Here is a 144,179-nt window from a genome sequence, read left to right as displayed (position 1 = left end):
TGGCGGAGAAATGAGATGTTGCGAGGGTGTGGCGCAGTCTTGGCCCTCCCACTTTGAAGGGGTGGAAGGGGGAAAGGACAGATGTGCAATGGATAATGAAACTGTGCACACGGCCAGAGGTTGTCCAGTTATATATCAGAAGATCTGGGTTCATTAGAGGCAGCAGGAGGAGAGCGCCAGCGCTCCACTGGAGTAGGAGTGAGATGGGCAATTGGGAAATTTCTTGACCGGGCGACCGTGTACCTAGCTACAATGCAAACACAGTTGTAACTCAAATGTGTACTCTGTATTTGTCTTACTTTTGTTGCAAAGTAAAAATAAAAAACAGTTTTGTCATAAGGAAATGATTCTCTTAGGTAGGAATAAAAAAATACCCTACAATTCACTAAGCAGCTTAATTTGGAAGGGTAGAAACACTCAGCATAAAAATAGTCTTTAAATAAAAGTGTCCACCAGAGGGCCTCAGAGAGCCAGTGTTCTTCACATCAGCACTGTAGGGGCGAGGCAAAGTCAGTGACCTTGCTAAGAAGCTGATAACTCTCTGTGGTGATTTACTTTTCCTGCCTCACTGTTTTCATTGCCAGAAAATAGCAGTCAGCTGCTGTATATCCTGTGTGTTACACGGGTATGTATACACTTTCAAATGAGAACGCGGGCACTTCAATCTAAGAAAGTGGAAACTCAGTAGGTTTAAAGAATTGTACTTCTCCCTCTGATGGTCTAGTTTAAAGTTTGATGATGAAAAAGAAGTCCTGGCCACCAAATTTGACTGCAGGTGTCCACTACCAGCTACCACTGGCACAAATTAAGCACTACTTGTGCCAGTGCGGTGCTGGCCATTATAAAGTTCATCTTGAGTCAAACCGATGAATAGTAAGTGAGACCTGGTGATTTCATGGGGACGGCCAATGGCATGGACTTCCCACCAGTGAACTTGCCTCTCTAGTGCATCACTCACCTCCCTCTCACAGTCACTCGCAAGATGGACACATGGAAGACACATCACAAGAAAAGCAAAAGTTGAAGTAACATTGGGAGGTACTTAGCATTTTCACAATATCTCTCAGATTTCAGCCATACTCAATGATCACATGTACTTTCCATGAACAGACACAGCATGTTCCAAGCCCCGTGTGCTTGAAGTGCCCTGTGAACCATCATCCCGGGACTTTGATGGTTAAGAAACACTTGCACTTCAGAAATTTGCAAGTATATATTTTCCTTTCATAACTTAGGGCCTGATTATGAGTTCGGCGTCCAACTGCCGCGTCGGCATCGCATTCACCGCCACGCGACTAAGTTGTCTGCCTGCCGTATTATATTACGATGTTGTCAGATTACAGAATGAAAGACTGTTGACACCAACAGCCATTCGCAGACCACCACAGCTTCGGTTGGGGGAAAGCAGCTGCCATAGGGCGGTACAGGGAAGTTTCTCTGCCGTCCGAATTACGAGTTGGCTTTCCGATGAGCCAACCATTACGGTGGGACCGCCTGCTTGGAGTCATCGGAAATTAAGGTTTTGTGGTGCATACTCACCCATTTCCTTTTCAGCCCTTCAGTCTCTGACGTGGATCCCCTCCTCCAGGAACCCCCTTCACTGCAGCATCTTGACTCCAAAGAAAACGACCCTGTTGGCACCATATCCAGGTAAATCCGTTTTGTACTATTTACCCATTGACTGGACTGGGCACAAACGGTCCAGACTCCAGCAATGGGTGGTAGGTATTTTTTCACGTGTCATGCATATGTGTACATTCAACACTTTTGCAGTCATAATATACACACATGCACCAACAAATATGAAGAAACATTCACCGCCTTCAGAAAGACCATGGATGGCCTATTGGAGACATCGTAATATGGCAGGTGGTGGAGACCGCTGCCGCTGCTGTCTTCTTTGGACTGGGACGGTATGGGGGTAGTATTGCCAAATTCGTGATCAGGCCCTTACATATACAGTGCATAAAGCATTACTTTTCATAGCATGTATAGAGAAAGAACTGATTCTCTGGAGAAGTTAAAGTATGCACAGTGGCTGTTCCTTCAAAGGGGCATCATATTTTAGCCACTTTGGGTCTGAACATAGACATTTGGACTAGTTCTTTAATGTTGTTTTGTTACAATGTGTTACGTCATTTCATGTCATGTCATTCTGCCTTTTCTGATCGTTTGTTTTTTTGATGGCTTTGGCATCCACAGGGAGCTATAGCATCAATACCAGATTCAAGGTCTGTTTATCGCTGTGACATTTCTGGGTGAAGCCTCTGAGACCAGGAGGTAGTGGGGTGTCATGTCTGGGGATTGACCGACGTCTCCCTCACATCCCCCTGCCTCCGAAGTGGCTCTGAAAACCCCAAGGTAGGGCACCACTGCCAGAGACCCTGAAGACACCTGCGGGTGATGGAAGGGGCGGCTCCTCCATTAGGGCAGAGGAGCGTCGCCTCACTGCTTTCTCGTAGTGCAAGAAGCAGAAACATGGAATGGTAAAACTACCATTTTATTTTTCTGCTTCTCGCACTGCAAGCAAGTGGAAGGGTTTGCTTGGGGGCGGACGGGTGAGCGGGTCTGGTCTAGGGCAGGGGAGGAGTGGAGTGGAGTGGCTTGCCCACTGCTTAGGGCGCTGACTCTTTGGTCGGCCCTCTGGGGCCGACCAAACCAGTCATGCGCACTCTACATTTTCCCCATGTAGGCTGCATGCAGCCTACATGGAGAAAATGGCCTCACCTTAGACGCCTGGCTGGTCGGCGTCCCAACCAATCACAACGCTGCTGTTGCAGAATTGTGATTGGCTTAGGGGAGGGGAGGGAGGCTGCCTGTTTTCTGTTCCTGCCGGAGGCAGGAGAGCAGGAAAATGCAGGACCTTATAAAAGGCAGGTTTTCAAAATGTATTAACCCCCCTCCCTGCGCTACCCTCCCGCGTGACCCTCCCCACCCACGATTAATGCCGGCCATGACTGGGTGACGGGGGTTCATCTCCGCAGTGTCGAGGGCTCTGAGAGCTGATGTCAGGAGGGCACCAGCTCTCTCCCTTTTCATGGAGAGCGGAGAGCACGGCCGTGACGTGGGAGGAGGGAAGGTCCAGCGGGTGGAGTGGGTGGCAGGGCTCCAAATATTTTCTTTTTGGAGGGTAGGTGCAAGAGGGGGGGGCAGGTATTTTACGAGATGGAGAATGGAGGAGTGTGCGGCACACCACCAGGTATTTTTCGGTGGAGGGAGCAGAACACAGGGTTTGTTTTTAGGGGGTGTGAGTGGGTTGCAGATCACAGGGTATTGTTTTTAGCGGGTGTGGGTGGGTTGCAGAACGCAGGTATTGATATTGTTGGGAATGGCGGGGGGGGGGAGGCAGATTGACAGTTTAAAAAAATATTTTGGGTAGCCTGAGGGTTGTAGGGTGGGGATTGTGGGGGGAAAGCCAGAGAAAGGTAGGAAATGGGTGATTGCAGGGAGCCTCAATGGGTTTGACTATTTTTTATTTATTTATTTATTTGAGTTTTATATAGCACGAACTAGACCCGAGATATTGGGTATCAGAGCGCTTTACATGAGCACCAGTTTCGTTTCAGAAGGACACATGAATTTTTTTTTTGTTAGGCACGGGGAGATTAAGTGATTTGCCCAGAATCACAGGATGTTGAGCGTCGTTGCCGAGACTCGAACCCAGTTCCCCAGCTTCGAGGTCGACCGCTCTAGTCGTAAGGCGACTGACTGTTGAGTAAGGAAGGCCATTTTGTTTGGACGCCGCCATAACTCCTCTCGCACCTGATGACGTTGCAGGGGGCGCTCATTGAGGGACGCACATGACATACAATCGTAGTGGTGGTGGAGGCAACCATAACACGGAGATCTCCACCTGCAGTGACGTCATACACTCAGCCAAATTCAGTCTAGTTGCCTCTGACGTCCCTTGGAGCCCAGTGGTGGTAAACAACCATTATTGAAATTTGCTGCCCAGCTGCAGTTCTATATTTATCTTGTTTTATATTTGCGTAGGTGACGTTATGACAAGTTAACCACTTCAAAAATGGGTCAAACTGTTCAAAAAGACCAATTTCCTCCAAAACACAAACATAAAACTAATTATAGAGATTTTCATCAATACGCGTGCACGGTTACCGTACACAAGCTCAGCTAATTCTGAATAACAGTAAATGTGAGAATTCGGCAAGTGGCTGTGGCCAGTGTGTTCTCACCCTCGGCTGCCTGAGTCAGGCTTTCTGTTTCCAGTCCTTTCATAGTGAGAGCAGAAACGGTGCAGCTCGACCTGAAAACAAACTGCTGAGACAGCACCTGCTTGGATAACTCCTGAGCTTGTTCACACCCTGATCCAGCCACACAGAGCTGAGTGCCACAAAGTCAAATGTGAGTGTGCCCTGCACGAGCAGACCCGAGACACCCGTGCAGGCCACGCTGAAAGTCATCCAGATAACAGATTTACTATTTTCTTTTAAATGTGTTAGAGATTTTACATAAAAAATATAAAAAAATCAGATTAAGCTTTTGGATGTTGGAGATACTGTTGCGCTCATATTATTAAACCTTAGTGCAGCGTTCGACACTATATCCCATCCCATACTAGTCAACACACTGAGGTCCTCGGGCATGTGTGGCTGTGCCTTGGACTGGATTGTCTCTTTTTTGGACGGCCGTACATTTCAGACTTTCTCTGCTACTGATAGGTCAAATATCCATCCATCACCCTTTGGGGTACCCCAGGGCTCTATACTGAGCCCCATGCTCTTTAACATTTATGTTAGACCTCTAGCTGACGTTGCCGATCAGGTCGGTTTGACCCTCTTTACCTATGCTGATGACTCTCAGATCATCTTCTCACTTTCTCGTCCGGACCCTGGCTCTACATCTTGTATTCAGTCGGGTCTCAGGTGAATTGCTATGTGGATGAACCAGAACCTTCTGAAACTTAACGGTGAAAAAAACGAGGTTTTAATTCTTGGTAAGGAGAAAGATCTCTGGGGCCCATTACACTGGCCCATTAAGATGGGAGCTCTTCCGCAGCCTTCCAGCCACGTCCGTAATTTGAGCGTCTATATCGATGATTCTTTATCTAGGCACCATCAAGCAGTCAAGGTCACAGCCATTTGTTTTACCATCTTAAAATGGCTTAGGAAGATCCTTTGGATGCTACCTGAGTCCACCCAGAAAACTGTGATCCACGCCCTTATCACCTCACGGCTGGATTACGGGAATGTTCTTTTTCTGAGTGCTAACAAGGCTGTGACCCGTAGACTGCAGTTGGTGCAGAACGCTGCAGCTAGACTTCTATGCAGAATTCCCAGAATCCCACCCATCTCCGGCTACCTCCGTGACTTACATTGGCTCAGGGTGGAAAATCGCATTAAATTTAAAGCCCTGAGCTACAAGTTTAAGATCAAATGGGGTTCAGCACCACAATACCTGCATTCTTTGACTTGCCCATATAACTAAATGGTGGGAAGACCGAGGTGTTGGTTCTCTGGAATAAACCTGACCTTTGGAGCCCGAGACACTGGCCATCTGCTATGGGCACCTTACCAATCCCGTCAGAACGAGTGCGGAACCTTGGAGTAATTATTTATAGGGGACTATCCATGAACGATCAAGCAAATAAAGTAGCAGCCACCTGCTTTACCATTCTGCGGTGGCTACGTAAAATCTTTTGGATACTTCCCTCTAACACCCAGAGATCCGTTGTGAGTGCCTTGGTGACCTCAAGGCTGGACTACGGCAACGTGCTCTACCTGGGGTCCACCAAGGCCGTCACACGCCGCCTCCAACTAGTCCAAAACGCTGCTGCACGGATTCTTTGCGGCTGCCGGAAACGTGACCACATCTCAGAACCCCTAAGGGAGCTTCACTGGCTCCGTTTCGAAAATCGTGTAAAGTTCAAGGCCTTGAGCTTTATGCACAAGATCAAAATTGGGGTAGCTCCCTTATACCTTCAGGCCCTTGTTACTCCCTATACCCCTGCTCGTTCACTCCGCTCCTCAACGCATCATCTCTACAGTTTACCCAGGTTTAGGCTCTCCAGAATGGGTGGAGGCTCTTTTGCAAACCTATGACCCAGATTGTGGAACTCACTTCCCTTGGACATTCGGATGGAGAACTGCCACACGTGCTTTCGTAGAGCCGTGTAAACCTGGCTTTTTGACCAATAAGCTTCTCTGGTTGGAGTTTTGTTGCACCTGTCTTTTAGCGCCGGGAAACCCTTATGGGTAGCTGTCACGCTTAATAAATTTAATAAATAAATAAATAATAAATAAATAAATGTCCCTAGCCGCCATCTCCGTTCTGCTTCTCTTGGAAAATTCATGGTGCCCAGATTTAAACTTGCTAGGATGGGTGGTCGCTCCTTTTCCTATCTTGGTCCACTTCTCTGGAATACTCTTCCTCTTGCCATCCGCAAAGAAACTAATTATCCCTGTTTTCGTAGATCTTTGAAGACATGGTTATTTAATCAGTAACTCTTTCTCAGTTTTTCTCTCCTGCTTCCAGCACCATCCAGGCACCGGGAAACCCTTTTTGGGTAGCTGTTGCGCCTTACAAATTCATTAAATACATATAAATAAATAAACATACATTTATGACAAGTATAGAAAAGTGTAGCAAGTGAATCGTAGACTAAAGAAAACTTTTCAAACTTTTTATTACTATTGTTGATTTCGCGCCTGCGCGGCGCGTTCTATTAGGCGGGCGGGGCCGTGACGGAACCACTCCGTCATTAGCACAGCCCACCCGTGACTGGTGACGGAGTGGTTCCGTCACCAGCATGTCGGCGCCGCGCGGCCCCCATCCCCCCAGCGCCGCAGCAGAATTACCGCCGCGGCCAAGGGGTTAATAAACATGAGTGACCCTTGTTGAAAGCCTTTGACTTTCTAGCTTCACTCTTTTGGCATTTATTTGATATTTCCCTGGGGAATAAGAGTGGAAGCTGCGACTTCCCATTCTCTCTTTTTGTATACATTGTCAGAGCTCTGTCAGAGCTCTGCATGGGCACTGAGGCAGGAATAGCAGAAGTGCTGCAGGTCAGGATACTGTTTCTTGGCACAGAAATATTTCGATCAGTGCTTGAGTCGTATAAGAATTTGGACCTGGCACACATTTTTCTGTGAAGCCCTCTGCCGCCTCTGCCAAATATCAGGGTTGCTGAATGCTAACTCTGTCTAATTTTGATTCCAGCCCATGCCCTTTTCATCCACCAACGCACTCTCCCTGCCCCTTTCTCTCACTCTTTCAGGTTCTTTTTCATCCCTGCTTTCTCGCTTTGTCACTGTTTTCCTATATTTCTCGTTCTCTTTCTTTCCCCCTTCTCTGCCTCTCTCTCTTTCTTCTTCTGGGTCAAAGTCTGATGAATAATAGTAAGTCTTGGTCCCCAAGGAAGAGTACAGCTGGGTCCCACCAGCTCAAATTAAGTACATATTTTGGTTCAAGAATGTAGTATTGGAGGTAATCCAGATTAGCATCGAGAGAGCGTTAGGTATTCCTTGGCAATTAAATTATTGAATTCAAGATGGTAGTACTGGGGTAATGCTTATCAGAAAAGAGGTGCATCGAGGGAGCTTTGAGTTGCAGGGGATTCTACAATGGATGAGTTACTGAGTCGCATTGATAGATCTGTGTAGATGGCAACTGCCGGAATGCTCAAACAAGGGTAATCTCATGGGCAGTTCTTAACCCGTTCCGTGCTCGCGTCGCCAACGGCCGTCGCGAGCACTACCTCGCTAGTGCTGCGCACGTCCGTTGGCTGACGCGGCCCCGCTCACTCATTAGAACTCCCACATCGCTGCGGAATTTGCGCCGCGGTTAAGGAGTTAATGGACCTTTTACGAAGTCTTTTCTTCCTTCCTCTCACTCTCTTTGTAGCAAGATGCCTTTTTGGTGAACGCTTTGTGCTTTAAAAACAATTCCATTAATTGAGAAGTAAGCTCTGAAGCATTGCTGTGCAATGGTCCTATCACTGCAGTAGCTGAAGTCCAGCAGACAGGAGTTTATTGAGGTAGCTAGGGCTTAATTTGAGGCGGTGGTTTCTGGTGCTCGACACCGGCACTTAATTGTTCACACCGGCGCTTCTGATAGTCTGTCACAAGGTGGTGCTATTTGGCTACTTTAGAAATTACCACAATAACAGGTAATTATTAATTCAATATACAGTGGCTACCACCTGCCACCCAAGCTACTCCTATAGCGTTGGAAGCCCGAAATACTTGTAGGAGTGTGATGGTTAGTAGTTGTGTTATTACTATCATTGGAAGCCCTGGCAGGGGCACCATGCGGTGCACGCTGCAGTGGCCTCCTGACGAGCCCTGGCACAAATTAAGCACTGGCCCGCAGCACTCCTTGGGTGCAGGGCTCAGGACGGGTGTGGAAGGGCTGCTGCAGTGTTGTGTTAGGTGCATGGGAAGAGATGTGTGTGGTCTCTGGATGTGAAACCAAGGGGTGCCCCAGGGCTGGATTGAGGTGCACTGAGCGAGCTACACGTGGGGCTCGGCCCTGGAGTACTGGTGGAGTGCAGGTTAGGATGGCAGAGTTCTAGGAGAGTCTCCCCACCTGAGTACAGGGGTGCTGCAGCGCTCGATTGAGGTGCATTAATAAAGTTGTGTCTGGGCCGATGCCTGAGATAGCAGGCCGAGCCTCAGGTCAGGATTAAGGTCAAAAGCTATGCATGGGTGCCAAGAATGTAGATCAAGATGGAGGTGCACTGGCAGAGCTGTGCGTGGGTACCAAGAATGGGGATCAAGATGGAGGTGCATTGGCAGAGCTGTGTGTGGGTGCCAAGAATGTAGATCAAGATGGAGGTGCACTGGCAGAGCTGTGCGTGGGTACCAAGAATGGGGATCAAGATGGAGGTGCATTGGCAGAGCTGTGTGTGGGTGCCAAGAATGTAGATCAAGATGGAGGTGCACTGGCAGAGCTGTGCGTGGATACCAAGAATGGGGATCAAGATGGAGGTGCATTGGCAGAGCTGTGTGTGGGTGCCAAGAATGAAGATCAAGATGGAGGTGCACTGGCAGAGCTGTGCGTGGGTACCAAGAATGGGGATCAAGATGGAGGTGCACTGGCAGAGCTGTGCGTGGGTACCAAGAATGGGGATCAAGATGGAGGTGCACTGGCAGAGCTGTGTGTGGGTACCAAGAATGTAGATCAAGATGGAGGTGCACTGGCAGAGCTGTGCGTGGATACCAAGAATGGGGATCAAGATGGAGGTGCATTGGCAGAGCTGTGCGTGGGTACCAAGAATGGGGATCAAGATGGAGGTGCACTGGCAGAGCTGTGTGTGGGTACCAAGAATGTAGATCAAGATGGCGGTGCACTGGCAGAGCCGTGTGTGGGTACCAAGAATGTAGATCAAGATGGAGGTGCACTGGCAGAGCCGTGCCTGGGTACCAAGACTGGAGATCAAGATGGAGGTGCACTGGCAGAGCTGTGCGTGGGTACCAAGACTGGAGATCAAGATGGAGGTGCACTGGCAGAGCTGTGTGTGGGTACCAAGAATGTAGATCAAGATGGCGGTGCACTGGCAGAGCCGTGTGTGGGTACCAAGAATGTAGATCAAGATGGAGGTGCACTGGCAGAGCCGTGCCTGGGTACCAAGACTGGAGATCAAGATGGAGGTGCACTGGCGGAGCAGTGTGTGGTTACCAAGGCTGGAGATCAAGATGGAGGTGCATTGGCAGAGCCGAGCGTGGGTACCAAGTCTGGGGATCAAGATCAAGGGGCACTGGCAGAGCCGTGAGTGGGTACCAAGGCTGGAGATCAAGATGGAGGTGCACTGGCAGAGCCGTGAGTGGGTACCAAGACTAGAGATCAAGATGGAGGTGCACTGGCAGAGCCGAGCATGGGTACCAAGATGGCGGTGCCCTGGCACAGCTGGGCTTTGGTACCAGAATTAAGCTCAAGATGGCGGTGCCCTGGCGGAGCCGTGTGTCAGTCTCAGCCCTCCGCACTGTTGATGATTAAACTTTCATTTCCCTTTCGTGTGTTTTCGTCGTTTTCCATCAGACGTCTCGTGGGGGCTGTGAGTAGCTGCGGGGGAGGGGGGCGCCCTGTGATGTGCCTGCCCGGGAGAGACCCCCAAAGGGCACGGCTGAGATCACAGGGTGGGAGAGATGCATCATCACCGAAGCAAGAGCGGTGAAAACATCTGCTGCACAGCTGGGGGCATGCAGAGGGGGGCTGAGGGGGAACAGGGGAGAGAAGGGACAGAGGAGAGAAGAGACCAGGTGAAAGGATGAGAGGGGAAGAGACAGAGGAGAGGGGAAGAGACAGAGGAGAGGGGGAGAGACAGAGGAGAGAGGGGACCAGGTGAAAGGATGAGAGGGGAAGAGAAACGGAAAAGAGACAGAGGAGAGGGTGAGGCGGAAGGGGGGGCGTGCAGAGAGATAGGGCACGAAAGAGGAAAAGGAGAGAGATTGAATGAAAGACGACAGTGGATAGAGAAAAAAGAAAGAGAGTGAGAGAGAGCTTGGAGACCTGCACACTTTAGCTACCCCTTTAACTCACTCTTTCAGGTTCTTTTTCATACCTCCTTTCTCTCTTTGCCACAGTTCCCTGCCTTTCTCTTCCCTTCCTTTCCTGCCTTTCTCTCTCTCCTTCTGGGTAAAAGTCTATTAATAAGCATTGACACAGCCAATAGGTCTCGCCTACACAAGAGCTATTGGCTTTGCCAATGTGTTTTAACCTGTTGTACACTGGAGTCTTGTAGAGTGGACGCGCATTGATAGGATTAGAGTGACTTAGAGCGAAGTGGTATAGAGAGGCATAGAGTGGAGTGACATCGAGTGGAATGACATCGAGTGGAGTGACATAGAGTGGAGTGACATAGAGTGGAGTGACATCGAGTGGAGTGGCATAGAGTGGAGTGGCATAGAGTGGAGTGGCATAGAGTGGAGTGGCATAGAGTGGAATGGCATCGAGTGGAGTGGCATAGAGTGGAGTGGCATAGAGTGGAATGGCATCGAGTGGAGTGGCATAGAGTGGAGTGGCATAGAGTGGAGTGGCATAGAGTGGAGTGGCATAGAGTGGAGTGACATCGAGTGGAGTGGCATCGAGTGGAGTGGCATAGAGTGGAGTGACATCGAGTGGAGTGGCATCGAGTGGAGTGGCATAGAGTGGAGTGACATCGAGTGGAGTGGCATCGAGTGGAGTGGCATAGAGTGGAGTGACATCGAGTGGAGTGGCATAGAGTGGAGTGACATCGAGTGGAGTGGCATCGAGTGGAGTGGCATAGAGTGGAGTGACATCGAGTGGAGTGGCATAGAGTGGAGTGACATCGAGTGGAATGACATCGAGTGGAGTGACATAGAGTGGAGTGACATAGAGTGGAGTGACATCGAGTGGAGTGGCATAGAGTGGAGTGGCATAGAGTGGAGTGGCATAGAGTGGAGTGGCATAGAGTGGAATGGCATCGAGTGGAGTGGCATAGAGTGGAGTGGCATAGAGTGGAATGGCATCGAGTGGAGTGGCATAGAGTGGAGTGGCATAGAGTGGAGTGGCATAGAGTGGAGTGGCATAGAGTGGAGTGACATCGAGTGGAGTGGCATCGAGTGGAGTGGCAAAGAGTGGAGTGACATCGAGTGGAGTGGCATCGAGTGGAGTGGCATAGAGTGGAGTGACATCGAGTGGAGTGGCATCGAGTGGAGTGGCATAGAGTGGAGTGACATCGAGTGGAGTGGCATAGAGTGGAGTGGCATAGAGTGGAGTGACATAGAGTGGAGTGACATCGAGTTGAGTGGCATAGAGTGGAGTGGCATAGAGTAGAGTGACATCGAGTGGAGTGGCATAGAGTGGAGTGACATCGAGTGGAGTGGCATAGAGTGGAGTGGCATAGAGTAGAGTGACATCGAGTGGAGTGACATCGAGTGGAGTGGCATAGAGTGGAGTGACATCGAGTGGAGTGGCATAGAGTGGAGTGGCATAGAGTAGAGTGACATCGAGTGGAGTGGCATAGAGTGGAGTGGCATAGAGTGGAGTGGCATAGAGTGGAATGGCATCGAGTGGAGTGGCATAGAGTGGAGTGGCATAGAGTGGAGTGGCATAGAGTGGAGTGACATCGAGTGGAGTGGCATCGAGTGGAGTGGCATAGAGTGGAGTGACATCGAGTGGAGTGGCATCGAGTGGAGTGGCATAGAGTGGAGTGACATCGAGTGGAGTGGCATAGAGTGGAGTGGCATAGAGTGGAGTGACATAGAGTGGAGTGACATCGAGTTGAGTGGCATAGAGTGGAGTGGCATAGAGTGGAGTGACATCGAGTTGAGTGGCATAGAGTGGAGTGGCATAGAGTGGAGTGGCATAGAGTGGAGTGACATCGAGTTGAGTGGCATAGAGTGGAGTGGCATAGAGTGGAGTGGCATAGAGTGGAGTGGCATAGAGTAGAGTGACATCGAGTGGAGTGGCATAGAGTGGAGTGGCATAGAGTGGAGTGGCATAGAGTGGAGTGGCATGGAGTGGAGTGGCATAGAGTGGAATGACATTGAGTGGAGTGGCATAGAGTGGAGTGGCATAGAGTTGAGTGGCATAGAGTGGAGTGGCATGGAGTGGAGTGGCATAGAGTGGAGTGACATCGAGTTGAGTGGCATAGAGTGGAGTGGCATAGAGTGGAGTGGCATAGAGTGGAGTGGCATAGAGTGGAGTGGCATAGAGTGGAGTGGCATAGAGTGGAGTGGCATAGAGTTGAGTGGCATAGAGTGGAGTGGCATGGAGTGGAGTGGCATAGAGTGGAATGACATTGAGTGGAGTGGCATAGAGTGGAGTGGCATAGAGTTGAGTGGCATAGAGTGGAGTGGCATGGAGTGGAGTGGCATAGAGTGGAATGACATCGAGTGGAGTGGCATAGAGTGGAGTGCCGTAGAGAGATGTAGAGTGTTGTGGCATCGAGTGGAGTGGCATAGAGTGGAGTGGCATAGAGTGGAGTGGCATAGAGTGGAGTGGCATAGAGTGGAATGGCATCGAGTGGAGTGGCATAGAGTGGAGTGGCATAGAGTGGAGAGGCATAGAGTGGAGTGGCATAGAGTGGAATGACATCGAGTGGAGTGGCATAGAGTGGAGTGCCGTAGAGAGATGTAGAGTGTTGTGTCATAGAGTGGAGGGGCATAGAGTATGGTGGAGTGTTGTAGAGTGGAGTAGAGAGACGTAGAGTAGAGAGGTGTAGCACAGAATGCAGTAGAGTGCCATAGAGTGGATAAGATTGGAGTGCCAAGGAGTGGAGTGGAGTAGTGTAGCGTAGAGAGGAGTAAAGTGTTGTAGAGTGAAGTGTCCTAGAGTGAAGTTGCATATAGTGTTGTAGAGTGGAATAGAGTAAGTGTCAAAGACAGAAGTGGCATAGAGTGTCGTGGAGTAGAGTGTTGTAGAGTGGAGTACGGTGCCATAGAATGGAGTGGCGTAGATTGGACTGGCATAGAATGTTGTAAAGAGGAGTATACACGGTGTGGTAGCGCACTGTCATTGTAGACAACCCATTATCAATTGAAATTACCATTTTATTTCCACGAACATACCGTTTTACTGATAAAACTGTACAGCGCACAAATGATCGTGTCTGAAAATGGAATGGATGTATTCTGATTATATTAAAATATTTATTCCCACTACACTTCATAATTACAAAAAAAAGTTTTATTTGTGCTTTCCTAATTCTGAAGTATTTGCACAGTTCATTTACAGACATTTAAATGTTGTTGTGTGCTAGAAAACATAGCATCCTACAGCCTTTTCTCTCACATGGGTAACCAGCAGGATTGTCACATAAATGCTCTCACTTTGATGTCAGAGAAAGAAAAGTAAACACCAAGCCTACTATGAAGACAGAGTCTGACATTTGACCACTGTCTTTGAATGCATAGCAAATGGGACATGATGAGAACATAAATTAAAGGCTGGTATACAGAAAGTGGAAGAATACAAGGAGCAATGGTGAGGAGGCAATGCTCCATGGGAGGGACAAAGACATGCTGGACAACCTAAACAAAATAAAGCCAGCAAATAGAAAGTAAGCAAATGTGAGTTACAAACCACAAAGCCAATGGTAAGCAGTGGATCATGGAATGCATTCCCAGGGGAGCTTTTAGAATGTCCCCAAGATGCCTATGCAAACCAGAGAGCTGAGCTGTCTGGTAGGCTTCGACCTAATGAACATATGAAATGCCTTATACAAAAATCTCTGTATACCTAAATCAGTGGCGTAACACAAAATGATACTGCCACCCTTCAGAGTGTTACAAAAGGGGGTGGCTGATATGCCAGAAACCGGTCCTAGGAAGCTTGTTTCGGGTCCAGGGAAGGCATGGCTTGGCAGTTCGGGCTGGACTGTTCCCATGAGGCACAGGGTCAAGACTGATTTGCATATGGCCATGTCTGAACTGGGGTGGCAGAGTGGGCTAAAGAACGGTGATGGATTAAACCCAGATCTTTTGACTGGGTGTGAGTGTTTGATTGGTTCAGATGCTCCCTCCATCACCACCCCCTTTTGTACCGCTTTGGCCGCCATAAGTGTGGCAGGGTATGCTCAGACGTGAGTCCCTTGCTCACTTTGCCACTGGATTCAAGCAAGCCAGCCGGGCTGAAGACGGCTGTAATGCCAGAAACCGGTCCTCGGAAGCTTGTTTGCGGTCCAGGAAAGGCATGGCTTGGCAGTTCGGGCTGGACTGTTCCCATGAGGCACAGGGTCAGACTGATTTGCATATGCCCATGTCTGAACTGGGGTGGCGGAGTGAGCTAAAGAATGGTGATGGATTAAACCCAGATCTTTTGACTGGGTGTGAGTGTTTGATTGGTTCAGATGCTCCGTCCATCACCACCCCCTTTTGTACCGCTTTGGCCGCCATAAGTGTGGCAGGGTATGCTCAGACGTGAGTCCCTTGCTCACTTTGCCACTGGATTCAAGCAAGCTGGGCTGAAGACGGCTGTAATGCCAGAAACCGGTCCTCGGAAGCTTGTTTGCGGTCCAGGAAAGGCATGGCTTGGCAGTTCGGGCTGGACTGTTCCCATGAGGCACAGGGTCAGACTGATTTGCATATGCCCATGTCTGAACTGGGGTGGCGGAGTGAGCTAAAGAATGGTGATGGATTAAACCCAGATCTTTTGACTGGGTGTGAGTGTTTGATTGGTTCAGATGCTCCGTCCATCACCACCCCCTTTTGTACCACCCTTCAGAGTGTGTCACAGATATTCATAGCCCTGAGGCTGAATGGGGCCCCTCTGCATCCCAGGTGCTGCTGCGGGCTGCGTTACTCCCCTGACCTCACAGTGTTGCATCAAAGGGTTGAACAAGCTGGAGCATGTTATCAAGGTTGCCAGCACCAAGGAGGAAAATCATGAAAAAGCAAGTAAAGACATCCAAGACTAAACAGAGCCAGATTCCAGAGAGTTCCCAGTAAATCCAATAAAATAAAAGTGAGATAGATTCATAAAGAAACGATTGGTTCATGCAAACAATGTATTAAGGTGACCAGAGCAGAGTTTGGACAAGGTAAGACTGGAAATCAAAACCAGCCCTGGCTAAAATGTTCACACCAGACTGACATGGAAAGAGACCACAACTATAATGGAGCCATGTGGTCTTTTCACCCTGCATAAGCCTGTAGTAGCAGCATGGCCAGACCTGCCCTTAGTATGGAAGAGTTAGAGATGAAAGACTGACAGCCATGAATAAGAGATCACCTCAACTAGAACAAAGGGGCATATTATCAAGGGGGTTTATCTCCGCTTTTTTGGCTTTAAAAGCCAAGAAAGCGGAGATAAAATTATCTCCCTATTACCTAGCTGTCGCTAACACCAGTTAGTGACAGCTAATAGGAGATAGCGACCATCTTGGGCCCCGCTTTGCATGTCAGTGATATTTATCACTAATGACATGCAAAGTGGGCGTGCCAAGATGTTAGCGACTGGAAACAGTCGCTAACATCGCTATCTCCTATTACCAACTTTTGGAGATATTCGCGCTAAGCGCGAATATCTCCAAAAGCTAACACCTGCCCTGAGCAGTTCTTCACCATGTTATCCAATGGGAGGTGGATAACATGGCTAAGAGCATTTGCTCGATAATGCATGAATATCGCTGACTTTTCAGCGATATTCATGCATTGTGGCCGTTTTTTTATCGCATTTGCGATAAACCTTGCTAATAGCAAGGTTTATCTGCGATAAAAATCGCCGATGTGCGGCGATAATTTTTGTCTCTAAACAAGTTAGAGACAAAAATTATCGCTAGTTGTTGGTAATATGCCCCAAAGATTTCAGTCTGGCCTTTATCAACAGCACCAACGAAAGACTGCTTGCTTCTTGCAAGAACTTGATACGGCATGGCTGTCGTTCGTGCATAGTAACCGCTACGTGTACCTGGGATTTGTAGTTCCCTTTCTTATGTTTGGGTTTGAACGCTGAGCGCCTGCACCAACTGTGTGGGGAAGAGGCCCGCCATTTTGTGCTGCTCTGTTGCTTCTGTCTCAATGTGAGGCTGCTTGTCAGAGGAATGGGGCGAGGGACTCTTCTGGGATATTGCACGTCCCACAAGACTTGGAAATTTGGGGGAGAGAAGAGACCTGTCTCGAAGTCGTATATGCCCAAAACCAGGTAGAACCCACTCACCCCGTACCCTGCAGCCAGCTGAACACCTGTCGCACCAACAGAGTTGGATGCATTATAGATGCGCTGGATTTTGGTTTTCGGTTGACTATGTTGACTTTGTGTAGGATTATTTTGCTGGCTGTGTGGTTCACCATGAATTGTTTTGCAGACACAGGTTCTGGAGGCATGGTCTGTGAAGTAACACAGTCCAACCAGCAGAAAGCTAAAAAGGCTGTGGATAATGTTGTGTTCAAATGAAGCTAAGTTTTGTGTTGGGAAAACAAAGTGATACCAAAGGGGATGATGGACGGAGCGTTTGAGCAAATCAAACACTCACCCCCAGTCAACTGATCTGGGTTTAATCCATCATCATTCTTTAGCTCACTCCACCACCCCAGTTCAGACATGGCCATATGCAAATCAGTCTGACCCTGTGCCTCATGGGAACAGCCCAGCCCGAACTGCCAAGCTATGTCTTCCCTGGACCGAAAACAAGCTTCCTAGGACCGGTTTTTGGCTAATCAGCCGCCATCAGCCAGGCTAGCTTGAATCCAGTGGCAAGATACCCACGTCTGGGCACACCATGCCAACTTAGGACGAACAAAGCGATACCAAAGGGGATGATGGACAGGAAAACAAAGTGGCAGGACAACAACCTAGTTGTCACACCATTATGGTGAAATATAATATTACTTTGGGGCATATTTACAATAAAATGACGGAGTGCGGCGTTAGCCTTCATGGCTTAACGCCGCACTCCAGCACTTCAGAAATGCAGGGCTGCGCCATATTTACAACAATACGGTGCAGCCTTGCGTTTCCCCCTGCACTGGCACTAAACTTAGCAGCCTAGTGCCAAAGCAGGCCCCCTTGCACAATAGTGAAATGTCTGCGTTGAGGAGAAGATTGTTTATGTGCAGGAAGGTCCCCCTTCCTGCACTTAAACAATCTTTTTCATGCTGTTTTGTAACTTCTATGTGTGCTGCTTAATGCAGCTCACATAGAAGTTGCAAACCAGCATTTTTTTTAAATGGTTGTTTATGTGCAGGAAGGTCCCCTTTCCTACACACATTACAAAACAATCTTTAAATGCCGTTTTGTAACTTCTATGTGGACTGCTTAATATACACACATAGAAGTTGCTAACCAGCATTTTTTTTTAAATGGTTGTTTGTGTGCAGGAAGGGGGACCTTCCTGCACATAAACAATCATAGTTAATTTGTTGTTTCTACATGTGCTGCACAAGGCAGCACACATGGCAACAACAAAAATGAGGAGAGATAAAGCATTTCTCCTCATTTCGGTTGTTTAAGACTAGGATTTCCCTGGTCTTAATTTTGGCGATCCCTCCTATTTACGCCTCCCTTGAAAATAGGGGGCAGCTTCAAAATAAATGGGTGTTATGGTGGAACGCCCAACGCAACACCCATAGCCCTCCACTTTCACCCTAAATACATCTTGACAGGGTGCCTTATTTTCAAGGCAGCGTCAAGCCACAATAAGTGGCTTAAAGCTGCCAAAAAATAAGGCAAGGCCCCTATAACCATCACAATGTCACTGAAAGTGACGTTGTGGTGGTGATAGGGGCCTGTAAATATGCCCCTTTCTTTTTTTTTTAATGTTTTGTTCGACTACGGGTGCCACATAGAAGAAAAAAAATGTGTGCATCACTTTTGTGAATGCGATTTTGAAAATAGTCAAGAAAGTTATCTGTTCCGGCCACACATATCTTGCGACCCCTGTGAGTGGACACACAGCCACGCAGCCCTGGCACTTACACTTTTATCATAGTTCACGGTACACATGCGCCATGGTGCATCGAACACTGGGATTTCAAACTGGTAGAAGAAAAGCTACTATTGGGAAAATGCACATGATATAGATACGTTCGAAGTAGCTTTGTCAAAGCAATTACAAAATTAAAACTGCAGGGCTACAATTAAAGATGTCTACTATCGTAGCACTGTATTGTCAGCAATGGTAAACAGGTTTGCCACTATTACATATTTCCATCAACCTCCAATGATATGTTTTGCGATTGAAGAGCAAAAATGTGTTCTGGGACTTGTAGTTCTTTCCATCACGTTTCTGAGAGTGGATCTACCTGTTAACGTTATGGATCATGCTGTTGATTAAAAGAAAGGACTGGCTCCTGGGACGTCACTCAGGTCCCTGCAGCCCACGCAGTGCGGGGGGGCCCAAGGTCCAGGGGGCCCCCTTAGCACAGCTCTCTGGCTGCAGAGCTCCTGATTGAAATAATCTCAAGAAATAGGTCGGCGCCTTCCGCACCTTGGTTCACGGAAGTTCTTAGAAAACAAAAGCAAATTTGCAGGAACCACGAAAGACACTGGCGCAAAGCCTATGCTATGGAAAGTAAATCTCGTTATAAGGAGGAACTTGCCAATTATAAAAAGATGATCACTGAGGCAAAAAGGAAGTTCTACAGTTAACAAATCGAAAATGCAAAGAACTCCAACAAACAACTGTACGAGGTAGTGAAGAAACTGGTAGGGAAAGCACCTGACGTTGCCCCCCCCCCCTTCACAAGCCCTTTGTGATGCTTTGGCTAACTACTTTCATGTAAAAGTCAACGATATTTATTTAGAGTTCTCATGTAAGGATAATTCCATCGCCCATCCAACCAATACTATACCTCCCGAATGTTCCTTAACTCAATTTTAAGAAATGAATGAGTTACAAATAACTGATATTATTAAACTCATAAAAACAGGATCAGCTTTGGACCCATGTCCACCTAAAGTTCTCTTTCCTATAATTGACTCAATCACGGAGGTAATTATGCAAATATGCAACACCATGTTTAAATCAGGGATCTACCCCGATATGTTAAAAAACACTCTTCTAAAACCGCTTTTTAAAAAAACGCATTTGGATAAAGCTGAACTGAAGAACTTCAGACCTATAGCCAGCCTCCCTTTCCTGGCTAAGGTCGCAGAGAGAGCAATGAATTGTCAGTTGTCTGAATACATTGAGGAACATCATTTGTTAGATGACACCCAGTTCGGCTTCTGTAAGCTTCACGGCACGGAAACCGCTCTCATCAAAGCCGCCGAAGATATTAGACTCATTAGAAATCAGGGAGGGACGGCAGTGCTTGTATTACTGGATTTATCTGCGGCCTTCGACACGGTCGATCATTCTATTCTGATCGACCGTGTCGCCAACCTCGGCATTCAACTCAGAGCCAAGAACTTGCGGGCCTCCTTCCTGGTGGGAAGAACACAGACTGTCACATCAGGACCATTTCAGTCGGCCGAACTGTCTCTACCCTGCGGGGTTCCTCAAGGCTCATCCCTTAGTCCGACACTTTTTAATATCTATGTGTCGGACCTAGCTAGAGTTATTAAATCATATGGGATGAGCCTTACCTTTTGGTGGCCTTCATCTCTGGGATCTCTGCCCATCCCTGTCCCAAGGGTCAGGAATTTGGGAATCATTTTCGATGACAACCTTAACTTTGTCCCCCATGCCAACCAAGTAGCCTCAACAGCATTCCACAAGTTCCTACCAGATAGTGCTGGAAAAACATTGGTAAACACGCTGGTACTCTCCTCACTGGATTACTGTAACGGCCTATTTACTAACGCACAATCTCGGGTCATAACTAAAATGCAGATGATACAAAACGCGGCAGCGAGACTGCTTTCAAGGACTCCCAAATTCAACCCGATTGCCCAAACTATCCAGAATTACCACTGGCTGATGATCAAGAATCGTATAAAATTGAAAACTCTATGCCTCTCGTACAAAGCGGTACATAAACAAGGCCCGCAGTTTCTCAGAGAACAGCTTATTGCCTACTGCCCCACTAGACAACTGAGATCAACGACAGCGTTTCAACTAGTGGTACCGTGCACAAAGACTGTCTCCTGGGGAGATAGACGTTTTGTGGTCACGGCAGCCAAACTCTGGAACACTCTTCCACTACAGATTCGATTAAGTCAATCTCTTTTTCAATTCCGAAAACGGCTAAAGACCTGGCTGTTCAACCAGTAACCTACCCGGTGTACTTAGGAACCTGACCTTTTCTCCATCATAAAATCGGGCAAAAACTTATCCCTGAGTGATGTACAAAATCATCAGCGCCGAGACGCCTACGGGCATTTGTTCGCGCTCTATATAAATAAATAAGTTGTCAGGGCAAGATTGGTTTCTCGTTTTCCTTTAGGAAAAATTTCCAATCAGACAATGGTTCATTTTTGGTTGTTTTTAAAGGTGTTGTCACTCTGTCCACGAGAGTGAGTGAAAAAGACAAACTAACAGCCAACACGTTTAAAACAACAGGGGTGAGAGGGAAGAAGCAACGTAACACAAAGAATAAAGGATACGGAAAATAGTAACTCAATCAGCGGTAGGACCCTTATCAAGATGAAGCAATCAGTACTTGGGTCATGCTCCACACGACAGAAGAGGAAGTGAAGTCGTCATGCACTGGCCAATTAGGAAGCAGCAAATAAGAGTGACAATGAAGCTAACAAATGTTAAGCAATGAGTGGGTTCCAAGCCCCTTATTTCGTACAATATCTCTCGCAAAAGGGAGCACATGCAGTGCAAGTGCTGTTGCAGGCGAGACGTAACTAGGATAATCTCGTGGGCAGATTTTAATTAATTTGTTTGCAATTCAATCAATCAATCAATCAGGTCATTTGTAGAGCGCACTACTCACCCGTAGGGTCTCAAGGCGCTGGGAGGGGGGGGGGTGCCGCTACTGCTCGAACAGCCAGGTCTTGAGCTTCTTCCTGAAGGAGAGGTGGTCTTGGGTCAGGCGCAGATTGGTCGGAAGTGAGTTCCAGGTCTTGGCTGCCAGGTAGGAGAAGGATCTTCCTCCTGTTGTCGCTCTTCGGATGCGGGGGACGGCGGCGAGGGCGAGGTTGGTTGATCTGAGGAGGCGCTTGGGAGTGTAGAAGCTGATCCGGTTGTTGAGGTAGCTCGGGCCTTGGTCGTGTAGGGCTTTGTGCGCGTGGGTGAGGAGCCGGAAGGTGATTCTCTTGTTGACCGGGAGCCAGTGCAGATCTCTCAGGTGTCCGGTGATGTGGCTGCGTCGGGGGATGTCGAGGATGAATCTCGCCGAGGCGTTCTGGATCCGCTGGAGTCTCTTCTGGAGTTTGGCCGTGGTTCCGGCGTAGAGGGCGTTGCCGTAGTCCAGTCGGCTGGTGACGAGGGCTTGGGTGACCGTCTTCCTCGTCTCGGTGGGGATCCACCGGAAGATCTTACGTAGCATGCGCAGGATGTTGAAGCATGACGAGGAGACGGCGTTGACTTGTCTGGTCATGGAGAGGGAGGAGTCCAGGATGAAGCCCAGGTTCCGTGCGTGGTCTGTCGGTTTGGGTGTGGTGCCCAGGGCGGGGGGCCACCAGGAGTCGTCCCAGGCGGAGGGCGTGGAGCCCAGGATGAGGACCTCCGTCTTGTCTGAGTTCAGTTTCAGGCGGCTGGTTCTCTTCCTTTCTTGTTTTCTCTCACTGGTGTAGCATCAAAATGCCTTTTTGGTGTACATTTTGCACTTTAAAAGACTTTTCGTTCATTGAGGAGTAAGCTCTGAAGCATTGCAGTTCTATGGTCCCAGCACTGCAGCCACTGGGAGTGCTGCAGACAGGGTTTTGGTGCCTCAGCACATCTGAGTGAAGGGCTCAGGGCTGGTGTGGCAGGGTTGCTGAAGTCTCGTATTAGCTGCATGGGCAGAGATGTGTGTGGTCTTTATGAAAGCAGGGGGTGCCCCAAGTCTGGATTGAGGTGCACTGAGCGAGCTACATCGTGTTCTGCATTGGAGCACTAAGGGGGAGGAGGGTGCAGGGTAGGATTTAAGAGGCTTGGCAGAGGTCTACGAGAGTCCCACCACCTGAGTAGGGGTGCTGCTGCTGACGATTGAGGTGCAGAGCCGTGAGTGGGTACCAAGACTAGAGATCAAGATGGAGGTGCACTGGCAGGGCTGTGTGTGGGTACCAAGACTAGAGAGCAAGATGGAGGTGCATTGGCAGAGCCGTGAGTGGGTACCAAGACTGGAGATCAAGATGGCGGTGCCCTGGCAGAGCCGTGAGTGGGTACCAAGCCTGGAGATCAAGATGGCGGTGCACTGTCAGAGCTGTGTGTGGGTACCAAGGCTAGAGATCAAGATGGAGGTACACTGGCAGAGCTGTGAGTGGGTACCAAGACTAGAGATCAAGATGGAGGTGCACTGGCAGAGCCAAGTGTGGGTACCAACCCTGGAGATCAAGATGGAGGCGCACTGGCAGAACCGTGTGTGGGTACCAAGACTAGAGATCAAGGTGGAGGTACACTGGCAGAGCTGTGTGTGGGTACCAAGACTAGAGATCAAGATGGAGGTGCACTGGCAGAGCCGTGCGTGGGTACCAAGACTGGAGATCAAGATGGAGGTGCACCGGCAGAGCCAATACTGGAGATCTAGGTGGCGATGCACAGGCAGTGCCGTGCATGAGTACCACGACTGGAGATGAGATCAAGATGGAGGCGCACTGCAGAGTCGTGGGTCGATACCAAGACTGGAGCTCAAGATGGAGGTGCACTGGCAGAGCTGTGTGTGGGTACCAAGGCTGTTGATCAAGATGGAGGTGCATTGGCAGAGCCGAGCGTGGGTACCAAGGCTAGAGATCAAGATGGCGTTGCACTGGCAGAGCTGTGTGTGGGTACCAAGGCTGTTGATCAAGATGGAGGTGCACTGGCAGAGCCGAGCGTGGGTACCAAGGCTAGAGATCAAGATGGCGTTGCACTGGCAGAGCTGTGTGTGGGTACCAAGGCTGGAGAGCAAGATGGAGGTGCACTGGCAGAGCTGCGTGTGGGTACCAAGGCTCGAGATCAAGATGGAGGTGCACTGGCAGAGCTGTGTGTGGGTACCAAGGCTCGAGATCAAGATGGCGGTGCACTGGCAGAGCTGTGTGTGGGTACCAAGGCTCGAGATCAAGATGGAGGTGCACTGGCAGAGCTGCGTGTGGGTACCAAGGCTCGAGATCAAGATGGAGGTGCACTGGCAGAGCTGTGTGTGGGTACCAAGGCTCGAGATCAAGATGGCGGTGCACTGGCAGAGCTGTGTGTGGGTACCATGGCTGGCGATCAAGATGGCGGTGCCCTGGCGGAGCCGTGTGACAGTCTCAGCCCTCCGCACTGTTGATGATTAAACTTTCATTTCCCTCTCGTGTGTTTCCGTCGTTTTCCATCTCGCGTCTCTTGGGGGCTGTGAATAGCTGCGGGGGAGGGGGGCGCCCTGTGGTGGTGCCTGCCCGGGAGAGACCCCCAAAGGGCACGGCTGAGATCACAGGGTGGGAGAGATGCATCATCACCGAAGGAAGAACGGTTACAACATCTGCAGCACAGCTGGGGGCACGAGATGCAGAGGGGGGGCTGAGGGGGGACAGGTGAGAGGAGGGACAGGGGAGAGAAGGGACCAGGTGAAAGGATGAGAGGGGAGAGAAACGGAAAAGAGACAGAGGAGAGAGGGGACCAGGTGAAAGGATGAGAGGGAAAGAGTCAGAGGAGAGGGGAAGAGACAGAGGAGAGGGGAAGAGACAGAGGAGAGGGTGAGAGAAGGGACAGAGGAGAGAGGGGACCAGGTGAAAGGATGAGAGGGGAGAGAACCGGAAAAGAGACAGAGGAGAGGGGAAGAGACAGAGGAGAGGGGAAGAGACAGAGGAGAGGGTGAGGCGGAAGGGGGAGTGTGCAGAGAGATAGGGCACGAAAGAGGAAAAGGACAGCGCGAAGATAATAAAGAGGGGAGGTGGAGAAAGACTGGAGAAACAGGGTAGAGAACAGGAAAACTAAGCAAGGGAGAGCAGAGGAAAGAAGCGTGACGGGTGCCGGGAAGACGCGACGGACAGAGAACAAGGAAAGAACTCTAACAAGCTTTGGCAAAGCAAATAGGTCAGGTGTTGCCAGCCAGACTTTTTGTTTTGTCAATGTGTGTTCTGTTTGCTCGCGGTTTTTTGCGAAATCTAATTGCTGGGGGAGCTGTCAGGCCGTCATCAATCTAATTGGCCAGAAGCTCATATATTTTTTGTTGTAAAAAAAAAAAATCACACCTTGCTATAATAGTCTCATGCACTTATGAGAACGACTTTGTATGTAGGCAGGCTCCATCTGAAAGAGCAGAATGCAGTAATTCACAATGAGCTCAGCTGATTGCTTAAGAGGCCTGACCCACTCCCCATGGTGGTTACCATAGTGAGTGGTACACGCATGTGACTGACACACCAACAGACCAATGGCTGAGGTGGGCTGACCCACTCCCCCATAGTGGGTGGTAGAAGCATGTGAAGGACACAACAACAGACCAATGGCTGGGGTGGTTTGACCCACTCCCGCATGCTGGCTGTCATAGTGGGTGGTAGGAGTAAGTGACTGACACAACAACAGACCAATGGCTGAGGTGGGCTGACCCACTCCCACATGCTGGTTACCATCGTGAGTGGTACACGCATGTGACTGACACACCAACAGACCAATGGCTGAGGTGGCTGACCCACTCCCGCATGCTGGCTGTCATAGTGGGTGGTAGGAGTAAGTGACTGACACAACAACAGACCAATGGCTGAGGTGGGCTGACCCACTCCCACATGCTGGTTACCATCGTGAGTGGTACACGCATGTGACTGACACACCAAAAGACCAATGGCTGAGGTGGCTGACCCACTCCCGCATGCTGGCTGTCATAGTGGGTGGTAGGAGTAAGTGACTGACACAACAACAGACCAATGGCTGAGGTGGGCTGACCCACTCCCACATGCTGGTTACCATCGTGAGTGGTACACGCATGTGACTGACACACCAACAGACCAATGGCTGAGGTGGCTGACCCACTCCCGCATGCTGGCTGTCATAGTGGGTGGTAGGAGTAAGTGACTGACACAACAACAGACCAATGGCTGAGGTGGGCTGACCCACACCCACATGCTGGTTACCATCGTGAGTGGTACACGCATGTGACTGACACACCAACAGACCAATGGCTGAGGTGGCTGACCCACTCCCCCATGCTGGTTGCCCTAGTGGTTAGTAGAAGCATGTGAATGACACAACAACAGACCAATGGCTGAGGTGGCTGACCCACTCCCCCATGCTGGTTGCCCTAGTGGTTAGTAGAAGCATGTGAATGACACAACAACAGACCAATGGCTGAGGTGGGCTGATCCACACCCCCATGTTGGCTGCCATAGTGGGTGGTGGGATGAAGAGGGCTGTCCCAAAGTCCCAGTAAGCAAACTATGCATTTGCTGTTAGTAAAATCAATAGGTCTTGACTGGTGTTAGACCCTAAAAAGGAGAAATTGGAGAGTGGAGAAGAGGAGGAGAGAGGGATAAAAGAAATGGATGAGAATGTGATGCAAAATTGAGAAGAGAGAAAAAAGAGGAGAGAGAGAAGGCAAAGATGGAGTAGGGAAAGGACATAAAAGGGGAAGAAGGGAGAGGAAGTGAAGAGACACTAGGGGAACTAGAGATGACAAGAAGGAGAGAGATACTAATTGAAAGACAAGGAACAAGACAGAGAGTAGGGTAGATGGGGGCATAGAATGAAACAAAGGGAAGACAGAGAGGGGAAAGATGCGGACGCGCATGAGGTAGCTGTGCTTTGCTGCATCTTAATTCTGCCCAGCGCTAGTTGTACGACGCTTGCTGCTGCTATTTAAAAAAAAAATATTGTCACCATTTAATTCTTGTGCACACATCTTGTATATATTTGAAAAACCACGAGGGAATACCTGATGTTGCGAGGCCTTCCTTCCTGATCCTCACTTCTGGTTCACTTCCCCGGTCCACCGCGGGTCCTAATTCCGATTGTGTGGAGGGAAGCTATCAAATCAAATCAAATCAAATAAGACTTTATTTCGGTTAATATTTCAAACCATAAAAAGTACATACATTGATTACTTTATCAAATTGCACATCAATACATTATTAAAAAACATTATACACAAATATCATTAAAATCATCATGATTGTTTAGTTAGCAAAAAAATGGCCTGCTAGTCCTGACATAGTGCAATATCGCTTAAAAAAGATCATAGGTCTAAGCAAGTTCTTATTCTCAGTGCAAGTTTTAAAAACGACAAAATATGGAGTACACAGTCCTGGTGCAAAAGCTGCAAATAAATGAGGGCAGGTCTGATTTGTTTAAAATCCAATGATCTCAGCAAATCAACAAGAAAGTAACGTCTGGGATAATCATAAAACCTACATAAAAATATAAAAAGTAGCAAATCCTGGGGAGACTTCCCGTTGCAGCCACAGGGAGCTACATGTTTACTAAAAATGTCTGATTTGGGTCTTATTAAAAGCTGCTGAAAAGTGTTAAATCTGAACCTAGTCAGCAGGAACTTTTCATGTGAGCTGAAGGCACAAGCCAAGTAGGGCTCCATTCCACCACACGACTTTAGCATGATAAACTTTCTAACACTTGGTTTCAGCACTTCCACACTTTCTCTGTCCGCCATTTTAAACTTGAGATAGGCTCTTTTTACCGCTGTTATGTCCCCCTTCACAATGCCACTCGGATGGGAAAACAGTTTAGGGCACCCCAGCATTTCAAAGCAAGATTTCAAGTATTTGAGCCAGGGGATGCGCATACAGCTGTCCTGAGATGTTACATCCCGTACAATCTGGTGAGTGAGTGGTATCTCCTTGTTAAGCCACAGCGAGACCCAGCAGGTCAGTGGCTTCAGTGCTAGGTTATCGCATAAAAACGGTGTCCCCAACTCCTCGTGCACCACAAGGTTCGGGGTACTCGCAGGGACACATAATAACCGTTTAAAGAAGGTGTTTTCGATAACCTGTAATTGAGTATTAGACACATAGCCCCACAGTTCACTGCCGTACACCGCCGTGGCTACAGACTTAGCATTATATAACTTAATCATTGCTGATATTGGTTTCTTTCCTATCTTTTTCGCAAGATTAAGGATGGTTCCATTAACCCTCAACATATCATTCTTCTTCTTCACCAGATGAGGGGCCCAACTTAACTTCGAGTCAAATAGCACACCCAGATAGGAAAAAGTCTCTGTGACCGGAATGGGACTATCATCAAGCTTGAATACAAAGTTCTTTCTTGGGCGTTGGCCAACCTGCATTATATAGGACTTAGAATTATTTACCATTAGGTCCCTATCAGACATAAAAACATTAAAAGCAGTTAAAAGTGCCTGGAGCCCCTTCTCTGTGCGCGAAATTAAAACCGCGTCATCCGCGTATAACAGCACGGGGATGCCCCTTCTACCTACTCTGGGGCAATCCACCTGTATAGATTGTAGAGCTGCATCCAAATCGTTAATATAAAAATTAAAAAGAAAAGGGGCAAGAATACATCCCTGACGTACTCCTTTATTTATCATAAACTTATCAGTGGTGTCCCCATTAGATGAATATCTTACATTGGCACTAGTTTGATGGTGCATATCCACCAGGAAGTCGACAATCCCAGTGTCGACTCCCCTCGCCCTCATGTGCTGCCACAGCCTCCCCCTGTTGACACAGTCGAAGGCTGACGACAGGTCCATGAAGGCGAGGTGGATCGTACCCTTCTGGGCTACCGTGTATTTGCTGAGTATGAGGAACAAATTAAGACACTGAGTTATCGTGGATCTGCCCTCGCAAAATCCATATTGAGATATGGACATGACATTATTTGCGGTTGCCCAACTGGTCATTCTCCTCAACAGAACTCTCCCGATAACTTTAATCTTTGAATCTATTAAGGAGATTGGGCGGTAGCACAGTGGGCTACCCCTATCTCCCTTTTTGAAAACCGGGACAATAGTTGACACCCCCCAGGTCACTGGACATCCTACCACTGTGGCAGCGTTAAAAACCGCCTGCAAGATAGGAGCCCAGAAATGTGGTCTGGACTTAAATAGATCAGGGGGGATGCCATCTGGGCCGGGGGCTTTATTTGATGTTAAACCTTCTATGGCTTCAAGCACTTCGCCGCACTCAAACCTGAGTACTCCTTTAGATTCACTAGGATAGCACACACCATTTCCAAGATCGGCTGAAAAGTACAGTGATTCAAAGTGACGAAACCAATCCTCTTTCATTATACAGCACTCCAGCCCATCCCCCGGATATTCTGACAGGAATGGTTTTTTTACTAACTGCCAGAATTTCGTGCTACTATTTAGGGTCTCGGGGTCCAAAAGCTCATTCCAGGCCTCCACACGCAGAGTGTCCTTATGTGTTTTAAGGGAAGACTTATATGCTTTGCGGCAGAGACGGATTTTCTCCTGATTCCGCGGTACATCTGCCAATGCCGCCTTCAGGTTACGGGCAGCTTTCGAGCACTCTTGGTTAAACCACCTTGGCCCGCATTTCTCTACATTTCCCTTTGAAGGTTTCGTAAGTAACCCTGACACTTTCCCCGCCAAAGCTTGAAAGGCATTAAGCACCCCCTCCGGATCTAACCCTGTACACTTAACAATTTCATCTGCACAGGAATCCTCTATATTTTTATACAGAAGGTCAGGGGTAATAGTTGACCACTTTAAGCGCCGCCTCCCATCGGTCGTTGTCAGATTGCCATCAAGACGTGAGGGCATGACATCTGAGAGGCCAAAACCCCTGAGACAAACCACAAGGGGGTTGTGATCACTGAACTCACTTTTGTTAATATCAAAGGATTCTAGGAAAGGCAACAAAGCTTCAGAAAATAGCATGTGGTCAATAAAGGTGCCTCTGCCATGCCCTTTAAAAGTCGGAGTGTCAAAGCTCTTACAGGGATCTCTAATTTCCATGCCCATTGTTAAGACTAAATCATTCATCATGGAATTGCAAAATTCACCCTCTGCTGTATGTACAAAATGTAGCCCATCTGCTCTATCGCAGTTTAAATCCCGTATACACTTCCTAAGGGGATCGCCACAGAGGTGCACGTTGAAATCTCCCATGACCATTAAATTAAGGCTGTGTTTCCTCATGGAGACATTAATATATTCATCTAATACACTTAGATCATTAGATGCTAGGATGGTATTAGTAGCATTGTAAAAATTAACCAATCCAACCCTATTACTTTTGGCAGACATAACAATACCCTGGGCACATGAACGTTGTACATTAATGGTGAGGATGCTCGAGGTAATCAAAACAGAGACAAAGATCACCAAACCTCCCTTTGGTCTTCCTCTATGAGATGGAGTTGCTGGCACAGAAAACGCTTTATAACCTTCTAAAAACATTTCACACTCCACATCCCAAGTCTCTTGGAGGCAAATAACCTTATATTGTTTAATAAAAGTAACCCATTTTTCATCTGCCATTTTGGTTGCTAGACCCGCAACATTCCAAGACACAATGTTTACACATTTATTGGGCTCCTGTGGGTTGGTAGAGTCAGTAATGCATGTTAGATCAGCTACAGTTAATCCATCCTTACCCACAGGTACTTTATGTCAGTCATACATGTCAAGACCGGACAAAAGTTCGTATCTGTTATGTGTGTTGACGTTATAGCCCGTCTGGCGTTGCCCACCAAGATCAAGTCTGTTCCCTGGGTTAGTTGAAAGGCCTTGCCCGCCAGAGTTAACTACATTGTATGTAAATTGCATCCCATTACTCCCAATGTTCGGGGTCAGAGTATCAAACCGAGGTGTTGGCCTACTCAGTTGTGGGGGCGCCGTGCAAAGGTGAGCATAAAAATAACCCAGAGGACGAACACAGATACTACCCTCGTTGTAGGCCAGAGATGCAGCTCTCAGGAGTACAGTTGCCACATGTTGGGGGTGTCTAAAATTAGCCACAATACAATCCCCATTACCCACTTTATTAGAGGGCCCCACCCAGGTTACCCTTCTAACTAGCGTTATCTGATCTGAGTACCCAACGGGGAAGCCGCAGTTCTTATTTAGCCATGAGACTGTCTTGTTTTTTAGCGAGTCATAAGACTCGCCATATGGAGATGCCGGATGGGTGCCAACTGCAGGGACATTTGTTAAGACCACCACAAAAGGCGCACAATCCGGGGGAAGATTTAGATAACGATTTCTTCTGTCAGGTCTAGGGTCTATTTTATTACCTGTAGTTGGGAGTGAGCCAACACGTGGCTGCAGGTATCCTGCTTCAGATTGGGGGGAACTGACAGGTGGTGGCCGCTGGGGTCTATTCCCTAAAGCACTCTGTGCTCCTGCCGAATTAACTGCTACTGGCACTTTTTTCCCCTGTTCAGCTTGGGTGGACCTTATTTCTTTTAGTATAGTACTAGTATCTCCAGCAGCCTTTTGCTGCGCGGAGACAAGCCCCCCAAGCCTGTCTACTTCTTTTACAAGGGAATCAATTTTATCCACAAGTGGTTTGAGAGCTTCCTCTATCTTCGTTCCCAGGCTAGTCTCCATAATAGAGATTAAGGCAGTGAACTGCTCAATAGTAATATTATTACTTGCATTCTGCTTAGGGGGGCCTGAATCAGCTCCCGTAAACACAAAGGGATTGTTAGCTGCAGCCCAGATGTTATCGGTAGTGTGGCTAGGGTTTAATACCGCTGAGTTGCTAGTTGGTTGTCCCCCTTGACGTAATGCCGTCTTTCTACACTGCCTTACTGGCCTCTTCTTGGTGGGTACCCCCTCACTCACTTCACTATTTATATCGGGTTGCTCCCTCTCTCCTGTGTGTACCATTGCCTCAACATTTACAGAGAGTGGTGTTAGTGTCAGTATACATGTTGAAGGGCTGGCTGATAGCGGGTCGGGAGACCTCAGAGAGGACATTTCCGAATTGGACAAACTAGCCCTATTAGTATCCTCTGTGTCTTGCTTAACAACCAGAGGATCATCCTGTGTACATACTGTGGTATCTCCTTTCCCTAGTGAGGCACGTCGATCGCAGTTTATTTGGGCGACCTTTTTTACCATGTAGTTCTCGATGGCAATCTGTCCCAGAGGCATATTGCCTACTTTAGCCTTTGACATTGAGCTTAGAACGGATAAAACGGATAAAACACACTATAGAAAGAGAGCAGAAACAGAACTATACCAAATATAGGCACAATATTTAGAATGTCTCAGTTGCTACTAAGAATCGACATACAAAAGGGGCCTACCCAGTCCGAGCAGCGGTTCTGGCCCAGACCAGACTCCTCAGGCCTCTGAGGGCCACAGAGGGCCCGCCCTTGTCCCGGGCTTAGCCCGGCGCGGCTCCGCGCGCGCTCCCGCGACGCGGGAGGGGCAGCTGTTACTTATGCGCCTCCTGGCGCGGAAAACCGGACAAGCAGGAAGTCGGCGTCCCAGGGGATCCTGGGAAGTGTAGTTTCCCTCCCGGCGGCCGCGTTGCCCTGCGGCGTCGGGGATCTGCACACTGTGGTCCGGTGCTCTGCTCCGCTCCCCAGCTCCACTTAAGCCCCGCTCTGCCGGAGGGGCAGCTGTTACTTATGCGCCTCCTGGCGCGGAAAACCGGACAAGCAGGAAGTCGGCGTCCCAGGGGATCCTGGGAAGTGTAGTTTCCCTCCCGGCGGCCGCGTTGCCCTGCGGCGTCGGGGATCTGCACACTGTGGTCCGGTGCTCTGCTCCGCTCCCCAGCTCCACTTAAGCCCCGCTCTGCCGGAGGGGCAGCTGTTACTTATGCGCCTCCTGGCGCGGAAAACCGGACAAGCAGGAAGTCGGCGTCCCAGGGGATCCTGGGAAGTGTAGTTTCCCTCCCGGCGGCCGCGTTGCCCTGCGGCGTCGGGGATCTGCACACTGTGGTCCGGTGCTCTGCTCCGCTCCCCAGCTCCACTTAAGCCCCCATGCAGAGCGGCGGCGGTGCGCCGAAGGCAAGCCCGTCTGCGCCAGACCGGGTCCTGGGCCCAGAACCCTTGGCCTTTCTTCCTCCGCTCCCCTCCAATACTCACGGGACATACTCCTTCAAATTAGGAAAACCCTAACTTCACCCTGTATACATTCCATCGCCTTGGAGGAAAGGCAACAGAAATGCTCCCACTGCCCATATGAACTATCTCCAAGGGCAGGAAAACAATCGATGGGTGGGAATCAGCTTAACATGACACTGCTCAACTGTAGATCCATGCCAACGCACACCACAGAAATCTCCATTTTATTACAAGACACCGCACCTGATGTGTTATTCCTCACGGAAACTTGGTTGGTACCTGGCTCCGAGCCAGATGTTGTCCAAGTGCTTCCCCCGGGCTATCTGATCCAGCATATCAATAGAGTAGGTAGCAAAGGGGCAGGGATCGCTATTATCTATAAAGACCATCTAATCTGCTGCATTCTGGGTAGCCCCCTCTCAAACTGTGAAAACGCCCATTTCTCCATTGCGCTCACCCCCTCAATTACGTTTGCTAGTATTCTCCTCTATCGCACCCAGGAGCCCTGGGACAATTCTGTAGTTCGCTGCTTGAATCGGTGGTAAATTTTAGCCAGCACCTCATCCAATTTTGATCTTTTGGGAGACTTTAATCTGCATTTCGATAACCCCCAGGACATAATAGCTAATGATCTTGCCCATGACTTTGCAGCATATGAGATGCTTCTAAAGGTCTATCAAGCCACCCACAGTAAAAGGCACCTCCTGGACCCGATTTTCTCAAATATTGCAGAACTAAAAGGAAAGAAGCCCGATTCCCTCCCCTGGTCGGATCGATTCCTAATCCCTTTCGCATGGCAGTCATCGTCCCCACGCCTGACTGTGCTAACCTCCTGCACTCAAGCCCGCCAACGGCCTAAATTAAGTATAGAGGAATGGACCCAGGAACTGCAAACTACCATACCTCTACATCACCCTGACCGTAATAGCTAGTGGCGAGTTCCACTCATGGATCGAGAACTCACTAGACACAGTACTACCCAGGAGATCCACAATACAAAAAGCTGGCTCAAACAACTCACCCTGGTTTACACCCGAACTCCGCAAACTAAAACAGCGGTGCAAAAGATTAGAAAGAATATGGAGGAAAGATTTTTCAACGGAAAAGAAATCTGACTATAGGGCATCCATCATCTCCTATAAAGCCTCACTTAAAACAGCACAGGCATCCAAGTACGAAGAAAAATATCATCCTCCTCCAACGCACCCAAAGAAATATTCAGGATCGTAAAAAAACTTATGAAAGTCCCAGATCCCCCCCCTGGCTCCTGATTCTTCGGCCTCCGTTGTGAGGAGTTAGCGGATTTTTTCTCCACCAAAATTCAGCTCATACTGAATCTCCTTCCACCGGTTAATAATGAACACCTTTCCGCGCAGCTCGGAGTAGAACCCCAGAATAATGCCCCAAGATCGAATCCTTTGTCCCACTCACTGAGGAACTCCTTCCTCCTATCCTTAATATGATCAAAGTGGTTCCCCGCTGGACCCGGCCCCATTTAACATCCTAAAGTCCGCCATGCCTATCATCATCCCTCCCATTGTTAATCTAGTCAACGCCTCTCTAGAATCTGGTTTAGTCCCCCAGGACTGGAAGATTGCACTGGTGAAAGCATTATTGTAAAAACCCCATCTAGATCCCAGGGAGCTGGCCAATGACCGCCCCATTTCCCTTCTCCCTGGTATTAGTGAGGTTGCGGAAAGGTATGTGAACCGCCAACTTTCTGCACATCTTGAAACCTTCAAACTACTCCACCGCTCCCAGACGGGCTTTCATCCTGGCCAGGGCACGGAGACTGCACTAAGGGCGGTGGTGGAGGAGTCCAGAAAGATCTTGGACACCGGAGGGTCCGTAGCCATCATCCTCCTAGACCTCAGTGCAGCCTTCGATACGGTGAATCACCGTACCCTGGCACACTGGCAAAAAACTGGGACTGACAGGCAGGGCCCTTTCCTGGCTGGAATCGTTCCTTGAAGGAAGATACTTCCAGGTGTTTGAAGGTAGCATCCATTCACGTCTACTACCTCTGCAGTGCGGGGTTCCTCAGGGCTCCTCCCTGAGCCCCACACTTTTGAACGTGTATATGTCCCCTTTGGTTGAGGTAGTTGCACCTTTTGGAATTCAACTTATCAGCTATGCGGACGATACGCAGCTTATTGTGGCACTGAACCAGGCAGAGCAGGCCCCCACAAACCTGAGCTCCTGTCTTAAAGAAGTCGCCAGCTGGATGAGTTTGTCCCACCTTAAACTCAATGGCGACAAGACGGAGCTCATCTTGCTGGGTAACCAAGCAATCTTCAACCCTCACACTCTGTGGCCATCATGTATGGGACCCGCCCCAATTCCTAAAATGGAAATAAAGAGCTTGGGCTTCTGGCTTGACCACAAGCTCACTTTTAGAGCCCAAGCCAGAAAAACAGCTGCCATCTGCTTCGGCCTGTTGAGGTCAACACGCAAAATACTGCCCCTCCTACCTGAGAGTTCTAAAAAAATCCTAATCCAAGCACTCATTTTATCGAGGTTGGCTTATGGTAACGCCCTTTATTTAGGAGCCCCCACCTCGGGTATCCACAAACTTCAGGTGGTCCAGAACTCGGCAGCAAGACACCTTACAGGCACAAACAACCATTCCTCAGCCAACCCGGCCCTAAAAACACTCCACTGGCTCCCGATGCAAGAGTGAATACACTTTAAAGCTCTTTGCATCGCACACAAAAATTTGCAGGGCAAAGGTCCTCCTATTCTTAACAACCTTATCAAACCCTACAAAGCAACCAGGAGTCTTCACTCTAATGAACTACATCTGTCCAAGGTCCCCAGAATCAAGAAGTACCGCACAGGAGGACGCCTTTTCTCCTACAACGCATCCAGGCTTTGGAACTCTTTGCCTCTTCCCATCCATCAGGAAACCAACCACCTCTCGTTCCGCAGACAACTGAAGACATGGCTTTTCCCATAAAATTCCATCTGCTCCTCATCGCACGTCCGCAGCGCTGGGATGCCTCCGGGTAGCCATGCACTATATGAGCATATTCTATTCTATTCTATTCTATTCTAGTCTATTCTATTCTATGCAGGAAGGACCAGCACTTGAAGGGTTAATCGCCCGTATGCACAAAAATGAGAGGTTCTTTATTGGTTCCTAGCCAGGAGTCTGCTATAAAAATACCATAGCAAACAAATATCAAAGGTAACTGGTCACCAGTCCTGTTGCAATGTCCTTGAACTCTTGATCTGTCTTGTTCAGCGCTATATTGCTTCCAAACTAGGGGGGCGCTATACAAACACCCATATATGTGTACATAAAAGCAGAGCTTTCAGTGAGATAAAAAAAACTGATGAGGTCTCTCAAAGGGGCGTGGCAATGTAATTAAAGGGATTGGCTTAGAATCACGTGAGCTGAAAATCTGTGCTTGGCATAGTGTGCCACCCGACTGGTATTTTGCTGCTTCTGCCTGTGCACCCAGTTATATAACACAACAAGTAACAGTACACCTACAAGCCAGGACTATTGGCTTTTCCAATGGTTGTTAGGTGCATAAGCTAAATAAGCAACAACTATGGCCTCATTGTATATAATATTGAAAATGCGTCAGTTCTGAAATTAGTGATAGAACTAAAACAAGTGCCTGTGACGTTACATCAAAGGCAGTGAAGGGTGGCGCTGCTGCAGAATTAAACATATTTATTTCATCCTGCGGCTGAGGGCAAAAATGGAGAGCCCGATAGGGACTCGTCTAAGCACCTGCTTTTTAGAACTGCTGAAGCTGAGCACTGGCAGGACCCAGCCCACTTAAAGCCCTGCATAAAAGTGTAAAACTCATGTAACTTTGGTGGGGCCTCTGTCATTAGTACTTCCTTTCTGCAGCGTCATCGTTTGAAGGTAGCCCCATACGAGTGGCCCTTGGGTGGCAATGGAGATCAACTTCATGGAGATGTGTGTCCACACACCTGCCTTTCTTCCCGCAGCTCACAAAATTCTCACCTGAGGTCAGGGAATACCATCAAGTGTGTGTTGTATCTTAATACATCCTCCCCAGCGTTCCAGGCTCCTGCTGCTCAGTCAGTGTGTGAGGTTGTTTATCCGACTACTTATACATGTGTGTTAGGCCTGGGTGGCAAATTCCGTTCCGCTTGCGGAATTTGCAGAATTGGGGTAATTTCGCATTCTGCGGAGAATGCGAAATTGGCCAAAATTCTGCGTTTCGCAACTTTGCAAAATTATTTGCTTATTCGCGTTCTCAAATGCGTGTTCGCAAGATATTTCCCCCTGAGCACGCAAACAGTGATTGCGAACAGTAAAAAAGCATTGCGAACAAGCAATTGCGCATGTTTGCGGAATTTCTGCGTGTTCGTGGAGATATTTTACCGTTTCGCGGAGATTTGCGTAACGCGATTATGCAAATTCCGCCCACACCTAATGTGTGTGCGGACGGGACACTCGTTTTTGGAGGGCTAAACTTATTAGGGTTGTGCCTCTTTGTGTCCAGGGGAAACTGATTAACTTTGGATCGCCAACACCTTTTTAGGTTTCGCTGGAGGGCGGAGCTCTTAGCTCCGCCTCCAGAGAAATCTCTTGATTCCAGTAAGGAAAATGGAATACGCCCCCCTGTCCCATTGGCTAGCTCCATAAATGGAGGCTAGCCATTGGAACAGAGATCTGTCCGTCAAGGCCGGACCAGATTCGGGGGCGTTCCCGAGATTTTTTCCCAGGGCGGAGTTACGTTTTTTCCCGTTCCCTCCCCTTTCACTGAAAGTCTGTCCATTCCCGCCCCCTCCGTGTGCCTTTCCGCCCCCCCCTCGCTGTCCTGTGCACGTTTCCCGCCATCCGTGTCCTCTCCCGCCCCCTCCCGCTGTCCGTGTCCTCTCCCGCCCCCTCCCGCCGTCCGTGTCCACTCCCGCCCCCTCCCGCCGTCCGTGTCCACTCCCGCCCCCTCCCGCCGTCCGTGTCCTCTCCCGCCCCCTCCCGCCGTCCGTGTCCACTCCCGCCCCCTCCCGCCGTCCGTGTCCTCTCCCACCCCCTCCCGCCGTCCGTGTACTCTCCCGCTTCCTGTGTCCTCGTAGGTGCTTGTTAACTTCGCAGTCAGCGCGATGTGACTGTTCTGTTCCCTTGAGTTGGAGTGGGGCATCCAGCTTTCACCGGTGCGTCTGTGGCACCTCCTCACAGCCCGGCATGGTGTGGAATGGCCAGGCTGCTGGCAGGACACAGCTTCTGAAGAGGGGAGCAGCCAATCAGCAGCCGGCTGCTCCCCCGCCCCTCCCTCGCCCGCCACTTCCCTCCACCCCCTCCGGAGCAAGCATTTACAAGTGTCAGTCACACACTCAATTAGCCAATCACTTTCCCCTGTGTGGCCTCATTTTGCCTAAAGTAAACACAGGTCAACACCCCTTAAGACAAAGTGTAACAATGCTATTAACTGGAGCTTCCCCACAGAAAACACCTCACTTGAGATGAGACGGCTTTCTGTATCGAGTCTCCCGGCACTCTCTTGTATTGAAACAGCACCGACTTCAAAAGAATAATAATGCGCATATAAAAGTGTGCTACAGATGAAAAACGACCACATTGACATTTTGACTCGCTTTCGTGGAAGTCGTGTCGTGTTAAAATTACAGCAAGAAGACCCCTCACGCGGGAATAGAGCAATGTTTCATTCTCCCTATGAATAGGGGATGTGGTCGGGGCAAATCTGTGATCATGAAACCAGGAAAACGGCGTTTCCTTCTCGGATGTACTTCATCATCAAAACTGTGTGATCTCCGGCAAATCCCCGCGTGTTTCATTTCTGTCGTCTACCGAAATTCCAAATACTTACAGCAGACTGAAAATGCATCTCAGTCTCTGTAACTAAACCTGCACCAGTCTGTTCATCATACAGGGGGCTCTGTGTAAGGAGTTTTCCATTGTTATATAGCGAAAGAAAAGTCTATTGTTATAGGGCTCAATGTCGCTAATTAGCGTTTTCCCTTTCCAAGCTCTTCCACTGTTAATCAAAGTATGGAACTAGAAAACACGAGGTACAAATATTCGTCCAAAAGCTCTCCCATTGCATCGAGTTTAGAAGACAAGATTAGAAATCATCTTGCTCGTTGCGGCTTCTGTACCTATCTTCTTTAACCTCTCCTGAAGCAGGCGACAGGCATTCAGTCAGAAATGAAATCGGCATGCGAGAACCTACTGAAGGTAAATTCAATAGGCGAGCAAGATTTAAAAGATTTTAAATGGGGTGCATTTTCAGAGTCACACAGATCCAAAGTTGATGCCACGTTTTTACGCGGGAATGACGCGGGTCGGCCAGCCTTTAGCTAGCGGAGAGCCCCCTGCGGACCCAATAGGAGCCCCTCCGGGGGACGCCTGACAGCCCGACCCCGCTCTGAGGTAAACACGGCTGCGCGCGAAGGCTTCTTTATAATTGTGTCGTCGTAATGATACTGATATAGCGCCTGCTGCCCCTTACAACCAGAATGCAGGCTGTTGGCTGTTCTTGTATGGATTGTGAGAAGTTATATGCAGAAGTTTCTTTTGTAGGGGGCCCCGATGAGTGCTGCTGTTTGTCTTGTAATTTACTGACACATTCAGTCAGAAATGAAATCGGCATGCGAGAACCTACTGGAGGTAAATTCAATAGGCGAGCAAGATTTAAAAGATTTTAAATGGGGTGCATTTTCAGAGTCACACAGATCCAAAGTTGATGCCACGTTTTTACGCGGGAATGACGCGGGTCGGCCAGCCTTTAGCTAGCGGAGAGCCCCCTGCGGACCCAATAGGAGCCCCTCCGGGGGACGCCTGACAGCCCGACCCCGCTCTGAGGTAAACACGGCTGCGCGCGAAGGCTTCTTATAATTGTGTCGTCGTAATGATACTGATATAGCGCCTGCTGCCCCTTACAACCAGAATGCAGGCTGTTGGCTGTTCTTGTATGGATTGTGAGAAGTTATTTGCAGAAGTTTCTTTTGTAGGGGGCCCCGATGAGTGCTGCTGTTTGTCTTGTAATTTACTGACACTGGTGAGTGCGTGACCGTTCTTATGTGTCTGGTGAATCTTCATTTGCAACAGCAAGAAAAATGTGTTTTAGGTTCCCGTTTCACAACTCCCCGTGACCTGACCTGCGGACTCTGGCTGAAATGTTTACATTCTCTCGATTGCTTGCAGCGGCCAGCATTGCTGCCTGCTTACTGACTTGTCGCAGGATATCCCCTTCCCCCACTCCAACCACTAGACATACCATCCCCCACAAATGGATGTATGACGTTATAACGCATACTTTTACTCCGCAGACCATTACAACGCGACTTTTACTCCGCATACCATTACAACGCATAGCGCCTTGGGGCGCTGGATAGTGGTAAGTATAATTTACTATTCTAACTCCAGTCCCCGTGGACCCTAGGGAAGGTGTTGGATAGTAAATTATACTTATTCCCTATCCTAGAGCGCCCCCCAGCGCAATGCGTTGTAATGGTATGCGGAGTAATGGTCGCGTTGTAATGGTAGTGCGGAGTAAAAGATCCGTTGTAACGGGTGTATACCCCCACAAATATGGTGTGGCTGGCAGGCGTTTTTCGTTTACAACTGACCAGCGCAAGCCTGCCTGCGCCTTGCACCAGAAATGTTGCTCGATCGGCCCTGTTTCACTTCATGGGTTGAACTACTTCAGAAAAAGTATATTTATTAGTCAGGAAATCTGGTTGATTTTTTTCGTGTGTTCCGGGGCCGATGAAATAATGTCTGGTTAATTTGCTTTTCTGTAACTGATAAGAAACATTGTCTGTTCAGCGAGGCATTTACTAAACATGCAAACATATGGGCGCACTCCGCATGTAGTACATTTTGCAGAATATGGTGTTGGTTCTGGGTTACACTTATTGTAAATGTCAGAGAGCCTCGTTACCATTCTGGAAAGTCAAAACAATAATTGCATCGGAGGTTATTCCACGTTTCAGAAAGAGTCTTCAATCGTCCATGCATAAACTGTAATTAGTAAATAGCGTCATGACCAAGGAAGTCAATATTTTCCAAGTGGAAATTATTAAAAAATATGAACGATACAAACTAATAAATGCAATTTTTTCATTTCCTGACTCGGATTTTTGTTTTTGTAACATGGTGCACTTTTACGCACAAAAAAGCCAAAATCAACGCCTGCATGCGCGTATTGACATAGGAGTGACTATTAATGCTGGAGATAGATACTATAGCACACGTTTTGACAAATGAAACAATTTTTCTACTTAAGAAAGGGGGGAGTCTCCCTCCTATTTGAAAATTGAGACTTCATATGGAATATCTGAGAAATCCAATAGTTAGTAATACAACATGATTTCAAAAGTCATCTAATTGTACTTTATAAAACAATTTAAAGCGTGTTTCCAAGATGAGCAATAATCTGATAGATTGGATAATTTTGTAAAATGGTTCCCCTTTTCTGAGGATTTGAGACTTGCACCATTTTTTTGTTGCATAGCCTCTTTACTAATGTGCACCTTTGTATCACTTTAGGCAATTGTTGAATGCGGACATTGATGGATCTGCGACGCTGGCTCTTCATTCTCTATTGTTAAATATTCAGTGTCGCTGTGCTTCTTGAATCAGAAAGGTCTTTGTGAATATAACAACACGAACTTGTAGATTGGCACTGTTATATGAAAATTGTTTGGAGTGGACATTTTAAGGGCCCAGTTACCAAATGGGTTTAACTCAATCCGGTTGTGATATGGGTTTTTGGATTATGGTTGAATATTACCTAATTGAGAAACAATGGGCGGGCTTATAGTTTATTTTAAATTAACATCTGAAACCGACAGACACCGGTACGCCACAATAAAACAATTAAGGACATAAGAAACCTAATCCAATTCGGGGATTTCGAAAAAATAATTAGAGGAATGCATATTTCCCCGGGGCTTCCACTGAAGCTGACACAATTTCAGGCAGGAGATGTCTAAAATCAAAACATTTTTAGCTTTAAAAAATTTGGAGTCTCTCGCCAGAATTAATGTTCCGATTCTTTGTTGAAAATGAATTTTGGAGCTTTCGTCAGACGTCTTATAAAAAGCAGTGGATGGCCATACAAACATGTTAACCGGATTTCACTATACTTGCTTAATGTTATGTTTATTGCCCAATAGTTAGGCGCTTTGGTGCAGTTGCATCAGTAGTGACTAGAGGTCACACACCAGCACAAGAGAAGTGTGCGAGGCAGCAGTACAACGCTCTGCGAATATATGTCCCGATCGCAGCAGTAACACCGGACACTGCTCCTAGAGGTCCCTTTTACCCAACGTTGGCTTTGAGTGTACAACTGCTCCTGGAGGTCCCGTCACCAGCGCTATGCACAGGACTGCAACACCACACGCTTCTCCTAGAGGTCGCCTCACCGGCTCCAGCGCTGTGTATTATTTATTTATCCAATTTTATATAGCGCGGACTTTACCCATGTCAGAGCGCTTTACAATATAGCCAAGTATGTTACTAGAGGAGATTTACAAAGTTACAGGATACAAACAGAATAGTTGAAGAAATGACATAAAATAAGAGGTGGCACTCACAACTGAAACACCACACACTGCTCATAGAGGCCCCCTTCACGGGCTTCAGCGCTGTGTACAGGACATCAATACCACACGCTGCTCCTAGAACTCCCATAACTGGCTTCAGAGCTATGTACAAGACGACAACACCACACGCTGCTCCTAGAGGTCCCCATAACTGACTAAAGCGCTATGTACAAGGATGAAACACCACACACTGCTCCTAGAGGCCCGCTTCACCGGTTCCAGCGCTATGTACAAAACTGCTACACCACACGCTGCTCCTAGCTAGAGGTCCCCTCACCGGCTTCAGCACTGCTTACAAGAATGATACACCACACACTGCTCCCAGAGGTCCTCATAACTGGCTTCAGTGCTATGTACAAGACTGTGCTAGAGTGCAGAGTGCATAGGGAGTGCAGAGTGCATAGGGAGTGCATAGGGAGTGCATAGGGAGTGCATAGGGAGTGCATAGGGAGTGCAGAGTGCATAGGGAGTGCATAGGGAGTGCATAGGGAGTGCATAGGGAGTGCATAGGGAGTGCAGAGTGCATAGTGCATAGGGAGTTCAGCGTGCAGCGTGCATAGGGAGTTCAGAGTGCAGAGTGCATAGGGAGTTCAGAGTGCGTAGGGAGTGCAGAGTGCGTAGGGAGTAGGGAGTGCTAGGGAGTGCTAGAGAGTGCAGAGTGAGTAGGGAGTGCTAGGGAGTGCAGAGTGAGTAGGGAGTTCTAGGGAGTCTAGGGAGTGCTAGAGAGTGCAGAGTGAGTAGGGAGTGCTAGGGAGTGCAGAGTGACTGCAGAGATTAAGCTAATGGCAATGTAAATGACAATGCCATTTATTTATCTGTTTTCAAAACCAACACATAAATACAAATGTTGTCATTTACAATGCCAATAACTCTAACTTTTCCAAAGGCGAAACCATTGCATTGTAAATGCTTGTTATAGTGCAGTGTGCATCAGTCCTAAGCGATTGGTGCGCAGTTTAGGGGCAACACCGGTGCGTTGCACAGCTCCGTTTCTTTGGGATTCCATTTATTTACCAGATGTCAGGTGTGACATTGGTTTATACCTTTATACTTTGACCTTTATATATCTTGACATCTTTACTTGGATTCCGGATTTGTTTCACTTGATGCGCTGCAGGGATGGACTCGTTTTTGAACTACAGTCTGTCAAATATTCCCATTTCTTGCCCTGAAAAAGTCTGAGTACAGACGAAACACGTGTCGGCTAATCGTGTGCTGGGAATTTTAATCTTTGAACACTAATAAAGGATACATGAAATCTCTATTGATGACCTTATTGGATTATTTTGATTACATCGGTTCTTTTTCATCCACCTCATTGTACTGAGACTACCTTCACTATGGAATTGATTTAACTTATGACCAGTAAAAAAAAATCTGGATAACAATGTATTCAGGTTAAAAGGGTGTGCTGCAACAGCTTCTTTTGTTGTGTTTAGTGTAAGAGGTCATCAAGAAGTAGAGAGTGTTGGTGGGTTGGAGTGCCAGGTGGAGTTATGGGCTGGGCAGAAGGATGCTGCTCCTGGTGGGGCTTAGCTATCTACTTACCTACTTGTAACAAAGATCTAATAAACCTTCTTACAACCAACACTATGACCACTGGACTTCCTTCCATTACAACAGTGTGACCTCTGGTCTTGGACATGCCTCTACTCCAGCAAGGGTGAGAAGATCTTGGAGGTCAGTCCGCACACCTGAGGGGCCACCTAGTGATGCAACACAGCAGAGGGTGTGACTTGATCCACCTTATCGTATCGGGACAGGAATTTGGTATCATGTGCATTTCACTGTAACAGAAATGCAGAATTTTTTTCTTTATGGAACAAGATGAAACCGAGATGAAAAGCTCTAAAACAAAACACATTAATTTGTCCAATTCACCAGGAAAATTGCAGGCAAACTTTTTTGTGCAAAGACCTACACAGATGTTTAGTTATATATGGGTTCAGAGAAAAGTGCATATAGACAAGTCTTTGAAAGAGTGCTTGAAATAAATTGAAAAGGCACCGGGGAGTTCTTTGAAAAAACGTGTAGTCTTCTTGGAATTCCTTAGAACAGTGTTCTCGATTTCTCTAAAAGGTGTCTAATTTGTTTGAACGAGTGGATGAGGCTGTTCAGCAGAAGAAAATGCAAATATAATTCTTAAAGAAGAGTCCAAGGTGCTATTCAAGTTTATTAAAATCTTTAAAAGTGTGCATAAGTCTTGAAAATATATAGATTGTATGTGTTGGTACCAGAATGTAAATGCTCATTACTGTCTCTTCTCAGACTCAGACTTTGGGGCTCATTAGGATCGCGGTTTTCCCGCATCCTCCGGGCCGGCGGAAGCCACCGCCGGCCCGCAGGATGCGGGAAAACCGCCGGGGAGGCACAAAAGACCCACTGCCAAATTAGGATAGTGGTGGGTCTCAAAATCGGTCCGCAGCTTTTCCGCCGCGGTCGCCTTCCGACCGCGGCGGAAAAGCTCTAACATGGATGGCGGTGTCTATCAGACACCGCCAGCCATATTAGGATGGCGGAAAACAGATGCCTTTCCGCGGCGGATTCTCCGCCGTGGAAAGGCATACGGTGATTTCTTTGGGGGCCCGTTGCGTGCCCCCAGGGTGATTGGAGGGGTGCACATGGAGGGTACCTATGGTACCCCCCTGCATTTGCGTGCACGAAGCGGCAGGCACCGCGCGGTGCCTGCCGCTTTGTGCATGCAAATGCTAAGCATGCATATTTAACCTTGCGGCGGGTGCTGCTTCAAGCAGCACCCGCCGCAATGTTAAATATTGAGGATGTGACCGCCAGGCTGGCGGTCACATCCTAATTGCACTGGAGGGACCGCCGCTGCCCCTGCGGACGGTCCCTCCTCCTCTAGGGTGGCGGACGCACGCAAGTCCGTCCGCCATCCTAATGAGCCCCTTAGTGTAGACACAAGGGGTTGTGATTCAGGAAGTTCAATCAGCCGCCCCCTGTAATCTGATTTAATTTCTAAAGGGAGCCTAGTCACCATACAACTCGTCAGTGTTTGGATCTCCACTCTCAAGCCACCGGAATGAGGGCTATACACTACAACTGTCTGGGGAAGCTGTTCTCGCCTTCCATCTTGTGCAGTGCCACAACCCTGGCCATCCAAAAATGATCCATCTTACTTCTATAATTAATACCGTGAGACAAACTTCAGCCTGAAGGTCACCAGAAAACTAATTCAGCATTTGCATAATCTCCTTCTCAATGTTTTCATTATTTACCCATCTATTTTCTCATATTGATGTGATCTTGATGTCACTGCTCACTTTAGGCACAGCCTAAAGCTCTTGAAATTTCCCAGTATATTAGTCCAGCCATTCCTTTATGCTTTCAGCCCCTGAGCAGGTCAGCTGAATTTGCTGAAAGTGACAGCTTAGCAGTGGACAGACTGTTCCTCTCTTTCTAGTGCCTACCAAAAGTACCTAATATAGCATTATATCAGCATGAAGGGTATGCTGTTTCTTTCTCTAGTTTTGCATCCTCAAATTACAGGCTATCTCAAAAAGTACTCTCTGTATTTCTAAATATAGCATGAAAAAACTTCCTTTACTGAAAACTTCTGATTGTCACCGCTCCTTTTTTACTTTCATGTGGCTACTTACCACCTTTCCCTGACCACAAAGGCACATACATGTTTGCCTTAATTGCTAAGGTTGCCCACAACTCATATCAAAGGTCACAACCGGTTTCTCTTTGAAAGTGAGGACCCTGCAACCTAACAATACACAATCTCCTCAAGCTCATTTACTAACCCCACCAACCATCTGCATGAATCCCATCCCCCACTAAAGATAACTCCTAACCCCATTAATTTAATATACCACAAAGAGAGGGTGAATAATGCATGGAATGGTTTGCTTGCGTGCACAGGATTAATACCAATAACTAACCATAACCAATAAAACTGGACTAATCACTAACCTTCATTCCAGAGCAGCATGTGGCTCTGATGTAAAGAGCTTGAACGCCTTGTATGGGGTAGTAAGCGCTATATAAATGCAATTACAATACAATTCCAATGCATATGACCAGAGGTGACCACAGAGGAGAGATATACATCAGTTGGGTATCACAATGAATCAAAAAGAACAGAGTCTTCCGCAGGCACAGCCCGCTTGCCTCACCGGGTTTCCATCATACTTCATATGGCGGTTTGTTTTCTGAATAACAGCCTGTCATATTTTTTCCTTGTTACTCATTTCAGACTTAGGACTACCTACCCAGGCTGCTGCGGGCCCTTTTTAACGCCCCCGCCATGTGCTTTTCGAAGAAATGGCTTTGCTGAGCTAGTGGAAGAGCCCTTTGCCTGCTCAACTTCAAAAACATCTCAGCAGCCCCTCCACAGGTCTCACTCTTTCCTCTTGAATAATTTTTCTAATATTAACATTTCACTAGAATATAATAACACTATAATAATTTCTCCCCGTCGCTAAACTATCCCGCGCCCTTTCGTATCTGCCGCAGCCTGTACTGGACCTGTTCAGGATGTTTGGGAATCCTGCATGTGGTGTGTCTGCTAAGGGAAGCTTGCACCAAACCTGCCAGCATTGACAATGGAATGTGTACCAGGGAAGCTTGACATATTATTGCCTTTACGTTACATACTGTGTGTGTCGGGAAGCTTTGACTACGGCTTTATGTGATGGATCTCTTATAGGAAGGTGGAGCTACAACTGCCATTTGTAAATCTGGTATATAGGTCAGGGAAACTTGACCTATTACCACCTCTGTTGCATCTGTTCTGTGAGTGAGGGAAGCTTGCACTGCTGCTGTATGTGATATATATGTTAAGGGGAGCTTGTTGAACTTGAGGTTGTCCTGCATTTGATATGTGTTATACGGATGTTTCAATAATTGCTCCTTGTGCTGTACCCGTTTGTAAAACAACAGTTGATGGACAGAATGCAGAACAATGTCATACATTCACCCCAGTACAGGGATCTGGGCCTAAATCCATCGTTTTTTTGCACTCCACACCACCCCAGTTCAGACATGGCCATATGCAAATCAGCCTTGACCCTGTGCCTCATGGGAACAGTCCAGCCCGAACTGCCAAGCCATGTCTTTCCTGGACCGGAATCAAGCATCCTAGGACCGGTTTCTGGCTATCAGCCGTCTTCAACCAGGATAGCTCAACTCCAGTGGTGTGGAGAGCATGGGACTCATGTCTGAGCATACCCGTTTGTTAGACCTGGCCCTTTCTGTAGGGAAATCCCCAAAGTTTTTGCCTTCTCTCCTCCATTTTTGCTGAATTCGTTTTTGTTGGCTCTAGGACTTTGGTGCCCTTATTCACTGCAAACCAGTGCAAACGTGCTTGTGCTCTCTGCCCAAAACATGGTAGCATTGGCTTAAACTCACTTGGTATATTTAATTTACTTATAAGTCCCTAGTAAATTGCACTACATGTGCCCAGGGATTGTAAATTAAAAGCTACTAGTGGGCCTGCAGCACTGGTTGTGCCACCCAATTAAGTAGCCCTTTTAAACATGGCTCAGGCCTGCCACTGCAGAGTCTATGTGTGCAGCTTTAACTGCCATTTCAACCTCGCAAAATGAACCTTTTGCCAGGCCCAACCCTTCCTTTTTAGTTCATATAAGTCACCCGTACGGTAGGGCCTGGACAGTCCCAAGGGAAGGGAGTAGTATATTTAAAATGTGGACATGTTTTTATAGGTTTTACATGTCCTGGTAGTGAAAAACTCTTACATTTGTTTTTCAGCACTGCAAGGCCTATCTCTCCCATAGTTTAACATTAGAGCTGCATTATTACTTTTTAGAAGTGTAATTTCCACATGGAAAGAGATACCTGGTCCATGTTTGGTGTCTCTGGAATCCTAATTTAAATTCCTAAATCATAGTAAAGTCGGATTTTAAATTGCAATTCTGAAAATGCCACTTTTAGAAAGTATATTGGAGTTTGCTGATCACTCAACTGAAAAGTCGTTTTCCTTCACCCTTGCAGAATTCACCAAACCCTTGTCCTGTAGAGAACCCCCAAAGAAAGTGTGGGTTTGAAAAGCGTAGACCGGGATCAATATGGGATCCTAGTTCAACCAGTATCAATATGGATGCATAAATTCATTTGTCTAAAGAAACTATTGGGAGCCCATATTAGATACCTCTGGACCCTTTATACGTTCCAGTATTAAGAACACTTTCTGTAAATGTAATGCTCTGGTTGTGTAAAATCTTTGATTGGTAAATATGCAATGTTAGCCTAGTTCATGGAAAAAGTTTGCGTTATCACAATGTATATTTGATTTATCTTTCCATATTTTGCGCATGTTTTTCAAATATTTTTCATTGTATATCGAGTTGAATGTGGATTGTCCTTTCTTTGATCGCACCAAATGTGAAAGTTTAAAAAACTTTGTGTTCAATCATTACTAAAAACAAATTTGAGGTCATGATTATTGAGTAAAAGGTACCTCATGCATAAGTAAAGATGTGTTTAAATCTCATAACCACCTGATTTTGTTTTGTGTAGACAACTTTTAGAAGGTTGGCATTTTCTAGCCTTAGCTATTTGGTGCCTGCAGCATGTCTCTCGTCACATGACTAGGTGTAGTTAGCAGTTGGGCTTTGTGTATTCCTCCTAGACAGCCACACACAATGGGAGTTTAGGAGTGACTTGATGGGCCATCACTGGTAGGATGGGAAGGAGGAGCTGGGCCAGCCTCACTTGAATAGGCTGTGTCCTCTCTTCACACAAGGGGGCAGCGTACTTCCTGTAGTTAGTCTGGAGCCAGGGCGGGGAAGGCAGGGCATCTGTGTACATGCCTCTAGAGACTTCTCCCAACTTCAAAGGCACAAAGGTGTATAAAGGAAGTACCACAGACACCAACACTTCAGTGCACTTCTGGGCCTGTGGATACTCTGCCAGGAAGAAGGACTGCTGTGCTGCTGAAGGGCTGCCACTTTGCTGGACTATTGTTCTGAAGGAATTGCTGCCCTCTTGCCTGGGTGAGAAGAAATGGACATGCATCTCTTGAACCCAGAACCTAGAGTGACTCCAATGACTAGTTCACTGACCTCCTGTTATGAAGCCTCAGGGACATAACAGGATTCCAACAACATTGCAGCTGCACCTGGACTCTGCCATCTGGAACTCTACCCTGTCAAGTAGTGCCACCCCGTCCTGGACCCTTGATAGCGGGCCTAAGGTACTTGCAGTGGAACTGATGCATCTGCACTGCTGAGCAGCACCTCCCTGAGCAGAACTGGTGCATGTTCTAGGCTGAGGAGCGCATCTCTGAGCAGAACTGCTGCATCACTGCTGCTGCGTGGATTGTACCCATCGCAAAGACCTGCATCACTTTCGTAGTCCTCAGAATTGACGCATCATCCCGATGGCGCGGCACGTCCATGATGCAGGTTCTCACATCTCTTGCCATTAGGGTCGCGGATACAAACTGATCATGTCCAAAAATGACTTTGAAGAATGCTTACTCAGATGCTGCCAACCCTTTCCACCCGCGCTCAAGACTTAAACTGTGCCCAGAGCTCTGCCCTTGTTCACAGGCTATCTCATCCCCAAGGTTTCCAACTGGTCTGATATCTTTTGAAGGAAAATGCATGCAGAGGTTTATTATTTTCCTTCTGTGATGACCATCCTTTAGTTATCCTTCACCTCTTTTGCCTGTGACTGATTAAACATGGGATCTAAGCTTCGCTATCCCTGTTCACAACTAGTTTCTGCAGGACTGGTGAGCAGTATGAAAAGTGTTCCTTGCCATGGAGTTCTTTGGCCAGACACATACACTCTCCCTCCGGCTTCAGTCAGTACCAAAGCCACTCTACATACATGCAGGCATGTAAACACCATTGTATTCCCAGCATGCACTGTAGAAAAAAAAGACTCTTTCTTACTTTCAAAAGCATCAAAATGTTTAGCCAAGTTTCAAGAAAATTTTGTATGTGCCAAACTCCTGATTTAAGAAAAATATATATTTGTGACCGCAGATATATCTGATTCTAGCTGCAAGTATAAATTTGCACCTGTAGGTGCCTTTTCAAAGATGGCCTTCAGGCTCAGCATATTATCCAAGACAACATTGCATATGTTAATCACAATGGGCTGTTTCACAAAATTATTTACCAGTGTGAGAAGTTGTACAAAAGTCAGCGATAGCCCGTGCTTAATGGTGGAGACGCCCTGCCCCCCATCTTTTTCCAAACATGAAGGGCCGGATTCACAAAGGTAAACTTAGACCTGACATCTAAGTTTTGACCTGAAGTCTAGCTTTAGACCTGAAGTCTAAAGTTAGACTTCAGGTCTAAAGTTATGATTCAGGTCTTACCTTTGTGAATCGGGGTCGAAGAGTGTGTGTCAGGTAGAGCAAAGGTCAGCTTGACAAACACTCTACTTGTTCAGGTCAGGCAGCCAGGCACCGTATTTGCACTAAATGCGCAGGCCCAAAGCTGCCTGAGCTGAACTTTGCTGGGCTGAAGATGTCACAGCCCTGTGGGCGTGGCCTCCTCAGCCCAGCAAAGCGCTTGGTGGTCTCCCCTTCATGACCAGTGGGAGTGTCACTGATTGCCTCGGACCTAAGTTCTTCAGTTTTAAGCCCTTGCACGCGGGGGTAATTCCCCCCGCTGTGCTGGGGGGCGGGGGGCGCGCACTGCGCCCCCATGCGCATAACGAGGTCAGCCCGTCATGAGGCACAGTGCTCAGGTGCTCATGACAAGCTGAGCTTGTCACGGCCGCATCCGTTTTCGTGGAATGTTCAGCACAGCAGGGGAATTATCCCTGCGTGTGAGCGTTCCACGGGCCATGACGAGCTCAGCTCGTCATGAGCACCTGAGCACTGTGCCTCATGGCGGGCTGAGCTCGTCATGAGCACAGAACGGGTTAAGCCCTGAAGTTCCCAGGGCCGAGCGTCTATCAGTGACGCTCGTTACAGAGTGGGTGGAGTCAGCGGCCTTGTTGACCCCTCCCCACTCTGTGACGAGTAAGGAATTGCCACCCCCCCCCCCATAATAAGGTCAGCCAATGAGAGGAGATGGCAGTCCCAATCATCAGGAACCAAGGAGGTTTCCATCCCCACCTAAGATCACCAGTGCAGCCTGGATGTGTTATTTTTTTAATGTTTGGTGTATGCATGTGTGTATGTATGAATGTATGTACATTTGTAAGTGCCTGCTGTGAATGTGTGTGTGTGTGTGTGTGTGTGTGTGTGTGCGTGTGTGTGTGTGTGTGTGTGTGTGTGTGTAAACGCATGGGTGTGAGTCAACGAGTTTGCATGTTTGGGTGTGTAGCCTGGCTGCCCCACACTCGCTCAAATTACTGTCCACCACTGACAGAAGTACTCTTTTACTACTCTTACAGGCCTTTTTCAAATAACCCCAAAACCTCCATCTCCCAAAGAGTAAAATTGCAAAGACGGCACAGACTTTTCAATGTGCACTACCTGTATATGAATATTCCCTGAACAATACCATTATATTACCATTTTGCATGTTTTGGGGCCAGTTCAAGCGTTCATAAAAGACTCTACGTGTTCAAACAACTTTGAAAAAAAAGTTATATAAAAAAATTGCAGCACATAAAAAAAAGTTATATAAAAAAATTGCAGCACATAATAAAACTACAGCCAAAAAGATTCAAACAGAAGTGGTTATTACCCAAAACGCCTTTTCGATGTTGTTTTGATGAAACATAAATTTAATGAACACATACTGTAGAAATAAATTAGAAAAAGGTTTTTAAATCACTATGAATTGAGTATGCCCAAAGTGAGGTATCAGTGTTAATGTTCTGGCAGTAAAGGACAACATTAGCTAAAAATTTCTCATTTTAAAAACCTTAATTAACCTTCCAGTAAAAATACCTTTCTTTAGGAGAGGATCAGATTTTCACCGAGAATTTCAAGAATATTTAACAGTAAAAATATCTTGTGAATTTACAGATTAAACACAAAAGGCCATATTTACCAAAAATTCAACAATGCAACACAGCAATCCACCCTGCTGCGCTGCGCTCTGTGAAAGGTAAAGGGAAAGGGCAGGAATGTGTTGTATTTTACATTGTACAGCGCATTCCTGTCCTTTCCTTGAGCTGGCAGACCTTTGGCTGCCTGGCGTCAACGCAGGCACCCTTGAGCCATGGTGCAAGGGGGCCTCAGTTTCTTGCAGGATTATTTTTATGCAGGAAGGGGCACCTTCTTGCACAAAACAATCCTGAGAGGCATTTTCCTCTTTCCAAGGGTGCTGCAGAATGCAACACACATAGAAAGAGGAAAAAATTAAGAGAACTTAAGATATTTCTCCTTGTTACACCTCCTCTGGGGAGGTGCAGCATTTTGACGCATTCTCTGGTTTACCACTAAGGACGAAACAACAATGAGCGTTTCCCACACACGCTGTGTATCTTTACAGAACTCAAGAACGCGTCAAGCATTTATTCTGCCAGTGATCCGCGATGCATTTAATTTCATATGAATATTGACAGAGGGGCAGATTTACAAGCCCCTTGAGTCAATTTTGCACCTCTGTTGCGTCACATTATACCTGCGTCAGGTATAATGTTTGCAGGGTGGGCGTTCCCATGCAAAAAAGACTTATAGAAGTGAGTGTTTGATTGGTTCAGATGCTCCGTCCATCACCACCCCCTTTTGTACCGCTTTTGGCCGCCATAAGTGTGGCAGGGTATGCTCAGACGTGAGTCCCTTGCTCACTTTGCCACTGGATTCAAGCAAGCCGGGCTGAAGACGGCTGAAGTGCCAGAACCCGGTCCTCTGTAGCTTTTTTCCGGTCCAGGAAAGGCATGGCTTGGCAGTTCGGGCTGGACTGTGCCCATGAGGTCAGACTGATTTGCATATGGCCATGTCTGAACTGGGGTGGCAGAGTGGGCTAAAGAACGGTGATGGATTAAACCCAGATCTGTTGACTGGGTGTGAGTGTTTGATTGGTTCAGATGCTCCGTCCATCACCACCCCCTTTTGTACCATATTGTAAATACGCGCATCCATGGTGGCGCAGGGAAAGTGCGTCAGTTTCTTATAAATCTGCCCCTTTGATGCAACCTGAGGTAGGCAGCAGCTAATTCAGTGTTGTTCTTTTTATTTCTGATTTACTGTAAATGTGTCTGTTTTGTCAATGTTTCTGAATGTGCATGTTTTTTTTTATTTACATATTGAATTAAAATGTAAGGCACTGTAAATCATTTTATCAATGTTATGATTTTTCCTCTGTCCACACATTCGAAACAGACCCTTTACCATGCCTGCACCGATGTTTCCCAGGTGTGACCCCCACGAGCTGCATTTCACCTGGTGAGACTTGTGTTTGTGCTTCTAGCGCTGAGAAGTGTGGGTAGGCGTGTGGGAAGCGACAGTCCAGTAAGAGGGCGCATGCGCAGGCGCGGCCTCACTCTTTCCACAGCCGCAAAGGGATGCCTCGCCAGCTCAGAGACTTTTCCAGGAGTGGGTTATTGGGTGCGCGCACGTGCGCCTGTGACAGGACCCGACACGCTCCGCACTGCGGCCCCATTGGCGGGAACCAGCCTGGCTCTGACGTCACCCTTCAGCACGAGGAGGGAGGGCTGCCCACTTACCGAAACAGAGAGCAGCAAAAAACAGGCTTATTAACCCAGAGCGCAAGGAAGCAGGGGTCAGATTTAGAAGAGAAAGACAGACAGCAGCACAGAGAGATAGAGGATAGAGAGAAAGAGAGAGAAAGAAAGAAAGAAAGAAAGAAAGAAAGAAAGAAAGAAAGAAAGAAAGAGTGAAAGGAAGAAAGAAAGAAGGAAAGAAAGAAAGAAGGAAAGAAAGAAAGTAGGAAAGAAAGAAAGAAAGGAAGAAAGAGAAAGAAAGAAAGAAAGAAAGAAAGAAAGAAAGAAAGAAAGAAAGAAAGAAAGAAAGAAAGAAAGAAAGAAAGAAAGAAAGAAAAAGTAATCAGGGGATAAAGAGAGCACTTCGAGACAGTGTGCAAAAGAGCAGAAGAGGGAATGTAAGACACTAACAAGGAAAAGCAGGAGATAAGAAAAATTAAAGAGACGGTGTGAAAACGATACATACTATATGGGAAAGAGGAGCGCAAAGGAGACACGATAAGTGGAAAGAAGGAGAGGGAGAGAGTGGAAGTGTTAGGAGGCGAAGGAAGAAACAGAGTGAGTACTAGAAAAAGAGAGCGAGAGCGGAAGAGAGGTGTGGGGTGGTGTTAGGGAGAGAAGAAAGCGGATGGAGAACAGAGGAAGGATGCCGAGGGGAGACATGCTGCCCTTGGGGAGACACCTCAGGCTCCCAGATGTGATGCTCCTTCTCTCTGCAATGACCCTGGGCTCCTCCGGTGCAGGTAAGGACGGGAGCGACCAACATGCGCATAAAGTGTGTGGTGGAGTACTGCCTTAACAAGGCATCTATCTATTCATTCATTCACCTCACGACCTGCCCTCCCCCATAGCCTCCAGTATGACACCTGTCTACCCTAACCGCATCTCCATAATATTAATAATACAACCTCAGCTCACTTATCCATTCCACCTCTCTTTCAACCATCATTCACGAGTCCAGCCATCCCACGTTTCCATTCCACCTCTCTTTCAACCTTCATTCGCGCCTCCATCCATCCAATCATTCTCCAATTAGTGGTCCACTCAACCACCAACTGCCCCATCCATCCAATCATCCTCCGTCTATGTACGCCTCCACCCATCCACTAACTGCTCAATCCATCAACACATCCACCCTTTGCTTACTCCTCCACCCATCCATCTCCTCCATCCACTGACACACCCACCTTCTACTTACTCCACTATTGCTCCAAGCGTCCATCCATCCCTGCATCCACCCTCTGCCTACTCCTCCACCCATCCACCACCTGCCCCAGCCATCAATACCCTCTCTCTCTTCATCCACCGTAAATCATCCTCAGTCCACCCACTCCTCTATCCATCAGTTCATTCTTTCTCAGTCAATTTTCCATCCCTCTTACCCAAACGTTCATCCAAAGGCTCCTGGGCGGGACTTCATTCGAGCGCAGACTCCAGCCCAGTGTCCAGTTGATATATGTACCTTATTATGTGAAATCTGTCTGAGGGGTTTGTAATATGAAATTCCCATGTTAATTTGTATTCTCTGCAACAATAAAAACACTGGCATATGAAGAAGGAGCCATGGCAGAAGATCTACTTTTTTGCATGTTAAAGCACAGCTTTTCAGTAGTTTTTAAGGTCTCGCCTAAGACAGCACACATGCGTGGTCACTTACGAGAGATATTGTATATTACAAGGGGCTTGGCGTTCGCCCTCTAGTTACCATTCATTGGCTTAACTGTCACTTTTATTTTTTGCCTGTTAATTGACCAGCATGTGGCATTTTCACTTCCTCTTTTTTCGTGGGGAGCATGGACCAAGTACTGTTGGCTTTCCTTTTGATTAGTGTCCTTCAGTTGCTCACCCTGTGATTGAGGTACTGTGTTTCTTTTTTATTTCTCTTTTTCCTGTTGTCTCTTCCCACCCCCCCCCCCTGTTGTCCATATTGCTTCTTTCCTCCCACACGCCCTTGTGATATGTAACCCTCCCACTACCTTTGTCTGCGTTCCTTGTAACCATATAGGTTCAATTTTTTAGCTTTGCCAGTGCTTGTTGAGCTAGTGATTTAAACCAGAACAATAAAACAAAAGGCAAATTGCTATATTTTTTAGTTTTTATATCTCAACCATCACGTCTGTTAAGGATTTCATCTAGTTGAGCATCTAGTTTGAATCTTAACCTCTATTTTTCCACAAAACGTGTGATTCTGAGCGAATTGCTTCATCTCATTGTGCCTAAAATGTATATATGTGACATGCAATTATAAAATGTATTGTAGGTGTGTATCTCAAAGACGTATGTATTCTTGTGCCAGTCTCCTATTGCCGCATTATGTACAGCACTTTAATTCCTACATTATTAATAATTCAAGTACATACCAGTAGGATGCTTTTCAAGGATTCATCCATGATTTCTCCAGCCTGTCCTTGCAGAGATGTTTTAAGGCATGGGCAAAGTGGGCTCTGGCTCGGGGCCCCTGCATTTCAGGGGGCCCCTTGATAGAGCCAGGTCTGTTCTGCAGAGAGTCTTGCACTGATGACCTTGAGTAATTCTTAAACAGATTGTTGCAAATAGCATTTTTCTTTTATTGAATTTCAATCTGGGTAATGTGTGAGAGTCTATTACAGACATTTTGCAGACAAATGTGTTTTTGTTTCATGCAACATCCATGAAAATGTTTTATTTTAGATCCAAACAGGATCTCAGATATGAGAGATGGGAGGATGTCACAGTGATTATTTGCAGTAATATTAGTGAGCTTCAGCTGCGTTACGATATTGAAAACATACATCACTATTCCTGAATATTAACTATAAACACATTTAACATTTGAACCAGTGTGTCTGTGCACTCTTTGTGATCTGGCCAAAAAGGGCACGAGAGAGCAGAAACTGGACAGGTCCCCCCATAATACGTTTGGCCCAGGGCCCCCAAAATCCTTACGATGACCTATGTCCTTGTTCATGTTTTGATGTCTTGCTTACGATCTGGCTCCTGATGAAGGCAGTGAGTGATGTGTGACTCTCTCTCCTAGTGGACACTGGGACATCTCCATGGATAAGGTTGTTTGCTGAAGAAGGAACGACTGCCCTCCTGCCCTGCACTCTGACTGCCCGGCAGCTTGAAGCCGGGAGGAGTGGGAAGTATGCCAGGGTCTCTGCAGGCTGGTCCAAGGAGGAAGGGTAAGAGGGCACAGGGAGCTGGGGATGCTACTTGGATGAGCGGAGGGATACAGAGCATGTGGTGCTGGGGCATTTGGGCAATGGGAGGATGCACTACACTCTTGTGCTGTCTCTTCTAGCTGCCCCTTGTCCTCTCCTTTCTTCTATCACTTCTCTACTTATGTAAATGTGTTTCCTTGTTATCTTTCTGAATGTATTGTTTTTGTGTTGCTTACTTTCCTTACATTTGATTTCTTCTTTAGCTCTTATTACTCTCCTTGTTTTTTCTCTCTATTTTACCTTTTTCTCTTTTTCCAATTTTTCAGTTTCTCTTTTTTTTCTCATGGTTGTCGCCCATAAAGGTTTCTCTCTTAGCTGAACCCTTTATCTTTCCCTTTAGATATGTTAATCTCTTTTATCCTTGTTTTGTTTCTCATACTATTATTTCCCCCTTATTTCCTTCTCTCAACTCTTCATTTTTTTCTTTCTGAGTGTTGCCTTTCTCTTCTTTTAGCTTCTATTCTGTTTACTCTCTTCCTTTTCTCTCTTTATTGTGCTTTCCGTTTTTACTTTCTGTCTTCTTATTTGCTGGTTTTGTTTTTCCTTTTTCTTTTGTTCTTTTCCCTTTTCAATCATGGGCTCATAATACATTTCTAGCATTGATCCTCCTCTAAGACCTTTTCATATTTATTTATGCATTTATTTATTCCAATCCAATCCAATCCAAAAGTTCTTTATTTCGGCCATCAAGACCGTAAAAGATACAGTGAAAAAAACAAGTAAAATCACATATCAGGTTAAAATATAACAAGCATTGAAAATGCAATAGGTCTCGCAATAGAAGAGTTTGACATTTTTCGTTTTGCAAATGGATGAGTGGCGTTGCGTGGATGAGTGGCGTTGCGTGGATGAGTGGCGTTGCGTGGATGAGTGGCGTTGCGTGGATGAGTGGCGTTGCGTGGATGAGTGGCGTGTGTGAGTGGCGTTGCGTGTGTGAGTGGCGTTGCGTGTGTGAGTGGCGTTGCGTGTGTGAGTGGCGTTGCGTGTGTGAGTGGCATTGCGTGTGTGAGTGGCGTTGCATGTGTGAGTGGCGTTGCGTGTGTGAGTGGCGTTGCGTGTGTGAGTGGCGTTGCGTGTGTGAGTGGCGTTGCATGGATGAGTGGGGTTGGAATGCAATAGGTCTCGCATTAGAAAAGTTGTAGTTATTGGTCTTGTAAATGACATATTTTATTTATTTTTTCGTTGTTAAAATTGCTAAATTGATGGCTTTGTCATATACAATGCCAATAGTTATAACTTTCGCGAATGTGACACCTATAGCATTTGGAATGCAACATGTTTTGTATTTACGTGACTTAGATGGCAGCTCTGGTCGTTAGGCCACATCTCTAGAGAGCAGGAGAGTGCAGCAGGGGAGAGAAGCACAGCAATGCAATAGGTCTCGCATTAGGAAAGTTTGAGCTATTGGTATTGTAGAGGACACATTTTTTATTTATGTGCTTGTTTTGAAAATAGCGAAATTAATAGCTTTGTTATTTACAATGCCAATAGTTTTATCTTTCGCAAATGTGACACCTATTGTAACACAATATGTGTTGTGAGGGTGGGTGAGGGTGAGGGGTTGAGGGTGAGTGAGGGTGAGGGGTTGAGGGTGAGTGAGGGTGAGGGGTTGAGGGTGAGTGAGGGTGAGGGGTTGAGGGTGAGTGAGGATGAGAGGGTGAGTGAGGGTGAGTGAGGGTGAGGGTGAGTGAGGGTGAGGGGTTGAGGGTGAGTGAGGGTGAGGGGTTGAGGGTGAGTGAGGGTGAGTGAGGGTGAGGGGTTGAGGGTGAGTGAGGGTGAGGGTGGGTGAGGGTGAGGGGTTGAGGGTGAGTGAGGGTGAGGGTGACTGAGGGTGAGGGTGAGGGGTTGAGGGTGAGTGAGGGTGAGAGAGTGAGTGAGAGTGAGGGTGAGTGAGGGGTTGAGGGTGAGGGTTTGAGGGTGAGTGAGGGTGAGGGGTTGAGGGTGAGTGAGGGTGAGGGGTTGAGGGTGAGTGAGGGTGAGGGGTTGAGGGTGAGTGAGGGTGAGGGGTTGAGGGTGAGTGAGGGTGAGGGTGGGTGAGGGTGAGGGGTTGAGGGTGAGTGAGGGTGAGGGTGAGTGAGGGTGAGGGTGAGTGAGGGTGAGGGTGAGTGAGGGTGAGTGAGGGTGAGTGAGGGTGAGGGTGAGTGAGGGTGAGTGAGGGTGAGTGAGGGTGAGTGAGGGTGAGTGAGGGTGAGGTTGAGTGAGGGTGAGGGTGAGTGAGGGTGAGGGGTTGAGGGTGAGTGAGGGTGAGGGTGAGTGAGGGTGAGTGAGGGTGAGGGGTTGAGGGTGAGTGAGGGTGAGGGGTTGAGGGTGAGTGAGGGTGAGTGAGGGTGAGGGGTTGAGGGTGAGGGGTTGAGGGTGAGTGAGGGTGAGGGGTTGAGGGTGGGTGAGGGGTTGAGGGTGAGGGTGAGTGAGGGTGAGGGGTTGAGGGTGAGTGAGGGTGAGGGTGAGTGAGGGTGAGGGGTTGAGGGTGAGTGAGGGTGAGGGTGAGTGAGGGTGAGTGAGGGTGAGGGGTTGAGGGTGAGTGAGGGTGAGTGAGAGTGAGGGTGAGTGAGGGGTTGAGGGTGAGGGGTTGAGGGTGAGTGAGGGTGAGGGTGAGGGGTTGAGGGTGAGTGAGGGTGAGGGGTTGAGGGTGAGTGAGGGTGAGGGAGGGTGAGTGAGGGTTTGAGGGTGAGTGAGGGTGAGGGGTTGAGGGTGAGTGAGGGTGAGTGAGGGTGAGGGTGAGTGAGGGTGAGTGAGGGTGAGGGTGGGTGAGGGTGAGGGTGAGTGAGGGTGAGGGTGAGTGAGGGTGAGTGAGGGTGAGTGAGGGTGAGGGTGAGTGAGGGTGAGGGTGAGTGAGGGTGAGGGGTTGAGGGTGAGTGAGGGTGAGAGGGTGAGGGTGAGTGAGGGTGAGGGGTTGAGGGTGAGTGAGGGTGAGGGAGGGTGAGTGAGGGTTTGAGGGTGAGTGAGGGTGAGGGGTTGAGGGTGAGTGAGGGTGAGTGAGGGTGAGGGTGAGTGAGGGTGAGTGAGGGTGAGGGTGGGTGAGGGTGAGGGTGAGTGAGGGTGAGGGTGAGTGAGGGTGAGTGAGGGTGAGTGAGGGTGAGGGTGAGTGAGGGTGAGGGTGAGTGAGGGTGAGGGGTTGAGGGTGAGTGAGGGTGAGAGGGTGAGGGTGAGTGAGGGGTTGAGGGTGAGTGAGGGTGAGGGAGGGTGAGGGTGGGTGAGGGTGAGGGGTTGAGGGTGAGTGAGGGTGAGTGAGAGTGAGGGTGAGTGAGGGGTTGAGGGTGAGTGAGGGTGAGTGAGGGGTTGAGGGTGAGGGGTTGAGGGTGAGTGAGGGTGAGGGTGAGGGGTTGAGGGTGAGTGAGGGTGAGGGGTTGAGGGTAAGTGAGGGTGAGTGAGGGTGAGGGGTTGAGTGAGGGTGAGGGGTTGAGGGTGAGTGAGGGTGAGGGTGAGTGAGGGTGAGGGTGAGTGAGGGTGAGGGTGAGTGAGGGTGAGTGAGGGTGAGGGTGAGTGAGGGTGAGTGAGGGTGAGTGAGGGTGAGGGTGAGTGAGGGTGAGTGAGGGTGAGTGAGGGTGAGTGAGGGTGAGTGAGTGAGGGTGAGTGAGGGTGAGTGAGGGTGAGTGAGGGTGAGTGAGGGTGAGGGTGAGTGAGGGTGAGTGAGGGTGAGGGTGAGTGAGGGTGAGTGAGTGAGGGTGAGGGGTTGAGGGTGAGTGATGGTGAGGGGTTGAGGGTGAGTGAGGGTGAGGGTGAGTGAGGGTGAGGGGTTGAGGGTGAGGGGTTGAGGGTGAGTGAGGGTGAGGGTGAGGGGTTGAGGGTGAGTGAGGGTGAGGGGTTGAGGGGTTGAGGGTGAGTGAGGGTGAGGGGTTGAGGGTGAGGGTGAGTGAGGGTGAGGGTGAGTGAGGGTGAGTGAGGGTGAGTGAGGGTGAGTGAGGGTGAGTGAGGGTGAGTGAGGGTGAGTGAGGGTGAGTGAGGGTGAGGGGTTGAGGGTGAGTGAGGGTGAGGGTGAGTGAGGGTGAGTGAGGGTGAGGGGTTGAGGGTGAGTGAGGGTGAGGGGTTGAGGGTGAGTGAGGGTGAGGGTGAGTGAGGGTGAGGGGTTGAGGGTGAGGGGTTGAGGGTGAGTGAGGGTGAGGGTGAGGGGTTGAGGGTGAGTGAGGGTGAGGGGTTGAGGGTGAGTGAGGGCGAGGGTGAGTGAGGGTGAGGGGTTCAGGGTGAGTGAGGGTGAGGGTGAGTGAGGGTGAGGGTGAGTGAGGGTGAGGGGTTGAGGGTGAGTGAGAGTGAGGGTGAGTGAGGGGTTGAGGGTGAGGGGTTGAGGGTGAGTGAGGGTGAGGGGTTGAGGGTGAGTGAGGGTGAGGGGTTGAGGGTGAGTGAGGGTGAGGGTGAGGGTGGGTGAGGGTGAGTGAGGGTGAGGGGTTGAGGGTGAGTGAGGGTGAGTGAGGGTGAGTGAGGGTGAGTGAGGGTGAGGGTGGGTGAGGGTGAGTGAGGGTGAGGGGTTGAGGGTGAGTGAGGGTGAGTGAGGGTGAGGGTGGGTGAGGGTGAGTGAGGGTGAGTGAGGGTGAGTGAGGGTGAGGGGTTGAGGGTGAGTGAGGGTGAGAGGGTGAGGGTGAGTGAGGGTGAGAGGGTGAGGGTGAGGGGTTGAGGGTGAGTGAGGGTGAGGGGTTGAGGGTGAGTGAGGGTGAGGGTGAGTGAGGGTGAGGGTGAGGGGTTGAGGGTGAGTGAGGGTGAGGGTGAGGGTGGGTGAGGGTGAGGGGTTGAGGGTGAGTGAGGGTGAGTGAGGGTGAGGGTGAGGGGTTGAGGGTGAGTGAGGGTGAGGGGTTGAGGGTGAGTGAGGGTGAGGGTGGGTGAGGGTGAGTGAGGGTGAGTGAGGGTGAGGGGTTGAGGGTGAGTGAGGGTGAGTGAGGGTGAGGGGTTGAGGGTGAGTGAGGGTGAGGGTGAGTGAGGGTGAGGGTGAGTGAGGGTGAGGGTGGGTGAGGGTGAGTGAGGGTGAGTGAGGGTGAGTGAGGGTGAGGGGTTGAGGGTGAGTGAGGGTGAGGGGTTGAGGGTGAGTGAGGGTGAGGGTGGGTGAGGGTGAGTGAGGGTGAGGGGTTGAGGGTGAGGGGTTGAGGGTGAGTGAGGGTGAGTGAGGGTGAGGGGTTGAGGGCGAGTGAGGGTGAGGGTGAGTGAGGGTGAGGGTGAGTGAGGGTGAGGGTGAGTGAGGGTGAGTGAGGGTGAGGGTGAGTGAGGGTGAGTGAGGGTGAGGGTGAGGGGTTGAGGGTGAGTGAGGGTGAGGGGTTGAGGGTGGGTGAGGGTGAGGGTGAGTGAGGGTGAGGCGTTGAGGGTGAGTGAGGTTGAGTGAGGGTGAGGGGTTGAGGGTGAGTGAGGGTGAGGGAGGGTGAGGGTGAGTGAGGGTGAGGGGTTGAGGGTGAGTGAGGGTGAGTGAGAGTGAGGGTGAGTGAGGGGTTGAGGTTGAGGGTGAGGGGTTGAGGGTGAGTGAGGGTGAGGGTGAGGGTGGATGTGGTGGTGGATGTGGTGGTGGATGCGGTGGTGGTGGATGCGGTGGAGGTGGATGTGGAGGTGGTGGTGGATGTGGTGGTGGATGTGGTGGATGTGGGGTGATTGCGGCTTGCAAGCTTATTCCGCTCACGTTATGCAGTTTCAAACATGATTGCCACTATTACTCTCAAATTCACTTGGCAGCAAACTGGTGAACTAATTAAAAGAAAGTCGTATTCAGCGTTATGGCCGGTACTTTATTCCAGCAAAGTGGCAAGCCAGTACACACCAATGAGCTAGTAAAGCTAAAAACACACCACATGGCACAATTGCTGGCTGAGCGAGCAGAAGTAAGCCAAACAGCTTTCCCGTAGCTAAGGAGAGCTGAGCTCTTTTTGTAGCAGCACGCATAAGAAAAGTCCCGTATTTTCACCAAAACACTCTCTGATAATGATCAGCCGAATTCAGAAGGCTTCCTGCCCTCATATATTCCCAAGAGAGCAGTAATCTTATAAGGAAATGCTGTCATCACACCTAAAGCTACGGATGAGGAGAGCTTGCTGGAAGACATTCAATTAGGAGCAACCTCTCCGTTACTCAAGTCACCTCCCCGTCCCTTTCCTCCTGTGAACTCCTCTGCCTCGACATCACCAGTGAGGGCAAACAAGTCTGTGCTTTACATCTCATCTATCACCCGCCTGGTGACAATCTCATATTCTCCCAACAACTCATGGACATGATCACTTCCAATGCCGGTCGGCAGACCACTCAAGTCTACCTGGGGGACTTCAATCTCCACTGGAACGATCAGAAAGACACCGTGGTGAATAGCCTCAAATCGTTCCTCAATGCGCTTGACCTCAGCCAATTATGCGATAAACCAACACACGACAAAGGCGCGATTCTCGATCTCATCATTGCCAAAGAGAACGCTATTCAACTGGAGGCGATTCTACCCTGTGATTGGTCAGATCACCACATTATCACCTTCTTTATCAACGAAAAAGTTAAACCTAACCCTACTCAACCAATCAAATCCAAAATATGGAAAAGGGATCTGAAGAATCTTAACCCCTCAACCCTACCACCCCACATCGGCAACCTCCTCCTTCCCCCTTCAGGTGCCTCAGATGTTCAATCACTAACTGACCACTACCTTGACTCTATGAATACAATAGTCAATGAAGTCGCCCCTTTGCAACTGAAGAGAGTCTCCACCAAAATCTCTAACCCCTGGTATGATGACAGACTCAATGATGAGAGGCGTAATATGCGAATGGCAGAGCGCACCTGGAGATCGGACCCTTCAGCACTGCATCTCAAAAAGCTTAAGAACAAGAGAAATGTCTACTTTAGGAATATAAAGCGCACAAAGTCGGACTTCTTCAGCCGCCAGTTGGACCAAGCGAAGAACAGGCCAAGAAAACTGTTCGAGCTAATCCAGACCCAAACAAAGGCACAACCCACACAATCAAACAGCACAACAAATGGCACCCCACACTGTGAAGCCTTCTCTGCTTTCTTTAAACTAAAGACTGACAACATAAGAAATGACCTCATCATGCATGTAAGCCGATACCCCAACCACACCAGAATGGCAGACACTCAACCTAAAAACAAGGCATCCTGGCAGTACTTCGATACCTATTCGGAAGAAGCAATACACAAACTGCTCTGCACCTTGAAGCCCTCTAATCACCTCACAGACCCTCTACCTGCTAATGCTGTAAAAGACTTTACCCCCTTGCTCCTCCCTCTCTGGACCAAGATCATCAACAGCTCTTTGCAGCAAGGCCACATTCCAGACTCCCTTAAGGTGGGGCAAGTCACGCCTATACTCAAGAAACCTACTGCTGATCCGTCTGACCTAAACAACTATCGGCCCATCACCAATATCCCCACCCTGGCCAAACTGCTGGAGAAATGTGTCCAACTCCAACTAACAAAACACATTGATCAATTTGACCTCCTCAACCCTCATCAATCAGGTTTCAGAGCGAAACATAGCACGGAAACAGCTATGACACACATAATTGATGACGCCCTCCAAATTCTGGATCGCAATGAGTCCTGCCTCCTCATCCTTCTTGACCTCTCGTCAGCATTTGACACGGTCAAACATGAGAACTTGCTGGAGCTGCTAAATACTCGAATGGGGCTATCGGGAACTGTTCTCAAGTGGTTTTCGTCCTTCCTTCACAATCGGTCTCAGAGGTTCAAGATCGACAATGTGCTATCTACACCTATGCCTGCAGATCTAGGTGTGCCACAAGGATCCACCCTCTCCCCTACACTGTTCAACCTCGTTATGGAACCGCTCGCCACCTTGCTTCAAGCATCCAATGTTCAATTCCATATGTACGCCGACGACACACAACTCTATCTAAAGTTACAATCCCCGGAAGATATCAAACATCTGAATTCCACGCTTATTAACACCCAATCTTGGCTGGCCAATAATCACCTCAAACTAAACGCGCTGAAAACTGAGTTCCTACTCATCTCACCCCCGGCGAAAACGTCCTCCACCCAAACCTGGCTCAACAACCTAACAGCACTCAATGTCCAACCTACCATCGTGGACTCGGCGAAATCCCTAGGCATCACACTCGACGCCAAGCTCAACATGCAGCAGCACGTCAGCAAAGCCACTAAAGCAGCCAATTTCCAAATTAACACACTGAGGAAAATTAAACCCTTCCTCCCGGCCAAAGACTTCCAAACTGCTGTACAAGCTTTAGTCATCCCTCGAATTGACTACGGAATTGCGGCCCTCAGCGGTCTCCCGCTATCCACAACAGCACCCTTAAGAGCCTCCCTGAACGCTGCCGCGAGACTCATTACTGGCTCTAGAAAGCATTCCCACATATCCCCAGACTTAAAGTCTCTAAAATGGCTGCCTTTTGAAGCCAGAATACAGCTAAAAATTGCAGTTATGACACACGCGGCCGTGCACCACAAGGCACCCAACTACCTCGCTCAAAAGCTGTCTATATCAGGAGGCTCGAGAACCAATAGGAGCACAAAAAATCTACTCCTGAAACCTCGTAGATTCCGGAAAGCGAAAACTTACAAGCGCTCCTTCTCAGGAATGGCACCCAGGATCTGGAATGCGCTCCCGCCTGAAACCAGGCTGATCTCCTCCACGGCACTCTTCAAGAAAGAGGTGAAAACCATCCTTCTGGCCAAGATCTCCTGATCGCCATAGATGTTGGTTCAGAGACTCCGCATTGTATCACTGCTCACCCTATCCCTTGGCACTACACTTTACCTGTAGAGTGGCACTACTACGCTACTCTCTTACTATCGACCAAGATATGATACACGTTGGTTTACTGATCCACCTGAACACCTCTGTATTGGGATCAATGACTTGTACTGTCCTATATTACTTCCCTACCTGATTGTATATGGATTGGTTTTATGTATGCTTTTTATTATCCATGTTATTACCATCTTATTGTTATTGTTATTGTCACCGTGTTATTGTTGCTTTACCCATGTTATCACCATGTTATTGACTTTTATACTGTTCCCAGTATCTCTGTTGACTCCTACTGCCCCTACACTGTCTTTGTGAAGCGCTCTGATATCTGTAAGGATCCTGTTCGCGCTATATAAAACTTTGAATAAATAAATAAAATAAATAAATTAATGAAAAAAAAAAGAAAAGAAAAGGAGACACGGCCAGCCGGCCGTGAACTGAAAGCACGGCCGGCCGGCCGTGAAAAAGCCTTTGATGCCGCAGGGGGTAATTAGGGGAGGAGAATGGCTGGGCTGCGGCAGAGCGCCAAGCCTTTGATGCAGCAGGGGGCGGAGCGGGAACAGCTGCTGGCGGCACTAAGCTGACGATTTGATGCTGTGCACGCGCATTTTAACTAATTGCGCTTGCGCATTGAGTTAAAAGTGCACATGCACTTCATCAAATCGCCAGTGAATCGCCAGTGTAGGTAAGCATTGTTTAAGCCCCCATAGTCTCGCTCTGCTCAATGCGCATGCGCATTGACAGGCGAGACCTAAAAACAGCAAAGGGAGAAAGACACGGTAGTACAGTATGTATAACAATCCATAAAATTCCAGATGCCTAATTTTACAATTCATTTCCAATTAATGATTTACATTTTCAGTATGTTGCTCCGTTTCCACCACATAGCCATTAAAAACTTGGCAAATGCAAATACGATGTAGTGGAGAGTGCTTGTCTTCAGAATTCTATATGATTGTAGGCAGTGTCTAAAACCAAGATTCCGGCACATGGGTACTAACCAGTACTTTCTTGGTCTACTATAAGCAGGGCAGAAAAACAGCACGTGTAGTTCGTCCTCCGCGCACGTGCTGCACCCTGGACAGATATTATCATCCAATGTAGACCATTTACTCGTGAATCCTTTGAGTGGTAATGTACCAAGCCTTGGAAACCAGAAATTGTTCAGTGCAGGTGCCTATTTTCTGGGCGCACAGGAGCGTGTCTAAACTTTTGTCCTTGAAAATCTTACTGAGCATTTTACGCGATACCCCACAACAGCCTCTTTCAGGGTCATCCCACAAATTATCTAAACCCAATCGATAGAGCTCTCGTCTCACATAGGCCAGCCATGGTATTCTATCTGCACAGTTGTAGCTTAAAATGTGCTTCAGGTCTTGCTTGTAGTGGAGCAGTTCAGGGGTCGACCAGAGCCCTTATCAGACCATTTATTTATTTAGTTGCTATGGGTGTGTGTGTGTTGGGGGGTGAGAAGTCATGCTCTTTTAGGTCTCGCCTGTCGATGCGCATGCGCATCGAGCTTGCGAGACTATGGGGGCTTAAACAGTCTTTAACCAACTTGCAAGGAATCGTGGCGATTCCTTGCAGTGCCCGTGAAAAAGCGCGTGCACATGCCCCCAGCCGCCTGCCTTGCATGTATTTTCCCTCAGCCTCCCTCCCGCGGGCAGCTTGGCCTCGGGTATTCACCCCAGCGCGACTTCTCCTCCCCCCTAATTACATGCCTGCTGTTTACTTCTTTCACGGCCACTCTCTCGCACATCAAAGGCTGCTCACACACACCATATGCCTGCTCCCCTCCCCACCCCCCACGCCTCGCAACAGACTTCATTGGAATGCGCTCCATGCATTCTCCCCTCCCTTTCAGCCTCTTTCCCAGCTCCAAGCCGGACCCTCCTTTCTCACCTCCTCTTTCTTTATTTACAGGGAGAACTTGTATTTTTCCCCGAGGCAACCAGTTCTGACACTGCCCGTCCCAGCACACACCAACTTAGAGCTTGACTTGTACTGACGCTGTCACCCCAGCAGACATGCAATCTGCATCAAGCATCCATATGCATCAAACATCCACAAGCAACAGACATCCACAAACATCAGACATCCACAAGCATCACAAGCAGCAGACATCCACAAGCGTCAGGCATCCACAAGCGTCAGGCATCCACAAGCGTCAGACATCCACAAGCATCACAAGCAGCAGACATCCACAAGCAGCAGACATCCACAAGCAACAGACATCCACAAGCATCAGACATCCACAAGCATCACAAGCAGCAGACATCCACAAGCATCAGACATCCACAAGCATCACAAGCAGCAGACATCCACAAGCATCAGACATCCACAAGCATCACAAGCAGCAGACATCCACAAGCATCAGACATCCACAAGCATCAGACAGCCACAAGCAACAGACATCCACAAGCATCAGACATCCACAAGCATCAGACATCCACAAGCATCAGACATGCTTAGCATCAGACATCCACAAGCATCAGACATCCACAAGCATCAGACATCCACAAGCATCAGACATCCACAAGCATCACAAGCATCAGACATCCACAAGCATCAGACATCCACAAGCATCAGACATCCACAAGCAACAGACATCCACAAGCAACAGACATCCACAAGCATCACACATCCACAAGCATCACAAGCATCAGACATCCACAAGCATCACAAGCATCACACATCCACAAGCATCAGACATCCACAAGCATCAGACATCCACAAGCATCAGACATCCACAAGCATCAGACATCCACAAGCATCACAAGCATCAGACATCCACAAGCATCACAAGCATCAGACATCCACAAGTATCAGACATCCACAAGCATCAGACATCCACAAGCAGCAGACATCCACAAGCATCAGACATCCACAAGCATCACAAGCAGCAGACATCCACAAGCATCAGACATCCACAAGCATCAGACATCCACAAGCAACAGACATCCACAAGCATCAGACATCCACAAGCATCAGACATCCACAAGCATCAGACATGCTTAGCATCAGACATCCACAAGCATCAGACATCCACAAGCATCAGACATCCACAAGCATCAGACATCCACAAGCATCAGACATCCACAAGCATCACAAGCATCAGACATCCACAAGCATCAGACATCCACAAGCATCAGACATCCACAAGCAACAGACATCCACAAGCAACAGACATCCACAAGCATCAGACATCCACAAGCATCACAAGCATCAGACATCCACAAGCATCACAAGCATCAGACATCCACAAGCATCAGACATCCACAAGCATCAGACATCCACAAGCATCAGACATCCACAAGCATCAGACATCCACAAGCATCACAAGCATCAGACATCCACAAGCATCACAAGCATCAGACATCCACAAGCATCAGACATCCACAAGCATCAGACATCCACAAGCATCAGACATCCACAAGCATCAGACATCCACAAGCATCAGACATCCACAAGCAACAGACATCCACAAGCAACATAATAATAATCGTTAACAGAAGAGGGAGGGAGAGGGAATAGTGGATTCTGTCTCCCCTAGCAATTATTATAAACAAAATGAAATCCACTAAGTGGAAGGCGGTTGTTACCACAATGGTGGGGAGCAACCAGTGTTGTTAAAATACCCCTCACACACCAACAGGCCCCTTGGTGTCATGCTTCATCATCGGGGTCTTCGCAAACCTCTACGGGATGCGGCGTGCTTCGACTTCACGACTACGCAGGAGCACTTTCCTGTGAACTATGTGTTTGGTGTGTGTGAGTACAAAATGTGAGTGGTGAGGTGAAGGTGAGAAATTAAAAAATACCTGGCACGTGAGTACCGAAATTTTTTTATTTAGTCTCCGGCTGGTATTGTTAAAAAGTGTGCTAGAGTGGTTGTGGTTTACTGATTAGGGTAACCCAACCATGTTAGTGCGTCGACATGTTTCGGAGTTTAAAGAACTCCTTCTTCAGGACGAGGATATGCACTACTTATCCCCACCTTACTCACATGTGTGTAGATTTTAAAGTGTGCTCTACAAAAATAAGATTAGGTGAAAATGTACCTATCTATGTTTAATGTAAGGTCCGTTGCGCCCAATTGGCGATTATGGACACCTGTAAACAGAAAAATCAAGTAAAACAGGGTAATACATGTTTTTTTAGTCTCATACTGTGTAGATACACAGAAGGGTAACAAGGAACAAAAGTGAAGGTCCAGGAACCCTAAAAAAAGAAAAAACAGAAAAAACGAACAACATATAAACTGAGACACACATTCATTCATAGTATCTGATAAGCCCTTGAGGGTGTAGTTTCTGACACAAATGTGTTGCTTACTTATGAAAAGAGGTCGAATGGCCTCATGAGCCACAGCGTGTTGGGGGGTCCGTTCTACCCGTTATGGCAACCTGTGAGGTATTCAAGGAAATGGATCAAAATATTGTAAACCTTCGATTTTATGAAGGTTTACACATCATTTAGCATATCCATACATTCATACACACTCACGGTTACTCCCAGGGCTGTCTGGCTTCCTACCCCTCCACGCGGCTCCGACGAGTAAATTGTGTGGTGAGGAGCGGGCTTTTTATAGTCTAACTAGCTCCAATTAGCCACTGATTGAAAGCGGAAAAAGCCCATAACTGGACCTGACCCTTAGTCTCCATGCCGCTTCTGCGCGCATCGGGTAGGGCGTTCCCGTGCAAATGCGCATGTGCGGAAGAGCGGTGAGGGACAGGCGCGCGTGCGCATCACCTCAGTATGTCTAAGGCAGCCTGGATGTAGTGTCTGCCGCTTAGCGCATGCGCGAAAACGGTAATAGACGCCGTGTCTGTCTCAGCTTGAAGTTATTGCCTCAGAGATCAAAAAATACATAAATTACATTGAGTCGAGCTGCAGAAATGGTTTAGGACTCAATGAGGGTTATTGGCACCATGCATATATCGCCTACAAATTTAAGGATATAATTAAACCCTCGATATGTGAAGGACATTAGGGGAACTGTCAAAATTACTTAAAGCCCGAAACAAACTGACAATATCTATGAAAATAAAATATAAATAAAAACTACAGAATACATTATTTTGGAGGGTTCTGATCACAGAAACCCTTTGAGCTGTAGGTACAGTTATTGCTGCGGATATGGTTTATACAGCATAAATGTTAGCGAGGATGTTCACCTAGGTAATGAGTTTTGGGAAAAAGACTCATGCAGTTGGATATCAGGGGTTACCAGTTACTGAAGTGGGTGGCTATCAGTTATTGGCGTACTTGGCAAAGTAGTGGGGTTTCTTTAGCGTAGTTGGTTCCATGGAATGGAGTCGTTCAACCCAGTCACATCTGAGCCCAGACGGAACACCCATCTTTGTTCTTTCTCAAATAAGCCTCTTTCTGATGGCAATTGCTCAATAACAGTCCAATGTATATCATTTACACAGTGCTGTGCTTCTAGGAAATGGGACGCCATTTTCGTTGTTTGTTTTTTGCATCTCACATTGCTCTTGTGTTCATTAATTCTAGTTTTCACTGCACGTGTGGTCATTCCCACATACTCTTTTCCACAAGGGCATGTGATGAGATACACAACATTACGGCTGTTGCAATTCGTGACTGCACGTTGTTCCCACTTTTCGCCATTACTGAATTCTAGAGTCAAGCTTTTCTCAGTCAGGTGGCAGTTGTTACAATTCCCACACGGGTAATGCCCATGTAGTCCTTTCAGCCTTGTTTGCTGTAGTACATTGGTTTGGGGTCTCGTATGGACCAGGATATCCTTCAGGTTTCTTCCCCTCCTGTGGGCAAAGATGGGTTTTTCCAGATCTAGACTCACACTTGTCAGGATGCGCCAATGTTTATTTACCAGTTTGGATACCTGGTTCGACACAGGGCTGTAGGTCGTGACACAGACTGGTCTGCCAGATTCCTCTTTTGGTGGGTTGTCATCCAAAAGAGCTTCCCGGTTGTTGTTCCGGGCTCTTTTCATAGCCTGGTTAATGATCTTATCTGGGTATTTCCTTTGTTGTAGTTTTTTACTCAGATCCAGTGCTTGGATTTTGTACTTCCCCACATCGCTGCAGTTACGACGTAGGCGAAGGAACTGCCCATATGGTAAGTTTTCTCTCAGGTGACGTGGATGAAAACTGTCGAACCTAAGGAGGCAGTTCCTTGCTGTCGGTTTGAAGTGTGTCTCCGTTTTCAAATGGCCTGCTTCATGATAAATGTTAAGGTCTAAAAAGACCATGGACTCATTGGACATTTGGTGAGTGAACCTCAGAAAATCATTCTGGCTGTTAATCCATTGCATGAAGTCCATGACAGATTGGTTATTACCTTCCCATATGACCAAGACGTCATCAATATAACGTTTCCAGGACAGGATTTTACTCCTGAACGGGTTGTCTTGGTGAAGGATTTTGGTAGTCTCCAGATGGTGTACATAGAGACCTGCCAGGCTTGGAGCAAATGTGCTCCCCATGCTAGTCCCATGGCACTGCAAGTAGAGGGTGCCTTCATACTCGAAAAAGTTCTTGGTGAGGGCCATCGAGATGCATTCCATCACCACACCTCGTGGGGTATGGTAAAGCCACTGTTTGCTGTATAGAACTTCCTCAATGATGTTGAGGGTTTCATCGTGTGGGAGACTGGTGTACAAGCTCTCCACATCGAGGCTCAGTAAGATTTGAGAGGTAGGATTGAAAGGATGGTCTTTTGGTAATTGAAGTACGGCTTTTGTATCCTTGAGATACGTATCAGTGGCCTGTACCAAAGGTCTCAGGAAGGCATCTGCAAACTTGGAGAGGGGTTCCAATATCGAAGCGATTCCAGACACGATGGGGCGACCTGGGGGGTTCTCGAGATTCTTATGAACCTTGGGTATCGTATAAAAATACGGTACTCGTGGGTTTTTTTGTGTTAGGAAAAGGGCCTCTTTTTCGTGAGCCAGTCATGGCTTAGAGCTTCTTCAGTCAATGCTCCTACTCGGATTCGTATGGACTCTGTGGGGTCCTCATCCAGAACCTGATAGTTCCTTCTGTCTGCGAGGAGTCTCCTGCATTCTTGATCGTACGCCGTCGTTGTTTGGATCACAACGGCCCCGCCCTTGTCCGCGGGTTTTATGATGATTAACTTGTTTTGTGATAATTCCCTCACAGCTTCGTTCTCTAGTCTGCTCATGTTCTGAAAGACCCTAGAGTCTGTATCCATTTTGCCTAATTCTGACATAACTGCTTTTTCAAAAGCTAAAACTTCCACTGGGAGCTGGTTATCCTGTGGTGTAAAGGAAGATTTTGGTTTCAAACCCGTGTCGGATGTCTCGACTCTGGGTGCTTGATTGTGGAAGAAAGCCTTTAGCTTGATGGTCCTAATAAAATCCTGGACCTCTTTGTGTAGGAGAAAAATGTCTGGCTTGTTCGTGGGTACATAGCCTAGGCCTTTGTTCAATACTTTTTTCTGTATTTCAGTTAGTGGCCACGGGGATATGTTTATAACTAAGTCCCTCTCTTGCTGGTTGAGGCTTGACCCGCTGTCATGCTCCTGGTGTGCATTCTGGGGTCTGATTCTGTCACCGGTTGCCAAGTGACATTGTTCCCTCTCTTGTTCCTGCCCCTGTTGGATCCTGGGCCCCACGATAAAAAAGGTTGTGGGTTTTGTTGTGGTACGGTGGATTGATCTTCCCCCCATTGTGGGTACATTGGTCCCATTTGAGGTGGGCCATACTGGTATTGTGGAAACTGGAAAGGGCCCTGAAAAAGGGTTGAACATGGGTGGTCCTTGGAAACCTCGCCATCCTCTTTGGCGTGGATACTGGTTTCTCTGTTGCCGATAGCCCCTTTGTTGTCTTTTGTTCCTAAATCCCCCAGAGTTGTTACTGGAAGAACTCCCATCCGAGTTGACGCTGTCAGCATCACTGATATTACCACTAGCCACATAGTCCGCTTTGGTGTAAGGGTAAGCCCATTCAGCCGTGAAGCGGTCCTTGTCTTTTTTGAATTTGTTAAATTTACTTTGTTTCAAAGTGGCTTCGAAATCAGACATTTGTTTATTAAGTTCTTCCAAACCTTTCTTTAAATCAGCCGGTTGGATGTAACCTTTTAGTTGGACTTCCAGTCTCTGTATCTCAATCTTTAATTCTTGGGATTTTTTACTTGCCGTCTGTACTATCAGTACCAACCAGTCCCTGGTGCAATGCCAGGAGATTAAGGACCATGCTTTTTTGAAGGCCAAGTCATCTTGGAAGATAAAAGGTTCATTTTTTACAAGCAAACCCTGAGGGGCTAGTTTGTTCCTTAAATACTCCCTCATTAATAGACCATGTAGGGCAGCTCTGATCTGTACCTTCCGCACATTGGTCAGTTCATCCCAATCTCCTACTGTAGGGGCAGGGTTGTCGGTGCTTAAACCCTCGAATGGATTGTCCTGCGCCAAAATTCTGTCAATCTCATCCTCAGTGAATGTTAGCCCGTGTTCATCCTCCATGGTGGTTTTGGTGGATGGTCAATACTATGTTGAATGTAAAGTGTGTCGTCAAAAAATTGTGTTGTTCGATAAGGGAGGGGCTCCCACAGCTGTGCGCTGTCTACAAATAATCGTTAACAGAAGAGGGAGGGAGAGGGAATAGTGGATTCTGTCTCCCCTAGCAATTATTATAAACAAAATGGAATCCACTAAGTGGAAGGCGGTTGTTACCACAATGGTCGGGAGCAACCAGTGTTGTTAAAATACCCCTCACACACCAACAGGCCCCTTGGTGTCATGCTTCATCATCGGGGTCTTCGCAAACCTCTACGGGATGCGGCGTGCTACGACTTCACGACTACGCAGGAGCACTTTCCTGTGAACTATGTGTTTGGTGTGTGTGAGTACAAAATGTGAGTGGTGAGGTGAAGGTGAGAAATTAAAAAATACCTGGCACGTGAGTACCGAAAATTTTTTATTTAGTCTCCGGCTGGTATTGTTAAAAAGTGTGCTAGAGTGGTTGTGGTTTACTGATTAGGGTAACCCAACCATGTTAGTGCGTCGACATGTTTCGGAGTTTAAAGAACTCCTTCTTCAGGACGAGGATATGCACTACTTATCCCCACCTTACTCACATGTGTGTAGATTTTAAAGTGTGCTCTACAAAAATAAGATTAGGTGAAAATGTACCTATCTATGTTTAATGTAAGGTCCGTTGCGCCCAATTGGCGATTATGGACACCTGTAAACAGAAAAATCAAGTAAAACAGGGTAATACATGTTTTTTTAGTCTCATACTGTGTAGATACACAGAAGGGTAACAAGGAACAAAAGTGAAGGTCCAGGAACCCTAAAAAAAGAAAAAACAGAAAAAACGAACAACATATAAACTGAGACACACATTCATTCATAGTATCTGATAAGCCCTTGAGGGTGTAGTTTCTGACACAAATGTGTTGCTTACTTATGAAAAGAGGTCGAATGGCCTCATGAGCCACAGCATGTTGGGGGGTCCGTTCTACCCGTTATGGCAACCTGTGAGGTATTCAAGGAAATGGATCAAAATATTGTAAACCTTCGATTTTATGAAGGTTTACACATCATTTAGCATATCCATACATTCATACACACTCACGGTTACTCCCAGGGCTGTCTGGCTTCCTACCCCTCCACGCGGCTCCGACGAGTAAATTGTGTGGTGAGGAGCGGGCTTTTTATAGTCTAACTAGCTCCAATTAGCCACTGATTGAAAGCGGAAAAAGCCCATAACTGGACCTGACCCTTAGTCTCCATGCCGCTTCTGCGCGCATCGGGTAGGGCGTTCCCGTGCAAATGCGCATGTGCGGAAGAGCGGTGAGGGACAGGCGCGCGTGCGCATCACCTCAGTATGTCTAAGGCAGCCTGGATGTAGTGTCTGCCGCTTAGCGCATGCGCGAAAACGGTAATAGACGCCGTGTCTGTCTCAGCTTGAAGTTATTGCCTCAGAGATCAAAAAATACATAAATTACATTGAGTCGAGCTGCAGAAATGGTTTAGGACTCAATGAGGGTTATTGGCACCATGCATATATCGCCTACAAATTTAAGGATATAATTAAACCCTCGATATGTGAAGGACATTAGGGGAACTGTCAAAATTACTTAAAGCCCGAAACAAACTGACAATATCTATGAAAATAAAATATAAATAAAAACTACAGAATACATTATTTTGGAGGGTTCTGATCACAGAAACCCTTTGAGCTGTAGGTACAGTTATTGCTGCGGATATGGTTTATACAGCATAAATGTTAGCGAGGATGTTCACCTAGGTAATGAGTTTTGGGAAAAAGACTCATGCAGTTGGATATCAGGGGTTACCAGTTACTGAAGTGGGTGGCTATCAGTTATTGGCGTACTTGGCAAAGTAGTGGGGTTTCTTTAGCGTAGTTGGTTCCATGGAATGGAGTCGTTCATCCCAGTCACATCTGAGCCCAGACGGAACACCCATCTTTGTTCTTTCTCAAACAAGCCTCTTTCTGATGGCAATTGCTCAATAACAGTCCAATGTATATCATTTACACAGTGCTGTGCTTCTAGGAAATGGGACGCCATTTTCGTTGTTTGTTTTTTGCATCTCACATTGCTCTTGTGTTCATTAATTCTAGTTTTCACTGCACGTGTGGTCATTCCCACATACTCTTTTCCACAAGGGCATGTGATGAGATACACAACATTACGGCTGTTGCAATTCGTGACTGCACGTTGTTCCCACTTTTCGCCATTACTGAATTCTAGAGTCAAGCTTTTCTCAGTCAGGTGGCAGTTGTTACAATTCCCACACGGGTAATGCCCATGTAGTCCTTTCAGCCTTGTTTGCTGTAGTACATTGGTTTGGGGTCTCGTATGGACCAGGATATTGGTGTGTGAGGGGTATTTTAACAACACTGGTTGCTCCCCACCATTGTGGTAACAACCGCCTTCCACTTAGTGGATTCCATTTTGTTTATAATATCCACAAGCAACAGACATCCACAAGCAACAGACATCCACAAGCATCACACATCCACAAGCATCACAAGCATCAGACATCCACAAGCATCACAAGCATCAGACATCCACAAGCATCAGACATCCACAAGCATCAGACATCCACAAGCATCAGACATCCACAAGCATCAGACATCCACAAGCATCAGACATGCTTAGCATCAGACATCCACAAGCATCAGACATGCTTAGCATCAGACATCCACAAGCAACAGACATCCACAAGCATCAGACATCCACAAGCATCAGACATCCACAAGCATCAGACATCCACAAGCATCAGACATCCACAAGCATCAGACATCCACAAGCATCACAAGCATCAGACATCCACAAGCTTCACAAGCATCAGACATCCACAAGCATCACAAGCATCAGACATCCACAAGCATCAGACATCCACAAGCATCAGACATCCACAAGCAACAGACATCCACAAGCAACAGACATCCACAAGCATCACACATCCACAAGCATCACAAGCATCAGACATTCACAAGCATCACAAGCATCAGACATCCACAAGCATCAGACATCCACAAGCATCAGACATCCACAAGCATCAGACATCCACAAGCATCAGACATCCACAAGCATCAGACATCCACAAGCATCAGACATGCTAAGCATCAGACATCCACAAGCATCAGACATGCTTAGCATCAGACATCCACAAGCAACAGACATCCACAAGCAACAGACATCCACAAGCATCAGACATCCACAAGCATCAGACATCCACAAGCATCAGACATCCACAAGCATCACAAGCATCAGACATCCACAAGCATCAGACATCCACAAGCATCAGACATCCACAAGCATCAGACATCCACAAGCATCAGACATCCACAAGCATCAGACATCCACAAGCAACAGACATCCACAAGCAACAGACATCCACAAGCATCACACATCCACAAGCATCACAAGCATCAGACATCCACAAGCATCACAAGCATCAGACATCCACAAGCATCAGACATCCACAAGCATCACAAGCATCAGACATCCACAAGCATCAGACATCCACAAGCATCAGACATCCACAAGCATCACAAGCATCAGACATCCACAAGCATCAGACATCCACAAGCATCAGACATCCACAAGCAACAGACATCCACAAGCATCACACATCCACAAGCATCACAAGCATCAGACATCCACAAGCATCACAAGCATCAGACATCCACAAGCATCACAAGCATCAGACATCCACAAGCATCAGACATCCACAAGCATCAGACATCCACAAGCATCACAAGCATCAGACATCCACAAGCATCAGACATCCACAAGCATCAGACATCCACAAGCATCACAAGCAGCAGACATCCACAAGCATCAGGCATCCACAAGCGGCAGGCATCCACAAGCATCAGACATCCACAAGCATCAGACATCCACAAGCATCACAAGCATCAGACATCCACAAGCATCAGACATCCACAAGCATCAGACATCCACAAGCATCACAAGCAGCAGACATCCACAAGCATCAGGCATCCACAAGCGGCAGGCATCCACAAGCGTCAGACATCCACAAGCATCACAAGCATCAGACATCCACAAGCATCAGACATCCACAAGCATCAGACATCCACAAGCATCAGACATCCACAAGCATGAGACATCCACAAGCATCAGACATCCACAAGCATCAGACATCCACAAGCATCAGACATCCACAAGCATCAGACATCCACAAGCATCAGACATCCACAAGCATCAGACATGCTTAGCATCAGACATCCACAAGCAACAGACATCCACAAGCAACAGACATCCACAAGCATCAGACATCCACAAGCATCACAAGCATCAGACATCCACAAGCATCAGACATCCACAAGCATCAGACATCCACAAGCATCAGACATCCACAAGCATCAGACATCCACAAGCATCAGACATCCACAAGCAACAGACACCCACAAGCATCACACATCCACAAGCATCACACATCCACAAGCATCACAAGCATCAGACATCCACAAGCATCACAAGCATCAGACATCCACAAGCATCAGACATCCACAAGCATCAGACATCCACAAGCATCACAAGCATCAGACATCCACAAGCATCAGACATCCACAAGCATCAGACATCCACAAGCATCACAAGCAGCAGACATCCACAAGCATCAGGCATCCACAAGCGGCAGGCATCCACAAGCGTCAGACATCCACAAGCATCACAAGCAGCAGACATCCACAAGCAACAGACATCCACAAGCAACAGACATCCACAAGCAACAGACATCCACAAGCAACAGACATCCACAAGCAACAGACATCCACAAGCATCACACATCCACAAGCATCACAAGCATCAGACATCCACAAGCATCAGACATCCACAAGCATCACAAGCAACAGACATCCGCAAGCATCAGACATCCACAAGCATCAGACATCCACAAGCATCACAAGCAGCAGACATCCAAAAGCATCAGGCATCCACAAGCGGCAGGCATCCACAAGCGTCAGACATCCACAAGCATCACAAGCATCAGACATCCACAAGCATCAGACATCCACAAGCATCAGACATCCACAAGCATCAGACATCCACAAGCATCAGACATCCACAAGCATCAGACATCCACAAGCATCAGACATCCACAAGCATCAGACATCCACAAGCATCAGACATCCACAAGCATCAGACATCCACAAGCAACAGACATCCACAAGCATCAGACATCCACAAGCAACAGACATCCACAAGCATCAGACATCCACAAGCATCAGACATCCACAAGCATCAGACATCCACAAGCAACAGACATCCACAAGCATCAGACATCCACAAGCAACAGACATCCACACCCTCACTCACCCTCACCCTCACTCACCCTCAACACCTCAGCCTCAACCCCTCACCCTCACTCACACTCACTCACACTCACCCTCACTCACCCTCACCCTCACTCACCCTCACTCACCCTCACCCTCACCCTCACTCACCATCAACCGCTCACCCTCACTCACCTTCACCCTCACTCACCCTTACCCTCACTCACCCTCAACACCTCACCCTCACCCTCACTCACCCTCAACTCCTCACCCTCAACCCCTCACTCACCCTCACTCTCACTCACCCTCACTCACCCTCAACACCTCACCCTCACCCTCACTCACCCTCACCCTCACCCTCAACTCCTCACCCTCACCCTCACTCACCCTCCCCCTCACTCACCCTCAACGCCTCACCGTCACTCACCCTCACCCTCACTCACCCTCAACACCTCACCCTCACTCACCCTCAACCCCACAGCCTCACTCACCCTCACCCTCACCCTCACTCACCCTCAACTCCTCATCCTCAAGCCCTCACCCTCACTCACCCTCACCCACCCTCACCCTCACTCACCCTCAATAATCCCTCACCCTCACCCTCACTCACCCTCACTCACCTTCACCCTCACTCACCTTCACCCTCACTCACCCTCACCCTCACTCACCCTCAACACCTCACCCTCACTCACCCTCAACACCTCACCCTCACCCTCATCACCCTCACTCACCCTCAACTCCTCACCCTCACTCACCCTCACCCTCATCCTCACCCTCACCCTCACTCACCCTCACCCTCACTCACCCTCACCCTCACTCACCCTCAACACCTCACCCTCACTCACCCTCACCCTCACCCTCACTCACCCTCACTCACCCTCACTCACCCTCACTCACCCTCAACACCTCACCCTCACCCTCTCCCCTGCTGCACACTCCTGCTCTCTAGAGATGTGGCATAACGACCAGAGCTGCCATATAAGTCACGTAAATACAAAACATGTTGCATTCCAAATGCTATAGGTGTCACATTCGCGAAAGTTATAACTATTGGCATTGTAAATGACAAAGCCATCAATTTAGCAATTTTAACAACCAAAAAATAAATAATATATGTCATTTACTAGACCAATAACTACAACTTTTCTAATGCGAGACCTATTGCATTCCAACCCCACTCATCCACGCAACCCCACTCATCCACGCAATGCCACTCACACACGCAACGCCACTCACACACGCAACGCCACTCACACACGCAACGCCACTCACACACGCAATGCCACTCACACACGCAACGCCACTCACACACGCAACGCCACTCATCCACGCAACGCCACTCATCCACGCAACGCCACTCATCCATTTGCAAAACAAAAAAGGTCAAACTCTTCTATTGCGAGACCTATTGCATTTTCAATGCTTGTTAATTATGCGTCTGACTCTAAACAAGAAATCGTCGATAAAATGTAATAGATTCACAAATAAAAAGAATGAAGTGCAAATTCAATGAGTAATCATGGATTACGCGTGTTTAAGTAATTTACTCCTAAATAGATCAAAAGTGAGCATACTCAGGTGAGTGTCCTGGGAGTAGAGTAGCAGGTAACGCAGATGAAGTTCTACGCCCACAAAAGTACATTCCATGGTAGGCTCAAAGAATCCCACAGAAAGATTTGCTCCTGTCTTTCTTTATCGCAAAGTATTCAATTTTCATCCTGGTGTAAAACACAACATGGAAAATATGTGGAAGTACTAATGTTTGTTAGCATTCATTATCTGGCTAAAAGAGGAACTCTTTAGTCATTTAAAAACTCGCCTGTCATAACTTCATGAAAAAGATGTATTTCTTCTCTTTCCACTTCACAAAGTGAAAACAAAAACAATCATTTTCCTCTGGTTACATAAGTGGATATTTTTAAGACCCCTCCCCCACTAAGGATTCACAATACAAAGGTAGAGGTACATATATAGCACTACATTGAAATTGCCACCATTAGGATTAAGATTACTACTGAGATTAAGGATACAGTAATGGCAATCAGTGGCATAGGAAGGGGGGTGCGGTTGGTGCGGGCCACCCCGGGTGTCATCGCTGAGGGGGGGTGACAGAATGGCACAAATATGTGTTTAAAAAAACAATTGCCATTTTTTTGAGCCGGGGGTGACAAGAAATGTTCTGCACCCGGTACCACCTGACCTTGCTACGCCACTGATGGCAGTGTTAGGGTTAAGAGTAAGGTTAGCTTAAGTGGGGACTCGATTTAGTCTTAGTTTTAGTTCTAAGGTGTCATCTAGAGGTTGCAGGTGATGGGATAGACACAACATTTGTCAGCTATTCCCTCCACCCACCTTTTGCACCTCCAGCCCTATAAAGAGGTTTAGAGAGGGTCGGTCGTGTTACCAAAGGTGGAGTTGTTACCTGCACCACTGTGGGTAAAACCCTACCTGCTAAACAAGGGCATTTGACTTGGGATCAGAAAGCAGGTCCAATTTAGGGCAGACTTTATGGCAGTATGTCTGAAGAATTCTTTCCTGTTCAGGTCCACCCTGTGCATGATGGCATTAACAGGCAGGACCCACCTACCCTTAAGCTCGGTGGACCTGCTGTCAAGGCATTTTTTTTCTTTTTTATACTGAAGCAGCTACTGCTGCAAAGGGTGGAGCTGTTTGGTGAAAAAACAACCCTACTTTTAAAAGCCAATCTTCTTAAAACTCCAGATCTAGAAGGCCGCCCATGGCCAACCTAGCCCACCAAACCTAAAAGGCCAGCTTGTGAGTAGCCAGAGTTGAAATGGAGCCCTCAGTGGTAGGTTTAGATTAAAGTTTAGCGGCACAATTTGTGTTACCGACGGGGTTATGGTTAGTATTTAGGTTAGGAACCAGGGTTAGGAGTACGAGTGGGTTGAGGGCTGGTGAAGGGGCATACATAGGGGTTAGAGTATGTTTATGTTTGGACTAGGGTAGTTCTAAGGGGTAGGTTTAGTTTTAGTGTAAGCTTTAGACTTAAGCCTCTAGTTAGATCTAGGACTAGTGCTACAGTTAGGGTTTGGGTAACAATATTAGTTAGGATTAGGGCTAGTAAACTTATGTTTGGACTAAGTGTTTTTGTTGTAGTAGTATTTTCTGTATTGCTATTCTCAGCAGTGGTTTTTCGCTGTAATGGATTCCATGTGGTGGTGTGTAGTTTTATCTTGTGTAGTAAAGGGGGACTGTTCTTATATGATAGACAAATGAGAGATTCTGCATTATTTTGGTGGGACACGATCAAATTCCCAGGACTCGCAGCACGACCTGGGGCCACATTTCTTGTTTTCATGAAGCACGTATATTTAATGAGCATTTAATACAAGGCATCCTCGCTTGAACATGAATGTGTAAACATGAGTAGGGTAATAACTAGGGTGTCCAACTGGCATGGGTGCAAATTCAATGCAAAAAGAACAATTGATGGGCAGAATGCAGAACAATGCCATACATTCACCCCGGTACAGAGATCTGGGCCTAAATCCATCGTTTTTTTGCTCCCCATGCCATTCCAGTTTGGACCCAGCCATATGCAAATCAGTCTTGACCCTGTGCCCCATGGGAGCAGTCCAGCCCGAACTGTCAGGCCAGGTCCTCCCTGGACTGAAAACAAGCATCCTAGGACAGGTTTCAGGTTTTCAGCCCTCATCAGCCAGGATAGCTTGACTCCAGTGGTGTGGAGAGCACAGGACCCACGTCTGGGCATACCCGTCCCACTCGGGGTGACACATGCAAAAAGAACAATTGATGGACAGAATGCAGAACAATGCCATACATTCACCCCAGTACAGAGATCTGGTCCTAAATCCATCATTGTTTTGCTCACCATGCCATTCCAGTTTGGACCCAGCCATATGCAAATCGGTCTTGACCCTGCGCCCAATGGGAACAGCCCAGCCCGAACTGCCAGGTCCTCCCTTGACTGGAAACAAGATCCTGGGACCGGTTTCTGGTCCAAATGGGTGCAGATTCATGACAGTAAGTGTAAAAACTCAGGACAGAAGGTCAAAATGTAGGACAAAAATTCAGAACACAAGGTCAGGACAAAACTTCGGGACAAAAGGTACGTTTTACAGACACATCAGAAGAAGCGGTGCGATGGTATAAAAGTTAGTAAATAGGCAGCCACTTAAGTACAACTCAAAATACGTTTATATTAGGTTGAGACAATCGTGCACTTCACAGTTTTTCGGTATGCACGCAGCTTTGAGCAACTGTGCAGGTCTTTTTGTGGTATTTCATATGATAATAATCTATTTATATGGTTACTGCACCGGGTTGTCCAGGTTGATATTTTGTTTACAACTCATGGTCCTGGGCAGGCATGTTTGGTGAGAGAAGTGGTCAGAAAGATCTGCTTGGATACACTTTGTTACTAGCATCTCATATCTGAGCGCCATTGTGAGATGTAAAGCGGCACGCATAGGTGAACTAAAGGGAGGATTGCGGTGATGAACCCACTATAGGGAACGCACTATGGGTGCTTCAGCAAGTGGAACTTAAAATATGGAATCTGTCTTTGCTTATGGGGGCTTCGCAAAGAGTTGCACAAGCTGACAGAAGTCACAAAGGTGCTTTTCCCTGCAGCTTTCTTAAAGAATACACTGTCGATACACTATTACATAGTTTATTTTTGATGCCTTGCTTATTGCTATAAACAAAATATGCATCTCAAGCACAGCTCAAGGCACTATGAGGCTCTCCCTAAAACCTTACACCTAAAAGAAAAAAATGCAAGCATTTACTATTACTAGTGTAACATTCAAGTAGCAGTTGATTGTCACTCAAAATGTCATTTGCATGATGTATAGATCCCACACATAAGCACACAGCAAATACAGAATAGTAACACATAGGCAAGGGAGTAGCTAGAACATTTTAATACCTCTCACTTTGAACTAAAGCTCTTTAGGTACCAAGAAAGCAAAGTAAGTCATCACAATACTCCCCAGAAGAGCTCTCTTATCCAAGGATCTAGCCATTCATCCTTCCATCAAACTCCTGATGTCCACAATTTCAGATTTACATTCTGTTATCTATTAATTCTTTCATCCATCATTCTGTCTTTCACCATTCATTCTTTCCTTCCATCTGTGTGCCCATCCATATCCAAACCATTTGCAAACCTATCCATCATCTATCCTTCAATCCATCTTTTCACTCATCCATCCCTTCATCCACCCTTTCACTCATCCATCCATCATCCATCCATCAACCCTTTCACCCGAGCCATCATTTCACTCATCCATCCACTCCTCCACCCATCCATCCATTCACCTATCTATCCAACTATTTACCCTTTAGCCCAAGCCATCCTTTCACTCACCCATCTACTCTTCCACCCATCCATCCATTCACTCATCCATCCAACCATTTACCCTTTCACCCATCCAGCCACCCTTTCACCTACTCATCCATCCACTCAGTCACTCATCCATCCACCCATTCACCCTTTCACTCATCCACCCATCCTTTCTTCCAGTTCTACAACCCTCCCTTTCACTCATGTATGCATTCTTTCACTCATCCATCTTTACCTTCTTATTTTCACTCATCCATGCACCCATTCGCCCATCCATTCTGTCAATCATTCATCCATGCTTTCACTCATCCATCCATCCTCCCTTTCTCTCTCCATTCACTATGCCCCTGCACTTAGGCTATCTGAAATTTTGGAAGTCATGAGTCTTGCATGATGCAGAGTGCCAGGATCTGAGGTGACTGTGACCTGGTGTTGTTTCCAGGGTTTTAAGTGGGATGAAAAAACTGGAGGTCTCTCCAAGCGGCGTGTCTGATGTAATTAAGGGTGTGACTTAAAACACCTCAGCTAAAAATATGTGCTGAGTATAATGTGCCGCGCTACTGGTATTTTTCTGTTGCTATCATTGCATCCAGTAACATTAGACCTACAACAAACCATGGGGCATATTACCAAGGGTAGCGATAGGCAACTATCGCTCTATTAGCAAGCTGTCGCTAACTGATGTTAGCGACAGCTTTTAGGCGATAGCGAGCGGTTTGGGGCCGGCTTTGCATGTCAGCGATATTTATCGCTAATGACATGCAAAGTGGGTGTACCCAACCTGTTAGCAACTGAAAGCAGTTGCTAACGTCGCTATCGCCTATTAGCAAGGCAGGCGTAGCGTTGGAAATATTCCCACTATCGCCAAAAACCAACGCCTGCTCAGACCAGTTCTTAGCCATGTTATCCAATGGGAGGTGGATAACATGGCTAAGAGCATTTTGTTGCGAATGCGTGAATATCGCTGTATTCTCAGCGATATTCAAGCATTTCGCCGCTATCGCTGGATATTTTAGCACAATGGAGATAAACGTTGCTAATAGCATGTTTTCTCCGCTAACATATCCAGCGATAGGCAGCGATAAAAAAAATCGTCGGTAAGCCTATTTAGCGATAAATATCGCTACTTATTCTCTGATACTCGAAACGTATTGGTATGTGCTAAGCACTTTTTGTCCAAAATATCGCTACTTGTTGGTAATATGCCCCCATGACTATCGGCTTTGTCAATGGATGTTAGTTGCATAAAATAAATAAAAAAGCATCAACTATAGCTTCGTGTTATATAATAATTAAAATGCTTCAGCTCTGAAATGACGAGACTGTGTAAGAACTATAACCTCTTCTTTTTAACTTTGTACATTTGTTTTGTACATTTCTTCCTTCTAACCCCAACAGAATACCCTGCCCTAGACCGCGGCAGGAGATGTCCCGCCACATGCTGTAACATCCCAAACTGGCCCATTGTCATTCTAAATGTGACAATAGCCGGCAAACAGAATGACAATGGGCGGGGTGGGGCTGCTCTTGTGCTCCGAGGATGAGTGCGAGGCAGACCCATCAGGGAGCTGAGGTCTCTCACAGGGGAACAGCTCTGCTCTCTGCAAGGCCCAAAATTACGGACCAAAGGGGGAAACATCCTTTACAACGCAACTTTTACCACGCAGTGCCTTTACGACGCAACTTTTACAACGCAAACCATTAAAACGCATTGCGCTGGGGGGCGCTCTAGGATAGGGAATAGATTTAATTTACTATCCAACACCTTCCCTACTATCCACGGGGACTGGAGTTGGAATAGTAAATTAAACTATTCACTATCCAGCGCCCCAAAGCACTATGCGTTGTAAAGGCATGCGTTGTAAAAACAGCGTTGTAAAGGCATGCGTGGTAAAAGCATGCGTTGTAATGTCATACATCCACAAAAGGTGTCCGTAAAATGGATCCTGACGGACAACGGACGTGAGGTCCAAATTACGGACGGTCCGTGAAATTTACGGACGGTGACCGGCATCTTTTCTCCTTCCTGCTAGTTTGTCCTTGTTTTGTGTCTCCTCTCCTCTAACTCTCACGGTCCCGTGACCCGCTCTCTCTGCTTTCTTCCCTCTCAGGCAGGGTAAGCGCGTCCTCTCGGTCGGTTCCGGTGGGCTCCTGCTCCGAGGGCGTTGGATCCAGCCTCGCGCCAGCATCCAGAGATCTCTCTTTCCAAGTGGAGACTTTTCTCTCCGCCTCAATCCAATACAGTATGAAGACGCCGGCCATTACACCGGGGAGGTGCAATACGGGGAAGTGCGGCAAAAGTGCTGCGTACTGCTGCACGTCATCAGGGGTGAGTGGGAAAACATGACACCGCCATGGGTTCAAATAACGACTTGTTTTTATCCCTTGCTACCGCAGGCGTTTTCTGTTTAACGCTACACACGGCAGGTTTCCGTATACTTTCCAATTTAATGACAATCGATTTATCAACTTCAGATGGATGAAAAGTTGACTTGCACTTGCTGGGATTCAAAGTCATGACCATGAGATCATACAGATGTCAGCAGCAAGCGTTTAACTCAGAACCATCTGTCAATATCGAAACAAGTATCTAGCTATCTAGGTATCCTCACAGGCAACTTTGGCTAAGTCATTTAACAATTGGCAAATGGTGTAAAAAAATATATATAGCATCATGGTACATATATGTGGTGTTAAGTATAGTAAAACTTTGCTTACCCATAGAAACTTACCTTCACAATATTTTTGTCCTCGCTATTCTTGACACCATATTTTGCACACACAATACTTTTTTCTCTGATATTTTGTCCAAACACCATGAGGGTGGGGCCTGGGTTTCCTAACAAGTGTCAGATAAGACAGTTTAGCACATGCAGTTGTGCAGTAAGGTGGGCTCAGTGGGTTGATGCTCCTCCTGCAGAGATCAGTGCAAAAACCTGCAAGCCTTAGATATGAGGATAGGCTGTGACAAATGTGCCTTTCATAATTCAGAAATGGATTAAACGAGTATCTTTAAAGTGGGGACTTGAAAAAGTGAAGGCCATCTAATGGCCTGTAGGGAAATTGGAAGATTGTTCAACAGATACCCCATCTATTGTGATTGTACTTACTGACGCAGCTGACTCTGCACCAGCTCTGCCAGCCTTTTGGAGTAAAGACCTGCGTAGAAATCTTTCAGTCTCCCCTTAATGCACTTTGGTTCTGAATTAGTCATCGATGACTGTTACTTAAAAGCTAGTATGGCTGGGGCAGAGTCAGTCATACCCAAGACATGTCTAACTAATACTTTCATCTTGCGTAGACCAAATAAATGACCACTTCCATGTGACTGACAATGCTGCAGCCTTTATAAACCTCACATACCAACTGGTCTATATCTAGACAGAAAGGTAGTTAGGGCTGGGTCATGAACGTACTCCACAGTCCTTCCCAATGGCATAGTCCATCAATGATTCTGTGAATTAGGGGCTAGAAGTAGGTAAATCTAAATTACCGATTCATAAATACCGAATTTTACCGATTCGGTATTTATGAATCGGTAACTCAGATGTAGATAAAAAATCGGTAATTTTTATCGAATCGGTAAGATTCGGTATTTACCGATTCGGTAAATACCAAATCAGTATTTGCTATTGAATCCTATGGGCCTTGAAGCCCATAGGATTTAATAGCAAATACCGATTCGGTATTTACCGAATCGGTAAAAATACCGAATTGCAAAGGGGGACAGGGTGTCACTTTGACACCCTGTTGCACCCCTGTAACTGGCTTGTGCGCCCATGGCACAGGTGTACATGCACAGATGTGCATGTACACAAGAATTCGTAATTTACCATGCAATTGTATTGCATGGTAAATAACGAATCCTAAAGGCCATGTTGCAATGTAAAAAGTGCTACCTACATAGCAAAATACAGATTTGGTAATTTTACCGATCGGTAAATTTACCGAATTGGTAAAATTTACTGATTCTGTATTTTACAGAATCGGTAATTTTACTGAGTTGGTAAAATTACCAATTCGGTAAAATTACCGAATCTGTATGTTTTTTAAAGCCGTACATACCAATGTCCAAATACCGGTCGGAAACGGCCGAAAATCGGTATTTTCGGCCGTTTCCGACCGGTATTTGGACACCTACATCTGGCCCTAGGTACCTTATGGCGGTCACTGATAGACTTTCAGTAAGATAGCACTTTGAGAAGAAGTTCCCTCCTATAGAAACCAGTGGCGGCCGCTTTTGAAAAGAAGGGGTAGGGCGGGGGGAGGGGTGGGCTTGATTTAAAAAAATATATTTTAAATAAAAGTTCACTTACCTGAAGGGTACTGCCTCTCCTCTGTCCGATGCAGGAAACAGGAAACACACAGGTTCCCAGACTCCCCTAAGCCAATCACAACGCTGCCATCACTGAAACAGCATTATGATTGGTCTGAGCGGCCTGGTTCGGCGCTCAGGCAGGGCGTGGGAGCCTGTGCAGGTCCTCCACTCGGCTGTGTAACACAGCCAGATGCCGAACATGCAAAGTGCACATGGTGGTTTGTCCAGCCCAAGACAGCCGGCCAAACTGTCATGCGCACTTAAGTGCACATTATACCACTCCTCCTCCCTCTCCCTGTGACAAAGCCCAGACCTGCCCTAACATGGCTCTGGCTCCATAGAGTAAAAATACATGGAAATAACGTAACGTTATTAACGTTGGTTTATTATCATTTTATTTTTCCTTTTGCACTCAGTGGTGCGACACTCCTGAGCTGCCCCTGGAAACTAGCGTGGAATCTGAATTCGGCAGATTCCACACCATTTCTCATAGCTTGGTAGGTTAAAGCACCTGCTGCAGACACCTTTAGCTAACCTGGACGGCATACATTTCTAGAAAGACTGCTCAGGGGGCAAAGTGTTTATTCAACCTGCAGGTGAGAGATTCCAATCTTTATGCAACAGCTTGGTGGGTTAATGCACCTGCTTCAAAAATCAAGATGTGTCCAGCAGGTCAAGTATGCAGTTTTCAGTTTACTGTAAAACAATTTCTGCTCCGTGAAACACAAATATCATGCTTAGTACAAAATAGGAACTATCAAGAGAGATAACACAAATAATAAAACCAGGCTAGCAGGTAATGAAATAGCTAAAAAAAAATTGACTGATAATTAAATAAATACATAGGGACATACATTCAACCTAGTCATAAATCTACATTGTTAAGAGAAAGACGAGGCAGGGTGTAATAAACAGAATAGTGGGCTGCAGTCAGGGGCGGCCTTAGGCCTGTGCACCTGCACAGGGCCGCCAAACCCCAGGGGCCGCCACACCAATATATATCCTTAATATAATAATCCTCTGAGGATGGACACTTCCAAACACCCTGACCCCCGACCTGAGCTCTGGGGGGCTGTGCCCTGCCCGGACCCCCTCTTCCGGGGCCCCCTACCTACGCTCCCTGCCCAGGGCCGCCATGAGCCTAGAGCCGCCCCTGCTGCAGTTTAAATAATATATTTCATTATGGGAGGCGGAACATGCAACTGTTCCCTGGTTGGCTGCCTACTCTTCCTGATGCTTGTGGCTGTCGCTTCCAAGCTCAGAGGTGTCCCTCATGGACTTGGCGAATAGACACCTCCCCTTTGAGGTAGTAGCATTATGTCAATGGTTTGCAATTGTAATAATTGTCGCAAACATCAATACATTCATTGCAGATCTCTTTCCGTTCGTCTTTTTCTACCAATTAGGAAAATGTTACAATGTGGAAATTGTGAGTCCGCTCCGCCCACATGTTGGGAGACAAGAGTGCCTGTTTTGACTGGGCCAAAGTTGTGTGCATCCACAAAAAAGTGCTTTCCCTCCTCGCAGCTGTGAGCATTTTGCTTACCCTGTTGCCTGAGTTTGAACTTTCGGAGGCCCACACATTGCACTGTAAGTGTATTATACAACTAGATATTTTATGGTGTTTTTATCGGGCAGCAGCAAAGATAGGAGGAGGACAGTCATTAACCCACATAGATTTTTAGGCCTGGCTTGACAGTACATTCATAAGCCAGACTTATTGGCATTGCCTATGCTTGTTTCTTTCTTGCGTCATGCAAACAAAAAAATGTACAAGCCTACTTTCTAGGAAAATGGCATTCTGCTTCCTGATATTCAAGAACTGTTTTAACTTTTCTGTTTTCAACTAAATCTTTTAACTATTGTTAAACGTTTACCAGAACACCTTAATTATTCTTCAGTTTCAGCGCTCTCCAAACCACTCACAATTTCAGGTTATTTGCAGAATTTCCAAACAAATTCCTAAAAGCCTTCACATGGCTAGGGATAAACAATATTATTATGTTGATCACCAGGAATTTCTGGTGCAAAATGTACACAGGGAACAGTAGGCAATATTTTTACCCTTTAGAATCAGTGATCCTAGCGTTTTTCAAACTCCTAAAGAATTTGCTCCAATCTTTATGCAACTGCATTTTTAGGTCTCGGCAACGAGAACTATTGTCACCTAGTAAGCTAGCAAGGGACTACAGAGAGGTGGACGAGCCGACCAGGGTCTGTGGACGCGCACAAAGGCAGGCAGGCAGGCAGGCATGCGCCAGACACACACACAGACAGACAGACAGACACACGCACGCACGCATGCATGCATGCACACACACACACACACACACACACACACACTCTCACACTCTCTCTCTCTCTGCCGCCCCCCCCCCCCACTCACCGGGCTCTTTCCCTCCGCATCGGGTCAGTCACGGCAGAAGGCAGACTTGTGTCTTCTCCGGCGATCTTCAGCTGATGTGCACGCCCACGCTGCGTCGTGCGCGCCCGTTGATCCTCAGCTTGTTTACAATAGCGATCGTTTCTTCCGCTAGCACTCCGTGGCATCTCAGACGCACAGCAGGTAGCATTAGCACCTCTTGTTTTAAAATGCGTTTGTTTATCTAGGACGGACACGTTTACTGGTTGCTTGTTATTTATTGTCTTCTTTCCTCTGCTTTCCCCTCCCACCCCCTGCATGCGTTGCTTCTTCCCTTCCCACCCAGTGTGTATTGCTTCTTCCTAACCCCCAACCCCCCACGGTCGGTGTTGCTTCTTTCCCTCCTACCCCCATTCAGGGTTGCTACTTCACCAGTCACCCCAGAAAGTGTTCCCTATTCTCCTATTGCACATACGACATGCTTTCCTACAAGGACACCTGCTTTTCCACTACCTGCTCCTCATCTCTGGCCCGCCCCGGGCGTCGTGCTTTAGGTTTTCGCACTGCGCCAGCTTTCATATTAACAACACTGGCGCCATGCTTAATATTTTGACAGGAGCCCGCTTTTATGTTTTTTTTTTTGGTATTCATTAGCATTTTTTTACAGTAGTACAGCACGCTACACGTAATCTTCAACAAGGGCAGCCACGCAGCCCGCCTAGCTCTATTTCAACATCTGCCGCTCCTAATCAGCAACAATGGTGGCTGCACCTTCTACATCTTTTTCGTGTTTATCCAGTTGGTTCCTTTGTGAGATCTACACAACTATGTGCCTTTCCATTCAGTGGTCTGGAGTGCAGGTTTGCACGTATGTCGCAGTTTATTCAGATTCCTAACATACCGCGGTTTTGCACCAGCACTGGTGTGTTTCGGGCGGCATTCAAACTGATTTATGTTCTGCATCTCTTCCCCACCAAAGCAGTGTCCAGTCCGAGTGCGCTCTTCGAGGACTTGTCGTTTCACTAGTTCTAGGAGCAGCTCGTGTGAGCACCAGTGTTTACAGGCGCACAGGCTGTTCATATTACTTATCGTCCCTGAGATATTTATTACCTATCTAGACTCTAGGGCAGTCACAAATTCTGACACTGCTTCCTACCAAGGACCTTTTATGGCCACATAAGAACCATTGTTTTTCTAAAACATTAGTCAACCCCAGGTTCACTTATTAGAGTCCCCTTGTTTTCCTTACTACATTGTTCTCACACGGCACGCCGCACTCTATTTCAACATCTTACAATGCTTTTTAGGTCTCGGCAACGAGAACTATTGTCGCCATGTAAGCTCGCAAGGGAGTACAGAGCGGTGCACGAGCCGACCAGGGTCTGTGGACGCGCACACACAAAGGCAGGCAGGCACACACCAGACAGACACAGACAGACACACGCACGCACACACACACGCACACACACACACACACACAGCCTCCCTCTCTGCCCACTCCCTCTCTGCCGCCCCCCCCCTTCTACCCCCACTCACCGGGCTCTTTCCCTCTGCAGGGGGTCAGTCACGGCAGCAGGCAGGCTCGGTGTCTTCTCCGGCGATCTTCAGCTGATGTGCACGCTCACACTGCGTCTCCTGCGCGCCCACCACGCTGTTTCGCGCCCGTTGATCTGCGTCTCCTGCGCGCCCACCACGCTGTTTCGCGCCCGTTGATCCTCAGCTTGTGATTACTACTCCTTCTAACCCGGATTCTAAATTACTATTTCTTGGTTCTCTAACTCCACTCTGTTGATTCGTAACAAACTGATATTCAGCACATTTCACAGTCTCGCTTTTGCTTCTCATAAATACAATAAGATTATTTTAAGCAATGTCTACCCTTCTTTTGGTTCTGTGCCTATTATGCTTCGGACTATAGAGTTTTAGAAAGTGTGGTGGAAGATTCCGTGATATCAGCGGTGTGCACAGTGCAGAGTGAGTGTGCAGAGTGCAGAGTAGCGAGTGCAGAGTAGCGAGTGCAGAGTAGTGAGTGCAGATTAGTGAGTGCAGAGTAGTGAGTGCAGAGTGAGTGTGCAGAGTGAGTATGCAGAGTGAGTGTGCAGAGTGAGTGTGCAGAGTGAGTGTGCAGAGTGAGTGTGCAGAGTGAGTGTGCAGAGAGAGTGTGCAGAGAGAGTGTGCAGAGTAGTGAGTGCAGAGTGAGTGTGCAGATGAGTGAGTGTGCAGATGAGTGAGTGTGCAGATGAGTGAGTGTGCAGATGAGTGAGTGCAGAGGAGTGAGTGCGCAGAGTAGTGAGTGCGCAGAGTAGTGAGTGCGCAGAGTAGTGAGTGCGCAGAGTAGTGAGTGCGCAGAGTAGTGAGTGCGCAGAGTAGTGAGTGCAGAGTAGTGAGTAGTGAGTGCAGAGTAGTGAGTGCAGAGTAGTGAGTGCAGAGTAGTGAGTGCAGAGTAGTGAGTGCAGAGTGAGCGTGCAGAGGAGTGAGTGCAGAGGAGTGAGTGCAGAGTAGTGAGTGCAGAGTAGTGAGTGCAGAGTAGTGAGTGCAGAGTAGTGAGTGCAGAGTAGTGAGTAGTGAGTGCAGAGTAGTGAGTAGTGAGTGCAGAGTAGTGAGTGCAGAGTAGTGAGTAGTGAGTGCAGAGTAGTGAGTAGTGAGTGCAGAGTAGTGAGTAGTGAGTGCAGAGTAGTGAGTACTGAGTGCAGAGTAGTGAGTAGTGAGTGCAGAGTAGTGAGTGCAGAGTAGTGAGTGCAGAGTAGTGAGTAGTGAGTGCAGAGTAGTGAGTAGTGAGTGCAGAGTAGTGAGTAGTGAGTGCAGAGTAGTGAGTAGTGAGTGCAGAGTAGTGAGTGCAGAGTAGTGAGTAGTGAGTGCAGAGTAGTGAGTAGTGAGTGCAGAGTAGTGAGTGCAGAGTAGTGAGTAGTGAGTGCAGAGTAGTGAGTAGTGAGTGCAGAGTAGTGAGTAGTGAGTGCAGAGTAGTGAGTGCAGAGTAGTGAGTGCAGAGTAGTGAGTGCAGAGTAGTGAGTACTGAGTGCAGAGTAGTGAGTAGTGAGTGCAGAGTTGTGAGTGCAGAGTAGTGAGTGCAGAGTAGTGAGTGCAGAGTAGTGAGTGCAGAGTAGTGAGTGCAGAGTAGTGAGTAGTGAGTGCAGAGTAGTGAGTAGTGAGTGCAGAGTAGTGAGTGCAGAGTAGTGAGTGCAGAGTAGTGAGTGCAGAGTAGTGAGCGCAGAGTAGTGAGTGCAGAGTAGTGAGTGCAGAGTAGTGAGAAGTGAGTGCAGAGTAGTGAGTGCAGAGTAGTGAGTGCAGAGTAGTGAGTAGTGAGTGCAGAGTAGTGAGTAGTGAGTGCAGAGTAGTGAGTAGTGAGTGCAGAGTAGTGAGTGCAGAGTGCAGAGTAGTGAGTGCAGAGTAGTGAGTGCAGAGTGCAGAGTGCAGAGTAGTGAGTGCAGAGTGCAGAGTAGTGAGTGCGGAGTGCAGTGCAGGTATGTGCAGTGCAGTGCAGGTGAGTGCAGGTGAGTGCAGTGCAGTGCAGTGCAGGTGAGTGCAGTGCAGGTGAGTGCAGTACAGGTGAGTGCAGTGCAGTGCAGGTGAGTGCAGTGCAGGTGAGTGCAGTACAGGTGAGTGCAGTGCAGTGCAGGTGAGTGCAGTGCAGGTGAGTGCAGTGCAGGTGAGTGCAGTGCAGGTGAGTGCAGTGCAGTGCAGGTGAGTGCAGTGCAGTGCAGTGCAGGTGAGTGCAGTGCAGTGCAGTGCAGGTGAGTGCAGTGCAGTGCAGGTGAGTGCAGTGCAGGTGAGTGCAGTGCGGTGCAGTGCAGTGCAGGTGAGTGCAGTGCAGGTGAGTGCAGTGCAGGTGAGTGCAGGTGAGTGCAGTGCAGGTGAGTGCAGTGCAGGTGAGTGCAGTGCAGGTGAGTGCAGTGCAGTGCAGGTGAGTGCAGTGCAGGTGAGTGCAGTGCAGTGCACGTGAGTGCAGTGCAGTGCAGGTGAGTGCAGTGCAGTGCAGGTGAGTGCAGTGCAGGTGAGTGCAGTGCAGTGCAGGTGAGTGCAGTGCATGTGAGTGCAGTGCAGTGGAGTGCAGTGCAGTGGAGTGCAGTGCAGGTGAGTGCAGTGCACACTGCACTGGAGTGGAGTGCAGTGCAGTGCAGGTGAGTGCAGTGCAGTGCAGGTGAGTGCAGTGCAGTGCAGGTGAGTGCAGTGCAGGTGAGTGCAGTGCGTGCAGTGCAGGTGAGTGCAGTGCGTGCAGTGCAGGTGAGTGCAGTGCAGTGCAGGTGAGTGCAGTGCAGGTGAGTGCAGTGCAGGTGAGTGCAGTGCAGGTGAGTGCAGTGCAGTGCAGGTGAGTGCAGTGCAGGTGAGTGCAGTGGAGTGCAGTGGAGTGCAGTGCAGTGGAGTGCAGTGCAGTGGAGTGCAGTGCAGTGCAGTGCAGTGGAGTGCAGTGGAGTGCAGTGGAGTGCAGTGGAGTGGAGTGCAGTGCAGTGCAGGTGAGTGCAGTGCAGGTGAGTGCAGTGGAGTGCAGTGCAGTGCAGGTGAGTGCAGTGCAGGTGAGTGCAGTGCAGTGCAGGTGAGTGCAGTGCAGTGCAGGTGAGTGCAGTGCAGGTGAGTGCAGTGCAGTGCAGTGCAGGTGAGTGCAGGTGAGTGCAGTACAGGTGAGTGCAGTGCAGGTGAGTGCAGTGCAGGTGAGTGCAGTGCAGGTGAGTGCAGTGCAGGTGAGTGCAGTGCAGGTGAGTGCAGTGCAGTGCAGGTGAGTGCAGTGCAGTGCAGGTGAGTGCAGTGCAGGGCAGGTGAGTGCAGTGCAGGTGAGTGCAGGTGAGTGCAGTGCAGTGCAGGTGAGTGCAGGTGAGTGCAGTGCAGGTGAGTGCAGTGCAGGTGAGTGCAGTGCAGTGCAGGTGAGTGCAGGTGAGTGCAGTGCAGGTGAGTGCAGTGCAGGTGAGTGCAGTGCAGTGCAGGTGAGTGCAGTGCAGTGCAGGTGAGTGCAGTGCAGGTGAGTGCAGTGCAGGTGAGTGCAGTTGAGTGCAGTGCAGTGCAGGTGAGTGCAGTGCAGGTGAGTGCAGTGCAGTGCAGGTGAGTGCAGTTGAGTGCAGAGTGGTGTGTATTGACAATGTAAATGACAATGCCATTTATTTATGATTTAAAGAAAAAAAAAGAAATGTCATGAGCAATGCCAATAGCTCTACCTTTAATGATGCCGAGACCATTGCATTGTAAATGCTTGTTTTCTTATGTAGTTGTTTTAAAAAAAAAAACATTAAACTAACAATCCCAACTTCTACCTGGCCTTTTAACCTTATCTACATAGCACCTAGTAACCAACAATAATTCTGCAACTCTTATAAATGCTTTGGACTGTTACTATTGGAGCAGGGTTAAGATTGATTTGCATACGGCTGGGTCCAAACCGAGGTGGCATAGTGGGCAAAAGAATGATGCGTTGGTATGGTACCCTAAGCGATTGCCACTGGTTAGATTTTCTGCAAACATCCACCCATCACCTTTTGAATGTTTGATGTACTTCCCAAAGTGGCAAGGGTATGCCCAGATGTGGCTCCCGGGCTCGCTGTGCCACTGGAACCAAGCTACACCGGACTGATCAGCCCCAATCAGGGCGATACCTGTCTCGAGTTACTTGTGTTCCGGTTCAGGGAGACCCTGGCCTGGCAGTTTATGCTGGACAGTTGCTAATGCAGTAGTCAAGACTGATTTGCATAAGGCTGAGTCTAAACTGAGGTGGCATGGTGGGGTTCCAACCCCAATCCATTGCCAGTGGTGAGGCATATTGCAAGCATTGGTCTCATCACCCTTTGAGTGTTTCCTATATAAGTCTGGCTTTTTCCTTGGAGTTCTCCATGGATGGTAAGATGTTTATGTCTCTCCTAAATAGTGGTGGCGAATCCCTCCAGCCTGCTTGCTCCAGGGGCCTCCGTCACCCTGATCTGCACCAGCACGGACCCCTTGTCCCCCGCAGAGGTGTGTTGGTACCAAGGCCAAGTTCAGCGGTCCTGCTCCCGGAGGCTTCAGCCCGGTTGGCGGGAGCTCATACTTCACGGCGTCACTGAGGCCCACAGCGGGGAGTGGCGGTGCGAGCACAGATACATCGACGGTAGCCACGCGGAGGCCCGGTACACGCTGCAGGTGCAGGGTAAGGAAATATCTGTGTCAACGGTCTCTCTGCACTTCTCCATTTCTGTACGAGCTCGCAGCCCTTCCTCCACATGACAAAACCAACTTGCTGACCATAACCCACCATGGGTTGAAGCCCAAAACCCTGCATTCTCCTACATCCTCCATTCGCGCAGGCACAGTAGAAGTTGGGGGGAAGATGTCCATTTAAACATTTGGTGGCAGATTTACAAGCCTCTTGCACCACTTTTGCGTCACTTTTCCCATGTTAAAGGAGACTCAAAAGTGGCGCAAGGGGCTTGTAAATCTGCTCCTTGAAGTGTCCCATTTGGTTCTCTTCCATTTAACCTTTTGACCTCTGACTTGGTGGGCCAGTAAAACACAAAGGCCCTCATTGGGAGTTGGTCGAAACATGTTGGGTATTTACCACACATGGTAAATGCCATTGGACCAGGGTGAGGTGTTTCCCATTTATGAGAAATTTAGGTCCTGTGCAAACTCTTGTTGGCCCTGGGATTATAATTGAACCCTGAACTTGTAATGAGATTTGTTTACAGGCTCCAATACCTTCCTTATCAGTTATGGGTTGCTTTTTGGAATTCTTTGCATTGTTGGAGCAGCTCTGTTTTTAGGGCTCGGCCTACGTCACCACTGCGTCAGCAGGGGGGCGGAGCTCCGAGCTCCTATTGTTAAGGGGTTCTGAATCGTGCAGGAAAAATTCCTCAGTGCGCGAGATTTTTCAGTAGTTTTTTTTCCAATCTGCATGGTAATTGGTCTTCGCGGTGCTGTCTTTCTAGTAGCCTTCACGCAATAGGCCATATGTTATTCATTTTGGCCACTTCCGCCATATTTTGTGTGGTTATGCGCACGGGAGTGTTATAAATTTCAATTAGGAGCTGTCAGGGGGCCGCGGTAATGGAATCCAGATGTTCTGGGCGCGTTTACCAGTCTGCAGTGAGTGGCGCGCGTTCGTGCTTGTTCTGTGTTCTCCTTCTACCAAAGACATTACTCGCGTTTCCTCTTTTCATGCAGATCTGGTTTTCTTTACTGACTACAGCTGTGTTTTTATAGACGGTGGCTTCAGTTGTGCAGCAGGTGCAGTGGCACCAGTGTGGCGTAGTTACCATTCGTGGAGCAGGTGCAGTGTTATCAGTGTTACTTAGCTATGATTGCGCAGCAGGTGTAGTACCACCAGTGTGGCGTAGCTACCATTGTGCAGTAGGTGCAGTGGCACCAGTGTGGCATAGCTACACTTGTGCAGCAGGTGCAGTGGCACCAGTGTGGCATAGCTACACTTGTGCAGCAGGTGCAGTTGCACCAGTGTGGCATAGCTACCCTTGTGCAGGAGGTGCAGTGGCACCACTGTGGCATAGCTACCATTGTGCAGCAGGTGCAGTGGCACCAGTGTGGTGTAAGTATCTTTGGTGAGCAGGTGCAGTGGCACCAGTGTGGCATAGCTACACTTGTGCAGCAGGTGCAGTTGCACCAGTGTGGCATAGCTACCATTGTGCAGCAGGTGCAGTGGCACCAGTGTGGTGTAAGTATCTTTGGTGAGCAGGTGCAGTGGCACCAGTGTGGTATAGCTACACTTGTGCAGCAGGTGCAGTTGCACCAGTGTGGCATAGCTACCCTTGTGCAGGAGGTGCAGTGGCACCACTGTGGCATAGCTACCATTGTGCAGCAGGTGCAGTGGCACCAGTGTGGTGTAAGTATCTTTGGTGGAGCAGGTGCAGTGTTACCAGTGTGGCGTAGGCATAGCTACCATTGGTGGAGCAGGTGCTGTGGTAACAGTTTAGTGCAGCAGGTGCAGTGGTATCAGTGTGTGGTAGCTACTATTGGTGGAGCAGGTGCAGTGGTAGTGTTGCTTAGCTATGATTGTGCATGCATATCTAAACTTGTGCAGCAGGTGCAGTTGCACTAGTGTGGCATAGCTACCCTTGTGCAGGAGGGGCAGTGGCACCACTGTGGCATAGCTACCATTGTGCAGCAGGTGCAGTGGTAGTGTTGCTTAGCTAAGATTGTGCAGCAGGTGCAGTGGCACCAGTGTGTGGTAGCTGCCGTTGTGTAGCAGGTGCAGTGTTATCAGTGTTACTTAGCTATGATTGTGCAGCAGGTGCAGTTGCACCAGTGTGGCATAGCTACACTTGTGCAGCAGGTGCAGTTGCACCAGTGTGGCATAGCTGCCCTTGTGCAGGAGGTGCAGTGGCACCACTGTGGCATAGCTACCATTGAGCAGCAGGTGCAGTGGCACCAGTGTGGTGTAAGTATATTTGGTGGAGCATGTGCAGTGGTACCAGTGTGGCGTAGGCGTAGCTACCATTGGTGGAGCAGGTGCTGTGGTACCAGTGTGTGGTAGCTACCATAGGTGGAGCAGTTGCAGTGGTTGTGTTGCTTAGCTATGATTGTGCAGCAGGTGCAGTGGCACCAGTGTGTGGTAGATGGCGTTGTGTAGCAGGTGCAGTGTTATCAGTGTTACTTAGCTATGATTGTGCAGCAGGTGCAGTGGCACCAGTGTGACGTAGCTATCATTGGTGCAGCATGTGCAGTGGTACCAGTGAGTGGTAGCTACCATTGGTGGAGCAGTTGCAGTGGTAGTGTTGCTTAGCTATGATTGTGCAGCAGGTGCAGTGGCACCAGTGTGTGGTAGATGGCGTTGTGTAGCAGGTGCAGTGTTATCAGTGTTACTTAGCTATGATTGTGCATCAGGTGCAGTGGCACCAGTGTGGCGTAGCTATCATTGGTGCAGCATGTACAGTGGTACCGGTGTGGTGTAAGTATATTTGGTGGAGCAGGTGCAGTGGTACCAGTGTGGCGTAGGCGTAGCTACCATTGGTGGAGCAGGTGCTGAGGTACCAGTTCAGTGCAGCAGGTGCAGTGGTACCAGTGTGTGGTAGCTACCATAGGTGGAGCAGTTGCAGTGGTAGTGCTGCTTAGCTATGATTGTGCAGCAGGTGCAGTGGCACCAGTGTGTGGTAGATGGCGTTGTGTAGCAGGTGTAGTGTTATCAGTGTTACTTAGCTATGATTGTGCAGCAGGTGCAGTGGCACCAGTGTGGCGTAGCTATCATTGGTGCAGCATGTGCAGTGGTACCGGTGTGGTGTAAGTATATTTGGTGGAGCAGGTGCAGTGGTACCAGTGTGGCGTAGGCGTAGCTACCATTGGTGGAGCAGGTGCTGTGGTACCAGTTTAGTGCAGCATGTGCAGTGGTACCAGTGTGGCGTAGGCGTAGCTACCATTGGTGGAGCAGGGGCTGTGGTACCAGTTTAGTGCAGCATGTGCAGTGGTACCAGTGTGGCGTAGGCGTAGCTACCATTGGTGGAGCAGGTGCTGTGGTACCAGTTTAGTGCAGCAGGTGCAGTGGTACCAGTGTGTGGTAGCTACCATAGGTGGAGCAGTTGCAGTGGTAGTGCTGCTTAGCTATGATTGTGCAGCAGGTGCAGTGGCACCAGTGTGTGGTAGATGGCGTTGTGTAGCAGGTGCAGTGTTATCAGTGTTACTTAGCTATGATTGTGCAGCAGGTGCAGTGGCACCAGTGCGGCATAGCTATCATTGGTGCAGCATGTGCAGTGGTACCGGTGTGGTGTAAGTATATTTGGTGGAGCAGGTGCAGTGGTACCAGTGTGGCGTAGGCGTAGCTACCATTGGTGGAGCAGGTGCAGTGGTACCAGTGTGGCGTAGGCGTAGCTACCATTGGTGGAGCAGGTGCTGTGGTACCAGTTTAGTGCAGCAGGTGCAGTGGTACCAGTGTGTGGTAGCTACCATAGGTGGAGCAGTTGCAGTGGTAGTGTTGCTTAGCTATGATTGTGCAGCAGGTGCAGTGGCACCAGTGTGTGGTAGATGGCGTTGTGTAGCAGGTGTAGTGTTATCAGTGTTACTTAGCTATGATTGTGCAGCAGGTGCAGTGGCACCAGTGTGGCATAGCTATCATTGGTGCAGCATGTGCAGTGGTACCGGTGAGTGGTAGCTACCATTGGTGGAGCAGGTGCAGTGGTAGTGTTGCTTAGCTATTATTGTGCAGCAGGTGCAGTGGCACCAGTGTGTGGCGTAGTTACCATTCGTGGAGCAGGTGAGGTGTTATCAGTGTTACTTAGCTATTATTGTGCAGCAGGTGTAGTACCACCAGTGTGGCGTAGCTACCATTGTGCAGCAGGTGCAGTGGCACCAGTGTGGCATAGCTACAATTGTGCAGCAGGTGCTGTTGCACCAGTGTGGCATAGCTACCCTTGTGCAGGAGGTGCAGTGGCACCACTGTGGCATAGCTACCATTGTGCAGCAGGTGCAGTGGCACCAGTGTGGTGTAAGTATCTTTGGTGGAGCAGGTGGAGTGGTACCAGCACTGGCACAAGTGTGGTATAGCTATCATTACTGGAGCAGGTGCAGTGGCACCAGTGTAGCGTAGCTACCATTGTGCAGCAGGTGCAGAGGCACTAGTGAGGTATAGTTATCATTAGTGGAGCAGGTGTAGTGGCACCAGTGTGGTATAGCTATCATTAGTGCAGCAGGTGCAGTGGCACCAGTGTGACGTAGCAGGTGCCAAACACCCACCAGCCGTCAGTGCACCCTTCCACCAGGCACACACACCACCAGCCATCATTGCACAATTTCTACAGGCACAGACACCACCAGGCATCAGTGCACGCATCAATTGTTAACGCATCCACAATTAACTATTGTAGCAATCTCAGTATGGTACACTTTACTTTTAAACATATTCATGTAAAGCACAGCATGCCACCATTGCTACAATTCCAATCTAACGCACATAATTCCACTACACACCACATGCACACACTCCATAACACATGGCGAAAAGACATTGCCATTTACAATGCCATTAGCTCTAACTCAAATAAATCCGAGCCCGATTGCATTTCTAATGCTTGTTCTTTCATTATTTTTGTCATGAGATAAGATTTCATTCATTTATGTATACTGTATGAGTAGGTAATGGACACTTGTGGTGGTTAGGCAGAGGAGTTCACACGCCATGGAAATGAAGGGGCATATTTATGACCAGGTTTGTGTCGCTTTTGCACCACGCAACATAGTACACGCATGACGCAAATCTTAAGTGAGATTTATGCAGCCATGCAAGGCCACTTTGCGTGGCCCTGCGGAGCTCCATAAGACTGGAGTAAAGCAATGCAGCACACATCGCTGCGTTGCTTTACTCTCCCCTGGGAAGCAGCCCATGGGGGGAAACAACCTTTACAACACAACTTTTACAACGCAGCACCATTACAACAAAACTTTTACAACGCAACATCCATTACAACGCATGCCATTACAACACAACCATTACAACGCATGACACTACAACGCACACCACTACAACACATGTCATTACAACGCATACTATTACAACGCATAACATTACCATCCAACATTTACCCTACTGTTGCACCCCCTGGAGTTAGAATAGTAATTTTTACCCCTACACTATCCAACACTTACCCTACTGTTGCACCCCCTGGAGTTAGAATAGTAATTTTTACCCCTACACTATCCAACACTTACCCTACTGTTGCACCCCCTGGAGTTAGAATAGTAATTCTTACCCCTACGCTATCCAATACTTACCAAACATGCAATGTAATGTTATGCGTTGTAATGTTATGCGTTGTAAAGGTATTATGCATTGTAATGGAATGCGTTGTAAATGTAGTTTTTAAAAATGTGTTGTAATGGCATGCGTTGTAATGGAATGCGTTGCAATGGATGTTGCGTTGTAAAAAATGCGTTGTAAAGGTATGCGTTGTAAAAGTATGCGTTGTAACGTCATACATCCGCCCATGGGTGTTGTGTGGGTGTTCCCACGCAGCTCCTATGGATTTTGATGCATTCCCGTATTTACCAGCATTGGTAAACCTGGGAATGCTCCAAAAAAGATACCCCTTCCCAGGGGAGGCGTAAAAAGAAGAAATATCTGTATTTCTCCTCGTTACATCCTCTTTGTATATGTACTGCATTCTGCAGCGCACACAGAAAGAGGAAAATGCCTCTCAGGATTGATGTTGTGCAAGAAGGCGCCCGCACAAAAACAATCCAGCATGCAACGCAGGCACCCTTGCACCATGGTCCAAGGGTACCTTCGTTGGCGCTAGGGGCCCGATTCACAGAACTAACTTAACCCCTTCCATGCTGGTGACGAACCCCAGCCGTCACGCTCCACGGTGCTCGTGTGCTGATGACGGCTGGGGTTCGTCACGGCCCCGCCCTGTTCGTGCGGCTGCCGGACACGGGGGTAATCGCGGCCGCACGGAAGGAGTTAAGACAAAATCCTAAAGGTACTACTTTTGGTATTCACAGAAGTTAGGATTTTGTGTTAAGTTTGTCTTAAGACAAACTTAAGACAGACTTAAGACAGACTTAAGATAGACTTAAGAAAGACTTAAGACAGACTTAAGACAAACTTAAGACAGACTTAAGACAGACTTAAGAAAGACTTAAGACAGACTTAAGACAAACTTAAGACAGACTTAAGACAGACTTAAGATAGACTTAAGAAAGACTTAAGACAGACTTAAGACAAACTGAAGACAGACTTGAGACAGACTTAAGATAGACTTAAGAAAGATTTAAGACAGACTTAAGACAAACTGAAGACAGACTTAAGACAGACTTAAGACAGACTTAAGAAAGACTTAAGACAAACTGAAGACAGACTTAAGACAGACTTAAGATAGATTTAAGTTAGGATTTTGTCTTAAGTTGGTCTTAAGTTTGTCTTAAGTTGGTCTTAAGACAAACTTAAGACAAAATCCTAACTCCAGTGAATACCAAATGTAGTAAGTTAGGATTTTGTCTTAAGTTAGTTCTGTGAATCGGCCCCACAGATCCCAATAAGGCACCATCGCAGGGGAAAAGGTAGGGATGCGCCATATTGACTTAAAAGTGGCGCATTCCTGCGCTTTCCCTGTTATGCGCTGCACTGCGTGGCAATTTCTTAAACCTACCCCCGAAAATGAAATACCAATAAGTACTAACTTAACTGTCCAAAACGTGCTTTAGGACCTCAGAAGGGATACGAAGCACTGTACAATTGCTACAACAAAATCTGATGCAGTAAGATAGAATAATCAGTGTAGTTTTCTGTACTTTATGTAAAAAAGGGTCAGGATTTTAAGGAACATGGACCCACTGTACTTATGCTGTGTTTGCTGCTTGTTTTAGCAGGGAAGGCTCTGTTTATTTAGCCGTGCTAGCCTCTGAACCTCTTTTAACAGTTAGCACAGAGATAAATATTTCACTTCTTGTCTTTCATCATCAACACTGTTTTGTCAACCCTGGAAGGATGAAATGTCGATTTAACCCAGCTGGGATTTAAAAGAAGTTTCTGTAGTTCACACATATATCTCATAGGCACACTAACCCTATGAGCTATCTAACTGGGGCTTAAACCTGTGACTCACGTCAAAGTCTGACTGTAACCTACAGGATATACCGATATACATAGATCTCAGCAGCAGGTGCTCAACCCATCAGTAAATCTCCTGGGATTCGAGCGAACAATGGTGGCTGCCAGCTGGGGAAAGGGGGAGGCAGGCAGATGGGGGCAAAAATATACAAACGAAATTCATGCCGACATGCATTACATTATCGTTTTAAAGCTAAATGTTTAACTTTAAAACGGTAATGTAATGCATGTTGGCGATTTAGCGAATAATATACATGAAATATATTTTAAAAATGAAATAAAACACACTTATCTTGTTGCACGTCCTTGCTACGTCCCAATGTTCTTCTCTTCTCGGGACCAGTAACTTCCCTAACCAATGCTGGCACAGCTCTCAAACTGTTAACCAGCATGAGAGCAGTGCCAGGATTGGATGGAGCAGGCTCTCCCTGCGCTCCAAAGAGCACTGGAGAACTTTGCTCGGACAGCTGGGTTGAGAGGTTTAAAGTGCGCATGTCTAGATGGCCGTCACAAGAAGGCCGGCCAAAGAGACATGCGCACTTTAAAGTGCCCAGCCAATCACTCCTCTCTGCTTCTGCCTGTCAGCAACGGCCCCTGCGAACGAATCACCTGTTGGCTACACATAAACACGTCAGCAATTAGTGAGTGTATTGGGTGGTTTCACCAGCATATGCTAGGTTCTGTCCATAAACCACATAGAATTCCTTGTTTTATGATAGATGGAGATACATTTTAATCCATTCAATACAATGCATTAAATAAGCATGTAGACTATAAAGATGAAATAGATGGAATGTGTATAATGCATCACCTAAATTGCATTGAAGATGTTAACAAAGGGTGTTCTTTTCTCCCAGCTCAATGGAACTTGTTTCAATGACCTCAAAAGAATGCAAGTATTGACAAAGCCAATAGGACTCATCTCCGGGAACTATTGGCTTTGCCAACCCCTTTTAGCAATGCTTTATATTGTCGACCAAAAGAAAAAGGAAAAAAGGCACAATGATGTGGACATTACTGGTAGCCCTGTCATTTCATGTGTGTGCATATGTGATGAGGAATGCACATGTCTGCAAAATGACGCAGAGACATTTTGTAGATCAAGCCTAACAGACAGAGCCAGCTGGTTGCAAAAGACTTATGGTGGGTTTACCTACAATGTATAGGGGTTACAGTGATCCTCTTGGTTACCATTGGTTGACTTTATTGTCACTCTCTTTTGTTTACTTCTTATTCAAGGGCTTTCCTTGTCCTAGCTTGTCCAGCTGTGTTTGTCCCTCACCTGGAGCATAGCCTCTTTACCATCTCTCTTATATGCTGGCTTCTATCCTTCCACTCCTCACTTTTATGGAACTACGGGGCATATTACCAAGGGTGGCGATAGGTAATTATCGCCGCTTTAGCGGGCGTTTTCGGCCGCTAAGCGGGGATAATTCTATCACCCTATTAGCAAGCTGTCGCTAACAGCAGTTAGCGACAGCTTGTAGGTGATAGCGAGCGGTTTGGGGCCCGCTTTGCGTGTCAGCGATATTTATCGCTAATGACATGCAAAGAGGGCGTACCCAACCTGTTAGCGACTGAAAGCAGTCGCTAACCTCGCTATCGCCTATTACCAACACAGGCGTAGCTTTAGAAATATTCGCGCTAAGCGCGAAAATCTCCCAAAACTAACACCTGCCCAGACCAGTTCTTAGCCATGTTATCCAATGGGAGGTGCATAACATGGCTAAGAGCATTTCGTCGCTAATGCGTGAATATTGCTGTATTCTCAGCGATATTCACGCATTTCGCCGCTATCACCTGAAAATTTATCATTTTGGAGATAAACGTTGCTAGTAGCACGTTATCTCAGCGATAAATTCCGGCGATGCTCAGCGATAATAAAATTATCGCTAAGCCTATTTAGCGATAAATATCGCTACTTGTTGGTAATATGCCCCTACATTTTTCTTTTTGCTCAAGCACTCGTTGCGAGTGCATTTGTTTTCCAGCTCTCTCCCTTGTGTGCTTCTTTCCCATCAAAAACCTGACCCTTATGGTCTGTGTTTCTGTCTCCCTTGTTTTGCAAGCTTTCCCACACAAAACTCCCACCCTTGTACTCCATGGCAAGATGCATAAGTAATGGATGTTAAGCTACACTCGCAATAGATATTACTGTGCTGTTATTTGTTTTTTTTAAATGCCAATAAAAATTATTTATTAAAAAAAAAAAAAAACCTTGTTACCAACCCGACTCTCCGTGTTGCTTTCTGGCTTGTGTGCGTCCCCGCTCGCCTCCGTGTTGGTCTCACTCTTGTGTTGCTTTTGCCCTTTCCCACCGCATCCCGTTTCCCACGCTCTTTTTATTTATTTCTTTATTTTGGAGTGGAACAGGCAGCAAACTGCTGCGGGCCCCTCTGCCTTAAAAAAGTGTTTTCGTTCTACTCCTTTTTAAATTTTTTATTCGCAGATCTGTAAATAATTAAAAAAAATGCACCTGCATTCACGTTTTAGGTGCGCATGCGCGGGCACTTCATCACGCATGCACGCGCCCACAACGTAGCACATTTATTTACTTTTGGCCATGCTGCACAGCATCTTGCAGATATTGTACATACCACCAAAAAGCACTGGCAAAGCCATAGTGTACTTAGAGTAGCATGAAAGTGATTTTTTAAAGATGGTGGGGTCAGTAGCGTCTTAAAAAAGTGAAATAGAAAAAAGGGCTCTGCGGGGGGACAACAGAAAAGCGGGTGGGGGACCAATTGGAGGGGAAAACGGCACGAGAGAGAGTGGGGTCAGATGCACATGATGCAGAGAGCAATATGGAGCATGGGAAATATTGAGTGTGGCGGGAAGAAGCACATGGGAGAGAAGGCAAGCAGCACACGAAGGAGAGAGCCACACAGAGCATGGAGTGGAATGCTAGTTTGGGAGAGAGCTGGAAAACACATCCACTCTCATGGATATGAAAAAAATGTATTTTCCTTAAAGTAAGCAGTGGAGGGATACAAGTCAGCCAAACAAAAAGGTGGCAAATGTTATACACTATAGGGGAGAGACAAACACAAGAAGAGGCAACCAAGCCAACAAATAAAAAACAAGTAAATGAGAGTGACAATAAAGGCAACCAATGTTAAGCAGTGGGCGGGCTGAAAGCCGACATTACGCTCCTGGTAAGCCCATAAGAGGTCAGCTTGTTTAGGATTGAAACGTGTTATCCTCAGGTTACAAGTCAGAATAGAGGTGCATTGTGAGAGCGTTGGGGACATTTCAATGCTGAGATGCTAGCACACTCTGCAATTCAGGACAGAGGTGCATTGTGAGAGCTCTGTGAATATATGTGCACTGGAATAGCAATGCACGGTGCAGGCCGAGAGCGGTGCACAGTGAGAGGTCTGTGGATGCCTCTGTAATGGGGTACAGATAGATAGTGGAGCTCAGAGTAGAAGTGCTCTGTAAGGACTCTCTGAATGTCTGTGTACTGGAATAGTAATGCTGGGTTAATTTTAGATAGAGGTGCATTATGAGAGCTCTATGAATATCTTTGTATTGGAACAGCGATGCTCGGTGTAGGTTTCGTTGGAGGGGCATTGTGAGAACTATGTGCCTGATTCACAGAACTAATTTAAGACATAATCCTAAACTTACTACCATTTTGGTATTCACAGAAGGCACTTACTCTTTTCCGTATTCACAGAAGTTAGGAGTACTAACTTTACTACTCCTAAACTGAGAAAAATCCTAACTTTAAGACTTTCGGTATTCACAGAAGGCATTTAGGAGTCCTAAAGTGAGGAGTCCTAACTTCTGTGAATACCAAAATGGTAGTAAGTTTAGGATTTTCTCTTAAGTTAGTTCTGTGAATCGGGTCCTATGTTAATTCCTCCATCTAGGGGTAGTAATGGATACAAGTACACAGGGAGAGTTGTTTCAATATTTCAATATTGAGGCAGTGGTGCACAGTGTCAGTGTGCAGTGATATGTCCAGGACTAGGGAAAGGCAGAGCGTTTTCCAGTTCTTTTGGGCAATGACCCTGACTTTTGAGGACACGCCCCTACTTTTGAAGGACAAATAAAGCACATTTCTAAAAGTTGGGTTTTCAAGCCAGGGCTCACCTTGGAATGTCAGGGAAGTGTGTCCTGCAGTCGACTTACAGGTGGTTCCCTCAGTAGGGACAGAGATGCCTTTTGAGAGCTCTGCCTTTATCTCAGGCTGAGACATACATGCATTCCAGGATAGAGGTGAGTGGGAGAGCCCCCTGAATGTCTCAGTACAATGACAGTATTTCATTCTTACTGCAGGCCAGCATGGACACCCACTGTGGGGACTCTGCATAGTTTGGTTCTAGGGTAAGAACACATTCCGAGAGCTCTCAGTGCTGCAGAAAATCAGGATAAAAGTGTATCATGAGAGGTGGGAACATGTCTCAGAACTGTAAGCTTTATAGACCTCTCAATGCTGAGGGGCTCTGGGCATTACTGGTAAGGATACAGGTGTGCTGAGAGGGCTCTATGGAAGTCTCACCTGTGGGGTGCAGGTGCAGACTGCACCCCAGAGTGAAGTGAATTCTGAGAGATCTGCAGATATCCCACCAGTGGGGTACCAGCTCCTACTACAGGGCAGAAGTGAGGTGTTTGTGGGGGATGTATGACATTACAACGCATGCTTTTACCACGCATGCTGTTACAACACAGTTTTTACAACACATGCTGTTACAACGCATAGCGCTTTGGGGTGCTGGATAGTGAATAGTTTAATTTACTATTCCAACTCCAGTCCCCGTGGATAGTAGGGAAGGTGTTGGATAGTAAATTAAAACTATTCCCTATCCTAGAGCGCCCCCCAGTGCAATGCATTGTAATGGTTTTCGTTGTAAAACCTGCGTTGTAAAAGCACTGTGTTGTAAAAGTTTCGTTGTAAAGGATGTTTCCCGTTTGTGGGATCTCTGCGGATGTCTCACTGATGGGACAGACTTTCTTACTGGTGGTCAGAAGTGAGTCGAGTTGCTCATCAGCTCAGTGTTGACAGAAGCACAATGTAGGTCCGGATAGAGGAGGTGCATTGGGAGAGCTCCATCGTTTTTTAAAAACATGGTATTGAATTTGTATTTATTTTGTGTACATTGAAGTTATGTGCAGACAGCATGACTTGGGTGAACATCATGCTAACATGTGTGCAAGTTCACTTAAAAGCGAGCCACAAACTTCTCGTGTCTTCGCTGCTGTCTGTTTCAGCGTCCTCAATCACAAGAACTGTAGCGTGCATGAGAGCTGCGAGGTTTACCTCAATCCTGGGATACAAGTAAATACTAACAGCTAAGATAGAGGTGTATTGTTATATTGTTATGTTATGTTGATGTGTAGAGTGCACTAATCACCCAAGAGGGTATCCAGGCACTTGGGCAAGGTGTGTATGTGTGTGATCGCAAGGTGCTTATATGAAAAGCCGGGTCTTCAGCTTCGTGCAGAACTCAAGAAGTGAGGAGGAGGAGACTCTGGTGTGTTGAGGAAGGTTCTCACATGTCTTGGGCAGGATGTAGGAGAATGAGCTACCTCCAGCTTTGCTTTTGCGGATGCGGGGATTGTGTGCGAGTGAGAGTGAGGCATAGCGTAGTTGTCTGGTGGGTTGGTGAAAATGCATGCGGATGTTCAGATATTCTGGTCCTTTGTTGTGTAGGGCTTTGCATGTGTGTGTGAAAAGTGAATTAACTGTGCTTGTGAATGGGGAGCCAGTAAAGCATTCTGAGTCTTACGGTGTTGTGCTGGATGGCCTGTGTAGGAGTTGGTTGGAGATTGCAGTGTAGAGTGTTGCCATAAACCATCCTGCTGGTGATGAGTGCATGTGTGACAGTTCTAGTGTGCTGAGGCAAACATTTGAGGATCTTTCACAGCAGGCATAGGATGTGGGAGCGGGAGGCGCACATCACATTGACTTGAGCCATCATGTTGAGCTTGTTGTCTAGGATGCTTCCTAGATTTATTGTGTGGTGTGTGGGTGTTGTTCTTAGCTCCTTGTGGCTCCAATGGCCACAAGGTGGAGTCCCATGGGGAGGTCTTGGTGCCGAAGACAAGTGTTTCCGGAGGTTTTGTTGGAGTTGAGCTTCAGACAGTTGGTTCACATCCATGGTCATGCAGTTGGTGAAGTTGGTTCTGGTGGTGCTTGTCTTATCCGCCATGGAGAGTAGGAGTTCTGTGCCATCAGCGTAGGAGATGACGGTGATCTCTTGTGATCGGATGGTGTTTGTGAGCGAGAGTTCCGTGGCTGTCCCAAACATGGCGTCGAAGGCAGGCCGGGGTAGAGGGGAGTTGTGAGTACCAAGCATCGAGACGTGTTTTAAGATCTCTGTTGATATCCGCTCCCAGAGTTTCGAGTGGATACCGCAGCTCAAGAGACGGGTAGACCTGGTCTACTGAGAAGTGTCTTTGAGAGAACATTGTGCATCTCGTTTTACTGGGCTAAAACAACCTGGTGTAATTTCGGCCAGACGTGCATTCATGGAGCTCCTTGAATGTTTTAGAGCTGGAGGATGAGTGCAGACCGGAGGCAGAAGAGAGGAGCATTGTGAGAGCTTGATAGATGATATCTCAGTCCTTGGGGGTCTGCGGGATGCAAGTCAAGATGAAGGTCCATCGTGACAGCCCTGAGGATGCCTTAGTGCTGGTGCATGGCATTCTAGGATAGAGGTGCCCCAGGGCTCTGCACAGCACAAGCTCCTGGTGAAGTAATATCTAATGCAAAATCTTCCCTCATTTATTTGTTGCAAATAAACCATTTTTTCACGCTTTAAAAATATCACTGGAAAAGAATGAGGATTGAAAATTGTAATTTTAACACATTTCACTAGATGGCAGTAACTTGCAGGAAACATTTTGTCTTTGTTTTTCTAAAATTCACCATAACCCCAGTTCATGGGTTTGGGCAGATTGTATACATCTGCACTTTTTGTACATTTCTCTCTACTCCTATCTTCCTCTTTCCCTCTATTTTAATTCATGTTTAGTTCTTTCTCACTATCGACTCAGCCTCTCCCCTCCTGCGACCGACCCCCTCTTCTCTTTCTTTTATGTCTATGCGGTATCTGCTTCCTCACTTATCCATTACTCTTTCTCACTTTGGGCCTGTACGTTAGAAGGAAATGCCAAACTGTTAGGGGCAGATTTACAATAACTGGCGCATCCCTGCGTATCAGTAGGGATGCGCCAGTTATTGTGCGCCGCAGCTCCGCCACCCTGGATGCGACGCATTTATAATGCGGCGCGCCAGGGGGCAAAAACGGCACAGATGCGTGACGCATCTGTGCCGTAAAAGCGGCGCATTGCTGGAGTTGCATTGCAAGTACGACGCAGCTTCAGCAATGCTCTGGGGGCTCTATCTCCACAATGCTGCGTCAATCCTTACACCTGCTTCAAGCAGGCGCAGGGTTTTGTTGCAGCTTGGGCCCAAAAGTGACTGAGTGAAATCTTGTAGATTTCACTCAGCCACTTTTGGAAAGCGTTCCTGCGCCGGAATGCCCCCCCCCCTGCGATGGAACGCCTCCTTCTGGCGCAGGGCTTTACAACGTGACCCATCTGGGAGATGCGTCACCTTCTAAATACCCCGCACCAAGACGCATCTTTTGCGCCATCGCTGCGTCACAAAATTGAGGCAACGGCAATGTAAAAGAGGCACTCCTTAAATATGTTTCTATTGTCTCCTTATTTATCTCTCCACTAAATCCTCCTCTTCTTACCTCATATACCAGACCACTAATGACCCAGTCTCTCACGTATTGATTCCCTCAGGCTTCGCCGCGCCCACCTCCGACCCTCTGACCATCTACGCCTCTGTGGGCTCCTACGTTGAGCTCCCCTGTATCCTCAAGCATGACCCCAGTGGAGATGTAAGGGTGCACTGGACTCACACAACACCCCAGGGAAGCAGCAGGACCATTGTTACGTCGGATGAGACCAGACAGAGGCAGGAAGCCTCCTCCAGTCGTATCGTCCTTTCGGCGCATCAGAGGCGGAACTACTCGCTGTCCATCTCTTCCCTGTGGGAGTCCGATGCCGGGCTTTACCAATGCGGACTCACCTTCCACAGGTGGCAGCTCACTAGAAACATTAGGCTGGTGCTGGTAAAAGGTGAGTTAGAATGGAAGGATGGGTGGCAGGGGCAGGTTGGAGTTAAGATGACCAACTGGGGTGAGAAGTGGGATACAAGCCAGGATGTATAAGTGGTGGGAAACAACCATCACACTGCATGCATTACAACACATGCTTTTACCCCGCATGCCATTGCAATGCAAATGGCTTGCTGTATGGGGGTATAAGGTGTTGGATTTAACTCCAACACCGTCCCTACTGTTGTACAGACTGGAGTTGGAATAGTAAATCATACTATTCCAACATCCAGCGCACCCCGACAGCAAGTCAGGGTAAAAAATTGCGTTGCAACGGCATGCAGGGTAAAAGCATGTGTTGTAACGTCATACGACCATAAGTTTTATTAGAAGTGGGTTAGCGGCCAGAATGTTGCAGTAGTCTAGGACTGGGTTAGAAAACAAGAATTTGAAGTAGTGTTGGGAGTGGCAGAGTGGACAGGATGTTGAAGTGGTGACAAAAAAAGGGTTAGGAGCCAGGGTTTTGAAGTTGTTTTAGGAGTGGGAGAGAAGACGGCACCCCAAAGAGGTGTCAGAAGTGTAATATAAGCCTGGGAAGACAGGATGCTGAAGTGGTATCAAATGTGAGTAGGGGCCATGTTGCTGACATAGTGTTAGAAGTGGTATGTGTGCCAGTAGAATATATGACGTTACATCGCGGTGTTTACACCGCGATACCTTTACAACGCAGGCATTACAATGCAAGTCGTTACAACAACTTGCGTTGGAGGGCGCTAGACTTAGGAATAGTATGATTTACTATTCCAACTCCAGTCTACGTACAGTAGAGAAGGTGTTGGAATAGTATATCATACTATTCCATAAGTTAGAGCGCCATCTACTGCAAGTCATTGTAATGACTTTCGATGTACTACCCGCGTTGTAAAGGTATTGCGGTGTAAACACCGCGATGTAACCGATGTTTACCGTGCCAGTATGTGGAAGTAGTTTTGGAGTGGGAGAGGAGCTAAGGTGCTGAAGTTGCATCAGAAGTGTAACACAAGGCCAGATGTTGAAGTCGTGCAAGGATTGGGTGAGAATCCAGGGTGCTGCAGTGGTGTCAGAAGTGGGATAGGAGCCAGGATGTTGCAGTAGTGTTAGGAGTGTCCCATGTGCCAGGACGTTGAAGATGTGCTAGGAGTGGGAAAGAAGCCAGGAAGCTGAAGCAGTGTTCGTGTGATGGGAGACGGGATTTGGAGTTAGTTGTGGCAACAGTAATGGGATAAGAGGAAGATGTAATGAGCTGGTATTGGTGGAATTATTGAAAGGATTGGTTATTGGTGTCAGGAATAATGCGAATCCCAAGTGTAAGACAGAAAAGACTTAGGGATGGGACATGTAGATGAAGAAATTCAGAGATACTTAGAAGGGTGGCTAGAAAGAGGGACATACCATGATAAAAATAAAGGTTTGAATTTGGTGGCTAAAAAAAATGGAAAATAAAGGGAGAAACAGATTGAAAGAGAAATGGGAGGTGGAAAGGTAGAATATTTTCTAATATCTGTTTTTCTGCTTTCTCTCAAGTCACGTCCGAGACACCAGGATTGGCCCGGGAAGGCACCCTAGTGCGGTTGAACTGTGTCCTTAGTGAGGTATTTGGGAACGAACAGTACAGCTGGACTCACCTGACTCCCATTAACAATGGTGAGGAGACGAAGGCTGGCCACACTGAGAGGTGGACACAAAGGAAACAGCACACTGGCCCCCTGCTGGAGCTCTCACCTGTGTCACAAGAGGATGCCGGCACCTGGATCTGCACCATTTTTGCCGGAAACACATCAGTGGCAGAGGCAGCATATGAGCTACAGGTCACAGGTAACTAGTGTTCATCTATACAGGTCTAGCATCTGCTTCTGTGCTGCTGGCAATCTGGTCTTTCAATCCAGTGTCCTGATACCTGGCCTAAGGGAATGATTTTTATAATGTCCTATATTTTACTGAAACTCTGTTGCCTAATTAAGACTTAGAGGTTTTAGTAAATTGAAGTTGATGTCCAGGGGGCCATGTATCTTGCACAACATGGTACTCAGTGGTTCGGGGAGTAGACACCCACAATCCCACCTTAACTCATACGTCTATCCCAGGTCTGCTACCCTTTTGACATATCACTAAAATAGCAGATTCTTTGTTGATGGGATGTGGCAAAAAGACACAAACTTCTTTGATAAAGCTATGGCGGGCCTAAACCATGGCAGCGAACACCTCAGAGGCTTCATAGCTTTAGACAATAGAGGCCAGGCGTGTTATAAGTGTTGATAAAATAAGCCTTTGGGCATCTCATCCAGATGAGGCCCAAAACCCAAGGGAAAAGCTGGTGGTCTATAACGTAAAAGTTTAGACATTAAAAACAGAGCAACGCTGACAACAGCCTCAAGCTTAATGGTGTTGCAGATGTTGCTAAAGATGATTCTTCCATAGCAGCAACATCCTGGAGTAGCAGGTGACAGATGTATTTGTAAAAGGACAGAGGCTTCTCAAGGAAATCCAATGGAGACTTATTGATTTGGTGACCAGGGATATTGGTTAATTCATGTGAACTGCCTAGACTTGACATGCAAAGATATCAACATGTTTAGCAATCATGGACTGGGAGTGAGGCTGATAAGATGAAAGTATATCAGAAACTGGTGCTGCAATGAGCAGCCGGGCGTGTGGGTACGCGGCAAACGGAGGCCAAGAGAGGCAAAGGGAGCAACATGCAGGGGCTTGGTTCTCAGATCTTTTCTTTCCAATTAATTATCAGCTGCACTGCAGAGAAGCAAGCATGTAGGGGAGGAGTGTGTCTAGATATAACACAGCTCTGTTATTGGATTGAAATCCATAAAGAGTGTCACCAGTGCTTAATTTGTCAAATGTTAAGTGCCAGGCCTCTAACCAGGAGGCCCCTGCAGCTTGCACCACCCATCGCCCTTGTCATCGCTGCCAAAACAACTACTAACCATCTCTCTCGCATGTAAATATGACAGTTCAGATTATTCCAGGTCCCCAAAGCTAAAGGAATGGCTGGGGAGGCAGGTATTAGCAATTTTAATGTATATTGTATTCCTAGACTACCGTTGTTTTGCTCATCTCTAAATTAGATGAGCAGCGCCACCATGTGGTGGACTGTTCTAAGTATGGTGTTGACAATTAAGTGGCGGTGCCGATCACCGGAAACCAATTAAGTGCCGGTGCTTAGCACCGGAAAAACCCTGCTCAAATTAAGCACTGAATGTCACCAACAATGGGTGTGTTGATACAATTTTGTTCTTTGGTAGGGGTCCTCCTCAGTCACCGTCCCTTTGGAGGGTACAGTTACATGCTGCCCCTGTGTAGGGGATCTGGTGTCCCTCCCTCCCACCTCCACAGTGAGGGCTGTACATTTCCCGTCAGAAGACAGACCCAGAGTTTCAAACTGCGGCCCTGTCTTTCACCAATGTGCTTTTCTCAGTGTAGGCAGGAACTGTCCCGCGTTTGCGGCTGCGCAGGTGATGGTGCATTTTTAAGTGGAATCAGGTGCTATCCCTGTTTGTGCCAGACATATCGAGTTGTGGGTACGCAGTGGTGCAAACCAAGACACTGCATCCGATGCATAATTATGGCCCAGGTGGGTTTGGTAGAAGTAAGTGTGATGGAAGAGTTCCCTCCTCCCTTCAGGGATTTGCATGACAGGTGAGGTGCTGCCACTTACATGGATCTCGTTCAACTTCCTTAGTGGATAACAAAACAGCAATTAGAAAGAGCATTTCCTAACACTATAACCTAAATCAATGTTTCTTTTAAAATAGCGGTCTGCCTGGTACTCCCTCCTCCGTACTCCTGCAGAACTAAGATAGCTAAATAAATTAAATAAAATTAACATACATAAGTCTAGCCTACAGTGCTTACTTTGCAAAAACAAATTAATAATAATTAGGTGCATCTGGCCAACGTTTTTCTTAAGAGCGCTGCCAACTACCAAGTCTGACTGAGCTTGATTCCATCTCAAAACTCTGTCTTCTACCAACCTACACTTCCTTTACTTTACATCCCTCTTGTAGGTTCTTTTACATCCCTGCTTTCTCCATTTATCGCTGTTTTCTTATTTTTACATGTTTTATTCTCTGTTTTTGCCTTTCTCTCTGGCGGAAAATGCACATCTCTCAAAACGTTTTGCCCTGTGCTTTCGGCCTATTGGACCCTGGGAGAGATGTATGAAACCATTTTAAAGACACAAAAAAATCTATGATTCCTAAAATCACAGGTTTTGCAACCTCATAGTGAAGTCTGCCGTGCACTAGACCCATTTTGCAATTTGGTTAAACCTTTCTGAATTACATAATGGTTTTAACATCGCATTCCAAATTGCAAACAGGAGAGGCGACCACTGCGCCTCTGGCCTGGTCGCCCCCTCTGCCTACCTGCTGCCCGCTGCCTTCCTGGTTTCTCTGCCACTGCCCCAGACGCCGCAGGGCCGCCCTCCAAGCCTCTGCCTCCTGGTTTCCCGCCGCTGCCCCAGACGCCGCAGGGCCGCCCACCAAGCCGACTTCATTTTCCCGCCGCTGCCAGCCCGCGGCCCCGCCCCCCCGCCAGCCGATTGGTTGGCCCGATCCCGCCTCCCCGCAGAGCCTCCCTACCGGCTCCCTTCTTATGACGCCCCCGGAGCGACCGCGCAGCGGACGCGCGCAGCGGGAGCACCGAATGAGCGCCGAAGGTGCGCCAAAGGTAAGCCCGTCTGCGCCCGTCCGCGCCTGGACCGCGCCCAGTGCCAGGACCTCTGGGTCCCGCAGACACCAGCCCACCCGCCGGACCTACGACGCCGCCACCCTCAACGCACTCAACACCGACCGAATCCCGGGATGCTACCGAGCCACCCCGAGACGAACCCACGGACCCTTCAGCTGCCACGCCTGCAAGTTCACCTGCATCCGGACCTGGCCCGCACCAACACCCACCAAGCCGAACACCAGCAACAACCACCTGAAGTGCATCATCCTCAACACCCGCTCCGTCCACAGACACGCCATCGAACTCTGGAACCTCCTCGACACCACAGCCCCTGACGTCGCCTTCCTCACGGAAACCTGGATGAACGACTCTTCAGCGCCCGACATCGCCATCGCCATCCCAGAGGGCTACAAGATCACCCGAAGAGACCGCGACAACCAGACTGGAGGAGGCCTCGCCATCATCTACAGGGACACCATCCGCATCAAGATCAACACCGACGACACCCTGACAACCGCCGAACACCTGCACTTCCAGATCCACACGGACCCCAAAACCACCCTCAGAGGCACCCTGATCTACCGACCCCCGGGACCACGCACACAATTCAGCGAAGACATCGCCGACTTCATCAGCCCGCATGCCCTCCCCTCCGCCGACTACATCCTCCTGGGGGACATCAACTTCCACCTGGAGAACAACAACAACCGCAACACCATCACCCTGCTCGACAACCTCGCCATCCTCGGTCTCAAGCAGCTGGTGTCCACCCCCACCCACCTCGCCGGACACACACTCGACGCCGTCTTCTCATCCAGCAAAGACATCACCTTCAGCCACACCACCGGACTCCACTGGACGGACCACAGCTGCGTCCACTTCACCTTCAAAAGAACGACGATCCACCACCACCAGCAACAGGTTGCTCGAAGAAGCTGGAACAAGATCACAGCCGACCAGCTCGCCGCTTCCCTGAGCCAGCACCCTCCCGCCAGCTCAGCGAACCCCAGCCAGGCCGCCGACAACCTCACGAAGTGGATCAGCAACTGCGCGGATGAACTCGCCCCACTGAGGACCCCGCCCAACAGACCCGGCAGCAAGAAGGCCCCATGGTTCACCGACGAACTCATGAGCTCCAAGAAGAACTGCCGAGCCCTAGCGAAAGCTTGGAGAAGGGAACCAACCCCGGACAACATGACCACCCTCAAGCTTGCCACCCGGAAGCACCACCAACTGATCCGCGCCACCAAGAAAACTGCATTCAAGGACCGGCTGGACAACAACGCACACAACTGCAAGGAACTCTTCAACATCGTGAAAGAGCTCTCCAACCCCAACGCCGGAAACAATGACATCACCCCTTCGCAAGACCTCTGCAACTCCCTCGCCTCCTACTTCCACAACAAGATCGCGGACATACACAACAGCTTCAGCACTCAACCGACGCACGCCACGACCGAACCACCGCCCCCCACCACCACCCTCTGCGCCTGGACCCCGATCAGCACCGAAGACACCATCCGCACGATGAACTCCATCCACTCCGGATCTCCGACAGACCCCTGCCCTCACCACGTCTTCAACAAGGCCGACACTGTCATCGCACCCCACCTGCGGGACATCATCAACACCTCCTTCGACACCGCCACCTTCCCGGAGAGCTGGAAGCACGCCGAACTCAGCGCCCTACTCAAGAAACCTACAGCGGACCCCACCGAACTCAAGAATTACCGCCCCATCTCGCTCCTCCCGTTTCCAGTCAAAGTCATCGAGAAGAACGTCAACAAACAGCTGGCCGCCTTCCTCGAGACGAACGGATCCCTCGACCCCTCACAGTCTGGCTTCCGAGCCAACCACAGCACCGAGACCGCCCTCATCGCTGCCACCGATGACATCCGAACCCTGATGGACAACGGAGAAACAGCAGCCCTCATCCTCCTAGACCTCTCCGCGGCATTCGACACTGTCTGCCACCGCACCCTAGTGCAGCGCTTCAGCAACGTCGGAATCCATGAGAAGGCACTGGAATGGATCATCTCCTTCCTCGACGGAAGAACACAGAGAGTCCGCCTACCACCGTACTGATAAGCGTGGCCAAAATACCACCTGAGTGACTTACCTCACTCACCTATAGTTACCCAAAATAAGTCAGCCGGACAGTGGAGAAGAATAAACAAAGCAAGTTTATTAGGCCACAAACTCCCATATGAGAGGGCCCTATATCGACCTCACCCCTAAGAGTGTGCCGAGAAGGACTGCCTCACATCATCATGGTGATACATTATATTACGAGAAGGCAGAGTAAAACACGCCCATAATGGAAAAGTACTGGTCCACCAGGGATGTGGACAATGGTCTCATACAAGAGGCATCTGCACCTGCAATAGCAACACTTGTTATCATCTCCCAAGGACACAGAGCCAGGCCGCTACATCCCCAGCGCATGAGAACGGCCTGATAAGGAGTTTCGCTAGCAGGAGTTTCAGCTACAGTAAACCAAGAAATGCATATATGCTGACACGAGGAATTACTCCTATTCCTACGGGAGGGGGAATGAGCAAGTACAGTTTGCACGCAGAGAGAATAATCCAAAATGGTGGCACACATGCTAAGCTAAGAACACTGCAAACAATATCACACGCATAAATGAATAACTGCATAATGAGAACATAAACGTAAATGCGTAAATGTAAGTAATTAGTTAGACACATTCCGCTAACTCATAAGCATAATGTACGAAGGGGGCGGGGCTTGGGATTGACGCCTATCAGTACAAGTCGGAGGCCACTGGAGTCATCTGCGGCGTCCCTCAAGGATCCTCGCTGAGCCCCACCCTCTTCAACGTCTACATGAGCCCCCTCGCGGCCATCGCACGCCAACACAACCTCAACATCATCTCCTACGCTGACGACACACAGCTGATTCTCTCCCTCACCAACGACCCCGCCACCGCCAGAGCCAACCTTCACGAAGGGATGAAAGACGTAGCCGAGTGGATGACAACCAGCCGCCTGAAACTGAACTCAGACAAGACGAAAGTCCTCATCCTGGGCTCCTCGCCCTCCCCCTGGGACGACTCCTGGTGGCCCCCCGCCCTGGGCACCGCACCCAAACCGACGGACCACGCACGCAACCTGGGCTTCATCCTGGACTCCTCCCTCTCCATGACCAGACAAGTCAACGCCGTCTCCGCATCCTGTTTTCACATCCTGCGCATGCTACAGAAGATCTTCCGGTGGATCCCCACTGAGACCAGGAAGACGGTCACCCAGGCCCTCGTTACCAGCCGACTGGACTACGGCAACGCCCTCTACGCCGGAACCACCGCCAAGCTCCAGAAGAGACTCCAGCGGATCCAGAACGCCTCAGCCAGACTCATCCTCGACATCCCCCGTCGCAGCCACATCTCCGGACATCTAAGAGACCTGCACTGGCTCCCCGTCAACAAGAGAATCACCTTCCGTCTCCTCACCCACGCACACAAAGCCCTACACGACCAAGGCCCGAGCTACCTCAACAACCGCCTCAACTTCTACGCTCCCAAACGCCACCTCCGATCGACCAACCACGCCCTCGCCGCCGTCCGCCGCATCCGAAGAGCGACAACAGGAGGAAGGTCCTTCTCCTACCTGGCCGCCAAGACCTGGAACTCCCTCCCGTCCGACCTGCGCCTGACCCAAGACCACCTCTCCTTCAGGAAGAAGCTCAAGACCTGGCTGTTCGAGCAGTAGCAGCACCCCCCCCCCCCAAGCGCCTTGAGACCCTCCGGGTAAGTAGTGCGCTCTATAAATATCTTTGATTGATTGATTGATTGATTGATTGTTTGGGGCGTACCCTCCTATTTGCGATTCGAAATAAGATGGATCTGAAATTTTGGCCACATACCACTGAAATGTTACCAGCTGCTCACATGAAAGGGTCATACATTCCAAATGGGGACGCTGCCCTTGTGGGACAGCTCCCCCTCTGGTAATCGTTTCACATGGCACCTCAGGAACCAATCAGCTGTCGGCTGGACCACTGCCTACTCCCCCTGATATTGTCCCAAACAAGGGGCATATCAGCAACAGCCGGCGATAAATATCGCTAAGCGCGCTTAGCGCAAGGATAATTATCGACGGCTATCGCTGGATTTTATCGCTGAGATAGCGTGCTATCAGCGACGCTTATCTCCAAAGCGATAAAAATCCAAGCGATAGTTGCTAAATGTGCGATTCTCGCTGGAAATCCAGCGATAATCGCACATGCTGAGGCGATAGCTTGATGATAGGGCGGACTTAGCCATAATATACACCTTCCATTGGATATAATGGCTAAGTCAGACTGAAAGCAGGCGTAAGAAAAGTAGCGATAATCGCGGTTAGTGCTACTTTTCTCATCGCTGTGCAGGTTAGCTGGCAGCTAGTTGATTGGGGAAATGTTGGTTAGCGGCATTTCTCACGTTATTATGGGGAGGAACGCCCACTTTGCATCTCATTAGAAATGCAACGCTGGGCGTTCAGCGAAATGGAGAAAAGGCATGGAAACACACGCTAACGTGTCCATGCTGATAGGGCGTTAAAATTATCGCCGCTTTAGAGGCAAAAAGTGCCGCTAAAGTGGCGATACTGCCCTTGATGATATGCCCCCAAGTTCTTTTTTAAAGCAGCTCCGGTTCTTTTATGGACACGGGCTGTTTAAAGAAAAAACACATTCCCATTTGGGAATAAAGCACAGGCATGATGGACCGCTGTTCTATGAGGCCACTACTCTATTGTTTGTAGATAATCACAGGGGTTGCAACTAGCCACCCGCCCAATTAATATTTGTGAGGCAGGTCATTCTGTGACCTCCAGCTTCCAGCCTATAGGTGCAGAGGTCTCAGAGGTGGAGAAGTGTGGCTCAATGGTTAGAGCGGCAGACCTTGATGCAGAACGCTGGCCAGGGACCAGGGTTCGATTCCCGCCTCGGCGGGATCGGGCTTAATTTCCTCTGACCGGATATTCTCGCCTCAGTGCCGAATCTAAGCATGGGCCCCACGCTGCAACTCTGGGCAATAGCTTGCTTAGTCTCCACAACGGCCCCCGATGCACAAGGGATGCCTGGTTTCACCATGGGATGCCCAGGAGTGGACACCTCACAAGGAAAAGCCAGGAGGGGTTCCCTTGTGGTAGGAGTACAAGCGCCGGGATGCCTCCGGGTTACTGTTCGCGCTATACAAATACAACACATTGCAACATTAACGAGTGCTTGCGCAAAGTCGGTGCGCAGTTTGTGACCAGTCTGTTTGCACATCTTGCCCCTCCCCCTGCGCAGAAGGTCGACCTGTGGCTGTACTTTCTCTCTCACCCTCCATTTGCCACTGCACAAAGTTTGTTGTTCTCCTCACTGTGAAGATGTAACTCTTTGTTACAGGACGTAGCTCAAATAACCACTGTAGCTTGTGTTGGTTTTCATTTTTCACTGTTTACATTTATGGAGCATTGAGATAAATAACAGTCTCTCTTTCTCCCCCTATCTCTCTCTCTCTGTTCCTCCCTGTCTCTTTCTTTCTCTCTTCCTCGCCTTTCCCATCTCACTGTCCCTCTCACACTCTGTCTTTCGCATTCCCCTTTCCTGCTCCCTCCCCACATCTGTTCTTTATATATACCCTGCCCAATCTTGCCCTTTCACCACCTCTTCTCCCTCCTCCCCCACTCTCAGGTGCTCAGTACGCGGGACCGGTCTTTGCACTGGGCGGGAAGATCTCCTTCGCAGTCGCCCTTCTTATATTGATCCTTCTCGTGCTCATCGCCCTCACCATCCTCGCACTGCGCAACCGAAGGGTGAGTGTCTTGTTCTCTCTCACTCTGGAAGGGTGAGTGTCCTGTTCTCTCTCACTCTGGAAGCATGAGTGTCCTGTTCTCTCTCACTCTGGAAGCATGAGTGTCCTGTTCTCTCTCACTCTGGAAGCATGAGTGTCCTGTTCTCTCTCACTCTGGAAGCATGAGTGTCCTGTTCTCTCTCACTCTGGAAGCATGAGTGTCCTGTTCTTTCCCTCTCCGTCTGGCAGGGTGAGTGTCCTGTTCTTTCTCTCTCACTCTGGAAGAGTGTCTTGTTCTCTCTCACTCTGGAAGGATGAGTGTCCTGTTCTCTCTCACTCTGGAAGCATGAGTGTCCTGTTCTTTCCCTCTCCGTCTGGCAGGGTGAGTGTCCTGTTCTTTCTCTCTCACTCTGGAAGAGTGTCTTGTTCTCTCTCACTCTGGAAGGATGAGTGTCCTGTTCTCTCTCACTCTGGAAGCATGAGTGTCCTGTTCTTTCTCTCTCACTCTGGAAGGTTGAGTGTCCTGTTCTTTCTCTCTCACTCTGGAAGGTTGAGTGTCCTGTTCTTTCCCTTTCAGTCTGGAATTGTGAGTGTCCTGTTTTTTGTCTCTCACTCTGGAAGAGTGAGTGTCCTGGTCTTTCTCTCCCACTCTGGAAGGGTGAGTGTCTTGTTCTCTCTCACCCTGGAAGGGTGAGTGTCTTGTTCTCTCTCACTCTGGAAGGGTGAGTGTCCTGTTCTCTCTCACTCTGGATGGGTGAGTGTACTGTTTTTTCTCTCTCACTCTCGATGGTTGAGTGTCCTGTTCTTTCCCTCTCAGTCTGGAATTGTGAGTGTTGTGTTTTTTGTCTCTCACTCTGGAAGAGTGAGTGTCCTGTTCTTTCTCTCCCACTCTGGAAGGGTGAGTGTCTTGTTCTCTCTCACTCTGGAATTCTTTTGTGTAGTACTCCTGAGGCGGAAGCCGGGAGACTGAGGGACTATTATCGTCTTTTTTAAACAAACTTTGCAAGTTTTTAGCCTGTTTATAAATTTACATATGTTGTGTTGTTTTAAAACTTACTGACTGTTCAGCGCATTTGTAATCTGTACCTTCACTGGTGCGGTTCCATTCGTCTTGCCCCACTTCAGCTCGTCCTTTGATCCTAGCGCAGCCGATCAGGTGCTGACGTCGGATTGGACAGGGGTAAGCCGCCATCTAGGGGGGGATCATTGAGAACTGCGGACTAGTTGTTTTACTTCCTTCCGCCCTCCTTACGTCCTATAAATGTGTATTGGACATCGTCCGCGCAGCGGGCGGGCGCGCCAAAGGTAAGCCCGTCTGCGCCCGTCCGCACCAGTCCGCCGCCTCCGGCCAGAGATGCTGGACCTAATCCACCAGGTAATATAGTCCACTCTAAAGAGGAGCTGCTAGGTCTGCGTCCTGCTAAGGTTACAGAATGCCTGGGTCCGCTCGATCCGTTGAGTGTTCCGGCAACCTGTCCTTGTTTCCAATTTACTCTTTTAGCTCCTACTATGATAGGCGCCTGTGTTAATTCTTCTGCCCAGCAATGGTTGGAAATATTACAGCTGAATGTTAGGTCATTACCGAAGCATTATGCTGAGGTTTTTGACCTTTTAGTTGACGAAGCCCCGGATATTCTTTTTCTGATCGAAACTTGGATGAGGGATGATCTTACAACCATTCCTAATTTAGCGCTACCCCCTAAATACTCGATTATGCTGGTGAACAGAACTACTAGAGGGGGCGGCATTGCCGTAATCACTAGATCCAGCTACACCTGCACATTTGAGAAAATCGATTTGAAAGGGGGTGAATGTGCACACTTCAGCATCTCTGTTAATACCCATTTTACCTTCACTGGACTTTTAATATATAGGCCCCCTGGACCTATGCAGAGTTTTAATACATCTCTTTTGGAAGTGGTGCAAGCTTATGCGGTGGGGTCAGCCAACTTTAATATATTGGGTGACCTTAATTTTCATTTTGATTCTGACCAGGATCTGAGTGTGCGTACTCTAATTTCTGACTTGGCGGCCTTCCAGCTTCTCCAACTTGTTAAAAGCCCTACCCATATAGGAGGCCATGTGCTGGACCCCATCTTTACTAATATAGAACTTTCTAGAACTGCCACTCCTAAGCCGTTAGCGTGGACAGACCATTTTTTAGTGGAGTTGTCCGTATGTGTCGCTATCACTACTGCATGCAAAAGTCAAAGGGCTATGCGCAAAAGACCTTGGCTCAAATTCAGGCTGGAGGAGTTTCAAGCTCTACTGGATCTTGATCCTTTGGATTCTTTCTCGGACATGGAGACAGGCTATGATTCCTTTTGTGCCTGGCTTAACCGGGCGCTGGATACTCTAATTCCAGCAAGATGGGTTAAAGGACGTACAAAAGACACCAATGCCTGGTATAATGATACCTTGGCCGCCCTAAAGACTCATTGCAAAAGACATGGGCGGGATTGGAGAAAGGACTACTCTCTACAGAAAAAGATTAGCTATATGAAGGAGCTAAAGGCCTATCATAAAGCTATCTGTAGGGTGCAAGCAGAATTCTATGCCTCTGAAATAAAAGCCAGTACTATCCCTGCCAAAGTTATCTTCAAAATTCTTAGTGAGCTCAACATGAAAAAATCGGATAATGCTACCCCGATCTCGGACGTCCTATGTGAAGAACTGACTACCTTTTTTGTGGACAAAATTCGGGGCATTTATCATGCCTTTGTCCCGGTGCCACAAGATAACCCTGTTCCTGGTCCCCTACCGGGTTTAATTTCTAAGATGTCAACTATTCCCAAACTATCTAGAGAAGAGTTCGATAAGCTTACTAGACAGATTAAATCTGGTTCCCCAGCAGACCCTTTAAAACCAGACCAATTTCGAGAGCTTTCCCTTCACTGCTTGCCTCCCCTACTGAACCTTGTTAATAACTCATTTGCTACGGCTACTGTCCCAGCCAGGTGGAAGCAGGCCTGGGTGTCACCTATTCTTAAAAAACCCACTTTAGACCCACTAAAACCAGAAAACTTCATGCCCATATCTTTGTTACCTTGGGCGGCGAAGATTGCGGAGTCTCATGTGAACTCAGTTCTTACCAGCGTTCTGAGTGCAGGTGAGATTTTAGATGACACCCAACATGGGTTTCGGTCCGGTCACAGCACGGAGACGGCGCTCCTGGCTGTGACTGAGCACCTTCATTCCACTATGGACAGTGGTCAAATGGCGGCACTGGTCCTGCTGGATCTCAGTGCCGCCTTTGACACTGTCTCTCACCCGATCCTTCTCCACCGTCTTGAAGAGGCTGGGATCACGGATAGGGCTCTTGCTTGGTTCCGTTCTTTTCTGACCGGTAGAACATTCCGTGTCTCCACTCCTCCCTTTCTTTCTGGGGCGCGTTTGATCGAGCAGGGTGTTCCCCAGGGCTCAGCCTTAAGCCCCACCCTGTTCAATCTTTATGTTCAACCACTGGCTGCGGTCGCTAAAACATGGGGTCTTAACATCGTTTCCTACGCTGACGACACGCAGCTAGTGGTTGCCCTAACGGAAGGCTTTACCATGGACCACAATAGATTCAAAGCAGGTCTGGCAGCAGTTGCTAATTGGATGACAGCTAACTGTCTCCAATTAAATGCTGCTAAGACGGAAGTGCTGTTGGTTGGTAGGAATGTGGGCCTGTGGGGCGACCATTGGTGGCCATCCTCTCTGGGGACAGCCCCGATACCGAAGAATGAAGTGAAGAATTTAGGAGTCTGGCTAGATTCAGAGCTCAGTTTCTCTGCCCATGCAAAAAAGGTTGCTGCCACGTGTTTTGGCATTTTACGCAGCCTTAAGCCAGTTTTGAAATTCTTCGACCCCGCCACCAGACAATTAATTGTTCAGTCGACGGTACTTTCAAGGCTGGATTATGCCAGCTCTCTACTTATTGGCGATAATAAGGAAGAAATTACCCGCCTTCAACGTATCCAAAATTCTGCTGCTAGAGCATTAATAGGCTTGCCACGTTTCAGTCCAACATCGGCCACTATCCGGAAACTTCACTGGCTTCCTGTGGCTCAGCAGATACAGTTTAAAACTTTGTGTATCTCCTTTAAAATCATTAGACTATCCACTCCTAAACTGCTGAGCCCACTGCTTAATCTGTACATGCCCACGCGGCCTCTGTGGTCGGCAGGACAAAATCTGTTGGTTGTACCCCGGTTTAAGCGCAGTAGAGCAGGAGGTCGTTCCTTTCGGTTTCTGGCGGCTAAGCTTTGGAACTCACTTCCTGCTCAAACTCGGGAGATAAAAGATGCATTGCAATTCAGAAAAGCCATTAAAACGTATCTATTTCCGGAGAAATAGTGTCTCCCTGTCTTTTTCTCTACCTCAGCTATGTTTCTTCACTTGGGACTAGCGCCGGGACGCCCCTTTGCTGGGGCAGCTGTGCGCTTAATAAACTGTATAACATAACATAACATAACATAACAAGGGTGAGTGTCTTGTTCTCTCTCACTCTGGAAGGGTGAGTGTCCTGTTCTTTCTCTCTCACTCTCGAAGGTTGAGTGTCCTGTTCTTTCCTTCTCAGTCTGGAATTGTGAGTGTCCTGTTTTTTGTCTCTCACTCTGGAAGAGTGAGTGTCCTGTTCCTTCTTTCTCACTCTAGAAGGGTTAGTGTCTTGTCCTCTCTTACTCTGGATGGGTGAGTGTTATGTTCTCTCTCACTCTGGAAGGGTGAGTGTACTGTTTCTTCTCTCACTCTGGAAGGGTGAGTGTCTTGTTCTCTCTCACTCTGGAAGGGTGAGTGTCTTGTTCTCTCTCATTCTGTAAGGGTGAGTGTCCTGTTCTTTCCCTCTCAGTCTCGGAATGTGAGTGTCCTGTTTTTTCTCTCTCACTCTGGAAGGGTGAGTGTCCTGTTCTTTCCCTCTCAGTCTCGAATTGTGAGTGTCCTGTTTTTTCTCTCTCACTCTGGAAGGGTGAGTGTCCTGTTCCTTCTTTCTCACTCTAGAAGGGCGAGTGTCTTGTTCTCTCTCAATCTGGAAGGGTGAGTGTCCTGTTCTTTCTCTCTCACTCTCGAAGGTTGAGTGTCCTGTTCTTTCTCACTCTGGAAAGGTGGGTGTCCTGTTCTTTCTCTCTCACTCTGGAAGGGTGAGTGTCCTGTTCTTTCCCTCTCACTCTGGAAGGGTGAGTGTCTTGTTCTCTCTCAATCTGGAAGGGTGAGTGTCCTGTTCTTTCTCTCTCACTCTCGAAGGTTGAGTGTCCTGTTCTTTCCCTCTCAGTCTGGAATTGTGAGTGTCCTGTTTTTTGTCTCTCACTCTGGAAGAGTGAGTGTCCTGTTCCTTCTTTCTCACTCTAGAAGGGTTAGTGTCTTGTCCTCTCTCACTCTGGATCGGTGAGTGTTATGTTCTCTCTCACTCTGGAAGGGTGAGTGTACTGTTTCTTCTCTCACTCTGGAAGGGTGAGTGTCTTGTTCTCTCTCACTCTGGAAGGGTGAGTGTCTTGTTCTCTCTCATTCTGTAAGGGTGAGTGTCCTGTTCTTTCCCTCTCAGTCTCGAATTGTGAGTGTCCTGTTTTTTCTCTCTCACTCTGGAAGGGTGAGTGTCCTGTTCTTTCCCTCTCAGTCTCGAATTGTGAGTGTCCTGTTTTTTCTCTCTCACTCTGGAAGGGTGAGTGTCCTGTTCCTTCTTTCTCACTCTAGAAGGGCGAGTGTCTTGTTCTCTCTCACTCTAGAAGGGTGAGTGTCCTGTTTTTTCTCTCTCATTATGGATGGGCGAGTGTCTTGTTCTTTCCCTCAGTATGGAATGCTCAGTGTCCTGTTCCTTCTTTCTCACTCTAGAAGGGCGAGTGTCTTGTTCTCTCTCACTTTAAAAGGGTGAGTGTCCTGTTATTTCTCACTCTGGAAGGGTGAGTGTCCTGTTCTTTCCCTCTCACTCTGGAAGGGTGAGTGTCCTGATCCTTCTTTCTCACTCTAGAGGGGCGAGTGTCTTGTTCTCTCTCACTCTGGAAGGGTGAGAGTCCTGTTCTTTCCCTCTCAGTCTGGAATTGTGAGTGTCCTGTTCTTTCTCACTCTGGAAGGGTGAGTGTCCTGTTCCTTCTTTTTCGCTCTAGAAAGGTGAGTGTCTTGTTCTCTCTCACTCTGGAAGGGTGTGTGTCCTGTTTCTTCTCTCTCTTTCTGAAAGGGTGAGTGTCCTGTTCCTTCTCTCTCACTCTAGAAAGGTGAGTGTCCTGTTCTTTCTCCCTCACTCTGGAGCGGTGAGTGTCCTGTTCTTTCCCTCTTACTCTGGAAGGATGAGTGTCCTGTTTTTTCCCTCTCAGTCTGGAAGGGTGAGTGTCCCGTTCCTTCTTTCTCACTCTGGAAGGGCGAGTGTCCTGTTCTTTCTCTCTCATTCTGGAAGGGTGAGTGTCCCGTTCCTTCTTTCTCACTCTAGAAGGGCGAGTGTCTTGTTCTCTCTCACTCTAGAAGGGTGAGTGTTCTGTTCTTTCTCTCTCATTCTGGAAGGGTGAGTGTCTTGTTCTCTCTCCCTCTGGAAGGGTGAGTGTCTTGTTCGCTCTCCCTCTGGAAGGGTGAGTGTCCTGTTCTTTCTCTCTGACTCTGGAAGGGTGAGTGTCCTGTTCTTTCTCTCTGACTCTGGAAAGGTGAGTGTCCTGTTCTTTCCCTCTCAGTCTGGAAGGGTGAGTGTCCTGTTCTTTCTTTCTCACTTTAGAAGGGTGAGTGTCCTGTTCTTTCTCCCTGACTCTGGAAGGGTGAGTGTCATGTTTCTTCTCTCTCATTCTGGAAGGGCGAGTGTCCTGTTCGTTCTCTCTCGCTCTGGAAGGGTGAGTGTCCTGTTTCTTCTCTCTCATTCTGGAAGGGTGAGTGCCCTGTTCTTTCTCTCTCACTCTGGAAGGGTGAGTGTCCTGTTTCTTCTCTCTCATTCTGGAAGGGTGAGTGCCCTGTTCTTTCTCTCTCACTCTGGAAGGTTGTGCATCTCGCTGTTGAGAGGTGAGTGTTTGCCTCTTCCTAGGTGGGTGAGTGCCCTGTTCTTTCTCTCTCACTCTGGAAAGGTGAGAGTCGTGTTTTTTCTCTCTCACTCTGGATGGGTGAGTGTCCTGTTTCTTCTCTCTCACTCTGGAAGGGTGAGTGTCCTGTTCTTTCTCTCTTACTCTGGAAGGGTGAGTGTCCTGTTCTTTCTCTCTCACTCTGGAAGGGTGTGTATTTCGCTGTTGAGAGATGAGTGTTTGCCTCTTCCTAGGTGGGTGTTGTGTCTGCCTTACTGGGGACGGGAGACTTTGGGCCAAGTTTACCCTAGTGTTGCATTGGCCTTGCACTAACAGTAAAGTCAGATTTAGACCTTGACCAGGCCTTGCGTGTCCCTGCATGACTCGATAAATCTGGAGTAACGCAGGGCAGCTCAAATCGCTGCCTTGTGTTTCTCTGCCCCAGGGAGGCGTTCCATGGGTGGACCGTGAGTGTTCCCGCACATCCACCCATGGATTTTGGTGCAGTCCCAGTTTTACCATTAGTGGTAAATCTGTGAATGTGTCAAAATGTTATGCCTCCCCAGGTGAAGCCTAAGGAGGAGAAATGTCTTTATTTCTCGTTGTTTTTCCTCTTTCTATGTGTGCTTCATTCTGCACTACACATAGAAAGAAGAAAATGCCTCATGGGACTGTTTTCGTGCAGGAATGTCTCCCTTCCTGCACAAAAACAATACTACTTAAATGCAGGTATCCTTGCACCATGGCATGAGTGTTGGTCCTATACAGAATATTGGGTGTCTGTCTCCAGATGCCTGAGTGTCTGTCCCCTGCAGAATACTGAGTGTCTGTCTTCTACAGAGGGCTGTATTTCTGTATCATAAAAAGGGCTGAGTGTCTGTCTTCTGTGGATGGCTGAGTGCCTGTCTGTCTCCTCTTAAGGTCTGAGTGTCTGTTCCCTACAGAAGACTGAGTATTCTAAAGGGGCTGATTATCTGCCTCCTGCGGTGGACTGAGTGTCTGTCTCCTTTGGATGCCTGAGTGTCTGTATCCAAGAAAGGACTGTATCTGTCCCTCAGGTGTTCTTTGGTATTGTGTCCATCTGCTCATGGTAGGTCACTGTCTTTCTTCCATACTCCATCTCTCCATCTGTGCCTTTTTCCTAACTCAGCTGCCTGCCCTTGGACCCACCAACCTGTGTCTTTCTGTTTCCCATTGCCGAAGTCCGAACACTCTTCGGCATATATACATACACACCTCTCCTCCAATTCACAGTTGTTTTCTTTTCTTTCCAGCGGCGGCTGTCACACTTTGCTGCTTTGGAGAAGGAACTAGATCGCTCCCTGACCCCTTCTAAACCAGAGGAGCCCTCATGGTGAAAAATACAAGCAAACAGTTTGAGGAAGGACCAGCAAGCAGCATCCACTGCTGATTGCAAGCGTTGAGCCTACCGAACTCGTGTTCAAGACCACCCTAACGTCCGCCACAAATGGAGTATCTTCTACTCTGACATTTTTTATTCCTTCCACATAAGATGAAGCTTAGCAGTGCCTGCCTCCTTGGAAGGACTCCCTCAGCATCCTCTGCGGGTTCACTGGATGTTCGGCGGCTTCCATGAGTCTGAAGAGTACCACACACAATTGTTTGCTTCCTCTGTTAGTGGAGGCTCCAACCAATCTAGCCTTCCTCCTATGAGACTGTTCCGTACCAGTACCAGAAAGATTAAGGGGCCCTGCCGTCCTCTCTGGCCTTTTCTGGACTGCATACAAAGTACTGCTGGCATCTGCTAGAGTTGTTTCCTAGTTATGATTATAAATGGGAAGCTTTTAAAGTATAATGTGAGGGGCTAATAACTCACTCGGGATGGAGGACTTTTTAATGTAATAAGGAGACCCAACACAGCCAGGCTCTGAAGCTGGGTTCTCCGCTTTGCTTATAAAGCTCATTTGAAATACAATGTGCATATTTAATATATTTCATAACTATTTTATTCATATGTCTTGGCTGTCTTTTTATTATTTTTATTTATCAGAGGGAGTAAAGTAAATTTCAGATGTTTCGTCCCTTTCCTCATACAACGTGGTGTTTTTTATTATGTCACTTGTTCCCATATATTTCTATTCAATGTTTCCTGGGTTAACAAGGTGGATCAGGAATGTTTAACAGGCCAAGTGTTGGCTGATGCGCTCAATTCAACTCAAAGAATCTTTATTCGACTTCACTAAGGTCATGAAAGAAAATACAAGATAAATACGTAAAACAATATAAATAAAACATTGTGAACAATTATTTGACAGTAAAAACACACATGTTAAGACAGTTCATGGTTCATATCATTGTATACCCTTAATAAAAGCTCTCCTCCATAGAGTTTCTAGTTCTAATAGCAGATTTAAAAAAATAAGTCATACTAAAACATACATCAAAAGAACTGCAAATGAAACAGGGCTTCTGTACACCGATGGTGCCCTAACTTTATTAGTAGAGGCTTCAAAAAGTGCTTTCTAGAAAGTCTGTACAGACAACAGAAAAAGGTAAAGTGCCGTATAATGGCAAATGATACGTAATTCGCATCTGTATTAAATACCTTTATAAAACGCAATAGCTAATGTATGGTTCCTGTTCTAGAAATGAATAGAAGCGATCTCTCCCATCAACAGAGATATGAGGTTAAATATAAAACAGGTTCCACTGTAGCAAAAAATCAAAAATAAGTCTGCACAATACGTTTAGATAGTTCGGCTTTCATTCTAGTTTCTTCACAATGCTCAAAAAAGGCGCTTTTAACCTTTAGTTTGGCTGACCTATTGATGTTGCTGGGATCGTTGAACAGAAGGGACAGGGTGTTTAGTAATTTACAGATATAACTCTTATCCAGGCTGAGACAATCCAAGATGAAGTCCCTGCACAAAGATGCTACCAGGTTAGTCCATATACCGACCCACAGCAATAGCGGGTCTACCTAGACCTTATCTGCAATATAACTCTGTTTGAGCTCTGAATGGATGACGAAACTTGGTGTGGACAGTGGTAATTGCAGAATTCTGCGGAGAACATGATTTTCCTCCACCTGCAGAGAGGAACTGTTGTGAAGGCCCTAAATCCCTGCTCCATGTATGGCTGTAGAAACACACTGGGAGTGGTACACTTTCAACAAAGGAGAAAAAGTCCCATTGCTTCCCGGTCTTGTCAAACTGAGTTTAAGACAGGAGCTGTTAAGCTGAGAGGGCCAAGTTCCTAAACAGCTCAAAATTACGCCTAAATAATAAAAATCTCCAACACTGGTAAGAACCTGGCCACTGACATTGAATCTGGTTACCCTAGATTTACCAGTTCCACATCCCATAATGTGTGACTTACCATAGTTAGTCACGAAATCAAGATTACTCAAAAAAAGTACAAAACGGTCCACCAGTAATCTCAGAGCATTAGGAGTACGTGCTACAAGGACCGCGTCATCAGCACGGGCACCTACATGCTTGCGATCCTTAGGGTAGCCACAGAGTTAGGGATCAAATAGGTGCTTAAACTGTTTATATACAGGATAAAAAGCTGTTACTCAAATAGCTTTTTAGCAGATGATAACTTTTTCTTTTTATGGACTTACTGATAGTGGTTGTTGCTAGCCCCCAACATCGGAGTCACCAAGCGGCTAGCAACACTAACAACTGAGAAAGGTCCTGGAGATTTAAGTCAGAGCTTCAGAGTTCTCTCACCAAATGAATTTTTCAAGCAGCAGGCAGAGAAATAATCTTATTTCCATGTTTTAAAAGCAGTTTTCCTCTTCCTGGAGTGAGACAGACAAGGCATAATGAAGGGCAAAATAATTCAGCTATTGGTGTTGGTCCATCAGCCGATAGATCAAAATTCCCAGTCTTCCCCATCCATATTTTCTTCCAGTTCCTATCCCATGGATGTGCTTGCTGACAAAAAGGTATTCTGTCTCCTGAACCACAAACCCTAATGTGGTGGATCCCTTCTTTCACTTATGACTCCACCCTCAGTCTGCCCAGCTACTCTCAATCCTCAAAGGGAATCTTGACCTCTAAGTCCGCATCTGTTCCAAGCCTCACGTGACCCTGGCACCTGTGTCCAGTCCCTGCCCTGCAGATTGAAAGGAGATGGGTGCTGCAAGAACTATTCAGAGGCGAGTCTGACCTCGACTGAACAGCTCGTCTTCTCTCCTAATCAAGTCCTCTGTGCAGCTTTGGCTTCTGTTCTGGTAGTTGCTGGCCTAAGGTGGGCAGATATGTGAAGTAGGTTGAAAAAGTGAAATGCATCCCAGCCAAAGATGTGGATGCCTGTTGTTCAACATTCACCTGAGCCTAGGCAGAATGTGGGTATCAGTCACAAACTAGAAGAGATAATCATAAAACCTATCTAAATTTACCACTGCTCTTTTCTTATTCGTTTAGCTGAACACTGCTAACTTTGTTTTGTGTCTATCAAAAGTTGCCCAATTGAGTTTTCAATCCATGTTAAGCATTTAGCATATGCTCTGCAGATGTTATGTTAATTTATGTTATGTTGTTATTTTATATTATGCTATGTTATGTTATGTTATGTTATATGTTTTGCAAACATATAGAGAGCACTATCACCCGGGAGGTTATCCAGGTGCCGAACTGGCGTGAGTCTAGCTGAACCTTGGGCAAAGTGGGACTACTTGAAAAGCCAGGTCTCAACTTCATGCCGAACTCAGGAAGTGAGGAGAAGGCTCTTATGGGGAGCAGCAGGCCGGACCATGCTTGAGTCGCGATGTACGAGAAGGTTCAACTGACGGATCTGGTTTTTCATAAGTATGGGAAGTGTGCAAGTAGGAGTCCAGACAAGCTAAAGGTGTCTGGAAGGTCTGTGAGACACTGTTGTGATGGTTGAGGTATGCTGGGTCAGTGTTATGTAGAACCTTGAAAGTGTGGACGAGAAGCTTGAATTATGCTCATTTGTGTATGCAAACCTTCAGGTGTGGTGTGAGTGCTGTGTGTGAGATTAAGAGTGATTCTGGCCGCCAAATTCTGAGTGGTCTACAGCATTCTGATGAGTTTATTGTGGATCCTGACATAAAGTTTGTTTCTGTAGTCCAGCTTGCTTGTGATAAAAGCCTGTGTGGTGGTTTTCTAGGTGCTGATTGGGAGCCATTTGAAAATCTTCCTCACCATCTTCAGGGTATGGAAGCATGAGGCGGTGACGGCATTGACTTGGGTCGTCATGTCGCGTTTGCTGTCAATGACGACTCTGAGATTCTTGGTGTGGGTTGTGGGGGTGGGTGTTGGTTCAATCCCACGATCTGGGGTCCCTCAGTGTCGTGCTCTTCCCGAAGATCACAAATTCAGTTTTGTCAGTGTTCAGCTTCAGACAATTGGTCCTCCTCATCCAGTGGGTGATTTCACTCATGCAGGCACTGAACTTGATCCGGGTACTGGGTGTGTCTTGTCCTTGAAGAAGAGAATGAGTTGCCAGTCATCTTGTGGAACACCGCAGATAAAGTCGTAGGTGTCCAAAGTGTATGGTGCCAGGCTAACTGACTGGGTGTTTCCTGTCAGGAAGGAACAGATATATCAGAGTGCATGTCCTTGGATTCTGATGTTGTGTAGGCGTTGGATGAGGATGGGGTGTGAGACCATGTCAAACACTGCAGAGAGGGACAGGAGGAGGAGGCTGCCATGTCTCCTCCATCCATTTCATCCATGGCGACAATGACGGCTGTTTCTGTGCTTTAGTTGGGTTTGAAACCAGACTGAGGGGTGTTGAGGAGTTGGTGAATCTTGAAATATTTAGGACGGTCTCTGTTGATGATTTTCTCCAAGACCTTGGCCGGGAATCCTGAGAGATGGTGATCGAGTTGGAGGCCGCTGGTGGTGAGGTGAAATCCTTTACAATGGTGAAAATGTCTTTGCTTCTGTTGGTGCTGGAATCATTGCTGCCCACCAGAGCAGTGCGTTTGGTGGTCCAGATCATTGGTGATCGCATCTCAGGGTGGATTTGAACGTACCCCTCTTTGCATTGTCCTGGCTTATTCTCTGCTGTACAAAACATGCACTTTTAAAATCACATTACCGGTAAAGGTGCCAGTGACAAAGGTAACTTGTGCCCTCCTGCTCTCCAAGTGTGCACTCAGTACAACTTCTTGGAAACTCTGTGCAAAGCTAGGCGACTTACCAGGGAGACAGCTCTTGTAATTTGGAGTAAAAATGGTTGATATTATCAACAAAGGACATATGGCTGAAGCAGGTGTCTACCCGCTGCAAATGTCAAAAACTCTAGGGGGCAGATTTACTACTTCTGGCGCATCTCTGCTAATCAGCAGGGATGCACCAGAAGAGTTGCGATGCATCAGCCCACCCGTGCGCCACCACTGATGCGCCGCATTTACAATACGGCCCACCGTGGCGCCCGGGTGGGCAGATGCGTGTCGCATCCCCCGTCAGAAAGGCGGCGTATTACTGGAATTGCATCGCAAGCATAACGCAGCTCCAGCAAGGCTCGTGGGTGCCCTATCCCTAACATGCTGCGTCAATCCGTACGCCTGCTTCAAGGAGGCGCAGGATTTTAACGCACCATGGCCTTAAAAGTGACTAAGTGAAATCTTGTAGATTTCACTCAGACACTTTTAGGAGGCGTTCCTGCACCGGAACGTCCCCACCGTGCCAGAATGCCTACATGTGGCGCAGGGCTCTACAACGTGATGCATCTCCCAGATGCATCACGTTGTAAATACCCCTCAGCATGGCGCTGGCGTTTGCGCCGCACCTGCATCACAAAAGTGACACAACGGTGGCGTAAAAGAGGCGCATGGGGCTTGTAAATCTGCCCCTAGGTTTCCTGAGGGACAACACAGGGCAAAAGGTCAAATAGATTAACTTTCTTATATGCTCCTTGCAGATAACGGCCAAATATAAGCTACTCAGCTCCTTGGGAGATTTCACCACTGATGTGACAGAATCTGGACAGTCCACCAAATTGTATCTGGCACCTCCCCAGACACACTATGAAGAATCTACTGAGCTCCAACCCTACCACTATCCACTTGGGATATTAGTTCTTACCTAAGGCCCCTCCACAGCAGGAGGATAACTCCAACCTGTCCACAGATGTATCCTCTTGTTAAAGCTGTCATCAACATACAAAACAAATTTCTCAAGCACTCAGAGTTCCACAAGAAACTAAACGTCCTGAAATCGTAAGGTTTCATAGTCTTTATTTCGGTTGACCAATTTTTAATTTCACAGTTATGTTTGTAAATCAATCTGTATACACCAATACTGCGCTTGGCATAGCCAACACGTTTCAATGTATGGTCAATAAACCTTTGACTTCATCAGGGCTGAAATGTAGTAAATGAGGTATCCTGTATCCTACTGTTGCACCAATCGAGTTGCGTCAACATGTAGATGCATGTCAAACATCGGTCATCACACCAGCGTATATAAATCTCTGAGAGTGCTCCATCCTCAAAAAAGTATTTTCAGTGTGCTCAATATAGCCTTCTAGCCCGCTGCCGAGGGCTATACCAGTTGTTAAAAGCTGAGAACCTGAGTTATAGACCCAAGCCGCAGACGAGGGCCTATATAACGAGGGAGAGGACCTTTAACAACCGGTATAGCCCAAGGAATAAGGAGTATAAGACTATTAGAACATTCCACCTACTAAGGGTAGAATGTTCTAAATTCAAAATAAGCAGAAACATTGGAATATTGGACCTCCGGGCTGATACCAGCAATTATAAGCCCGGAGCTACTCCATTGTCTTCAATGGAGCTCTCAACATTCCAGTGTTCCAATGGTGCTTAAATCTTTGAGGCTGTCACGGTCAGGGGTAGCCTTTGCTCCATCATCATTGGTAGGAGAAGGTTTGTCTTCAAATAAAACTATTAAAGTAGCATTTTCATGTTCAAAGGAAAATCCAAAAGACACCATGGTTTGTTCAGTACACAGTGCAGTTCAGGTCACATAATAAACCCCTTTCCGCCAGGTTTGCTGGAAAGGTGGGTCTCAAAAGGAGGGCCTGTTTATCAGTAATTGGGCCAAAAGCAATAAACCCAGGTTTAGTTTCACAGCGAGGAGCACATGTTGGAAATGCCAACTACATCAATCATATTGCCAGAGAAAGGAAGAGTAAGAGATTTAGAGGCTTTTAAATATATCGGCAGGGAGAAACTATGGGTGGTTGTCGAGTGGATGTCTGGTCAACGGCCAACCTGGCTTCTGGCCAAGTCTTGATGGTCCCCGGCTAATTACCCAAATTCTGTCGAAGAAAACTTCACTTACTATTTTGGTTGTGCCTCAAAAGCCTTTAGTGACAAAAATATATATATAACAATCTGTGAATCTCAGAGTCCACAGACCAAGGAAATTCCCACAAACCAGCTTTAGAGATGAGACTCAAATGTATACTCTTTACACACACTGCTTTCCAGTATCAATCACATAGCAGACTTCTGACAAAGAATACAAATGGGCCTAGAAGAGCTCAGGAGAACTCAAAGCAGGTCTTCACAGGTATCAAAAAGGTAAACAGTTTTCTCCTATGCATGGTACACCACAACCTCACATATTGAGAGCCATATGCAAGTATACAAGGTAGGCCTCACTTCCAACCTATGGCATACGAAGAATCTGCTACTGAGATTTGACAATCAAAATGGAAAACTGGTAGAACCTAAGGGGCCTATTACGGAGGCAGGCGGGCTTTGTCCGCCCGCAACCGTACCGGGAAACGGGACCGACCGCCATAGGTGCGGCAGTCCCGTCATGGAAATTAGGATGCCACCGCCACGGTGGCATTCAGTATATATTGCATTGGGGTGGGCGGTGCTGTAAGCAGCACCCGCTACAATTCAATATATGCATGTTGTGCATTTGCATGCACAACATAGCAGACACCGCATGCAAATGGAGGGGGTTTACCATAGGTACCCCCCATGTGCACCCCCAACCCCTGGGGGCCCGCAACATGCCCTCAAAAGTGAACTCCGCCTGGCTTTCCATGGCAGGGTCTACGCCATGGAAAGCCCTGCAACGCCACCCATCCTAATATGGATGGCGGTGTCTTACAGACACCGCCACCATATTGACGCCCTTTTCCGCCCAGTCGCCTGTCTGACCGGCGGAAAACCGGCGGACGGTCTTTCCGTCCGCTGTGGTCCCCACCGCCATCGTAATATGGCGATCTGCCCGCCATACTAATAGACCCCTAAATTAGCAATCAAAGAGTGCCACTGCAAAGTGGAAAGTGGCAGTACATTTTTACCTCTTTTATGGGAGCAAACCCAACCACAATGTGTCCAATTCACAGTTTGCCGGTAATCATGTATTTGTCCCAAACCCTGGTTTTTGTCCAAAACCCTATTACACGTATGCTGGCATTTCAGGTCTCATATACAGAAGGGGTGGAATACTGGAAAAATACATGTGGAAAACAGTGCAGTAAACCCACTCTCCACGTTAATTGCCTTTCCAGATGTGGAAATGGGGAATCACTCAGTACAGTAACACTGATACTGCCCAGCATATGTGTTACAGGTTGTGGCATTATAGGCAACTTTATACCAGGCCACATCCCAAAGATGCTATTCTAGGGCAAAGGGAGAATCCATAAATCATCCTGAGGATGACATTTTGAGAAGAGTCTTCAACCAACCTCCAAGACCTAATTTTAGGAATAAAAAATACACCACTCAAAGCTGTTGACTGATTTTCAGTGATCAACAAAAAAAGATTTATGAAGCGGTGCCTTGGGGTGGTGGGGGTGCTTTGCCTCCTCCCGCATGTTGATTATCTACAGTACCGCATATGAATGGAAGGAGGTTGTGCGATTCAGCTGAAGGAGTGCTTGTGTTGCATTTTCTGCTTGGTGGGGGAGCTTATGCTCAATAAACCAGGATAAGTTGGTTATGGTGACAAGTCAATGATGTAATGAAAAGTTATGACAGAGGCAATAGGCTTGACTTCTTATTGTGAAAAGCATTTCTTAAGGCCAACTATCCTTTAAGGGTGGCTTGTTATTTCAGTGTGTAGAGCCTGTATATATGTAGGCCCATATCTATCAAGGTTTGTGTTGCCCTTACGCCACGCAAGGGGTGCACAAGGGTGACGCAAAACCTAAGTGAGATTTATCAAGCCACTCAAGGCCACCTTGCATCCCTGCATGGCTTGATACATCTAGAGTAACACAATGCAGTGTACATAAGCTGTTCTCACCGCTCACGTATGATCATTGTGCATGTAGAGTCGGGCTGCAATATAAGACATAATTCATGCAACCTTGAATTGATTACGAAGGACAATGCGGCGTCCTGTAGGAAAGTCACATCCAGATTCAAATGTTGGTTGAATGGTCAAATGACTTGGTACTGCGAAGACTCTTGAACTCACGCAGGGTCGAAACGTCAACATAACCCCACTTGGTTTTCTGATAAATTGATAGCAGTAGGGATTGTGGATTCTTACTGTAGTCTAATACGTATACTAATGAATAATGTGCTAAACAAGGGAATTGTACAGTATCTTTAAGTATATGTGTTGTAAATATTTTCACTTTTTGAGCAATTTGTCGTCTGCACTTTGTTCGCTTACTCACGTTACTGCATATGAACTAATAATATAAGTAATTGACAGAAAACCATTAGTAGTCCAAGGTTCTTTCTTCCTCCATTTTGTCTCAACATTTGTTGAATGTAGAAGAAATGTTACGTGGCAGTGGTTATTGGGTTCCTCAAAATCACGAAGGGGTTCCAGGATTTGAATGAGTCACGCGGGACTGATGTTCATGCTTTATATTATTTTCTACAGAAGCACAGATGCTGATAGTGCTCACTTCTCTTACATTAAGGCTTGATTATGCAAATGCAATTCATTCAGCCTGCCTAATGCTATTCAGCATAAACTCCAAGTTATTCAGAACGAGGCCGCTGGATTGTGTTTCTTGCTCCCTAGATATACCCACGTCACACCCTTGTTAACCTGTTCCATGCGTCGGACGGCCCCCGGCATTCGGATGTCACAGTGGGCATGTGCGGAGGACAGCCGGGGCCGTCTGAACCCCGCCCACTCATTATTCCGCCAGTACTGCGGCAGTATTCGCGGTGTGGTCAACGGGTTAAAGAAACTGTATCGGCTCCCCGGGAAGCAGGGCCGGACTGGGAACGCAAACCAGCCCTGGCAATTGAGTCAAACCAGCCATTCGCAGGGTGGGTTCTGGTGGGAAACACTGCTGCTGCTTTTGGTACAGGGGGCTGATATTGCAGCATGTTGCAAGATAGGTTCCCTGTGCCAAAAACGCCCCCCATTGGGCCAAAAAACAGCCCCAACCCTTCCGGCCCACCGAGAAAACCCCCGGTGCCCGCTACGGCCAGTCCGGCACTGCCGGGGAGGAACGGATACAATTCAAGGTGTGTTGCATGATGTTTAAAAGTATGAACGGGCTAGCGCCTAAATTTGTGGTCCACAAGATTAAGAAATATATCCCCTCACGTAATCTGAAGTCATTTTATGCAAATCAATTGGAAGTTCCCACATTCCGTAAACAGATCAGGCGGTAGGAATTTTTCAGTGATTGCCCCTACCAAGTGGAATTCTTTGTAGTAGAAGATTTGCAAAGCAACAGACCTTAGTTTCTTTTGGAAATACTTGATGACCTGGTTGTTTAAACACGCTTATGAGAACTACCAGGTTAGTTATCGTTCCCAGCGCACAAAATATTACTTCCCGCACCAAGAGCCTATTGGTGAATGTGCGCTCTATAAATATTTTGTAATATAACATAACACAGCATAGCACAACATAACATAACATGAATGGATGCAAAACTTCCAAGATGAAAGGCAGAGTGCAGGTGTGAAGACTTACCACCTAAACTCTCCAGTTACTGAAGATACAATTTCAGTTATACGCCAGACCTACTGGCATTACCAATAATTGTTCTTCTATTCTGTCTTCTCTTTCTCTGAGGAACATCTTCTTTTCCCGTTTCTGTCCCTTTTTGTGGCGTTTGTTTCTTTCTCTTTCCTCCCTTTTCTTCTTACTTTCTATCTCTTATTTCATTTCTTCATCTCTTTCACTGATTTGTTTCTCCCTTTTTTATTTTTTCCATTTGATTTTGTTCCTGTTCTCTTGCCTCAACTCCCCTTCAACATCCACTGCCCTCTTCCCCAAACCTTTTCTCTCAATTTGATCATGATAGAATCTTATATACAAACCTTAACTCTCAGGAAACACCTGAATCATAGTCTGTGGCCACAATGGGGGGGAAAAACTGGAGAGAACCCTCTCTACCAGCCAACCACAAAACAGGTGTCAGTACCAAATTCATATCATAGCACTTCATAATGTGGGTCAGGTAATCACCCTGCAGTGTTGCAGTGCCTTTCTATCACCCCTGCAGTAAAACAGTCTCACCTCCAGTACCAACACCTTGACGAGTAATGTTACTGTTACTTTACAAGCCACTTCTTACAGCTGCCAGTACCAGAAAAACATATTGGGAATGTAATTTAGGAACTTTACATCCACTTGGTTTCCCCATTTGCTGTCTCACACCCTTTATAATCTAGGGCTTTTCACTTGTATATCGAGGTCCAGTGGTGTCCAGTGTCCATTCCAGGCCCATCAACATTTCCTAATTCATTTCTCACCCTTGATGGGCACCCTACAGTATCTTTGGATGTATGTCATCACAACCCATGGTTTTACTACGCATGCCTTTACAACGCAAATCGTTACAACGACTTGCGTTGGGGGTGCTGGATAGTGGAATAGTTTAATTTACTATTCCAACTCCAGTCCCCGTGGATAGTAGGGAAGGTTTTGGATAGTAAATTAAACCATTCCCTATCCTACAGCTCCCTCCAGCGCAAGTCGTTGTAATGACTTGCGTTGTAAATCCTGCATTGTAATGGTAGTGCGTCGTAAAAGTTGCGTTGTGATGGATGTTTCCCGTATCTTTAGTTTTTCCCTGGTTTATCTAGGAACATTGGACCTCACTTTGATGTCGGTGGGACCACCACCAACAGGCCATCACTAGTGGTTCCACCGACATCCAGGGCTTGGGTCCAACTGCCGCATTATGATGCTGACGGTCGGACCGCAGTGGTCTGGGGAACAGACCACCACCTCCGACAGGCTCAAGGATCGCGCATCGAGGCGGTCACTAATCCTTACAATGGAGGCGGGGCCTGCGTAGGGATTAGAATGTCCATTTCGCACAGCCTTTTCATGTTGGTCCCAGCGCCATGAAAAGGCTTTTCGGAATAAGACATTGAGGGCCCCAAGCAGGGTTCCCATCCCTCGGGGGCCACTGCTAAGAGGCCTGGGAGCACATATGGTTCCCCCATGCATCCATGCAGCGTGTACCTGGCACATGGTTCATGGATGTTTGAAAAGCACCTTTTTGAACTGCTGCATGTGCTGCAGACCTTTTCTGGGCCTGAGCAGAAGCCGCAGTAGATAAAGGAGCTTTACAACCCCCTGCATGGCGGTCTCATCATAATGGGGCGGACGGGACCGCCAACGTCTTGTTGAGTGGTCATCTGCCTGCAACGATTGCCATCAAATGAGACCCATCGTTCTTCTGTGTCTGTGCCAGGCCCACTGACCCGGTCTACTTCCTGCCCAACCCTTGTCCAGAAATCTACATTTATCCTTTCCATCAGAAGACCAATGCTCCCCTGGTACACGTCACAGGCCGGACCATCTGCGTAAGGCACTTGCCCCGTCCTTGTGAACACCCCGCGCCACCAGTCTTCTTTACGGTACAAGCCTTGGAAAGTCCAAAGACCAGTAACCAGGCAGAGGTGCTGTGAATCTGAATATATTCTTCACCATCAGGCCTTGGTTCAGTCACGTTGGTGAAAAATGTTGTTTACGTGTTAAACATCACTGACCTCCAAAACACAAGATGCAGCTTGGTTTACAAAAGTCTTAGTATAAAGCACAACATACAGCCCAAGGTCCTGAACTGGATGTTAAG

At 47.8% G+C, this 144,179-nt stretch overlaps 1 protein-coding gene across 1 annotated transcript; it reads left to right on the top strand.

Moving 5' to 3' along the window:
* Positions 1-53,547: 53,547 nt before the first annotated feature.
* Positions 53,548-132,202, top strand: LAG3 (lymphocyte activating 3). The gene is made up of 8 exons (XM_078650412.1): positions 53,548-54,234; positions 56,508-56,655; positions 86,625-86,842; positions 97,042-97,299; positions 112,462-112,800; positions 114,342-114,632; positions 123,186-123,307; positions 131,510-132,202. The coding sequence occupies exons 1-8, from the start codon at positions 54,120-54,122 to the stop codon at positions 131,591-131,593; spliced, it is 1,575 nt and encodes a 524-aa protein (XP_078506538.1). The 5' UTR covers positions 53,548-54,119; the 3' UTR covers positions 131,594-132,202.
* The last annotated feature ends 11,977 nt before the right edge of the window (positions 132,203-144,179 follow it).

Source organism: Lissotriton helveticus, chromosome 7 (genome assembly GCF_964261635.1).
Source record: "Lissotriton helveticus chromosome 7, aLisHel1.1, whole genome shotgun sequence".
In the NCBI taxonomy this organism is placed as follows: domain Eukaryota; kingdom Metazoa; phylum Chordata; class Amphibia; order Caudata; family Salamandridae; genus Lissotriton; species Lissotriton helveticus.
The sequence above is the reverse complement of the archived record's forward strand: the minus strand, read 5'-3'. Positions and strand labels throughout refer to the sequence as shown.

Coding starts and splice junctions, on each gene's coding strand:
- LAG3 (XM_078650412.1), top strand. CDS start 54,120: ATGGAGAACAGAGGAAGGATGCCGAGGGGAGACATGCTGCCCTTGGGG. Junction 56,656..86,624: donor GGCTGGTCCAAGGAGGAAGG/GTAAGAGGGCAC, acceptor CTTCCCTCTCAG/GCAGGGTAAGCGCGTCCTCT. Junction 114,633..123,185: donor ATATGAGCTACAGGTCACAG/GTAACTAGTGTT, acceptor CCCCACTCTCAG/GTGCTCAGTACGCGGGACCG.